Genomic DNA, 144,179 nt, shown 5'->3' with positions numbered 1-144,179 from the left:
GTTTGCTTGCTTGCTTCCTTCCTCCCATCTCATCCCATACGTGCCTGGCATGGATCACACCTGCCTCAGGAACTGACTCCAGTCATGGACCCTCTTCAGAAACATGATCCACAGCTGTCGGGAATCCATATTACCAAAAATAATCATTCACATCATGACTTTCCAAGGCATTTAGACCTTTGCTTACCTGTCAAGGAACCAAACTGTAGTTTATCCTAAATTCAAATGCTATCCAAAACCTTGAGAGGACTCTACACTGACTAAACACCTATGGGTTTTAATGACACCTAATAAGATAGGAGTCATCCATTAAACTTTCTTGCAAAATGCTTTCCTATACATCACTGAATATCCTAAATGTTATTTAGATTGTGGTTAACTAATTTTCAGTTTTGTTGATCTCCCCAATACAAAGGCAGGGTCTGTTCATGACTAGGAACCATACAGGTGTTTATTTTAAACTCTCAGAGTTTTCTTATGTCTTTTATCTTACTCAGAATATCTCTGTTGTGACGGGAATTGAATTACACCTGAACTGTGCAAGAAAATACACTGCAACAAAAATAATGAATGTTTCACTGTAAAAAACTTTAAAACCTGTTTGGAGCCAGGTAGCATCTGCCCAGGGCCCCGGCTTATCCTGCCTTGTACCTTCTCACCCAAAGCACAGACTAAAAGAGCAAACTGGGAAGCACTGAACAGCTGCAGCGGTGATGTCCCCCTGTGATGTCCCAGCTGATGTCCAGCTGTGCCACCACCCTCCTTTACACAATCTCTGATGCGCAGCAGGACTTGGTGAGTTCGCAGAGCACCTGCAGGAAGGATGCACGTAAATTTGTGCTTTATATCTGTTGCCATTAGTCTTGCTTAGGGCTGTCTCCCTGGGAAAATCCCTGTCCCAGGCCCTGCTCGGCCAGGTGATGGGTGCTCGCTGGCAGCCCACGTAGCCCTGGGCAGCTCCTTGATATGGTCTCCAGGGTGAGCAGGAGAGGGCACAGGGCTGTGAAAGCCAGCATCAGTCAGAGTCAGCTCGCAAGGGAAGGATGAGGGTATCTATCTCCTCCACGATCCTCCAAAAGCAGGTACTAATCCAGAGTCAAAACCAGACCTCACCGGTAAGGGCCATGGCTGTTTGGTCCTCAAAAATCAGATGCCACCAAAAGCCAAAGAGGGAAAGTGAGCTAAGCTCCATTGCATGTTGGAAAGGAGGTTTTCGGTGTCCTGCAGGGACCTGTCTCCCAAACCGAAGACTTGCTGCACCTGACCTATACAAGTGTTTCAAGCCCTTGTCAAAGCCTGGTGGGCAACTCTTCTCCCAAGCAGTTTTCCCCCCTCACCCATCAAACCAGCTCACAGGCTCTGGCATGTGCAAGAGATGCAAGGTTTACCTTGGTAGGATTATTTCTATTTCTTTATAAACAGGTCAGAAAAGTAAAAAACCAACAGCTACAAAAAATCCCATGACAGTAAGTGAGCTAAACAATTCATCACATTATGTTTTTATATTTATACAGCTCTGATGTAGTACCACAAAGAGGAAAGATAAAAAGCAGTTCATATAATTCACGTGTTAATAGCCCACATATTCCAGAAAGGAAAAAAAAAGGAGGATAACATTGCCAGAGCACAGACATGAAAGGTCAAGGCAGATCAAGTTGCTGGCAATCACCACACACAAAAGAAGCACTGTAGAAATTTGTATTTAAAGAAGAATAAAACAATAATAAAGCATTTGATTGAAAACCAGGCGAGCATCGTGAACTGAATGAAAAGTTCTTTTCAAATGTGTTTGTCCTCAGATAAAAAGAAGAGAGAGAGCAAAGATGTGGTGTCCCAGCAAAACCACAGCAGAGCTCAGAGTGCAGCGCTGGCTCCTGGGATGAACGCTGAAGTTTAGCAGGACAGGGGGCTGAATCCTTCAGCTGGACATCAGCTGAATCCTGCCTTTCCCACCTTTGCCTGCAACTTTTGCTCACATTCCTTTTTGTATAAGTTACAGAAAGCATCAATGGAGGAAACCAGAAGGATGGAGACTTGCTGCTAAGTCATCGGGACAACCTCTGCTCGTCTCATCTTTTGCAACCTGATTTTGCAGGGCTGTGTCCAAACCAGCATCATTGCTATTCATCTCACAGCTGCGCTTCAGAACTTTCACCTGCAAATGGGATTACAAATGCAATCATTAGTACAGATTCCCCAAGAAGCTTTCACAGTATTACAATTAGATTTCCCATTCTAGCAGCATCTAAATCAATATGATATGATTAGTTACTCTCGTGGATTACATGCTGCTGTACAAAACCTTCACACACAGAAATCTGGGTAATTTAATCAGGCAGTAATGGATTCTGGGAATGCTCCCACTGTCTAGAAACTTAAAATCATTCTGTCTCTATAATAATTTGCCATTATGCACCTAAAGCTAAATTGCCTGACATACCTGACAGTGGACAGCAGTGATTAAAACAGGTCACATCTCATCAGCAGAAGTGGCAACTCCCGCTGAATTCACTTCAAAAACTGAATTTGAGGGAGAAAAAAAAGTCACCTTTAGTTGTTTTTCCTGGGCTATAACTTAAGTTTTAAGCTGTCTCTTTAAACATGCCTATGTGTGTATTTGTGTGTGTGAGAGAGAAAGACAGAGTATGAGTGCTATCCATTTCTCATCATTTTAGTCAAGGCAAGAGGAATATATGAACTAATGCTCCTGGAGAAATGCAGCCGACCAAGGCAGAAATGAGCACATAGTTTTATTCCTCTGAAGGTGCAAGATATCAGGAAGGAGGAACCTTTCTGGAAGGGTCTTGAAAGCAAGGAGTACTCGGCTGCCGTTGTCAGCAGCTCAGAGGAGAGAGCAACGCTGCACGACGGAACCTGAACTGCTGATAGCTGCTTTTCGGGAAAGAACTTGCACCTCATGTTTCCCCGGCTTGGGTAAACAGCACGGCTCCGCAGCTCCGTGCTGCAGCAGCTTTCTCCTGCAGCCATCCTGGGATTGCAAACAGCCCTGAGAAACCAACCGCCGTGCTCAGGGCCGCGAGGGGCAGCCCACGGCGGCGTGGGGAAAACACACAAACCTGCGCACGGAAGAACAGCTACAGCTTCATTTGAAAAATCAGGCCTGCATATTTTTAGGCAGACAATATTCAGAAATGTGCTGCTGTTCATCATTTATCCTACCGGCACGCAACAGCTTATGCCTAAAAATTACAAGATGTTCCAGTACTGTTCAGGACATTTCTTTTTCTTACAGCGTTGTCCCATATTCCTGACCCACAGTGCCTGGGCTTTTGAGGAGGATTCTTCCTATGGTAAATTGATATTTCAGATAGCCAGCTGGCAAGAAAGGAAAGAAAAATAGTCATCCATGGAAACTTTCCTAGGCAATAATTGCCAGCGAACTCTGCCCTCATTATAAAACTCTACATAGCCTGCCATAAAAAAAGCCCCGTCATGCACATGTACTTTTCACCTCTATATTCTCCATAATGGTCCTGGTTATATTACTCCGTTCAGATATGCTAACCAGCAGGTTTTTAGGGTACATCGTGGTCTGTGTGTGCTGATCCAGGTGCCATGTGCTGCAGGGCTCCCCAGAGCCCGCAGGCACCGCGGCACGGGCAGCACCAGCACGCAGTGCCCTGCGGCACCGCAAAAACCCCGCCGGCACGACCGGGCACATTAGTCCTCCTGACAAGCGTCGGTTAGACAAATCTCTTCTTAATTCCCTGTTGGAGGCACTGAAGGAAATCCATGGAGGTCATTAATCAGAGGAATTGGTGCCGGTGGCGTTTGGGCAGGGGGAGGCGGGCGCTGCTGGGCACCCGGTCGGGGCCACCCGCCCGCTGATCCTCTGCAGCCTGCGGCCTGCCGCCGAAGGAGAGGGCTGACATTTAACGCAGGCCAGAGATTGGACCCCTGCATTACTATTAATAAACAATAAAGCTATTAAGGCATATTAAATCTTGGCGATGAACTTGTCAAAATGGATGATCTATAAATCAATATAAACAGCAGTGACAGGCAGTAATTGAATTCCAGTGGTCCCTCAGCACATGCTAAATATGACATGCTGAAAATAAAGTAGGAAAGCTGAAAAACTGATAGCGTTCACATTCCCCTGGTGAAACGTGACATCACTTTGGCCCTTAATGGGGGTCAAACTGTGAATACGTATTGACTTCTTCTTCTAAAATAAGAAAATAGCTACATAGATCTGAGACTTCCCAAATTAAAAATGGCTGCTCAAAAAGTTCACAGCCACTCTGGATGTGGTTGCCACAGAGCAGCAGACGCAGCCCTCCTCCGATGGGTTCATTAGCAGGGATTGTCGCTTTACTTGGGTAGCAAGACGGATGGGTTTTGTGCAATCCAGAAAGCCTCTGAAGTTGATTCATCAGTTTTCATCTTCCATAAAGGACCAGCAAAAGAACGTCGGGCAGAAGTTAATGCTAGCATGCGGCCAGGCTCTGGGTGGCTACATTTCTTTCAAATTCAGATATAACAAGCCAGGCCTCAAATATCAGCAGAGGACGAGACAATCAGAATGGAAAGAAATTGGTGAAGTTGCAGCAAGCCTTTTAATGGAGATTCAAATGACAGCAAATAAATCATGACAGCTTCTGTGGATTAAATCAGGGTCTCATTTTTTATTTTCTCTCAATGTGCTCCACTCAGGGAAGGATAATCCAGCCTTTCTTAGTTCATTTTTACAACAGAGCTCTATGCCACTGTAGTTCAGAAACTGCTGAAATGGAGGGTCCAGACATGTTCCTGAGGACTATTTTGTCCATGCCACCTCGCTCACGGGCAGAGAGCACCTGTGATCAAAAATCACAAGGGATTTTTGCATTTCAAGGGTCTCTCTGTGCACAGAAAGGGAAAGCTAGAAACAACTATATATATGGTTGTCTGCGCGTTGAGTGATGACCCGCTAATAAAGTCCCAAAAGGTCGAGAGTGGCAGAGCTGGGACAGGGGCTGGTGGCCGGTGCAGAATCAGTGCAATAGCCAAAGAGAACCCGGCGTGCCTGGCTTGGCCACCAACACCAGGCTAAAACTGCTGCTTAACACAGATTAAGTTCCTATTTAACAAGAAACAGAACTTCATTAGGGCCACTCCACACCATTGTGCCCTGAATACAGCCCAAGTTCGGAAGTGACAGGATGAAAGGGGCATTTGCTGGGAGTTACTCCGTTTTGACACAAAATTTAAAATTAAAAGGGAAAAAAACCTGTAAGGAACAGATCAAGGAGGCCAGTGTTTTCCTTTTAAATATAACTTATGCTTTGAGATCAGCCAAGACTCATCTGACCTATCTGATGTGCATTGCTGCCTTCAGATTTACTGAAAATGTACTGATGAAACGTGAAAGGTTAAGGGAGACCGTGACAGAAAACCTAAAACCTTTAGAGATGATCTGTAGAAATGCAAGATGTCCATCATCTGTACCTTGCATGAGGACATCGGTCTGATGAAGTAGGTCTCAAACGACGTGGTTTTGCCTGCAGAGATGCAGAGGGCTGGGGGTGCCAGTATCCAGCCTCCCTGCCAGCTCCCGTGCTCCATTTCCCCCCCATCCCATCTTAAACTCCTCCGTTAGGAGCCATGTGTTACCGACCTGTGCCTTTAAACTGGCAGGAGCTGGGAAGCATGATGTACAGTAATAGTACTGCCTTTAATCAACAGGAGAGCACTGACACCTCGCCCACTGAAATAGATGAACTTGCCTTGACTTTTCCCTGCATTTGCATCATTCTTAATTTTTCTTGTGCGGAGTTTTTTTACTGCCATTTAAAAGGTGAGAATTTAGTCGACTGAATGCAGTGCTGATTAGCTCAGTATTATAATTGTGCTTCATGGACACCTACTGCTTGTATGTCACAGCTCTCCAAATTCCCATTATGCTATTAATCTAGGTTTTATGGTACTTCAGAACTGAAGTATTAAAAAACTATGATGTAAGTGGAAAAAATCACAGTGGCAATTTATGAAAGAGCTTGTATGGGTATTATGAAAACAATAAAAAACAAAACAAGGGAGCCTGTTTGCGAAATCCAGAGCGAGTCTGCTGGACTGCGAGAACAAGGGAAAAACAAATATAACATGCCAATAGCTGCCTTTCCAACACCATCATCTACAGTGTGTCACCATGCTGGGTTCAGGGCTATGCACTTGTTCTTCAGTGCAGATGGAAGAAAATGGTGGCCCAAAGATAAATGAACAGAAGGTACATGAGACGACTCGGCAATGATTTAACAAAATCCAGCCCTCGCCAGTCAGATTTCCTTTCTCCAGCATCTGTGGGGGAAGAGAAGCAGCCTGTTGTGATCGTGTTAATACACTATACACATTTCCACTTGTTGTTTTCTCAGTCACCACGCCTAGGGAAACGTTTCGTACCATAAGAGAAACCTTTACTCCCCAAAGGCTTACAACCCAAGGGATGCTACAACATAAGCATCTCAGTCACTGTTATATTTTGAGTACCATTCTTGTGAGCATTCAGCCCAGCATAATCATACTAGACCTATTTTGTTCCAGCAAAATAGCACCCAAACCTGCCCTGCAGAATCAGGGCACAGAGAGATGCTCCACCGACCTTGCCCTGCTGTGAACAAGCTCCCTGTCCAGGGGCCCTCTGCAGCTCTCCATACCTGGGGCCGGGAAAGGGAAACCATAGAAAGAAAAATGGTTTAAGATGAAGTGACCAACATTCAGATGAAGTCTTACAAGGAAGTGTGATAAATCTGTCTCTGCTTCATCTGCACTTGGAGCAAAACCAGGAAACAAGTTATTTTTTACGGGAATGCACCACCTCATTTTGTTATGAAATAATTATCTCCTTGCAGTGGACTAGAAAGGGGTTTCCTGGGTGATCCTGGGAGCGAGGAAGCCACTAGGAACCTTTCCGAAAGCTGTAGCTCCCTGGGCAAAGCAAGAGGTTTCCCTTTTTATCAGCCCTAAACCAAACCCGAACACATTTCTAACCCTTACTCTACATCTACCCCTAATCCTAATGCTTCTCTAGCCCTATCCATAGAGGAAAAGGAAGACTTCTTTTTTTTTTTCCTAATGCAAGTCTGGGAGTACTTCTCAACCCATGCTTAGGGTCAGGGTTGAAAGAAAGAAATGCCAGTGGTCCCGTGGCAGTGAGGCCGGAATAGGGCTGCAAAAGGAAAGTAGAGGCTGCAGAGATGGTGGCTTGAGAAGTATTTTGTCTGGGTAATGGTCAGAGAAAAACTGTCAATGGTTCAGCCCCAGCTAGGTTTAGGGTTAAAATAAGGGGTAGGGTTAAGAGAAGGATAAAGTTTAGAGCTTCATTTGCAGTGGGGCTGGAAAGGAGCAGAAAAAAGAAATCAAAGGATGCAGCAGCAAAATATTTCAAGTGCATCTGTCTCACTAATCCTCACCAGCAACTTGTGAGGTGGTGAGGAAGGAGCGACACACTGCTCAGCTGCACCTCTGCACCCAGTGACATCTCCTGCCAGAGCAAAGCACCTCCCAAGTGCCAGTTGCCTTTCCTCCAGCACCAGCCAATGCACAAAGTGCTGAGATTCGGAAACAAAGGTAGTTTTCTTTCAGTATTGTTTCAGGACTGACTATCCACCAGCTGTATTCTCTGTAATTCCTGGCCAATAGCCAGTACCAGCTCTGGCTCCTGGGCCAAACACACTGTTGGCTTGAAAATACAAGACTCAAAAAAGATGCTTTGCTCAAAGTGCCTAAAATGGAGCCTGACAAAAGAAAAACAGATGCTACCCAGACACAAACTGTGCTGAAGCATATTTCTGGTTTCCCCTAGCCTCATTATTCTTCGCTTGTTTATTAAGGACAGCAATGTTTGGTGTCACCAGTCTCTGGAGGCTGTCGAACCAGAGCCTGCTAATTGCTCACCTACGAGGTGGCCCAGGTGCAGAGAAGTGGTATAAGGCTGCTTTCGCTGTCTGCATGGCCGCTCCTGCATATCAAAGACCTACTGACAAAAGCAAGATCTTTGATTCCTGCCAGCAGAAAGCAATTGCAATCTTATTGTTCCCTGGACATGAGGACAAATAGCTATTTACTGTGAACCACAGACTCATTGTAAGAAATTAAATCCTTTTGGTGGTTATGAATGTAAATACATGTCTTTTCTTGAGATGAGACTCACAGATTCCAGGAATTGTTTCCTGCTTTACATTTTGGGTGAGTAGCCAACTCCAAGCTTGAAAAACGTACAACTTGAAGTGAAGAGCACCCTTCCCTTCCCCTCCATGATTGCTAGACAAGGGAGGGGGAAAGCAGGCTGAGTCCAACTGTGGCAAAACCCTTGGGAGGATGTGCAAAGCCATCTTTTTGATTACATAATGTCTCTGCAAGCCCTTTGCCATTAAAATATGATTAAAAGCAGTGGCCAGGAGGAGTTCACCTTTAGAAAATGACACTTACAAGAAATCACTTCCCAAACAGATAGTTGCCTGAGTCTCTGAGATGAAGAACGGGTTTGATGGATGAGAAGGCAGTATTAAAATGTCTCCTCACATAAGAAAACAGAATGAGAGCAATCATCAGAATTTATCAGCCAGAGAGGAGCAGAGTGTTTTCTTGGCACTAAAGGGACCCAATACACTAAATCAAAACCAGAACACAGGCTCACAAAAGAAAGAGACAGATGTCTCTGCCATATAAATACCATATAAATGAACTTTCTGGAATGGGGATCTTATTTAAGCACACACCATAGTGACATCTGAGAAAGACATAACGAATCAAAGCAGAGCACAAAGTTGGTATCGACACCGGAACTGCAGCAATTCGTGAAAGGTAATGGCCCATCTGCCAACCACGCTTGGGAGTTACATCTTTCTTATTTTGTACCTGCTTCTTTGCAAAACCCCAACTCCTTGTAACACCTGAATCAACACCCATGTATTTGGACTTCACCCATTTTAAATACATTCAGCCCAAAATGTAATCCAGGCTCATCAAAAGCCTGTCTTCTGAGGGCAGCAGGAGCCTCCTGGTGAAAACAGAAGTGATCTCTGGTTCAGGGTGAGCTCTGTCTCAGGAAGCTATGGCGATATCCACAGCACATCCCGATGCACAGCAACAATGCATCGCCATCGCAATCCCAGAAAATATGCTCAGAAAATAAGCGGCACCCTAAGACTGCCAGGCAGGGTTCCCGCTTCGACTGGCCTCGCTGCTTCCCTGCCGTGTGTGCAGGCAGTCGCAATGGGGCAGCCGTCCGCATCACTCACTGCTCTCTTGAATTAAAATACATTGCAGTCCTTACACTGATCTCCTTGGGAAGGCAGTTTGAATATGGTTCTTTGCTAATACACGTATCATTCACTTCGATGCTATGTATAAGCCTACACAGATGAGTTTCAAAGGTTGGACACTTAAGCTCGCTGGGGGTAAATATCCACACCATGTTTTAAGATTCCCCATTTTCTAAGGTTAGTTTCTTTGGACATGGCTCTTCCTGAAAGATTTTAACACCTCTCTTTTGATTTTGTGCCAAATAGAAAAGCACAACCATCAACTTTCTTTTATAAAGATAAATTGGGTCTTAAATCAAATCAGACTTGAGCCCAAACATGACTTTTGCATGGCTGTTGAATATTCACCCATGTAAAGTATAAAACATAACTCCAGTTTCCTAATAGAGAGACACAGACTATGTGGGGCTCTCCTGGGTGTAAAGGAGCAGAAAGGAGTAATGCAAGGACTAAGGCTTTGCAACAGCTACCTGGGTGAAATACATAGGGAAAGGATGACTTAGTAGCACTTTATGTTAGAATAAGCTCTAAGAGCACGCAGGCATCGCTAGGAGAGGTCAAATACAAACCTCTGCTTGGGAACGGGTGAGCTGGCACCCACTGTAACCACCTGCATTAACCTTAACCCCGGCGCTGATTAGCCTTCACCCCCCTCGCTTTACCCCGGTGCTGATTAGCCTTCGCCACCCTCCCTGAAAGAGCAGTCTGCAAATAGCATCAGGCCTGACCTACTTCTGCCTGTTTAGCTGCAAATTTCAGTTATCGTGATTGGAGCCTTTCCACACTGGGTTTCTTCCAGCAAAATGTCAGACTGCTCTTCCTCACTCTTCAGAGGCATCAAATAAGCCCAAGGTCCCAAAACGTGTTCCTCTGAACTGGGGAGGAGAGGGAGGGGTGGGCTGTGGTGCGGGAGGTCACGCAGCACACTGCAGCTCCTTGGTGCCTGGGTGTTCGCAGCATCAAACAAGCAGCGCGGGCAGAAAGGAGTGACGTTTGCAAGGCATGACTTACACAGCTGGGTGAACGCAGCCTGCTTTTCACGGGCAGGGAATGGCTTTGTAAAGAGGCATGGAAACTTGAACAACATGCTTGACAGCACATTTATTCAGTGAGAAGTATTATACAAATGCCATGTGTGTTGAACTCATTTTAGCGCTTTGAAGGCTGAGAGGAGCCAGAATGAACAGGTAAGGTCATCAGCTAACTCAAGAAAAAATCTTATTGCTGCAGCTCAAAATCACTATGTTGTTTTTTACTGCTGAGCTCTGCCTTCTGAGCAAGAATATTCAGGGACAGCTCGCCGAACACAAAAAGGTTTGCCACTCAGCTCTTCCAGGGATACATGTCACCTCTTTGTCCCAGTCATTAGGAATTAGGCTGCAATTAATATGGTTGTTTGGGGAGTTAGGATAAGGTAATGAATTAATTAGTTTTAGAAGTTTGTATTTCATCTCTGTGACTTGACCTTTTATCATTTCTTAACGGGATTTTTTTAATCCCTCTACAGTCATACAAATTGAACATCAAATTTAAATGGAGCAGTAACATTGTCATCCTAGCCAGAAGTAAGCAAAAAACTCCAACTGCTTATCTCCATGATGTAGAAATAGCTGCATCATGTTAATATTAGGAATTTTCCTACTAATAAATAACACAGAAGAGAAAAAAGACTTGTTCTAAGTGAAACGCCATAACCAAAAAATTCCAGCAAGGTCCAGTTCCTCAGCCCTTAATCATCATGATTCCACTAATACAAGTGGGAATACAAGTGCAGACCCTTAACAGGATAGGTTTTAATTCTGTGCCATGTACAGTGCTATATACAATGCTCCACCCTTGCCAGGAGCATGAGGTGCAGTTTAAATTTTTCCCCACAGCCAAACTGGTGCCAGGAAAATCAAAGAAGTCTGTAAAGGTGTGGAGTTGGGGTGTTCTTTCAATATATTGATCCTACTATCAATATATACAGATCCTAGTATTTATACTAACTCTTTTCAGTTTTGTACCATAACACGTTTATTAAATCAGCACATAGAAACTCTTGTTAAACAGATGGCAGAGTCTGGTCTTAGTCTGACGAAGTAGTTGAAAAGCAAGGATGATCCCTCTTTGAAAATTGTAGGGGATTTGTTTAAAGATTTTGAGATTTCTTTATGTTGCAGCAAAATTCACTAGTGTCTCTTTTTTATACAATTCCATTCAAGAAGATTATGAGATGATGAAGAAATTCCTCATTCAGACAGAAGACAGAATGTGGGATTTGTTACTGAAGGGAGTCTTGGGAAAGCTTTTGTTCAGGCTACTTCTGCAAAAGCAGCAAATTCATAGGGGCCACAGGTTTGACAGGCAAACTACATCTAAGTAATGGAAGTACATATTTACGCACTGTTTGCACACAAATCCTTGATTGCATCCTTGAAAATCCGTGGAGCACTTCAACTACTATAGCTATGTATAAAAGGGCTGAATAATTTTATGGCCAGCAATAATAGCATTTTTACTTTTGCAAATAAAGGAAACTTGTGTCAAGCAGAAAGATGATTGCCACAGGCGTTAAAAAAAACCAAGCGCATGCGCGTGTATATGTATAGCATTGTATGCTCGACCAGGTTCATAACGCTCGGATGAATATATCATCAAATTTTCTGCTAATATTCAATTTCACTTTCATTTCATTTAGGTGAGTTCCACTCTGCTGGATCCCAGAAGCTGCCACCCTGAACGGCTAGACCCCAGCACTGGGCGGGAAGGTTGCAGGACACTTAAGGCCATTTAAGACACATATTGTTTGATTTAGACACTTCTCTGTTTTCCCTTGGCCTCTGTAGAGAATAAAGCAACTCTAGAGGGAAATGTAGGACACCTAACACTACCCCTTCTACCAAGGATGTAGGGAACCAATGTGAAGTCTGAGGGACTTCCACCCACACCTTCCGTCCTCTTCCCAACAGGACACAAAGCACGGCTGATGGTCCTATTTGATGCATTAGCCTTGTTCCTTGGGGAGTGGGAGGTTCTGGCTTCTTGGCTCTATCATATTGCCAAGGATTGAACTGTTGTTCAGTAATATGTCCTAAATAGCAAATATCTATTATAGGGACGAAGATCATCCGGGGATGTTAGAGAGGCATTTAATGAGGCAGTAGGACACATTAAAAAGTCTTAAAAATGTCAGCCAGGCATGTCTCAGGTGGACCTGATTCTGCCTTGGCAAAGGAGAAGGACTGGGTAATGCCTCAGGTGTCAGCCTCGGCTCTGCCCCTATTTCTAAGTGTGGGATTCAGTTCACAGATCATGTCAGGTGAGTAGCTGAGTCCTGACTCCGCACCCTGGACCTCAGTGGAGCTGTCTAACGCTGTGTTTTGCTTTCCTAACTCCCCTTGGTGGCCTGCCACTGATCTTCTCTAAAGATGTGTTTGAAGGAGCAGCAATGTATAGTGAGTTGCTGCAAACTGACCTAGAAGACATCGCACTTGGCACTTTGTGGAGATGCTAAATTTTCAGTGATGCTCACAGAAGCAATAGGGCCCACCTGGGCATCAGAGAGGCTGGAGGATCATCCCCCAACAGCAGGAATAGTCAGGAGCATAGCACAGGACAGAAACACACCTGAGACATTTCTCTCTGACAGTATTAACTCTGATAATGATGTCTCCAGTCCAGAAAGAATATATTTCCCTTTCTCAGACTGAAATAAAAAGTTAGTATTTTGAGAGCTTTGCATACATTACAGGAATTAGATATACTATGCCACAAACACTGTCATGCTGCACAGGGTCTCTGCAGTGCTTTGGATATATGTGTCTATAAATCAGATGCTCCAGAAAGCAAAAGAGGGGGATATCTCCATTAATACTATGCAGCATGGGATGCACAGTTCATTGCGTGACAGCAGCAGTATGTCTGAGAGCTCCTTGTGGGAGCAAGAGCTTGCACAGCACCTACTGCAATGGGGCCTCAAGGATGTAGCTATGTCACCAGACATTCAGCAGCAGCCTCTTAAGCAGCTTTTGCCATTTTGAACAATATGTCTCTTGTTCAAACAGGCTATGTCCTTTTTTCCCTGCTGTTCCAGCTGCAGCCAGCATGCTCCAGTGAAGCCAATGGAAAAAATATATAGTCTCCTCCACTGCTCTCCTGCGCTTAGAGCTCTATCAGGACAGGAGAGGAGGTCCACATGTTCCCTTCATATGTCCAGGGAATGCCGGTCCAGAGGACAGTAACTGAACCTTATCAAGGGTTATACAGGAGCTGAACTTTAAACTGAAATTTCTTCCCTGGTTTGTTCCAACACCCATGGAAGGTCAGAGCAGAGTAGCGGGTGACTCCCTTGGCACGGGGCTAGGTCTCTACAGAGCAGATGATCATCTGTTTCTTTTCCTGAGAGGACAACAGGAGGCCACTAGTTTAAGCGACTTGACTTAGTTGCTCGCATGCAGAAAGAATTAATTTGCAGTGACTGTAAAGCAGCAGGACAGCCAGGTGCAATCATGAATCTCGGCAGCTCTTCATATTTATATTAGGCCCTTTGCAGCTGCTCTAGAGGCGCCTCACTAACTCTGAACTTCCCCTGAATACCAAGTGACTATGGCTACATGCAATGCACTGTCCCTCCTCTCAAGAACAGACACATAGCAGAGAAAGATAAAATAATCAAAGCAAGCGGTTGGAAAGTTTTTCCTTTTGGAGAAAAAGAGGGGTAAGCGATTCTTCTCCCACAAGAGCAGTGTGAGAGGATGGAATAGCCTAGATCAGATCTCTTCTGCAGTCAGATCAGGGCTGTCACGTATCAAGGACCAGGACAGCCCAGTTTGTAAACCCCCAAGAGCTGTGAAGCTTGTTTTTAGAAGCAGAGAGCTATGCATTTATGTCTGTGTACACATACAACGTACGCAAATGAGACATCAACAGAAAACCTTGTACATGGATCTGGGCATGCTCCTTCACTGAGCAAGAGCGTGGTGATGGGAAACCAGCTGCATGAACTTCTCAGTTGGGATCCAGCCTCTCCCCATAACTTTGTCACTTGCTGGACTGCTAACACAAGTAAGGTTGCCTGGCTTAGGTGATTCATGACCCACTCCCAAAATGGCTGGCCAAATTTTGTGCCAAGACTTATGTGATTGGGGTTATGGACCACACTTGTACACCTTCACCTATGCTTGTCTTCCAGTACCTTCTAGGTACATAAGGGCTACAGATGGCTTTAATGCATCCCTCCATCTTTTGATCCGTTTTCCTTCATCCTTGTGCCATGCGATAGCACACATGGGGGTGAAGGAGTCAGCCAGGCACTTTGCCCACACGTAGCTGAGGACTGAGCAGATGAGTTGACCTTTCTCTCACTTGAAATCCATCTCCTGACTACAAGTGGTTAAAAAGTTTGCACCATAACATTTTGGCAGGATGTATCATTTTCCCTAAAAGTTTCACAGGGGGATTTGGCAGGATGGGGGCATTTCTTAAAATCAGGCAGGTGTGGGGCTCTGATTTGGCATGTGAGACACCCAGGCTCAAACCTCTCCTTGGCAGCATCTGCAGTGAAAAGCTACGTGCAGAGCAGGGACCTCTTCCAGGAGGGAGGACTCCAGCACCCAGCACACACCAGCACCATGCTACTGTCACTAATACATCCCACATTTTGGTGTGCAACAGAACCCAAAAAACCTTAAAAAGATGGTAAAAAGGGACTAATGGCCTCTGGCTAAATGTGCCCTCACAGTGAACTCTCTGCCCTTCCTCATGTTGCAGGATGGGCTCAGGAGGCCTGGTGGGGACCCTGGCCCTACCAGACCAGGCTTCAGACCACAGAAGGTCTGCAGACATCTGACCTATCCCAGAACATTCAGGTGGTCCAGCTGCACTTTAAAACATGTCTGAAGGGGTCTAGGGAAGAAGATACTGGCTGTAAGCTGTACTCAGAGAGGGATGGATGCCTGGACACAGCATGAACCAGCTTGAAGACCACCCATATGTATAAGTTTATGTAAGACTCAGAAAAGCCAAAGGAAAGTTCAGTGTCACAGAGTCAGGGAAAGCAGCAGCCAACACAGGTTGAAAAGCAAGCAAGCAATAACTAGAGTAGCTACCTATTCCGTGCCCTGGAGACACACTGCCAGCCTGGCTGGCCTTGCCCAGGAGCCTGCAGAGGTGCCAGGTGCAAGCTGTATCACTCTCACTCTTTGGCTTTCTGTGTTCTCACTTTCAGTACTTAACTAGATGCTCTATATCGACATCATGGTGCATTTCCTCACCCGCATAGACTTCTTGAGTGTGCTTTATATCAAAAAGCTTATACTCCTATAAAGGAGTATAACAAAGTCACGTTACATGTTTGTCCCTCCAATGTCCAGTATGTGCATCCTCCCTATTGCTATAATGATATTCAAATATGACATGGAACTGGAGGACTGCTTTTAATTTAAGTGAAAGACAGAAGTTTATTATCCCATAGCCTCAAGGGACTTATGTTCTCCAAGACTATCCCACCCACATGAGCAGTGTACCCAGCCCTGCTCTCCTCCTTCTAAACCTCCAGCATTTTATCCAGGGGTTTAGGGCATCTCTGAAACTTTCTGAATAAATTTACTCAATAAAGGGCAAAATAAACCTCAACAGCCTGCAGAGATCTGGAATTTCACTGAACAGATGTAAAGAGGAAAGAAAGGGAAGTGTGAGCGTTTTGATGCTTGGCCTCACATTGTTGCTACAGCTCAAATCCCCTGCTTAACTAACTTGTGTCATCTGTACTTTTCAGTTCCACCTGTGCAATCATTTGCAGAAACATTATTAGCTGTTTGATTTTTTTCCCCAGTTTGCTTCCATAGCAACATCCATCAGGGAGAGAACAGCAGGAGCATATGGAGAAGTTACAAAGCACATTTTCTACAAGAAAAGGAGGCCAAAGCATTTAACAGACAGCACTTAGGTTTCCCTTAGTAACTGAAAATCCAAAATACCTCTCTTGTTTCAGTATGTCCTAGTATTAATTAGGTTGCTTAACGATGTACCAGTGCAGGCTAGAGGTAACACTTGGGTTGTCTTAAATTAATCAGGGTACTGGAACATTTCTTTGAGATTTAAGCTTATTGCCAAAGCACAATCTTGTTACGTTTTTGTGTGTGCATGTTTTACAAGCAAGGCTCGGAGCTGTTAGACAGCCTTTGACATGCTAAATATTGTGGAAGAATTTTTGCATAAAGTTCCAAAGAGAAATGCAAGAGCTGAAAATTATCTGTTTGAATAGTTTGAAATCCGTCACCAAGGAATAGCTAGAAACTGTCAGGTCAATTTTAGAATAAGTATATAAAAAAATAAAAGCGTATCTCCTGCTTAGTCATTTCTCTCCTTGCCAGTAGCAACCTATATACCAGGCACACTGATATTTTATTAATGAAAACTGTACTGGTCTTCCTCTTCAGTTTAAAATACAGCCCTTGAAGCTCGATATGAAAATGTGGTTTTGAAGAAAAGGAAACAACACCTCCCTGATTCCCAGTCTGTGAAGGAAAGATGGAAAACAATTTGCAGCATATCAATGTTGGAGAAAGCTAACAGCTGAAATAAAATAAACCAGTCATCCCTTTACCTCTCTCTGAAACACTGAGAGTTGTTAGGCCTTTTTAGTAAATCGAACACTCAACTTGTCTCTTGGCTAGATCCATGTTTCTGTCACTGCGTGCTTGAAATGGAGATGTTGATGTTTTGGGGGATGTTGTATACTGCGTAAGCATAAACCTGACAGGGAGACTGATGGTACTGCAGTACTGGATGTTGGTGGAGATCAAATTATCGGTGCCTGGACAAACACCCTGGAAGATGTTGCACCGAGCAGAGATGCATCCCGTTGGCAAGATGTCATTTGTCCCCAGTGTGTTTGCTAGCTTGGAAGCATGGCCAGTGCTGGATGTAGGATGCGACACACCATAATTCTCCTGGAGCCACTGAGAAATATTGTGAAATGTAGCTACAGTTTCATCTTTCTTCTTTCCATCTTTCCCTATCAGTTCCTTACTTTCCTTCTTCCCATATCCAAATCGTCCTCTGCTTCACACATGCCACTTCAGCCTCCCCGACTTTTGTCTCCCTGTCTCCTGTTGTCTTTTCTCTGTGGCTCCTTCTTTGCCTGGTCCATTTGTTCACTGCTGTCCATATCTGCCATCCTTAAGAATCAGCTCTGCCCCATCCAGTCCTCCTGCCAATGCATCTGCCCTTTCTGCAGCCAGTTTAATGATTCTCTCTACCCCCACCACCTGAAACACTTCTGCCCTTTCCCAGCTCTGTATGTCCTCACCTCCTCCTACACCTCCTCTTCCCTGGCACTCAGTCCCCACCTGAGCCCTGACTTGTCTCCACCACCCCAGTGCCACCTTCTCACCCCCTGCAGTCCTTTCGCCACCCAGCCAGCATTCCCTCCATCCCTCCACCTGGTAAGGGCAGAGTAGGAAGAAGAGCAGGCGATGTCTCCCACTACAGCAGAGGAGAGTAAGATCCACTCACACATTTCCAAAATATCTGGAAGCCTCCTGCCACCCATCGCATGCTCAAGGCCACTTTGCCAAATCTGAACCAGAGCCTGGTGCCTGCCCTGCTGCTTCCATCAGCTCTGCAACCAGAGCTGGTTGCTGCACCATGACCCTTAAAATCCCACTAAAAATCAAAATTTGCCAAGAAGCTCAAACTCTGGCCTTGAACAGCTGTAGGGGAATATGGGTTGCTTGAGGTCTCTGGCCAAACTGAACGAACAGACTCAGACCTACATAAAGCTCCGAACCGCTAGCCACTGCTGAATGTTGCTCTTTATTTGTGCTAAAGTTTTGCTCCTTGAAACAAGCAAAAATAACTTTGTCCTCTTTCTACTCTCATGTCCCAGGTTGCAAGGGTTTGCTCTATAGCAACAAACTCTGCCATTACGTAGGCATGTAAAAATAACCCACTTCCCAATCCACAACAAGTAAACCAGGGAGGAACAAGAATAGGTAATTGCACTGGCTGTAACTTAGCCAGATGTAAATTATTGGCACTTTTTGGGTGGTGCCAGTGTTCCTTCAAAAAATAAATCAACCTACCCCCCCACCCCATCTCCTGATTTCGAAGGAAGAACTAATTTCTTGCCATTTGATCAGTTGCTTGGTTTTCAAGCGGGAAGCTTTGAGTGACCATGTATGCAAAGACCAGTCCTGCCTGATGAGTTAAGGCTGCCTGGAGGACTAGCCCTTGCTTAACACCTGGTCCTCTGATATTACAACAGATCTCTCAAATCCAGTTTCTATTAAGGATGGCATAGGCAGAATCTATCCACCTAGAAGTTATCAAACACGAAACAAACAGGAAAGCAATATCTCTCTCCCTTTATTTAAAAAGCACCTGCTGTATCAACTAAGTTATAGCACAGATAGAACATGAAAAATAAGAGCTGGCAGAGACTAAATTGGAGAAACAATATTTTAGTTGGTCCTCCTACAGGAGCGACTCTTGTCGGACTAACCATGAGGATGGACAGAGCCAGGCTCTCCACCCTCCTTGGCTTTCAGAGGCAACTCTGCTAGAAAATCCCAGCCAAGGAGTGCTGTTGGCCAAGTCTTAGTAAAACAAAGCCAGCAAAGCACCAAGCAACCGAGAGCAGGGATGCTGAGACAGCCAAGGTTGGGTAATGCAGCATTAGGCAGGATTCCTCTGTGTGTCTGAAGGCACCACATAGAAGTGAGGAAACAAATTGGTTTTGTTCCAAGTAAGACCCTGAACTTCCGCAGCTCCAGAGGGGTTGTAGCCAGCATCTTCTAGTTCCTGCCTCTGCTAGTGGGTGTTTTTTATTTCTTAATGTGAGCAATATGTTTATATATATATATGTTGTAAATGCTATTTAAATATATATAATGTAACTACAGATAAGCCCTGGAGGGCAAATGAACCCCATTTTTGTTTACTACAGAGCCACAGAAATAGAAGAACCAGTAGGACTTCGTTATTAGCAAATTAGAATAAGAATAATGACATTATTACACTTGTATTATTACACTGCCATTATTATTAAGACTTTTAACTCCTGAAGTGTGCTAAATGCTCTACAGAAAACCACAGGGCTACATTCAGACTGTCAGCTCTAAGGACAGGATTCAGCTCTGGACTAAATCAAGGTGCCACCATTTAAAATGAATGTTTAAACTCATATTACACTCAACGGGAGCCGAGTCAATAGAGTCAGTGGAGCACAAAGAGTGATTCAGCTCACTCTAGCAAAGTCACCTCCAGAGTGATTCAGTTGCCCAAACATAGACATCAAGTACCATTTGAGATGCTGTAGGCACCTTGCTGGCATCCCAGCAGTGATCTCACAGACTTGCTGCCATATCTGCCAACCTAAACAAGTGTCTCAAGTGTCTTGGGACATCTAGAATAAGGCAAGCGGCTACATTTGGGCACCCTCAATAGCTGGGAGGACAATTTGCTCTCAGGGCTCAACTGACTGTATTCAGTTGCCTGAACAGAGGCTTCTAGTGATATTTGAGATGCTCAAGAATCTGATTCCTCAAACACAGTGGACACACCAGAAGGGCACTGTCACCCTGTGTTGTATCTGCTAGCCTGGTGAAGTTGTCTCAGATACATGCAGAGCATCTCAAATTGCCCTCTCTTAACACAGGCACATAAACCTCACCTTCCACTGCCTGTCCTGGGAGTGGCACTCCCTAACCCCTAGCTGTGGATAGGTGTCTCAGAGAGCTCCCTAAGCTTAGAGTACTGGAGTCATATGCTCCAGGGTATCCATCCTCCAGGGCCTGCAGAAGACCCTGTCCTCCTGGACCAACATATGCAAGAAAACTGACTCCATCTTGGTGTCAAAAAGACAAATATTTCAGCTGCTGAAGCATCACACTAAAGCTAAAGTGCTTTAGTGTCCACCCCTCCTGCTCAAGCAGGCCACCTAGAGCCAGTTGCCCAAGGTCCATGTTAATAGAAGATTACTGTAAGATTGTAATGGAAAGGCCTGAGATTTGTCAGTATGAACATGAGGAAATGAAACTGGACAAGTGGAGTCTTTCAGCGATCATTAGCAACCTGAGGGAGACCAGTCCCAGAGGCAAAGGAAGGACTGGGAGGAACAAGGGTGCAGTTAGAGGAGAAGACTCAACTCCTTCATTGAGTCTAGAGAGCAGGGTATAAGAAAGTGGGGTCAAGAACCAGGGGAGACAAGTGTCAGCTTTATGAAGATGGAAAATCAGATTATTGCTTACACTTTAGGAGGAAAGAGGCAGGGAGGGTAGGAGATGAAGGCTGAGGGAGAATCTGTGAGATGCGTGAGTCCTCAGCAGCAGCTAAGCCAGGGGTCAGGTAAGCAGGCTGGGGACTTCTGTAGGGTAAGCACCGGCAGCAGGGGTGAGGTTGGCGTTCACCTTCTGTATTTAAAGGACACCAATACTGGTAAGAAAAGTATGTGGTGTGCATTTTTTTGCCAATAAAAAAAGAGAAAGGCTTGTGAAAAAGAAGTACTTGCTTTATTCTTGCAAATAAGTCCAAAAACCTCAAATGTTTACTTTATAATTCAACTCACCCTCTGTAACTATTCTAAATCCCCTCTGAGACCCACTATTTTTAATGTTTTAAATAACTCTGCAAGGATTAAATAAGGATTTAGTGCTTTTATCCTCCAACGGATAACAATATGAGGCTCTTTCACCTTGTTGCTGCATTCACTTTCTTTCCTCTCTGTGTATGTGACAGCGATGCTTTCTATTCCTCTGCTCTGAAAATTAGCCTCCCCAAATACTGACATGCTTAACAGCTGTTGTTCCTCAATTTGCACAAAAATGGAATATTATTCCATAATGCTGCATAATTTGCCAACTCTTACACCTCCACAGTCCTGAAATCTTCTTCTCTGCATCAGAAGGCATTTGCATACCTCAGGTCACATCTACCCTCCTTAGGAAAACCAAGTGCAAACTATGCCTGTTTGTTTCTTAATGTATCAGCAGTCTGAAATTTCTGTTATCTGAGCTGGTTGTAAACAACCTTCTCAACCACGGATCCTGTTGAAGTGCCCTGAATGACGGCTCTGCCAGAAGCATCATCCCTCCCATCCCTGCTGGGAAAAACCAGTGAGAAATTTTGGAATTTGCCCTGGGGGAAGTGCCCAGCGAACGCCATGTCTTCAGATGTCAGAGCAGCACAGCCACGCAAGTGTGTGTCACCTCCCACCGCGATGTCATCATAGCTGTAGGTGCTTGGCTCCACGCAGAGGTCCGTGGGGCACAGCACCGTGACTGGACGCAATGCCATCTATCCCCAGTGCCCACATCCCAGGATGGTGGCTGCTGCTGGTGAGAGGACTGAGCTGGGTTGAAGGAGAGCAGCTGTTCCTAGCCTTTGGGTGAGGAGTGGGCCTATGCATAAATCCCCACCCATCTGGCATTCAGAGGTGTCAACCCCATTCCTGGCCACATCGAAGCTGTGTGCACCTTATGCTATACTGTAATCATGTGTTTAAGCTTCATAGGCAGTAAAATGTTCCTAGGAGTCCTTGCTTTGGTCTGACCGCATATTAGCAATGGGTTTGGCGAAAGGTGTGGCTTCAATGGGCTGCCCAGGGGGCACAAATGTGCCGAAATGGTCTGCTAGGCCACATCCACATCCAGGAGACACAGGCAGAGGGTGGCAGGGGCATGGGGTGGGAGCTGGGGACACTGCTTGGATGCCACAGTGTAATGCTGGGACTGTGCCTGCAGCCCAAGATCTAGCCCAGCTCTAGCACTCTTTGCATGGTCTTACCATTGGAGAAACCTAGGCAGGACCTTCTGGCGTCAGAATTTCCTCCCCTGTTGTCATGGGGGAGATCTTGCACATCCTCCTCTTGATTTAGCTTGCTACGTCTCTGAGGAAGATGCTTGCACTACCTCAAGCCCACTTTGGCTCATCCCTGGGCCCCTGTAGGTGTGTCTGGCTCCAGCCCTGTCCCTGGCTCATGGACAGGACCTTCTGCTGCCAGGCCCAGCTCTGTTTGCCTGCTCAGGGGCTATGGGACGGTGCCCAGCAGTGAGGGCATGGCCCGTGCCAGGGTCCCCCACGGCTCGACCCCTCGCAGAGCAGCCTTTGCACTACCCAGAGGCTGGAGCTGGTGGTGATACCCAAAAGCCCATCATCCTCAGAACCCAGTGTACCTGAACATTTCACACACAGCAGCTACAAGACTGCACTTTCCCCCACCTCTTCTTTCTACAAAACCAGATGAAAATACTCTTTTTTCCCCTTAGTTTGTCACAATATGTTGAACTGTGGCCACCCAGCCATCTCCACTGCCAGTAACTGGCTGCTTGGTCCAGTCTCTTGCTCGTTCGTGGGTCACTGCAGCACATGCAGAGGCAATGCCCTGCCCTGCAGAGTCATGCTGGATGTGGGGCTGCAAAGGACCAGTCATCTCATGTGACAACTGTGTCCCACCATGCCACCTCCGGGATGAGGTGCCTCCCTGTGCTGGGCAGCAGAGCTGAGCACTGCCTGTTGCACACGTAGGGAGATATTGTGGATGTGACAAGGGGTAAAAAAAGTCTCACGCAGTTCAACGCACTTAATTTTTCAGTCTTCATGAAGTGTCAGAATTGAATTTCCAGATACGCCACTCTGCTGTGGATCTGACAGAGATTTAATGCTTCAAGAACAAATTTTCCTTCTTGTTCAGATGCAGATGAAAATGCACAAGAACAACTTTTCTCATGGGATTTTTGCTCAGAAGTGGTAGAAATCTCAAGCAAACAATCCGTTTTGTAATATCTCTGACTTTCCTGTTCAAAAATCTCATGAGAATATTTTCCAGGACAGTGGAATTTAAAGCTGAGTGCTACCTAGGTTAGGTCTCAAATCCAGGCGAGTCCACATTAATTTATATTTTTTTGCCCCTCCTTTTTAATAATGACTTGGGCTACTGAAAGAGAGCAGTGCTCCCTGCTCTAGCGTCGCTGCTCGGTGCTGTACTATCAGAAGATTTAGGCACAAAAGAAATCAAACCAGCCACAGGGTAAGCACAGCACAGGGCTGACTCCCCAGTGGCATGTGGTGGGGTGGGCGCAGTTCAGCGGCTGGCTTCCTTTATTCAGTCCTGATTTTTCCACAGCCTTCCCATGATTATATGCAACTGGTAAAAAAGCAGCACGCTGGCCCAGCACAGCTCTGCAGTGGGCAGAAGTGCGCAGAGAGCCTGTAATCTGTGACCGCTTTGACCAGGCTCTGCCTGACACACGCCTCTGGCCTTGGCTTTCTGTCTGGGTCTCACTGCAGCTCAAATAGGGAATTCTTCAAAAGCAAAACCAACAAAAGCATAACCACCAGGTATTTTAAGTTATCCCACCACTAGATTCACCACCACTACATGGCAGGAGTAAGACGCTGGGATTTGCTTATATTCCCGCAGAGTTTGCAGTGTGGGAGTTTCCTTCAGGATCATCTCCCCGACCTGCCTGTGGCACGAAGGGTGCTGGGGCATGGTCACACACACAAAGATGTATAGGCAGGATCTGTAGCTGATAGTGCATATCAGCTCTAATGGTGAAAGTCATTTTGGGGGAAAAATAAGAAGAAAAGAGGAGAGAGAGAGAAAAAAGGAAAAGGGAAAGGGAGAGTGCATAAGCCCCTTTGTAGTCCAGTAATAAATGGCTTGGAGACTGTGATGGGTAGAAAGTCTTGGGAAAACAGAATTGGAAGGGGAAGACCAGGGTGCAGGAAAGCTCAAGGGAGGGGAAGGGACAGGCTGCAGGAGAAAAGGAGAGTGAACAGGTCTGAAGATAAGTGGTCTGTGGCTGAGAAACCCAGCCTGTTCCTGGCTCGGTGCCTGTGAAAGTCCTTGCAAGATGCACTAATACATTCACAAGCAAGGAAAGAAGGAAACAGTGGATTTTATAAATTTGGTCTTCCAAACCTACTCTAAGGAGAGCTTGATGAGACAGTGAGCAGAGCCCCAGGAGCTAACATTTCGCTGCATCTCCCACTGCTAAAACAGTATCTGAAAGTGCCTCCTGCAGTCCCAGCGAGCTGTGCTGCAAACTAACCGGGCACAAATGCAACTTGTCCGAGCCACAGCTACAAGGAGGAATTTGTGGTCTAGCACTCCAAAATCTGACTCCTTTGGAGAGACTTTCTGCTCGGCACGGTGCTAAATTCCCCATGTGCACCTCCTGACAGTCCCCCTGGAGAGTTTTCAGACTGCAGGTCAGGACCTGTTTCTTCAAAGGGGCATGTGCAGCATGTACAGTACCAAAGACTCTCGGTATTATTAGGAGCCTCTGTGTAATACTGTGGTTACATTAAGGAAGAATGATGGTATCACACTTACAGACACCCCCAATCCTATTTAGCTTAACAAAACCAATGACTCTCAGTTGGGCAAAAGAGCAGCATCAACTTGCTGTTGCTCATTGAGGCAGACTGGCAGGGCATCCCCTCCTTTGGTGCTCCTGAGAGCCCAAAGGTTATGGGGAAGTTTCAAAGATCTGCCTGCAGCCTCCACCTGCAGTCAGCACTTTCATCTCAAAGACAGATCTTGTCTCTGTGCCATTTCCTAGAGCTGTCAGGTAATCACAACTGTTTGTGCTCTCCCAACAGATTTCATGGCTACAAGGCTTCAAAATGAAACAGCCAGGCAATGAGGAGTTTCTCTGAAGAAGACATATGTTGACTAAACAGTTTAAGATTTTTACTCACAGTAGAAGTAAAATGGATTGTGTGTACCTGCCCTGTCCAAAGCCTGCTCCAGTTCAACAGAAGTACAAAACCACTGCCCTGTGCAAAAAGTAAAGGTGAGAGAAATCTCACAGAGGGCATGAGAGGTAAAAGGTCAGACCCACCCAAATTTTAGGTCACCAAAGCTGCTGTGAAACCCCACAGAAGATAGGTTCCTACAGTGCAACTTGGAGAAAAGTTTTCCCTGGTTCTTCTGTCAGAGCAGGTGGAAAATGCAGAATAACTTCAGTTAGGGTGTAGACCCCTTCAGCACCTAATAAGATGGATCTGGCCCTGCCATCAACTGTGCCTGGAAGGTGGGCATGCTGCTGCTTAGTAGCTGTATGAAAACAAGAAGTAGGAGATGAGATCTACTGGCAGTAACGGTTCCTGAAATCTTCTCTTAAATCTCTGAGTAGGTCTAGCTCCTTCCTAACTGTCCTGGCAGACAAAGCCCTGACGTGGGGAGCTTGACGTGGAGAAATAAGGAGGTCCTCCCTGCCTGTTCAAACCAGAATGTATTGTTTAGAGTTATCAACCAGATGAGCAGGCAACAGTATTTGATGAACTTCTCTCTAAGGTGCTACACCTTGGACAGCAATTTCCTGCATGAAGGTGAATGGCAACAGTGACAATCCAGGAAAAGGGAAGATGGGAAACTCATTCATCATACTGGAGATGCCTGCAGGGTAGAGGGCTGCATCCGAGCTAGTCACACCAAGGCTCCCTTGATACCAACCAGGAGAAAGAGGCAGGTTTAGGACAGAGTGGCATTTGGATCTTCCCAGGTCTGCCTTACATTTCTGGCCATTCAAGTGTCTGTGTGGTCAAATGATTCGTGCCTGGCATGCCTAAAGCTTTAAGTAGTGGTCTGATTCCCTGCTTTCTCCTATGGCTGTAAATCAGGAGTTTCTCCAATGGTCTCCTGGGTGTCCCTTGGCACAGTCGGAAAGGTTAATCAGACCCTGTAGCCAGGATCTTGCTAAATTCAGCACAATGTGCAAGAAAATACAAAACCAGAGCTGTGCTTATATTTGTCTAGGCAAGATTTGTCTTGACAGGGAAAAACAGTTTTAAAATACAGTAGAAACAGACCAACTGAAAAACATTTAAGAAAAACCCCCAATGCATTACTTGCACTTGATGTATTTTAAATGTCTGAGAGTAATGAACTGGCACCTTGCTCAAATGGAAACAAAAGAGGAAAAGGTCTCACACGGGGGGTGAGGTGGCGAGGGAATAATCCTGATGCATATGTTGTTTTCTGAATATAAACCTACTTCACACTCCTGTAGGTTAACACACCCTCCATGCAAACATCATTACTCTGAAAGGGTTTTATTTATGTTCATATAAAAAGAAAACTTCCGTTGCCCAGAAAAGATGAAAGAAAATTAAACCAGATCTGACACGGCCTGCTGGATATAACAAGAATAGAAAACATAAGGCGGTCTGGGTGATAATTCTATCTTTTCATTACAAACAGTTACCCCCACCTTCCTGGGACGCACATGCTGTGTACACGCTGTGTTTTCTGGGAATGGCTGGGCATGGCCATGGGTTTGAGGGTAGGATCCTGGAAGTTGGGAAGAAGCAACAGATAACCAATAAAGAAAAAACCCACTTGTTCTTCAAAATCTTCAGCTCACTGCTTAGCAATTTTATCAGCAAAAAGAGTACACACAGCTTGTCCTTACAGTGCCTCTGTAACTCAAGAGCAGTGGTGGGGATTAGGAAAAAAAAAAGAGTAATCCACTAGATAAATGTTTACCGCCTTTTCTCTCTCCTAACCCCTGTGGCCCCAGGCAGTGGGGAACCCATACCCATCTGTAATGTAAATCTTGAAGTCTCGTCTGGCTTCTCTCTCCCTCGCCCAGCAGCTCGGCAGCTCGGCGAGGTTCAGCGCTATCTGCTTGCGCAGGTAGCAGCCTATTTGACATAACTGCTCCCCACTGCACAAAGTGGCCAGGTGCTGCGACAGCTCGTTGGAGCTCTCCATGTCACTCCAGCAGGGTTTTTCTACCATTATCCTCCCGTAGCCCCCGGGGATATGACTAATTCATGGAGCGTCACTGAAGGCATCTTTCTGTGGCATATGGAGTTAAAGTGTCCTCTTCGCAGAGCTGCCTGGGGACAGCTGTGGAATTTGTACAGACAATCCCACTAGGTAGTCAATCTTGTAAAAGCACTGATATTACAAAGTAAATACGAGTGATCTATTTGTTTAAGGTTATTACTGTGACCGACAGGGTATTAAAACAATCTCTCTACTGACAAAAGATATCAGGCCTGCACTCCCATTTGATGTTCCTAGGCATGCCTTTTCTTCTTTCATCCTCAACCACTGAGCTTTTGGGTGTTCATCAAATTTGACTGATATGGAGATTGGAGTACACTGCACAACCAGTCCATTGAAATTCAATTCAGATATGGGCTTAAATTACAAAAAGAAACCTTAGCTAGTAATAACACTTTGATGTGCAGATGCATAAAAGTTTTAACTTCTACTTTCTTCTGAAACAAATCAGCTTCCAGTCATGCTATTTGATTCATATTTTATCTTATAATACACCCAAAACACGAATATTAAACATTGCCCTCTGTGGTCAGGAAAATTGCAGTGGGTGCCGTATGAAGGCTTCCATTTCATCCTTTTATCAAGGCTGTTTATGGATGCTTCCCCGCAACATGAATATACTGCCCAGTGTTCAGAGAAAAAAAGGTCAGTCCCTTTATATCTGGCCCCTTTTCAAAAGCATACCATTTCTTTTGGAACTGGAAATTTCCACTAGAAAAGGACATCACCTTCCTAGTTGCATTTTATATTCTGGCAGCAGACACACCTAAGGAAGAAGTCAGTCCTGGACACAGAGAGCACCCGGACAGGCTCCCCTCCACTCTGTGCTTTGCAGCCCATGCCTTGCTCTCCTGTCTGCTTTCTGTTCTGAAGCATGCCATCCTATGCAACTCCCCACTTTGCTTATTTATTTATTTTTTGCTTTTATTTATGTTTATCCTACAGTGGCAGATCTTGCAAAATCCAATAATGCTCTAACTCTGGTCTGCTGTACCAAACCCAAATCCTCACCCACCCCAGGAAGAGGCAGAACCATTCATTCACCCATATTCATGCCTGCCTCATTTTCTTCCTTGGGATCCAACAGCAGGTGCCTAAATCTTAATCTCACAAATCCCCAAGCCTAGCACTAACCCTAAACTTATCAGAAAAATAATTAATTATCACCTAACTATAATCCACATGTCCGTGTGAGAATCAAGCTTCATTCTAACTTTATGGCTCTTGCAGGATCCTGTAAATAACATGTCAAGCCTGCACTTCACTCCCTTTAGCCCTGAAACCCAATTCTAGCTTTAAATACAGCCCAGCAATACCTCTGTGCCCCCAGGATTAAACATGAGGGGTTCCCTCATACTGGCACTGACCTTGTTCCTAGCATGATGACTCTTACAGGATCCAGAAGTAAACATAGTTTATCGCTAACCAGAAGACATTTTCCCAGGTTTCATCTCTCATTTTAGTATTTCATGCTTCCTCCCATGATGCTAACCAAAATGATGTCTGTAATCCTAAAGGTCTTGGGGTTTGGTCAGAATTAATGCCAGCATAAGGAAGGGACTGAAGAGCTAGATTTATGTTTCATACCTTCACGGGTTGGGGTAAAGATTTGTGCCCACGGGAGCACTGGTTTCCTGCCTAGCAATACCATTTGCACCAGAAATCAATACACAATGGCCCGTGCCAGCCCACAGGAGCCTCACAGGGATGCCAGTGCACAGCCCTCCTCAGGCTCTTAAATTCTGGCTTTTCAGCTTATCTCAGCTTTAAGCCAGACACACAACCTGCGAGAAGGTGCATCCCAAGGGAACCAGCCCTCACTCTGAGCTGTCAGGACCTCTAAATGTCACCTCCAGCTCTTTGGTGCTGTGCCCCAAACGGTGCAGGTGGTGTCTGAGCCAGCAGACTCCATCCAATGCCCAGCCAGGGACTGTGCTAACAATTAAACAACATGGTCAATCACATATCCTGGCTCTGTTCAGTTTACTAGTAAAGATACAGCCAGAGATACAGTAATAAATGTGACCCTGCAGGCCCCAAGATCAGAAAGCGTGTTCTTTACCCCGCTCCATCTCTATCTTAAATGTAATGCCGTAAACAATAACTTTGCTTGATAAAATGCAAGTCATTCAACCCTCAGGCACCAGTCTTGATTTTAGTAAGGAGGATTTGGCAGAGCACCATGCAGATAAACAATAAATGATTCATTTCCCAGGTTACTGTTGTAAATATTATTGCTGGAAATTAAGTTCTAGGACTGACAAGGTAAAACGAGATAATTGCAGAACAGTTTAGATGCGAAAGCATGTCCGACCAGAGACCTGTGGTCCTACCTCCTGCTCAAAGCAGAGCAGGTTGCCCAGGGCCTTGCCCAAGACGAGACTCCACAGCCAACTTGGCCTCCCAGTTCCAGTACATAACCACCCTCCTCGAAGAACATTGTCCTTATGCCAAGTTGGTATTTCCCTTGCTGCAGCCTGTGGGAGTAGCTTCCTGTCCTTTCATTCTGCATCTTTGAGAAGCAGTTGGATTTGTCATCTCTACAACCACCCCACTCTCAGAAACAGCAATTAGCTTTCTCCTTTCAAGGGTAAACGAACACAGCCTCTTCAGCTCTTCCTCATACATCATGTGCTTGAACTTCCTAACTCTTTTATTGGTTTTCCACAGGACTCCCTCCATCTCTGTTGTAGCAGACAGGCCGAAGAGTGGATGCAGAATCCAGAAGTGGCCTCAGAAGTGCTGGTGCAGTCCAGGATGCGGCTGGTCTCCACAGCTGCAAGGGTGCAGTACTTGTTCAGGCACATCCCATTATCTACCAGCATCCCCAAGTGCTTTTGTGCCCACTCTGTTGCCCGCCTGCAAGGTTTCATGGACTTATTTTGTTCCAGGTGCAGAACTTTGCCCTTGTCCGTGCTAAACTTCATGAGTTTCTTGTTGGTCTACTCTTCCATCTTTTCAAGGCTCCTCTCTGAATGACAGCCCTGCCCCCCAGTCATGAACCACACCTCCCAGTCTGGTGTAACCCATGTCTGTACCCACCTCAGTAATGAGCCCTGAGGAATGCCAGTTTTACATCATTATCAATTAGGCTTTGAACTATTGACTGCACTTGGAGCCAGACAGGCCAGGCAGTTTTTCGCCCACCTTGTAGTTGGTCCCGTCAATGGTCAAAAAGGCCGGATGCCTGCCTGGGACCTGGGCTGCTGCCTGCCCTGCAGCCCTTGATGTGACCTGGGCACAGGTCTCTCAGGTTTGCTCTAGGCATAGCTTTAGAGCAAGGGCTAATGCTCCAGCTAAACCTAGGGCGGAGGGCCCCAGGAGATGGACAAGCAGGCTTCCTAGTGGCTTCTGGGGTGACCGTCAGGGCTAAGGGGAAAGCTGCTATGTGTTGGAATTAACATATACTGGAACTTTTCTGGAGACAGTAACCTCACTTATTGCAACACAGCAAGAGTTAGAATTAGGATTCAGGGTTGTGCAGCTGTGGGTTGGTGGGGTACAATTAAGTACTAGTTGGCAGACTAGGATGAAGGCTAGGCTTTTGGTTCAGGCTAGGAGTGGGGACCTCATGAGTCAATGAATTTAGGTTTTCTCCCCTGCGTTCCACAACACGTGCTGGATTTGGGCTGGGATAGGCCCCAGTAGGGCCTATTCAATGTTTTATTTATTTATGGCCTTAACTACACCAAGTGGTTAAACTTCGTGTTAGATTTTCCACAGAGGAAAAAGTCTCCTCTGCAGGCAGAAGGAAACAACTAAACATGTCAGACTGGTGTGGGAGCTAACAGTGGTGGGACAGATGAACTCTGTTTAAGGATAAGGGAAAAGTGGTTCCCTTAGCTTGACTGAAAGCTTGCAGTGACTGCAGGCAGGAATGAAGGCTGGTATGAAATGAGGCCAATAGATCAGAGCTATTTCTAAGCTTGGTAGTAGCGCAGCATGTTGTGCAGTGATCATAAGAAAAAAATACTTTTTTTTCAGCCCCTGATTTCTAAACCCTACACCATATCTATCTATCTCATCCCCTAATAAATGAAGAAACACAACCAGCCCTAAAGCAAATGAGTCATCCCAGTGAACACTGCTCCTCATCTCAGCAAACAGGCCTTGCAGGACACAGCAGTGGCACAGGCATTTCACTCACAGGAATCCCACACTTGTTAGATGACTCACTATAATGTGCATGATGCCAGTGGCACCAAACTCAAGCAAAAGCTGCATTTTTTTGCAGGACTCATTACCGTACTAGTTTTCCAGCCCTGGATTTCACAGGTCCTAATGCCAACCTGATTGTGAACTCGGTAGCAACATCTCTAGTTCAATGAACTGTAAGTCACTCGGTCTGTTGGCACCAGTGCTCAGTCCTCCTCAGGGACCCTGACAGCAGAAAGAATCCCTAATTTTTCAACACCTGGTTTCCTGTGCCTCACTGAACTGTGTACTAGGAGAACTATGTGGTATATGACATGTACCCCAGGATATGACCTTGAGCAATGTGGTCTAGCTTTGAAGTTGAAGCTAACTTCGAAGTTGGCCATGCTTTGATTGCAGCATTGAGCCAGATGCCCCCAGACAATCCTACCAGCCTTAAGTCTCTAAGCCTGCATGCGAGCTCAGCTGGCACAAGCCTCTCACATGAGTTTTGTCAGCCAAGAAATCAATTTATGTGGTACTTTCTGTACCTGACCATAATGCCAATGCAAGCCTTAGTGAGCGCTGACTGGTCCAGGCTTGAAGTAGAATTAGCCCATGCTATTTTCCCAGGCTGACATTTGAATCCTGTGGGCTTCAAAAGATGCTTAGTAAATTTCTATATCCACACAAAGAAGGAAAGAGAAGTCATCTTTTGCTTTCATGTCATAACCATCTCATTTACTATTTCCAGAGTTTTCTGAAAGCCTTGCCTGTATGCTTCTGGCTTCATAGGGGTTCTTTGGCTGTTTCTGTTCAACCTTTCCTCGTGGGCTCTGTCCATCCCCCATATATTTTTCCACTACTCATAGCAGGAGAGGTGTTGAGCGCTCTCCTCTGTCCAGCCTTGTGTGTGATGGCTCCCTGTCCCCTGCCACTGCATATGCCACGTTCCTCTGCACCACACTGCTGCTCTCTGCCTCTTCTTCCTCACCCAAGATACAGAAGCATACACTGCTGGCTTTACCCTTTTTGAGAAGATCAAGGCTTTAATTTTTTTTCCTCAAGTCCTCATCTTCTTTTCTTGAGAATGAGAGTAAGGTGAACCTTTGTGGCTTTGTAAAACCAAATATCAATCATAGCCTTAACATGGCATTTGAAGAACCAGGTGAAAAACTTGGAAGTTAGAGGTCACCTCTAATTTAACGATCAAGTGAGACTGGGATGTCTCTGATTTAATTTACTCTCTTGGTGCTGCACCTTTTAATGGAGGAAGAGTTTCCCCTTCAGAGCAAAACCAGCTTCTGCCTCTGATAAAATTCAGCCTGGCACAGAGCTGGGTCACTGTGCCCTTATCAGCTCCAGGGGAATGAGGACTTGCACAGTGCCCTTGTTGAGGACCCAGGGATGCAGCACATGGGAAAGCCCAGGAAGGGTTTGCGGCTCTCGCAGCCCTGGTGTGTCCCAGGGCACAGCCCATTGAAAAGCAGCACATGGGGCAGGGGGATCCCAAATGCATCTTGGTCACAGCAGTTCAGGTCCTTCGCCCTTTGCAGCAGCATCCTTCATTTACACCTGAATGTACAAAATCTAGGTTGTCCAGGCGGATAGTCAGTGGCAGGAACCTAACCCACCAGCCACTTGTTCCAAGCTGCAGCTGTGGCTCAGGTTAATTTTCCTGCCAAGTCTGAACTGTAATTTAAATTTCCTACACTATTTAAGCTGAGCAATCTGTACTTCAAATCTCTTGAGCATTAATAAAACAGTTACGAGAAGTTTCAGGATAAAAGGTTAAGCCCATAAAAATATGCAACTCTTTTATAAAAATAACTCCATCAGGTTTTTCACAGACTATAAAGACAAAGGTGTTAATTTCTGCATTTATAATAACCTTGGGACTGCCAGTGGTAGAATTCACAGGAGTAGTCCCTCTTTGGGAATCAGCTGCCCCAAACTTTTCAAAATCTGTAGCTAGTCCACGGGCTTCACAGCACAATGTCAGCGTGGCATTTTCTACTTCACAGCCAGCGAAGAAACTTGGGACACCAAGAGATATCCTTGGCCCTGGATATCAGGGTGGCTTTTTGGAGTTCACCCCCTCCTACGAGGCTCAGCACATGACCTTCTCCCCCAGCATGACTGCAGAGCCTGAATCTCCCAGTGGGATTGTCCCTCTTAGCAGGACGGGCCATGTTCTCCATTACCTGGAGATGCTCTTCGCAGGGTCACAGAGACAATCTCCCCGTTTCACCTGACCATGGCAGTGCCACCTGTGGGAGATGCTTCAGGGTATGTCAGACACCCGAAGCACCCTCGATGGCTTCTGTCAGCTGGCATGACTCAGTTTGTGTCCCCTTTGACTGGGGGAACCACTGGGGCTAGCTCAGATGCAGCCACTGGGCATTGCAGACATCCAGAGTAGGTTAAGAGGAACCTCTTCTTATCTGTCTCCCTTCCTGGTAAGGAGAATCAAGGCTGCCAGTGTTACCAGATGAATCCAATTGAACATAGTTAAAATATTCCACAGTCATTTATTTTAAGAGGAACTTTGTTATTAGCAGTTCCTGTTCGGGCTGGGATTTCCAAAAAGCCGAAGTGTGTTAGCTGCTCAGGAGATATACAAAACCAGTGGGGTCTGGAGACAACTTTTAAGCTCTATTAAAAACCCAGGTCCTTTGCTATTGCTGTAAAATACTATGGAAAATGTTTATGTAGTTCCTCAGGAGCTCAGAAATTATTTTAAAATAAATCAGCTTAAAATAAACCCAATAATTCCTTGTTATACATGATACCATATTCATCCTCATATAAGCAGCTTTTCTCACTAAGCATTAGCTTGTATTTGCCTATCAATTTTGGAAAGCCTGGTTTCTCTCCATCTAGCAGCCTTTAAAGCCTTTTCCTCGGCAGCATTTGCTGGACAGCCAGGTAAATGCAAGGCAAGCTTCCTCCTGGCTTGTTAACACTGATTACCTGGCTCTGGCCTGGTTTCCCCTGTTTGATCTGCAGGCCTGGCCTTTTCTGGTAACTGCCATCATTCCTCATGGCAGCACAGGACAGGGAAACTGTTTAAAAACGCTTCTTTTTGGGGGGCAAAAGGGTGCTGTGCGGGTGTTGTTTGTAGCACATGATGCTGCTCCAGAAGCAGCACACAGTAGCCCTGGTGTTGGCCTCAAACGTGCAGTCCAGGCTCTTTACTAAAAAGTGTTCAAATTTACATCAAAACTGTGCAAATCTATGTTGCTATGAGCCGTGTCAACTGCTGCAACAAAACCCAGCGATGGGGCTTTCTTGCCTGTTTGATGCCTTGGTCACATGCTACAACCCCACTAAGCTCCAAGCTGTTTATTTAGCTGTACTCTGATATAACTAACATCTATTTCTAGTCCAATGCCTTATTCAGTCTTACCTGTCACAAACTACCCTTCAATAGAAATCTCCTCTCAGACCACTAGCTTAATGAAAGGGAAAAGCGTTCTCTCCTCCCCAGCCTGCCTGGGAAGAATTGGGCAGGCGCCCATTGCCCGCAGCCCAGCAGCCACTGCCCCGGGGATGCAAGTGAGGAGTCATTAGGTGGGAACAAACTGTGGCCGATGCCAGTGGGAGCTTCAGCAGGTCCCAGGAAAACATTGCCTCGTTCAAACGATGATAATTTCTTATAAGACAGCTCTCCACAGGCTGGCCATTCTCTTAGATGTATTTTTTTCTTCCTATTTGTGTTAAAAAGGAGAGTGGAAGCAGGAGAGTGCTTCAAGCATATACTGTGTGAATAGAAGTTGCAATAATAGTACTTAGCCTTTATGTAGTGGCTTTTCACCTCTAGATTACAAAGCACTTCCACGAAAGTACATTACTGTCATTCTCTACGTTCTCCTGAAAGGAGAAGGGACATGGTCAAACTCACCAGCACATCCCACCAGCCTCTCACGGCTGCCAGCTCTCACACTGGCCTCCCCACCGCTTGTCCTGGTGCGCCTGAGCTGTGCTGTGTTTCTTCTCACCACCTCCCTTCCCCAGGTGCCCACCAGGACGGGGACCAGCACTAAGGGGATGGGAGCAGCCTCTGGGTAGGAGATGCTGCCGGGGGACCCGGCGCTGGGTGGTGCAGGGAAAGGGCTCTCTCCAGGCAAGGGCGTATTCCCAGCATTAAACCAGCTTCTCAAGACAGGCGGCCTGAAGAGCTGTTTCTCTGTCTCCTGCTGATAAAAAAAGAAACAGTCGATTAGTGCTGTGTTAATAACACAGACACCCGGGTTTGTTTGCTTTTTTTTAATAAATGCACAGTACACATACATGAAAAAAAGACCTCTACATTGGGGAAAAAGAGTAACCCCATTGCTCTTTTCTATGTGAGGAGCAAAGGATGCTCTCAGAGCCCTCCTTCATTAGTCACTTCAGCAACCAGAGACACTTGCAGGGTGTGCAAACACTGCCGGGAGAGGGGTGGTCGTGTTGTGGTGAGTTTTGCACCTGCCTGTAAGTCTTTCACATGGACCTGGAGTCTGCTGCAAGGCCAGATTCCTTAAAGGTGTTTTGAGACAGCGAAAGGCTGGAGAGCCCAATCGTCACTGATGTTTAAAAACATTTTAAGCTGAGCTGCGGTACTGAATGAGCAAACAGCAGCCGGGAGCCCTTGGCAGCTGCAGGAGGATCTGGGCCTGTTCTTTACAGGGGAAAAATGCATCTTCTGCATTTCGTCCTCATGCACTGCGAATGCTGTACACCACCAGGATTTCCATGGAGATGGAGGCATTGCATATTGTTGAGGCAAGGATGTGAATTTAAAACAGAAATATGATTGATCTCAAAATGCTGCTCAGGGGACAAGAGACTGTTAAGCTAAAAAGTGTGTTTTCCAGCCCTCTGCCACAGCCACAGAGGGCTGCCACTGTTAACTCCTTCAGCACCAAACCCAGTAGGCAGCCTGACAATGAACAGCCTGCACAGCTTAAAAACTATTCAGAGTCAGTAAGGTACTTGTCTGCCTAATCGCTCAGCTCCAGCTTTTCTGTGATACATCATTTCCATGCCAGTGTGGCTGTAAGTGCCCCCCCTGCAAGGTACTGGGAAGCTTCAGTTCCCCCAGGGAGTTAGAGTGGGGGCTCAGCATCCTGAAGGATAAGGCCATCATATTCTGGATTTGCAGAAGAATTTAACATGAGGAATTAATAAAAATGAGATTTTTTTTTTTATATGTCAGTCTTCCATTAACTGCCAGAAAATGCAAGGAAAACATATTATTCAAGCCAAATAAGTATTTGGTGCCAATATTTTCTCCTTTTACATCCCCCACCTGCAACTTAACACTTAAACTGAACTTGAAGCCAGGAGAAAGTGGAGAGAGAGACACAAGAAGGTGACTTGGCAGGTGGTTTCAGCTACTTCTGGCTGAAGGAGCTCTCTCCTCAGATGAAGGTCTTTTAAGCTCTCTTAGGATGGGGCAATATTAAAAACTTTATTATAAAAAAAATATTATCAGAAATATTAAAAACAACATGTATTGTGCATCTGCGGAAAAAACCCTGGCGTATCAGTGCAGAGGTGCAGTCAGCCTTGCAACAGCTCTCACGTGAATGTGCGGGGAGCAGTTAGCCAGGAAAGCACGTGGGTGTGATGCCTGCGAAGGAGACATGGGGGCAGAAAAGATGGTCACCTCTACAGAAATAAGGCAGAAGAGTCGCTGCAAGAAGCACTGAGGGTTTCTGATTCAGCAGGAAGATAATATGGCTGCTAAACCTGTCACAAGAAATCCAGCGTGGTGGGAGGCAGGAAGCAGCCCATGCTCCCTGCCCAGGGAAAACGGGCTCTCTGCTTCCCCAGAGGGATGGCTGGGGAAAGGACCCTCTGATGCTAGAATCCTCCAGACCTGCAGCCCTGCCTGCCACCCAGGACAGGGTCCCCGAGCCCAGGGCTCCACCAAGGCACCGTCACTGCCGTGAGCAGGCTACTACCAGCACTAGGAAAGGTTACAGAGTCTTTGAGTTATTTGCAAAGAGCTGAGGACCTTGTGAATGTCATTATGAAATTACTTTCTTTTATTTAGGACTAGAGGTGGAGGGAGTGGAAGTGGGAATTAGCAACATACCCTTGTGTGCTGCATTTCTGTATGTGACAAGTAAAGAAACTCCAGCCCAGAGATCTTTGGTACTCTCAGAGTGGCATGCCTGAAGCTCCACCAGCTTTTCCTGACCCTCAGATCACAGCAGCTTTCCCAAGCCACTGCCTCCTGCTCCCCAGGCTCTGCTGGCTGCATCGATCTGTCCCTATTTTGCCTGTCCGGTTGCAGATGGAAGATGTCACACTGTTAATTGCATGGTGGCAGGAGAAATGCTTGTCTCTCACTGCTCTTCAGACTCCACAGAAAATGAAGCATTTTACATATTCTTGATTAGACTAATGGCCCACCAAAGGCAATCTTCATTAAAATTCCATATACATAAGTATCATTAAAACACAGAGCTGGCTTGTCCACACGTACAAATTTCCCAGTGTTAAATCATGGAATTATAACACTTAATGATGTTAGAAACAAAAAAAGTTTAGTCTGGCAACAAACCATCAGACAAGTACTGCAGGCCTGAAATTCACTGTAGAACTATTGCTTTGTTGCTGGTTTGGGTTTTTTTTCACTCTATCCATAATGTCTGGAAACCACAGACTGAAGATTTCTTATGGTCATTGCAAATAAACAGAGTGTGTGGGAGGGAGAGAACATAAAAGCACCAGGGCCGCCATGTGGCACGAGAATTTTAGGAGGGCAGGGATCAATCTGGACAAGCGGGTCATGCCAGCAAGAAGCTCGAGGCTGCGGGAGCCTCCCTGATCATGGAGCTCAGCCTTTGCTGTCTCAGCAGTCAGGTAGTATGACCTTCATAAACTAATCTAGGTCCACCTTGAAATTATTTAGGTAATTACCTTTTCTCAGCTAGGACACTATTCCTGGATCTTACCCTTCTAATAGGTTGGGATCCTTCTGATAATTTTCAGCCTGTGTTTCTTCAAGACCAGTTTATATCCCATACCTAAGCTGGCCTTCAGATCAAATCTCCTTGAAGGCCATTCCCTGGATATGTATTTGCAGTGAGCATATTCCCTCTCAGCCCATGTTTTACCAGGCTAAACACAGACCCTTTGCTGTCTGCTTGAATGGCAGCTTCTCCTTTCCACAGAGAGCCATAATAACGACTGGGGTTTGCAGTCATGTCTTCTGGACCCTGCTGATCAGACCTACACATTTGCAGTCCATAGGGTAGGTAAAGATTTGAAAGTGGTCTAGAAGGTCAATGCTGTCATTGTAAAAGTAGCCTTACTGGCTTTGGTGCTAGAGGTAGATAGTGATTTACCATCCCATTCTCTTTGGCAAAAACAGTTAAATTCCCTGGTGAGGTTTTCAAATGCAGCCAAGGAAATGTTTAAATAGGATAGCCACCTTTGTGAGCATGGGACAGGGCGGGCTGAAAACACAAGTCCCATCACACAGCGCCTTACCACCATTTGCGGCTGTGGGCTTTTCCATTTCACGCTTCCTGGGTCGCTGACTAAGTTGGCCTTCATGTGAGCGAAGTTTAGGTGCATCCGTATATTCTATCTCAGTGAAGATTTGGACGTGACAAAAGGATTGAACATAAAACAAGTTTCAGAGCAAGCGACAGGGGGGATTAAAATCCAAGCAGAGCATAAACAAACAAGGTTAGCATCATCAAAATGAAATTACTTTCTCCTTATTGTTCTTTACAGACTGCATATTGACCATGAAAGTGAACTGGTTTGTGTAGCATGTTCAATTGACTATGGGAAACTTCCTTAAATCAAATTGGAAATGTTTTGAGATTTCTCATGAGAATAAATGAGAAATAAATAGCAAAGCAGCATTTTGCTGAAGTGTCTAGTCACCAGTCATCATTAGATCTGACAGACAGAACAAGATGTTTAGAGAACTTATTGAATATGGTCTGTTATCTAGCTATGTACCAAGGCTTTTATCTGATATATCTCTGGTTTTCTTTATATAAAAAGAACTCTGTTGTATTCACAACAAAAATATCTGTTTATCCTAAGGACCTTGTTGTCCACAGTATGTTGTTTCTGAGCACTATACGATTTGTTTTATGGCAACATAGTTCTCTCTGTTTTAATATTGCTGTGAAAAATTAGGAACTTTACAGTTTGTCTGGTGAAGGGCAGACAAAAATCTGCTCTTATTTATGCTTGAATAAATCTAAAACAACTGTTGACTTAAGTTGCTCATCTAAATACCCACTGCTGTACCGGAGGAGAAACTCATCCACAGAATGCTCATTTTTTTCCATCACGGCTGTCCCTGCATGGCTGAGCCCAGGATCCTGATGGATAATGTACAAACACTTTTTGAAAAAGTCATTGTCCTCCATCTTAGACCTTCAGCCTTTCTCTGCTACCTTACAGAGACTCAGAAACTTCAGAAACCTTTTCCCTGGGTAGGGACTTACAGGCCATGACCAAGCCACTTAAGCTTCTTCTGGATAAATTATATTGAGCTCTTGGCATTCTCTAAGCTTTTCCAGACTTCAAATCATTCTTGCAGTGCTTTTCTGAATCCTTTCCAATTTATCAGCATACTCTTTAAACTGGGCATCCAAGAAGTGGTCAGTTTGTTCCAGTAATGCTCTTGCTAATGCCTCACAGAGTGATAATTTCTCTTCCCACCTCTCATCAGTATTTTCGTCCCATGCAGCCAAGGATTGCCTTAGCACTTTAGCCACTTGGCTAGACTGGGAGCCCATCAGCAGTCAGCTATCCACTGTGAAACCATTTTTTGGCCATAGCTTGCTGAAGTACAGTCCCGAGTTCTGCATAAAAATATTCCAGCATAAAAAATATTTACCTGCACAAAAATATTCCAACTATGCAGCTCTGTCACCAGCAATTCAGGTGCATTATTGAAGGAAGCCCAGACTGCTGTGCCATCAGATAGCTCTGAAGGGCTGCCCTTTATCACCTGCCCCCCTCCTTTTTGCAGCCAGGTCCCCTGGGGTGTATTTGCACCCGGGCTGTGGAGGACGTTGATGAGAACAGGACCATGAGCAGGCACCTTGTGAAGTCCTAGGGAGCATGCTCCACTGGGAGACTGGATTCTCAGATATAATTACTTTCTGTCCATTAGCCAATTTCTGAGCCTTTTGATAGGGGTTTGTATTGCCTTGTGTACAGAAATGGTTATTTTTTTTAACAGAATGTCATGCATTATCAAATTAAATGCCTTACAGTGTCAAGTTTGGCAATGCTGTTACTTTTATCAGTCAAACTGCATCTCAAAGAAAAAGCAATATCAAGTTCAACAGAAATACTGCTCTGCACTCATTTGCCTATGCATACAAAAAAGCAATCAATCTGCAAAACCTCAGCAAATAAGAAAATATATTCAGTTATTTAAATTTTCAAAGAAAAAATCTTTAGTTCATCCGCTTTGCAATATTTCTGAAAATAGAAAGGTTTTTACTCCTTCCTGAGATTCAGCAACTCCCATAACATCTGAGACAGCTAATTTCACTCTCAAGCCAGTTAAAGCAGATGGATTGTAGTCATGCACAAAACTCTCTAATGAATAAGTAAAACTGGTTACTTATTATATTATATAATAGCCATTTGTAAAGAACTGATCATTGAGGCAGTTGAAGTTTCCAGTTTCTCTCTGCCTTGCTTTATTTAATTGCCTTTGTCTGCCTTGGTTTTGTTGTGCATTTACTGCCATCCAGTGCTTCTGTGAGATATGACTCCACCATCCACTATTAAGAGCTAACCCAAAGCAAGAATATTTGACTCTGAACGAATTCGCTGACCTCATTTGCAGAAGAAGTGCTACAGGTATTTTACAGCAATAAGCCAGCGCATCGCTCTGCTGCAGCAGTGTTTTGAAACGATGCGGTATCTGACTGTGCTGACAGCTTCATCATGATGGGACTCCGATTTTCAGACCCTGTGGGTAGGGCTCTGTCTGCCCAGCACTGGAGGGGGCTGATCTGAGTTGCTGTTTTGCAGGTGTTAAAGAGAAGAGGTTTCATCATGAGTACTTTAAAATAGTGGTCAGCTTTGGTCTTAAGATGTTAATCTTTTGGTTGTTTTTTTAAATTCCCTACACAGGATTTGCTTTTGCATTTTGTACCCTGCAAGTATTCAGAGAGTGTGCTACTTCTGCTTCCCTGAAGGATAAATCTCTGTACTTGAAAAGCATCCATCTTACCAGGATGATTTCTTTTTTTTTCTTTTTGGACAAAAATCACACTTCGTAAGATCTGCGCACCTTTATACAATGTCTAAGAAATTTAAAGTAGTAAATATTTCCATTTTAAAAGATCCAGATTTTTCATATTTTCATGAAATGTTGGGTGGGGTTCATAACGAACAGTCCATGTAGCAAAAAAAATATGGTACTCCCACATTCTAATAAGTCTGAATGTCTTTATTCTGCGAGGAATAAACTGTCTGGGGCTTTGGAAAGGCCAAAGCTGTTACATCAGCTGTCATGAGGAGACAAGCAGAAGATGGACCAGGTAAAATGAGAAGCTTAGGTCTGTAAGCTGGGAAGTCAGGCTCAACCCTGATCCTGGCCAAGTCATTCAGACCATGTTTTTGAAGGTCTGTATGCACTTCTTGGTTTGGGTGGGTATGAGATACCTAAATAGCTTTATGTATCCAGCCATCTTCTTTGTACTTTCGGGGTTTACCAGCTGGTAGCATTTTCCTTATTGCAACAATATAATACATTGTGGTGAAAATTTACTTAAGGAGAAAAGTATATTTGTGTGTTTAAATTGATGCCTATTTTGTCATTGTATGGTGACTTTAAGGAAGCCAGAACTTGTACTATACAGCACTTAACCACTTTTTTTTTGTGTGTAGGAGGTTGAAACGGGCTGCCCAGAGAGGCTGTAGGGTCTCCATCCTTGGAGATATTCAAAACGTGACTGGATGTGGTCCTGAGCAACCTGCTGTGACTGACCCTGCTCTGAGCAGGGGATGGACTAGACAGTCTCCAGAGGTGCTTCCAGTCTCAGCAATTTGTGGTTGCATGGTACAATATATAGATTTGTCCTGAAACAAATTATTATACAGATGCAGGAAAATATTGTACGCAAACCCTAGTCAAAATCATCGCCAAACAGTTTAAATATGTTCATGAGCTAAGCGCTTTTCACTTTCTATTAAGATAATGAACCTGTAATGACACAGCAACTCATAAATATCAGCATTCATAAATATCACGTAATTTAACTTCCAATGTACTAAAATGTTCAAGCACATGCTTAAGTATCAGAATAATCCTACCGTGACCAATATTCAGATTTAGGCTAAGCACGTGTTAGATGAACGCATAAGCTTTACCTCTTATAACACATCCACTGCTCTGGTGTCTGTATTCCAGACCATGGAGCTGGCTAATAAAGGGCAAAACAAAGGTTTTATGGCTAGTAGAAGCTGGTGTGTGTCCAGGTGAGACAGAAGTAAACTGGGAGACCGAGAGCCCAAAGAAGGGAAAACCTGGCCCAGAAGACAGTTGCTGGTAAAACCATAAATTCCCATGTAAAACTTTGAGCACATGCAGTTCAGCTACTCCACATAGCCCAGCTAAGTTTGGCCTCAGACTGGAAATATAGGGGATTCATGCTTCTACAGCTGTTTTTAGTGGGAGGCTGGCATACTTGAAGCCCCTCAGCTATCCTGATCCAGTTTTCCTGATCATCTGGTCCTTGCCTGGCGCAGCAGCCCAGAGGCCACCCCATCCCCAGGAGCACACATCCCAGCAGGCACAGCACTCCATGAGCACCAAAGCCTTTGTCTCCCCTTACCACAAATCCACCCTACACGTACACCTCCACAACCTTCCCTTTCTTCTTGAGTAGAAGAAAAAAAGCCTCCACAGCTCTTACCTGTGTAATGTGAATACCCACATGACCATACACACCTGAGCAGCAGTGCCGTACTGCCACTGAATGCTCTTTGCTTGGCTTCTGTCCCACATCAGCAGGAGGCTTCAAAGAACTGCTGAATGCAAGGTTTCAGTATTAGATTTTGTGCTATATTAGATTTTGTGTTATATTTTACTGTAAAAATTATGTTAATTAAAAATCTTTGCCTCAATTAATCTCCATGTCTTAGAGAATTTCAACTGAACCTTTAAAAAAAATTCTTTTCTCCTTTATCGTTTCTAGTTTTGTGTTTCAGAGTAATGATTCAAAGAGGTTTAATGTGATTCACTTTGTTTTTTAATTGATTCCAATTCCAGATGATTTTACATCCTTCAAATGCCTTAAACAGTAGAGACAGTGAAATGCAGATCCATTCTAAAAACAAAAACTGTCCTGAAGACTTCCAACCTCATCTAAAGCAAAACACCAAAAGCACAGATATCTCCAACATGACTTTGCAGAGAACCTGCATAAGAGACCTGAACCCTGGGGAAAAAACTAGGTTTTTTAATCCTCAGCAGAAAACAAAACAAATTATTACTGGAATTTTTTTTAATTACCTCTCTCTATGGCTTAAAAAATACCACAGACACATAAAAGAAATGGCTTCAGGTTTGGGATTCCTCAGGGTAGGAAGGAGGTTGTTTGTTGGTCTGGCTTTTTTTAAATAAGGGGTAGAGTCTGATCCTATCGCTGGGTCCACCAGCAGCTCTTCTGCTCATGTGAGCCCATGTACGTATAAACGATGCTCTTAATTCTAGCCTGGCCTCAGATTGTCCTGAAGGGAAGTACTGAGATCCAAATGAGTTTTGATACTGCTCTGCCCACAGCTCTAAGTGGAAAACAGATCATTTAAGCCTATGTAAAAATACTAAAAAGAATACGTAACACACTGAATGCTGAAATCACAGTTGAACCACAGAAAACAGGTTTGCTTTTGAAGCAGCAGCAGAAGAATGAGTTTGGGTTTTTCCACAAGTGTCTGTAAAATTGGGCAAAGAGAGACCCCACTGCCTTTTCAGGCCAGTGATATCTTTACAAGAGCATTTGATACGCCATTTCTTCCAAAGTTTCGTCAAACCTGTTCCCAGATGCCTGCACTATCGGTGTCTCAGCTCCCTATTTCACCATGGCCTAATCTGTTATTCATACTGTTAGGTTTGTCACAGTATCTAGCCTACCTGTTCTTGTGCTTAGTTTCTTCTCCTACAGTCTCTGAAGAGCTCTTGACCTTATACATCTGCTGACATGAAACTATTTACAGGCTATGACACTATCTGAGTGACGTCCTTCCTGAGTTTCTTCAGGAGCTCGTCCTCATGTTACCCAGATTTTAAACTCATCTTGGTTTGTGCTTTTCCTATGCTTTTGGAAACTCTGTGAATCACATCGATCCCTCTCTCTGCATTTTTAATTTTGTTTCTGGATCTGAAATGAACATTGGCAGGTAAACATGTGGTGGATGCTCCATAGCCTTGGCAGACTTGGGCATTAAAACAAGTGAAGGAAAGGAAAAGAAACCTTGTTTTGACTTTAGCCATGAAGAACGTTAACTCTAATGCTTGCTTCCTGAGTGATTGTACGCAGAAATCTCTTTAGTTATTTCATGGTGCCTGATTAGACATAAATCCTGCCAAACCCAAAAATATTAATTGGGCCCTGTCTAATGTGAGAGCAATCTGGGAGTCAACGCAGCTCCTGAAGGTAACGTGGCACAGGTAAATTAATCACATAGAAATGTGGTGGCTTGCATGAGCCTCCTTTCTCAAGTTGGGAATTTGGTGCTACTACCAAACACCTTTGTAAAGCTTATCAGGAGCTTTCTGTCAAAAGGATTTTTTTTGATTTAGCATGAGCGTGGGTAAATGATGGGAGATGTAGTTCCACCAAAGAGAGGATCCTCGGGCCCTCAGCCCTTCATATGTTCCCAGGAGGCTGACAAGCACCCACAGAGGTAAATGAGAAAAAGCAAAGTAGGTTGCTGCCTAATAGGCATTCCCTCCTCAGGATTTTTGGCTATGAGGTAGCAAAGCCTGAAGACTAATGCCACCGGGGAAAATGGGAGCAAAGAGGACGTAAACTCATACCCCCATGGACTGCAGCTTCAGAGAGCGGTAGCTGCTATAGATTGCAGCTTGAAGCAAAAATATCTAGATGTTTCCAAATTAAATGGTGTTTTTTCAACAATTTGTTCAGATTTTTATGTGCGCTCACGTGAATATTCCAGCCTGCATCAGGACAAAACAACAAATTTTGAAGAACTCATTTTTCCCCTGGGATGAAAAACCTAATTTCTACTTGGCTGTAGAAAAGAAACAATCCACAGTAGCTTAGAGGCTTAATTAAAAGCAGACTATACCTGTGGTAAGAAGTGGCAAACATCGACTTTTTAATGGCTTCTGTGAGCAATCAAAAAACAAAAAACCTACTTGACTTTGCAGTGTAAGGAGAAAAGCAATTCTGAAGAGCGGCCAGGCTTTGGGACCCCGACCTTTGCTGATGGTACCCTTGGAGATAAACAAGACTAAGGCAAGCACTTAAGCGATGCACAGGGTAGAAAATACTACCTTAACGAGATGTATTTTATAGAGCTGTGTGGTTTTACTACCAGGCCACGATTAAGACCTAATGAAATACAGAAATAGAAGTGCTTTTGAGATGGTGGAAACAAAATTTATTACCACCACTGGTCGAATGGCAAAGGGATCTAAGCCCGTTTCCCAGCACTTGCTGTGCAGACAGGGAGCCGCTGTGAAACGCTGCAGCTGGCCACCTTGTGGAAAACGCAGTAACACTCAGCAGAGGTTACACGGGCAGGATTTTAAAGAAATTACACTAAAACCTGCAGAGTTTAATTTTATTTTAAAGGATTATTTACTGTGAACCTTCTAAGAAAGACCCTCACTTGCTCTAAGGGTTGACTCACAAGTAAATGGAAAGCCATCATGGCAGAGCTGAACAGGATTCAGCTGTCCTTAATACACGTTCCAATAAGAAGAAATAATTAATAGACCTAAACAGGATAGCAGATGAACAGAAAATTCTTCCTATCAAACTCTCATCCTTGCCACTGCTCTAAAACACACTCTAAGACTCACCCCATTTGTGTGAATGGTTTCTAAATGGCCCATTTGTTTAAAAGTCCCTTCTTGCTGTGCTGAACCTCCGTCCTAGAAAGGGAGCCACATTTCACATTAATATTAGTGCCACAGTAGACCCCCTGCAAGCATAGTGCTCCTCACTGCTGTGTTCACTGGCTTGCAATGAATTCATTACTGGGGAAAAGATGCAATAGCAAATTCTTTCAGTCTTGCTGACTTGTTCATCCATTAGTCAAATAAACAGAGGAGGAAGCTGGTTAATTTGGTAACGGGAAGGTTTTCCTCATTGAAACATCACAGGCAATAAATAACATTTCAGTGGGTTTTCATTTGTTCCCTTGATTATTCCATGTCTGTAACAAAGACAGTTCATCCGGTGTTATGTTTAAATGAAGAAAAAAATATATGTAGTCATTTGTACCAAAGTCATATGGGGGAAACCTAAGATGTTTGCAAAGAAAGATAATAATGGAAAATAAAACACACACAATTTATAACCGACTTTAATCCTTTTTCTTCTTTCTTTTAGACAAGCTCATTACAGAATGAGAACTGAATTTCTGCAGTAGCTGTCTTTGCTCACAGGCCTCTGATGAGCAATCAGCACTGTGCACTGAAGCATGAACTTTATATGTGTACAGAAATTCACAGTTCAACAAATTCCCCAGATCAACCTGGAGATGGAATAACAACAGAATTAGATGTGTTATTACAGATAGTGACCCAACACCTCCATTCTTCGTCTTTCATTTACCTTTCCCTTTGCCTGCATCCAAAATGACAAGCTGAGTCTGTCTTCACTCGGTCACTTCTGTGATGAAGTGTTTGATGAAATTTCTGCAGGCTGAAAATACTACTGCTTTCTTTTTAATTTGGATGTTGTTTTTCTTACATTGCTATTCACATAGAAGCCACATATGGATGGAAGAGATAAAAGAAAATGTCATGTTGCACAGGCTTTGAATTAAAATAAAATTCTTGCATCCCATTTTTTTCACTTAGGAAAACACATGAAAGATCCTGCATTTCTTCCATTTTTCCAAGAGGAATCATGGGTGATTTTACCTTTGCCAGTGAAAGCAGCAACAATTTCAGACTGCAACACGTGGAATAATTTTAGTATCTCATGTTGTCTACAAAGCAAACTTCTCATCCGAATATACCTCCTCCACACAAGCCTGCCGCTGTGTCCCTGGTCTTCATGCTCTCTGAATGGCAGCTCCAGCTCCTCTGTGCCGCACGAGCCGCAGCAACGGGCATCTCCGTGACACCGACAGCGGGGAGCCAAAACACCATCGTCTCTGGGCTGACCCAGCGCCTGCAGCCAGTGCTGAAGACAACATACCAGTTCCTGTCAGGGTGGTCAGCAGTCTGATACTGGTATTAAATTACAAGGATTTATTAGGTCCAGCATTTTTAGTGTATCTTGGCTTCCCTTCTTCAAACTAGTCTGCAAGGGCATTAACTTCTTTCTGAGGCACTGGGGAGGACACTGGTGCTCTTACAGTTGTGGAAAGCGAACCTGAAATCCATAGGAGCCTTTTGTCAAGATCCATTCATTTAATTTATGGCAAAGTTTGTTATACGTATACGTATATTCTGAGGCAAAGGAAAGGATGGCAGTCTCAATTTTGGATTTACTATAAACACATCAAGAATCTCTCCTACAGAAGATGTACCCAGGAGCAAGTCTTGCATTAGCGAGGCATTGCTGGGCCGCAATGACACCGGAGGGGTTTTCAGGAACCTGCTGCCCGACTCCTGGCTTTGCAGAGCCTGTTTTCTGGAGTGGGACATCCCACTACGCATAACATGCTGCCAACCAGGCTGTCAGCACTACGTGTTCACAAACAACTAACACATTTACCCACAGGTAAAGTGAGGAAGGTCAAGAAAAAAACACCATAAAATCAATGCCTTGATTTTTTTTCTTTTTCACGCCATTTATTACAGCTGGAACCAGTGGCAGACAGACCCTAAAGCTAGAACAAGAGTATTTCCAGTCGTGCCTCCTGCCATGCAAAGGCTGCTGCAGCAGCTGTAAGCAGCAGCCCCCCTGCCCCTGAAATTAGAGGTTCCTCACTTGTTGGGTGACCCAGGATCTAACAAGATCCCCATTTTTCCTTCTCAGAAGTAAAAAAGAATTTGACCTTGAATAGGTCATATTTTTATATTTCAGTTCAAACGTTTTTTCTTAACAGGCAAATGAGAGAGGTTAAAAGCGTCTATCAGGTGCCTCATAAAAATACTCACAGTAACTTTACTTTAATAACCTCCGTCTGTCATATCTGGGACTTCAGGCTCCTCTCACCTCATACAAGTCTTAAGCCAAAGTAACATCAGCGACACCAGCAGCAGAGAGTCTGCCACTTCACCTTTCTTATTTTATTTTGCTACCTTAACTCTTCCCCTTCTCCATCCCTCCCCCCAGTTGGGCAATACTTCTAAGATTTTTGGTCACAAAAATCTATTTTATGTAACACATATTCCATTAAACAAGAGATTTTGGAGCCACATCCTTGATGTATAAGGTTAGTAAGGATGAATTTGTAATGGACCCAGTTTGTAGGGAAATGGCACTGCAGGGTGCACCCATCCCTGGGTCAGACCTGTTTTCACGTCCCACTGCTGCTGGCCAAGGGGTGATGGCTGTCGCCTGCCTGTGCCAACCACGTCTCACTGGTAGGGCATCCAGTATCATCTGTCCCCACAGAAGGCCTATCAGCAGGGTGGGAGCATCCTTCCAACTGCTGGAGGGCATCACAACTCCTGCTGGCATCAATAACCAAAACCACCCTGTGCAATAATTCTTACGGATAAAAAACACATTTACTTTATTCACTAAAGGGATAAATACATTATCATATTTTGAAACAGTCCCCAAAAGACTAAAAGAAATGCAGGTGTGTCTGGACAGCACCAGCTTCCACCCCTGGTGCTGCTCGGAGGCTCCTCTCCTGCTTTTGCCCCAGCCACTCACCCAGTGGGTCATCTTCCGTGCCCTCCTCCGCAGCCACCAGCCCTGTGGAGCTGACCAGGCACTTCACACGCCAGCATCAGTGATGCCTTTCATTCATTTGCAGTCCCCTAGTAAAGGTGTGTGTCCTGACAGGCAGAGAGGTGTCCTACGGTGAGTGCCGGGGTTTTCTCCCTGTCCATTCCCCTTTCGAGCCCTGCAGTTGAGGACTCCTTCAGCCCCCCTTCAAGTCCCTCAGTTAGCTTCCTAATTCAAATCTACTGGCCCACAAGCACAGCATCACCTCTGCAGTTCCTCCGTTGAAGTGCCGAGGGTGCTGGCACATGGAGTCCCACCACTCAACTTTATGACTGTGAGGACTTGAGGGTCCAAAAAGTTTGGGAACCAGATTAACATCTTCAGAGGTTTCCCTTCCCTGGTACCTCTGCAGTGGGGCCAGATTCCTCACAGAACACGTTTGATGTCGCACCAGTGATAGAGGATGTCCCTGAAGGCATTTTAATTAGTTCAAGCTGGATTATTCTACCATAGGGGATCAGAAAGGTCCCATAGCTTTACTGTCACAGAGCTCTGAGCTGATGTGTCTGATAGCAGCCTCCATCAGATCTGTTTGCCATTAAATCATTAGCGGTCCATAAACATTGAAAATAAATCATGCTATTATTCACCAGACTTTGGCCATTTCCTAATCTCATGAAATACACAAAAATAGCTATGCTAATGACATTGTTATGAATCTGGTTTTCTTCCTCGTCATTACCATTTTAAAGTGGCTTAAATGGACCAGTAATCACCATAGCAACAAAGCAGCAGTCAGGAGGACTGCTATCAAGAGACTTTGTCTTAAAAGGGAATCTGTTTTTTTACATCTTTTTAGTGAAACCTGGGTTTCTTCTGATTTTGAACCCGATAACAGACCAGAAAGAAACAGGAAGAAAATATGAACATTCTCATGAAAGCACTGAAAATCCCCAAATCTACACTTCTTATTTATTGATGTTACATTTAAGCGGCATAAACAGAGAACCAAGTAGGAATTAGTACATCAGGAAGGATCTAAGAAAGCATTGGGATAAATAACACATTCCAGCAGTAAAAAGGCAATGTTGCACCTGAGAAAGCAAATAACTGAGGTCTGGAAGAAGACCACAGTGTCTTGTTATATCTCAGACTTCAGGGGTTTTTTTATAATGACTTTTCATGCTTCTGCCTCCTTCTTCCATTGGTAAACACTCACAGACCCTTAAAATGACCTATCATGGTATACATCACAGTCTAACATCCTTATTTTAGTTCCTTCAACACTGTCAACCACAGCTAATTATATTAGAGATGAGCTATAAAAATTAAAAAAAAGGGTGTGCTACTGCCTGGCTTAAAAAGTTTAGATCTGTCTACAAAAAATGATGACATTGAAATAGCTATAGTTGTCTGTTGCCTCTTTCCTACCCTTCCCTGTTTCTGGAAGACTTGATAGGTCACAGGAAGAAGCAAATTGAGTCAGAGATATAACAATACTGTTTGAAAACCTCTCTCTCTTTTCTTTTTAATATCAAATCATATCTGTGCATATGCCTAACAAACTCTCTGGATAAAAACTCCTCTGGTGAAAACTGAGCCAGCTGCAGCTGAGGTTGGAGTCCTGGGATGTTCCTCTGCAATGAGCCCTTCACCAGCGGCACGGCAGCAGGACCGGAGGCTCTGGGTCCTGGGCTGAGAAGCAGGGGGGAAGCCAGAGACCAGTTTCTCATTGGCAGGATCCTACCCCCTATTTACATTATCTTACCAAGCCACTGACCACAGCAGGGCTCTGGGCTTCCCAAAAAGAAAGACAGCCCTTCCTCCCCAAAATGCCTGACAGCAGTTGTTCTATTTAGGTACTAAATAGGCAAAATAGACAGCAGGTACAGGCAAGATGCCGGTCTGCATGCAGACATCGTGTAATAGCCTTGGAGGACAGGGTTTTGCAGTGCACAGTCCCTTCTGACGCTATAAAAAGGCAGTGGTGAGTATTTTCTGCTCTGGACGGCTGCCCCTTGGCGTGCCGCGGTGCCACACAGCACAGGGACTGTGCCCTGACAGCCAAGGCACGAGGAGCCCCGGAGTGAGCCGCAGGCGGAGGACAGGCTGGGGGAGCGGTAGACAGCTAGCCCCAGCCACGCTGGCCAGTCCTGGGCTGCTCAAGTTACCAATTAAACACAACAGACATTGCACCCTCGAAGGCAAAGACCTTTTCGCAGCTATTTCCAGTCTGTTCACCTTGCTGGAGCTTGAGGAAGCTCCACATGTCCTGCCAGAGATGAGGCCTCTCCATCCCTCCCCACCCTGCGTACAACTGCCAGACTTCTGCATCGGGAGGTGAAGGAATTATATTAGTTCAGCCTTTAGCCTCCACCTTGGTACAAAAGCATCTCAGTATTACACAGCACCTGGATTAACTGCATTGCTTCTCTTCTTGGAACGTGCAAACATAGTTTTCTTCTTAGAAGGGGCTTGGGTGCATGTCAAAAACTTGCACCCAGATGCAGCTGTAATCACTCGTGTGCTGGTTTTGGCTGGGGTAGTTAATTTTCTTTATAGTAGCTAGTATGGGGCTGTGTTTTGGATTTGTGCTGAAAACAGTGTTGGTAGCACAGGGATGTTTTAGTTACTGCTGAGCAGTGCTTACACAGAGTCAAGGCCTTTTCTGCTCCTCACCCCACCCCACCAGCGAGTAGGCTGGGGGTGCACAAGGAGTTGGGAGGGGACACAGCTGGGACAGCTGACCCCAACTGACCAAAGGGATATTCCATACCATATGATGTCATGCTCAGCATATAAAGCTGGGGGAAGAAGAAGGAAGGGGGGGACATTCAGAGTGATGGCGTTTGTCTTTCCGAGTAACCGTTACGTGTGATGGAGCCCTGCTTTCCTGGAGATGGCTGAACACCTGCCTGCCCATGGGAAGTGCTGAATGAATTCCTTGTTTTGCTTTACTTGCATGCATGGCCTTTGCTTTACCTATTACACTGTCTTTAGCTCAACCCACAAGTTTTCTCACTTTTACTCTTCTGATTCTCTCCCCCATCCCACCGGGGGGGAGTGAGCGAGCGGCTGTGTGAGGCTTAGTTGCCGGCTGGGGTTAAACCACGACAACGAGGCATGGAGACCTTTTCCAAGACCTGCATGCTGATCTGTAGCCAGATGCTATCTGCGCCTCACTGCTGATGAGCATGCGGAAACTGCCGATGAGCAGATCTAAAGCAGTACCTTCCTCCGAGTTTCTTTCCTTCGTTATTAAATACCAGCAGACAGACTCAGCTTCAAGTTGCCTCCAGCTGTGCCCAGGGCTTGGGGAGGATGCAGGCCATCTTTAACCATGAGCTGAATGCAGCGGGACCCACCAGGTGAGAGGACATAGGAAAACACATTGGTTAAAAAACCCATTCGAGGTCTCAGAGGTGCCCAGCTGAGCAATGATCTGGGTGACGGAGACTTCCAGCTCCAGCACAGCACAGCAATCCTTGTACCGCATGGGGATGAGCAGCTCTTCCCCATCCTTTGCACAGGAGCACGTCACCTTCACTCCTGCATGTTACCAACCGATAGTCAAGTGCTGGTGACAAAGATGCCTGCTGCTCATTAAAAACATATAAAATTAGACAGACTATAATGTAGCACTTCCTAAAGAAAGCATCAAAACCGACATCTGGTAAACGCACTTTAACTTCATCCCCTGCCAAGGCTTCCCTTTAAATCAGTTAAAAGTCTCACCCATCAGCTGTATTTCAGCAACAAATTAACAAGAGAAAGGGTTTTCAGGTCACCTCAGCCACATCAATAGCGAAAGGGAGACCAAGGGTGCCCCAATCCAAGGTCGGCCCCGCACAGCACAGTCCCCCGGCTCTGCTGGCAGTGCTTCTGATCTGCAGGCTTGGCTTCCGAAAAGGAGAGACCAGGTAGTTCCTGCACCTCAGCCACACAAAACAATATAAAACCAGACAGAAACCGTTACCCTAATAAAAGAGGATAAACGACGCAGGACCAGCAAGTGTCTCCTCTGTAATGGTGCCCCCCTCTCCTCAGTATTACTCCACTCTCATGAGACCTCACCTGGAGTACTGCACCCAGCTCTGGGGTCCCCAGTACAAGAAAGACATGGACCTGTTAGAGCGGGTCCAGAGGAAGGACACGAAAATGGTCAGAGGGCTGGAACACCTTCCCTATGAAGACAGGCTGAGAGAGTTGGGGTTGTTCAGCCTGGAAAAGAGAAGGCTCCAGGGAGACCCTACTGCAGCCTTTCAGTACTTAAAGGGGGCCTATAAGAAAGATGGAGAGAGACTTTTTACCAGGCCTGTAGTGACAGGTCAAGGGGCAACGGTTTTAAACTGAAAGAGGGTAGATTTAGATTGGATGTAAGGAAGGAAATTTTTTATGTTGGGGGTGGTGAGGCACTGGAACAGGTTGCCCAAAGAAGTTGTGGATACCCCATCCCTGGAAGTGTTCAAGGCCAGGTTGGACGGGGCTTTGAGCAACCTGATCTAGTGGAAGATGTCCCTGCCCATGGCAGGGGGGTTGGACTAGATGACCTTTAAAAGTCACTTCCAACCCAAATCATCCTGTGATTCCATGGTTATGGCTGTTCTCATTACCTTGTCACAAGGTACCATGTGAGCAGCGCTGTCCTTCCCACAGAGAGCTGGCTTATTAAAAACATAAACATACCCAATAAAACATGGAACGACATGCTGGAAACAAGGATAATGGCCTTAACCAGAACTCTGTTTTGCTAAAAGAAAAGTCCAGTTTTTGACTGAAACCTTTCTGGCTGTACCCGCAGGATAGAAGAGCAGGGCTCCTTCCACCTCTGCCCACCCATCGGTGGCTTGCGGGTGCCACTGGGCCAATGTGCCAGAGGCGCAAAGCCCGGATGCTTCTGTCACTTGTCCTGGCTGGGACAAGCTCGAATGTGAGTGGGTGACAACGCTCTCGGCCAAGAAGAGAACGCAGCAGTGACTTGTACCCAGCCGGGAGCTGCAAAGGGACAGCACCTCACTCCAACCGCTCTTTGTGTTGGGGGGACGTGAGCTGCTCCCTCCACCTTCCCACAGGGCTGTGGGACTGCAAAGGAGCCTGGAGCTCAGCGCAGGCACCTCCAACCAGTTGCTAAAGCCAGCGGAGCAGCACAAGCTGGGCTCAGAGGAGCCATCAAGTCTGCAGGCACTGTGGGTGTCCTCTGGGCTGAAAAGCTTCACCTAGCTCTGTCCCTTTGGACAACTGCAGGGCTGTGTGCCCACCAAAGGAGCTTTAAAGCATCTACATTTGGGGTTTAGTCCGTCTTGGAGATCCAGCCTTGCCAGAAATCAGAAGTTCGAGTGAGTTTGTCGCCACTGTGCCACCGCATCAGTGTCCCATTGCACAGCATGTGGCATCCCACGCCAGGTGCTCGCGTCTCCTCTCATCAGCTCATCTGTTTCTCAGTAATCTAATGCAATAGCCAAAATGACACTGCTAAAAGCAGAAGAGAAGTGTCTCTCATCAGGGCTTTCTTGACATCGATAAAAAAAGCTGGTTCCTATAAACAAGAACAAAGACTTAGAAGTAACTGAAACCGGGCTCTTCCATTTTGATTTTATATTCTCCAGCAAAAATGTTACCAGCAAGGAGGATTAAAACACAGAGCTATAAAGTATGTCAGCCATAAAATAACAAAAATAGCTTATAAAGGAACTTGTGTGATGCATTTTCACATGGAGCTTCCAGGTCAGGCTCCCCGAGCTGTCACAGGAACCTCTCAACATCAGGCTCCCGCCTGGTACTGGTGAGCGCCACGACACAGACAGCTGATGCTTTCAAAAAGGGAGAAAAATCAGAAAGACAGCTGTAAGTACAGCAAATGTTGAGATCGCTGGGACCAGTGCAAGGACACAGATCTGGGTGTGTTTAGCAGTGAGATAGTATTTTCTTTGCAGACTGATGGTACGAGGGCATAACACGAGCAGGACGTACCCCATCTGAGAATGCAAGTTACTCTTATCTAGGTTTTAAAAGTGCTAGAAACTGTACGTGCCTGAGAAAAATTCTCATGCAGGTGTGTGCCGACAAGGCTGTGGGAAGCCTGAGCATTCCCCCAGCAGCCGCCACTGCTCGTACAACCAGCGTCACCTCTGCATGCAGCTTGTAAGTCAGGAATGAGATTTTTTGCGAAGATTCAGGACACCAGCGACTTCCTTTTCACGCAGGCTGACAACCTAATGCTGTACCTACTTGCATTTTATACCAACCCATGTCCAATCCTCTGAAGCTGGGTCAAGTATAGGTCACCCAAGCTGCACTTTGAAGAGATGATGAGCACTGGGCATAGGGGAAAAACAGGGAGAGCATTGCGCTTCCTTGGAGGGGCTGCAAGAAAAGAGATAAAACCATTTCTGCCAGTTATTCTCCCCACCCCCCTTTGCTAAAGGAGGCACCACAGCTTCCTTCTGGCAAAAAACTCATTCCAGACCCACCTCTCTAGAGGCCAAACTTCCCAGCAGATTTAATGGAAAAGTGATTAACCAGCTAAAGCAGGCAGGAGCGCTCCCAGCCTTGCAGTGTCGCAGATTCCAGGTGATGCCAGAGGAGTCTCCCAGCAACAGGAGCACCCGGGCTGTGCCACCACCTCCGGAGCCACGTGGTGGCCCTTGGCCCCTGCGGGAGCACGGGTGGCTGGAGCCAGCTTCGGGAACTGACACGGGGAGAGCTGCAGGAGCGCGACGGCTGGGCGGGGGCTGAGGGCCTGGAAAAAGAAGGCCTACCTTCATGTGAACGCATCTGCTGTGCACTGTAAGGCAAGATTTTGGCCCGTCTGTCAGCGTACACAGCTGCATGCCCAGAGGCACAGATGCTGAAAGCAAAAGGTAAAACTGGAGGGTAACATGGGTTAAAAAAACCCAACAAATAAAACCTTTTATTTCACTTTAACAACTTCCAAGATGCTTGTGATTTTTAGGAGAATGCACTGCCCTGCAGATGACAAGTCTTCTGCTCCTCCTGCACGGACGCTCCAAGACAGCCGCCCCCCCCTGCCCCCAGCTTCCAAGGGGGACCAGCCCGACCCGGTGCAGCGCTTCCCCACACACTCGGCGCTGCTGACAGAGCCGCAGCCCCTGAGACAACGTGCTCAAACAGAAAGCCTCTTCTGGCCATGCTTCCTGGCTCCCCTACAACCATCCCTGCTCTGATGACGATGACCCAAAAAACCAGATGAGCAACCCCTTGCTCACCTTCTTTTTGCCAGCTCTGGTTGAACTTTTGAGAGAAGCAGCAAGGGAAAAAGTCAGTGCTTGAAGGAATCGGATTTAGCAGATTAAATGTAGCTCTAACAACAGCATAGCGACTCTCTAAATATTTGCACAGTCAGGTTTTGTACAGAGTTAACTTGCACACACACAGATGTTAGTTTTAGCTCAGTTTCTTTGCATCGTTCTTTAATGTTATAAACTCAGGACCAGTCTTTCATGCTTACCCAATTTATATTCAAAAGTTACTTCCGAAATCTGATGGACATTGCAAAACTGAAAAAGGGAACATAAAGGCAACTGTATATATCAGCTCCGTTACGGTCACCAAAAACATACCCGGGGTTGCAGATCCAAGGGCGGTTAAGCCAGCCTGTAACAGCCTGCTGTGCTGGAAAGGGAAACGCACACTGCTCTTCTCATTGCTCTCAGGTCCTCTGCTGGGTTTCTGCCATTTTAGGAAGGTAGGCGGCAGGAGACAGAGCTCTTAGTTTGGTGTGAAACCATACTCAGCTTAAAATGTTTGCTGAAGCACAGGCCAGAGTTTGGGCTTTCCAAGAAGGTGTTTACCCAGTTGGACCTGGAGCCTGGCACACCTGTAGAAGTAGGCGTTAAAGGGCTCCTGTCACTTACGAGTTAGGAGAAAGCTGTATGGTGCACAGTAAGGCTTCACTAAGCAGTCCACGTTGTCAGGAATGTAAACAGTAAAACTACTCAAATGTTAAGAATAAATCTTAGGCGTGAGTTAGTAGAGCAGTATGTCCAGGTTGTTTGCTGAGGCCATATATGATTTTTGTGTGTTTATCTTCCCCAAATGTCACCAAATGCAACTGGTATTCACCACAGTGACCTTGCATGAAGACCATGGTGGGTCGTATTTGAGAATGGCTTGTTAGGGCAATACAGTAAATCCACATTCGTCACATAAACTTTCTTTATACACTTTTTGGTATATTTAAAAGCAGAGAGTCAACATATTTACACGTCTTTGAAGACAGCATCTCCTCTCCTTTTCCAAAAGCCCTTCTGAACTCTGCTCCGCCACAGATGGGGCGGGGGGGGGGAACCCACAGCCATCACAAGTCCAGTTTTGGACTCAAAGCTGCCTGTCCCCAGCATCCCATCTGTCCTCCCTTCCAGCACATACCATTTCAGTCCTGCATCACCTAGGCCAAGTCCGGGGCTTAACGTCACTCCACTGTGCCTTGCTTTCCTTGAAAGTGCCCAGAGCCACTCATCTTGCAGAAGGATTTGAGCGCAGACACAGATGCCACCAGTCCATGAGCTGTACAGTCAGGGTTGCTTATTTTGGGAAGTCGTAGGGGCCAACACACCACGAGAAACAACGTGAAGCTCCATCTATGAGCAGGAAGATGGTTTTCTGAGGCATCTCCCCTGCCAAGTGAGCACTGCGAGCAATGATGGTGCCCTGTGTAGCTTTGGAAACGTTTCTAGAGCTTGTCCACTAACCAACACCATTCAGATGTTTCCTGCAAGCACCCAAAACACAGGGTATTGCAAGAAAAATCCATCTGAACACAGGAAAGCCTTGCATTAACATACTAAACCCCACCTTCTGAAAGTAAGGAAAGGTAAATGCTACCGTTAAATATATACACACTCCACAAAGAAACACCCAATGGAGCTTGCTGTTAGCTCACACTTCAGGATCCACCCCCACCTTTTCCCAAATAGCATCTAGACGATTTGATCTTTTTCCCCTGACCTATTTTGCAAAGAGCTTCTTTTGGTCCCAAATGCTTCTCATATAGATCCCATTTCTGCAAATTTATAGACTTGCATGATATTTTGAAGGATTGTTGGGTTTAGAAACAGCTCATGTGACTTGTATTCCTGTTGTCTGGCTGGTTAACATTTGTGAGTGGCTAATGACATTTCCAGTCAGAGGAGACCATTTTTCAAAAAGGAAAACCAACACAATATAGTTGTTTGGTTTACAGACTTTATACTAGGAGCAGTCCTTCCCAAATACTTATCTGACCTAAAAAAACTACAGAGAGGATTTTCAGAAGTTCTCACTGACTTAGCTGTGAGAGGTCAAAACCTCACGCCCTGTGCTGAAGAGACTAGCATGGAGGTGCCTGAACCTAGTTTATGTTCAAACAGTCCTGTTTATCCCTCTGCAGACACTATTTTGCTCGACATCGGCTTGCACCAGTAAAACTGGCTTTGTCAAGAACAGATTGTCTGTTTTGAAGAGCTCGGTCAACAGTTCCAGGAAGCATCCTCTCCCTTCAGTTGTGCAGATGACGAGGAACAAAGACATGACACATCAGTGTAAGAAAATGGAAGCCACCGAGTAATCCAAACTAGCAGAGATAGTAATTTAGCTCCAATTTACACAAAATGGCAGGTATAAGAGGTGGAGGCTGCTTTAGTGAACTTGTGACATGTTCATCAGGTCACGGTCAGTCAGTATTTCTAAATAATCAGGACTGAAAGTATGAGGGTATTTTTGTCAGAGGAAGAAAAGTGGATCAATGCTGAAGCAGAAAACCACAAATAAAGAGGAAACAGGAAAGTTCTCAAAAAACTGGGTAGTCACATAGACGGCAAACCAGAAATTTGGGCAGTTCAGGAATGAAAAAAGAGCAGCTTCTCTTTGGACATAATTCAGCTTGAACATTCAGCTAGACTATAAAGTAAAAGCCAACCACAAATGACTAAATGAAGTAGGGATGAAGAGAAATGCCTCATCTAGGCATGCAAGTACTAGTAGGATTTTATCCATTCACATGAGATCATTCAGAGATGAAATAAAGAGCAGGGGAAGAAGAAAAGGGATGCAGTAGGTTAAATGGGCCAAGTGGTTTTGGAGGAAAGTTTGTATATGCACATGAGGAGAAGCAAGAAAGAAGCATAAAGGAAAACATATACAGAGAATTAGGGGAGGGTAAAACATAAGGCAGGGGCTGTAGAATAACCAAAGTTAGTAGTTAATAAAAAAACATAGTGAAAAAGGAAGACTGAAGGAAGCCACTGTCCACTATATATATATAAAATGTAACTATTTTCCATGGAAGTTCAAAGATGAAGCTTCAATAGAAGATGCGAAAGCAGAGATTTTGCCTAATTCACATCTCAAATAAGCTGTGAATCTCACGACCTATAGGCAAAAGCCAGGTATTTAAACACAGAAGGAGATATTTATCTTCCTCTCATCTTCCCTGTCTCCCACCCAAATCCAGCCTAGCCAAATACAGCATCAGTGCAGGCTAAACATCTTATCAAAGACATGTTCACAACAACTACATCCGTGAGGCACGGCATTAAGCTCACTTAACTTCTCAAGCATCCACAGCCCAGTAAGGACACTGTTGCTGCGAGGGACTGCTCCCTTTGCAAAGCCCCGACTTCTCTAACATGGAAGAGGAACCCCTCGCGCATCTTTAGTTCCTTTTTCTCATGATGCAGGAAAAATATTTGAAGGTCTGAGAGGAGCCAGTACTTTGTGAGTGAAACATTTAGCTTATCCTAAAACTGTTTCAACAGAGGGATTCAGTAGAGGAGCTCAGACTTAAAGATTACTTAAATGTAACAGCAAAGAAAACCCCTCAGCCTCTTCAAGCTGAATCCTGTAACTGTCCTTTACCATTAACCCTGGTAGTGCACAAGGCCATGCTTTTATCCGTTCATCTGCATTAAGCCAGCGTGTGCTGGTGACACCCTACAGACCGCAGCCGGCACGCCTCCTTTCCTTGTGTGAAGTTTAAGTATTCTCAGAACAGGTAAGATACCAGCTTAAAAGCACCATCGCATGGCCAGATGCGTCACTGCCATCATGAGAAAAGTAAATCTTGAAATAAATAGAGCAGCACACATTCACGACTGGAGGGTACGTCACAGACTGATACAGTTCAGCTGAGCAAATCACAGAAAGAAGTATTGTAAGAGGCAAACAAATAGGTGTGGATTAGATGACCAGGCAGCTCGCGCCTGGTGTTACATTCCTAACTGCAGACAAAGGCCTGCGTACCCAGTGGAAGCCAGTGCTGGGCAGCGAGCCTCCCTGGCACACACCACGGATAAAGAAGCCCTGCCATTTATCCCCAACAGGGTTACAGGTTACACAGCAGCACAGCCAAAGGCTCAGCAATCAGGTACGTGTCAGCATGACCCATGAGCTGAAGTGACCACAGATGCTGCAGAACAGCAGCCTTACCTGGATCTGAAATGCTTCTGCTGAACACACCTCCTGCATACCTCTGGGGTGGAAAAGAGCTTATCCTTACCTCCAGTGCCCACCTGTAGCACAGTCTGCAGCTATTTGTTTCATGGAGGAGCTCTGGCAGATACGAGTTTGTACTCCTACGAACAGTCTCATGTCACCCATGCCCTCCTGCAGTGGCAGCATCTTAGAAATCACTGGTTGCTTTTTCATCCCTTAAATTGACCGTATGATTACAAAGCAACAGATGTACTTACAGACAAAGATCTAACCAAAAATATACATACGCTCTCCAATACATTAACAGGATTATTTAAAATAAAAGCAGGTTCCTTGGGCTTCAAAAGCAGTGAGAAACAAAACCCACCCGCCTCTCCCCCAGCGATGGGCTTGAGGTGGCTATGAATCTGCCAAAAAGCACTAACTCACCTTGTTTCAAGAAATCAGGTGTAGTTTTGATAGATAAGTTATTAAAGTTTGTAAAAAGTGTTAGCACAAAGCATTTTTAGGTTTATTTAAATAAAAATTATAATTTATACAAGACTTCTTAAACAAACAAGATTTTCTTAAAAAATGTACAGGGCAAATCATTTCATTATTTCAATTCTTCATACAGTATAAGTCTTCTGTCAAACAAAAGTTACACTGATAATGAATTATTTACAACTTCAAAATATAGACTCAAACTTCAGACTTAAAAATTTTAACATCCATTATATTTCAATGATTAGTAGAAATTAAACATCTGCGAAAATGTACAGAATCCAATAAAAACTACCAGTGTATTTAATACAAGTTTAAGTAGCCAAAAAAAAGTACATCCTTTCATCTCTTCACGATTGGGTAAAATCTCTTTTCTCTTTGTCTGCAGGAACAAGGGTAGGGTTTTGCTGCTGGCGTCCTGTGCGATGTTGCTACTAATAAATAGCTTGTTTCATTCAATCTTGCCTCACAAAAGTTACAGTGCATGGGAAGGCATGATTTCATATTTCAGCTTTTTTTCCTTTTGAATTTAAATGGTCACCAAGAAAGAATTAAAGCAGTCAGTTTTCATCTCCCTTTTTTTTCCTCTTTAAAAGGGACTCAAACTAACCAATGTACTTCTAAAGAAGTTAAAGCCAATTACACATGAATGATCCAGCAATGATCCACAGATATCAACAGAATTGCAAATATGAACAGCAAACAGACAGACAGAATGACAAGAACATCACTTTCTGCTATTAGAAAGTAGCACTTTACATCAAGTGGTACGACCCAGCCTGTTACTGAAGTACAGCAGGCTATACTGAGAAATTACATGGGAAAATTGGAATTTAAGGTGAACATCAGCATAATTATACAAGTCAAGTATATATTTACTCACTGTCCATCCCCTCCCGCCCTCCAAACCTGTGAGGGTGTAGCAGGAGGAAAAGCACAGGAGTACCTGCGAGCAAACACACCGAGGTTATCTTCCAGTGTCTCTGATGTTACCTACGCCACAGGAGCAGTTAGGTAGCAGGAACCTGGACAACCCAATGTAAAGTGAACTTTGCAAAATATGTACATAGATGTTTGTCAGTTTTATTACAACTCTATTTTTTTTTAATAAATCCAGTCTGTTTTCTATATATTAGAATGAAACAACGTTGCATTGCAGTTTGCAGTAGGTTTACTGCTTTAAGAATTGCTAATTTTTACGTTCACACTGTTAAAGTGCAGATTAATTTCAAATGTCAACACATTACATTTTATAAGAAGTTTCTAATTTCTTTGTCCAGAAAACAATTTTAAGAGCATATTGTACGCATGAGGCATTTCAGTCTGGGAAAAGGATAATGATATCTTTTCTCCCTCTCCAAAGCCTTGGTATGGTTAATTGTCCTGACACCATCAGCATAGGACCTATAGCTCCTCCAGGAACCAGAATCTAGGACAACCCCATATACTAGGGTCAGCCAGTGAAGGGTGGGAGGGGGAGGAGGTAATAAGTGCAAGTCAACTGATTTCCTACTGAAACTGCTGTTATGATTAGAGTGAAGGTATAAATTACACTTGAAAAATGATACAAAAATAAGAAAAAGAGCATGCTCTCTGTAAAAAATATAGTTTTCTGTTTCGTCAAAAAAAGGATAACCTTAAATACACCCAAGGGATTTCTTCTTAAGACAAAATGAATGAATCTGATTAAGGTTTATATAACATTAAGCGATTTTAATGCCTATTTGTTAGCCACACTTACTATTCAAGGGACCTTCTAGAAAGGAAAGCCAAATGATAATACACAGCAATTACAAAAAGAGATTAATTGATTTTAAAGTAGGTTTGATGAGAATGAATTTTACTTAAACATAAAACCTGAATGTGCAAAGTGAAGAAACCATAAACTGTCAAGCTACATCCATATTACATGGTGGCAAAATGGATCTCCCACCAGCTTCACTTATATTTTAAGTTTTCAGGCCCTGAGTTACACCATACCTAAGGAGGTGTTAGAAATGTACCCCTTTTTCAGGTCACATAAAGACATGCTGAAGTGCTACTCTAAAGAGAGAACTCAAAAATAGCATTTTAGCTGTTACAATGGATTCTCTCCCGTTCTTGTTCACATTTCCACCCAGGGCACAGAGTTTTACCCCGTCAGTGTTTCACTTCACAATACCCAACCAAACCACAGTATTCAACAGTGTTTCTTCCTATCAAGTTCATACGAAGTTCTTCATATCATACCTCTTCATGGCCAGACTGAAATAAGGTTTGTACAGTTTGACAGCCACCTTCTTCATTACTGCTGCATTTGTTGAGAGACTTTAATTGAAAACTGTGCTAAGAGCTAAAACACCCTTTGGTGTTTGTCTCCCCTCTCCCTCCTTCATTTTACCCCTTTCGCTACAAAGAAAGAAAATTCCTGTTTAAAAAAAGAAAAAAAAAAATCCATGAAATTAAGTCCCATTTTTACAGAGGAATTTGCATCTCCATTGCTTTTTTGGGGGACATTCATATAATGTCTGGAGACATCTGTACTAAGCAACTCAAAAGACATAGCAAAGGAAAAGATATACTGGAAGGCTTGGCATAACTCCTACTGTGCTTTCATGCAAATGCAAATAAAATTCTAAACCTCTCAGATGGGTGCTATTATATAGAGTATAAAAGCTTTCTAATATTAAAGACAAAGGTCAATATGTGCTTTGCTGCTGAAAGGCCTGAGAGAGTTTAGAGAAGGAGCGCAGCCTTCCTGTTTTACCTGGCAGTTGGGTTTAATTGTTACTAAAATTTAATTTTGCAAGGAGAAAGACAGCAACAATGCCCCTCAAATTATGCTTTGAAAAGGAACTAGTGCTTTCAGCTGCTCTATTATAGTGTTACTTTATTACAAGTTAACTCAAGAGAAAAGCCAAATTAAAAAAAAAAAAAAAGTCATGTCTCAGTTTAGTTTAATTATTCCCACCTCACCCAATACAAAAAGCCTGCAAGTCTTTAATGCATTAACATACAAACACCTTGTACATACAACATGTACAATAGTTGAGCCCTTCTATGACAAGTATCTACAGAAATACAAATATACGATGCCTAACATTTTAGGAACAACATTTTGGTGCCCTCTTTTATAAAAAGTATCTGCCTACCTTCCTTCCTCTTACTTTGGTTAATTAGGAAAGGAAGATATAGTTACAAACTTTCTCCTCTGATTCACTGTGCAAGTAATTTAAATGTCTGCGCAGGAAAAATTGAACCTAACCAAACCAGTAAAATATCCTTCTGCAATGCAAGAATTAGCAAGAAGGAGATATTTTAAGTGCAGTTATAAATATGGAAATACTAAGATGATAATACTTCCGTGGTGTTGCTACCAGTTTTAATAAAGAACCCAATTATAAACTCTGAGCTGAAGAAAGAGACTTCAGGCTGTGCAGCCATCATTCTCACATCTTGGGGAAAAATAACTAAGATAAAGAGACAAATGTATCCCTAGTGATATCAGTGGAGTTAAAGGGATCAATCTGTTTCACTTCATTGTTTAATCAGTTCTCCAAGTATCTTCCCAGCTTTTAATGTCAGTAAATAAACATTAAAAGTGCTTAATGTGCAAGGCTAATAGTGATGATAGCACTTTCACTGTTTTGTTTCATTTTGTTTTTTGTTTTTGTTTTCTTTTTTTACAAAAACCTTAAAAACAAACATGAAGGCATATATAAAATACACTTGATTTATGTAACAGATAGAATATAAACCACCAGACAAGAAAAATTATTGCAAAATAGATGAGGATGTTCATTTTTTTCACTACCAAGTTGTAAAATATGAAAGTTTCCTTTAGATCTTCTAAGATAGGATACTAGCTCTCACTGCTTGACGATGCAGAGGTTATTTTCACATATTGGTTGAAAATCGTCTCAAAAGCTTCATCTCTGTGTACCATGGCACCAAACACCAAAGGCTAAATGACAGGAAAAAAGATCATGTCAATCCAGAAAAAAAAAATCTTTCTCTAGATATAGTTTTGGCCAAATCAATAGGAACAGGAGATGAACTGTACTCGAAGTGCATCAATGAAGACATAAAAATCCTTTTCTCTACTAAATCCTTGGATATATGGCAGAGTTTCTAAGATTTTTTCAGTTCTCCATCTTCTTAAAACAACCATGGCATAAAATGCATCTGCACAGAGTATTAGCAGTGGAGAACACTTCAATTCTCTTTCCTCTCCATCTGTTCAGTGCATGATGTTTTCCTGATTGACCTCTGCTTCCATTAAAGATTTCTAAAAATCTTTATCAGTGCCTCTTCATTTTGGCTCATAGAATATTTATTTATGTAGATGAACATTTTCAACCTCGTAATTAAAAAGTACTTCTCAGTATCAAACAATGAGCGGAAAGCCTGGAACAACAGTCGTGTGACTTGGAGAAAACTTATTTATAGGTGATTAGTTTAAAATATAAAATAAGGTTCAGTAATATGTTAAGAAAAGCTTCAGTTGCCCAAAGGGTATTTGAGGCTTAGCGAAGCGTAAATCTTTAGCACCATAAGACCGAAACAGGAAAACTGCATCTGAGGGTCAGGCCCTTCCACCCCAAAGCCTCCTCACCCACAGATACTCTCAAGCCATGAGCTTTTCATTCCAGACTGCACAGCACAGCAGCCCCCACACTCCTGATGAAGGATGCTGAAGGAACAGTCAATGGAGGTAATGAAATAATGGAGCAGAAAGAATTAAGCAAATCTTTCTTAAGCGTTATAGTAAAATAGTCCAGATGCAGTAGAACAAGCTAATATTTAAATAATTAAAATTCTGAAGCCAGGTATACTGAATAACAGACAAGTGAATTAAAAAAAAAAAAGCCAAACAGTGGCATAAGGGGAAAAAAAAAAAAAGCCTTTATGCTGGTGCTAGCCAGAGAAGGAAGACAAAAAGGGCATGAAATCAAACACAGCAATACAGATACAGCTAGCTACTTACTTTTTGTGTAGATGGTGTTGATACAGCAATACCCATCCCTGATCCCGGGAGAACAGAGAGCACTTTATACTAAAAGGAAAAAAAAAAACCACAGACTAAAGATATCTTATGTACTGAACAATTGCAAAAGGTGCTGAGAAGGTTACAAAACTTGCCACTAGTGTATCCTCCCAGACACAACTAACAGACCTCTATTACAAACAAGAGGCCAGATGCTGTTCTCCGACCCTGGAGTCAATGGGCACAGCATCACTCATGCAGCAAGAGCCTGCCTCTCCTCTTCCTCCCACATGCCACGGCACCCAACCTGTATGTTGGAACCAGCCCTGGCCCCAAACCGAGCACCCTGCTACTGCTACGGCGTGTGGGAGCTGGCCCAGCCACGATGCCAGGGACCACACTGGCAGCTGGATGGTGCAGGCAGGTAGTGCACCCCGGCCCTATGTGTATATACGTACATGAGAGCGAGCCTCTGAGTATCACCTAGAGGTTTCCCTAGAAGTAACATTCAGCCACTGTTTAAAGGAGCAGCAAGCAGACTAGAAAAAGCTGCTTTTTCAAAATTAAATAGACAAACAGGTTATGTATAGGTTGTTGGTTTGGGGTTTTTTTTTTAAAGAAAGTCCATAATGTTAAGAAGGAATACAGTTGGCTGAAGTGGGGAATATCCCCAAGGGGAAAGGGACCCCGAGTCTGGCCTGTGTTTCCCACCCCGAAATAAAACCAGGTGCAGTACATTTTTATGCTTCGCTGCATGATCCGTGTCTCATCTTCACTGAAAAAACTACACAGATGCAAAAGGACTTTTATGGCAGTGAAGACCTACTAAACAACGAGCCAGCATTACTTCAAGTATGATGTTTAAACTCCACCAATATGAATTATTAATTCTAACGGGAATGTTCAAGTTGATCGTAAGTTGTCTGGTTTACAGACATGATATAAATAGAAGGAATTCATTTGAAAATCTGGAGGTACTTAAGCAGTAGACACTGGGCTGAGGTATTTCTTTGCACAGCATAACTTAATCTGTGGCACTCACAGCCACAGAATGTAGTAGAAAGCAGGGAAGTCTGCATTTAAGAGTAGGACAAGTTCAAAGAGGGTAACAAAAAGTGACATTAAACGCCATATAGAGTGATGCAAGGCCCATTAAAGCCATTGGTGACTGCAGGCTGATAAAACTCAACCAGAGGAAGGATCACATTGTACTTGCCATGCTTCCAACCATCCCCTTCTGGCCTCTGTTAGTGATGGGATCCCAACTAGATGAAACTCCAGCCTGATCCAGTCTGGCTATTCTGATGATTTACCTTTCTCCCCTGACAATAATCTCTCTTCCCTCTGAGGCACCTACTTTTAAGATGGTGCATCTACTGATATCAACACTCAAACTGAAGTTAGCATTACACAATTCCTGCTAACAATAAATCTTAAAGCCTACACAGCTCTAGTCAACGCAGGAGTTAAGCAACAACACAACTTTAATTTTAAAATCATTCAGAAGTGTAAGGGTTTAGTAAACTACTTTGTTTTTATGCTCGTAGTGAACTTGCTTGTGGTGAGTCCAAACGGCTAAACAAGCAGTTCTGGGAAATATGTTTGATCAAAGAATTACATTTAACTTATAAAAATTATCCATGGCATGCTTTTTCAAAATAACATAAGCAGAAAAGCAAAACATGACTAGCTGAACAGAAAACCAGCTTTCTCCCCTGCTTGCCACACAAAACAGACATACCTTCTGAATATCTGTTATATCCGTTAGCTTTATAACTTTATTTCTTTTAGATGAGCCGGATTTGGAGCTTTCAAAACACAAGTAACTGAAGACAAGGAAAGAAAATGCTCATTTTGATACAGTATTCTAAAACAAAGCTCTCAATATCCCTCCTGTCACTTCTGAAGTTTGAAATCTCACAGGTTAAAATCAGCTTCAAAAAAAAGAAAGAGGCACACAATACACAATTCAGTTATGGCTTCTAATTTAGAGCAAACATTCATAAATTCTAGCAACTGGCTAACGTGCCTGAAAGCCCAGAACATACAGCATGTACACACAAAAAAAATCTTGTATTTATATTACTGCACTGAATGGTTAAACCTGACAAGCATTTTAAAGACATGAGAAGCATGTATATCCTTAAACAGTTGAAGTACCAAATCTCAAAAGGCTTATAAATCTTTTACCATCCTAAAAGAAGATTAATGGAAAACACTGCATTAGTTTCATGCTATTGTGATACAGACAAAAGCTCAGATTTCTAGATACTGGAGAGTAGTCTCCATCACTAGGTGACGTTGCATACAGATGAGCTTTACTTCCATTCATTCCACTCCAAAGGAATTTCAGTGCAAGACCCAAACAGTAGTGACAACAGTTATTCATCCCTGGAAGGCTGCGGGGTAAGTAAGGATTAAAAAAAACAAAAATCAAGCAAGTACTAGTTTTGAAACCAAGGCTTGAATTTCTATTTGCTTTTTGTTGCACATTGTTTCAAAGAAGCTATACATTCAATTTATTTTAAAAAAAGAAACTAAGTGTATTTGCCAAATAACCATTGAACACAACTCTCAAAATACGCTTAGCTTTTAGGGGTTTTTTACTATACATATATAGATAGATAGATAGTATGTTATCCACATCAAGAACTGCAGCTACTAACAACTGACTACATAGAGCTACTCTCCATTCCTATGCAAGCCTTCCCTGGCAAAATCACATTTGTGAAGCAATACCACACCCCAGATTCAGCTCTCCCTTTCCTATGGTGCTTTCTTGAGGTTTTAAAGCACCATGAAAAGGCATTTTTGTTTCAAGACATTGTTAAAGGATTACTTTTAGATTCAGGTTTTTTTAACGTCTGTTGCATTTCCCTCCTAAGAAATGCATGGAGTGCAATGACTCACTTTTCTGTGACATAAAGAACTCCATTCCTGATGTAGTCTGTAGGCATCTTCCTATCTCTGTTAATCAAGCAACAGCGCCAGCCATTTTCACACACTGAAAAAGTCATAACAAGAAATCTTACTTTAAGAAAGAGACAGGCATTAACCCCAACAGTGTCATTATAAAACAGCAGAAAACACTGAAAATTAAACTTTAAATACCTAAAACTAGCAGTGTTTACAAAGAAAAGCCTAAATAAGGTGTTTTTAAACATCATAACATCTGTTTTAACACTGGTTTAAAAAAAAAAAAAACAAGCAAAAAACCACCCACACAATTATTCCCTTTAACTTGACTACTCCATTTGCATTACCACAAAAGGCACACCAGGCTGTATATTTTTTCAAAGAACTGTAAGGATGAGGAATGAAAGATATCATCTCCATTCATCCTAATTTAAAGCAAGTCTTTTTAATCAAAAGCTTATACCAGTACATTGCATAGAAAGGAAATTCAACTTTAAACTATCCTTGGCTTTTTAGAAAACACTCTACTAATGTAGCCTTCCTGCTGCATAATACCTGCCAAAGGACGCTCATTTTCTGACAGGTTAAAAACTTCATGGAAATTCCCCCTCTTGGTGGTATGAAAACGACTTGTGTCTTCATCTTTGCTCATTCCGGTTGGGGCGCTTGAGCCCACATAACTTCTGGATGCTGTTGTTTGAAGCTGCAGAAAAATAAACATGATTCCAAAATTTGAACAGCAACATTTAAGCTGCGCTCTTAAAAATAACTTGGCTAACTATTCTTCCTAAAAAAAATATCTGTAATGCAACAATTTTCATTAACTACTTCAATAAAATTAGCTTTGGACTATTGCTATAGCACAAAGCTCTAATGTGCTATCTGAAGATCACCTTTCAAAGTGCTGCCCTTTGATGGACGCCCTTTGCAAGGGTGAAAGCACATGGTGTTAGATGTAACTATCTTAAAATACCATTTTTCTACAGTAAAGGGTATATCTGGTTAGACACAGCTAAGTCACTGCACACAACTCCAATTACTATACCAGTGGCACTAATAACGGTTAATGTATTATCAATACTTGGCTTGTCTTCAAGAGACAGACCAAGCACAAAATATTATTGCACAAAATAAGTTTAGAAAGAAAAAAGAGCAAACAAAGAAAAAGCCAAATAAAACTGCATCAGCTCATTACGAACACATATGCTGAAACTGAAAGGAAGTTTTCCACGCTACGATCCATACCTTTTCATGCCCTGACAGCTAGCAGGAAAAGAAACAAACAACACAAATGTGACAGTGACAAAAGAAAAAAAGTGAAGTCTATTTAACAGTATAATACATAGAATAAAACATGAACTGAGTGAAGCTGCAAGATCTTGCTCACAAACCAAGAGACTACACACAATGAATGCAATTAAAAAAAAGAAGAGTTATCAGTGGTTAGAGCACACCAGTTCAATTTATTCAGGTTGTGTTAGAGCCATTGATCTTTCCTTTGCTTTGAAGATGCACTGGATTTTCAAAGTGTTGACATGTGAAATAAAATCAGAATGGCTGTCAGCATCCTTAGCAGGGAAAAAAAGGTAGCATGGAGTTCTCAAAACCAAAGTACTTGAGTAAAATCTACTTTTAAACAGAGCTCCTGAACCACTGGAGACTGCCCTAGCAAACAAGCCTTGCTTCTGGAAGGATGGCAGGCAGTTTCTTTTGGAAAGCTTGCTTGCGTTTGCTTTTTCATCTTGGTGGAGCACCACATCATTCCAAAGGCTGGCTTTTGTCCTTGAAGCATTAACAGCTCCATTCTTAGTCCTACTGTACACATGCACTTAAACAACTGGCAAACTGACAACATGCAAGCTCAGGACTAAGCCCTTCTTCTGTAAAGGCCCGATGCTGTTGGAGGCCAACAAGCCTCTGCTGCCTTTTTTTTTTTTTTTTGCAGGTAAGTTGGCAGCACTTGACACTTTGCAGGATTTAACGCTAACAAAAGAAATCCAAAGCAAATGAAAAAATGCGCACTGCAATCGCTGACTAGAAACCAGACTGACAAAACAGGCATGACAGAGAGTATTTACCATCCAGCTTTTAGGGTAACTGTAATACAACGATGCCTCGGGGGAAAAGAATAAAGAAAGTTGACATGGAAAGTAAATGGTTGATGACGACTGTACTCTTGCTTCAGTTACTGACCCTCGCAATGATCAAGCCCCTGGAACCAAGGAAAATAGCAGCTTCTCCAACAATTTGTGTGCAAGTAAAGATCAGATGAATTTTTGGAAGGCTTTCTTGGACAAGTTATTTGGCTCCATATGCACGTAACCAGGTGAAGCTCCATGGCCCAAAACATATAAAAGGTCAGGGGAAGAGGTCTAATGCTTTTTGCACTTGAATGAGGATTATTCCTGCTCTCTGCTACAGTGCTTCCCACCTACCCATTATGTAAAGAGATTTAAAAAAGGTGTTTAAACTTCAGTACAACATCACACCTGGTGGCTGAAGATGTGAGAAAGTTCTACCCTTACTTCTAGGCCTTGCTAAAACAGGCAAATGTTTCCTCTACCCTTAAAAGAAGCAGCTAATTTATCCATAACCACCCAGGCTTGAAACAACTATGGTTGATTACTAAAATAAAAGCATTGAATCCAATTTTGGTAAGCCTTAAATCTATCTGAAAGTGATTGGATTTGTAATGCTGGAAGTCTGGAAGTGTCCTGACTGTCTAAAAATGTCATCAACTATCTGGAGGTAGGAATACCTGGAGGTATTCCTTTTCACTTGATCTGTCATCAGCTTTTGGCATACAACCTTTACGCATCAGATACTGTTGTCAGGATTGTTCTCTAAGGACACGGGGTCAGAGTGCTGGTATAGGCAATGAATATTGCATTGTGTCTAGGTTTACAGTATCTTGTACGCTGTTTTAATGATAAGAAGCCAAAGCAAATGCACATATGCTGGCACTACATGCTTTTGGGCTCTACCTTTTCTATGAGAAAAAAAAAGAAAAACGTATTTGGTTTTTACCGTTTTGTACAAAAGTCCATCTTTTGTACTACGAGATTCCCAGAAATCTCTCAAGGGGTAAGAAAGTTTGTCCAAAATTATTGAGACCAAGTTAATGTTTTCAAAGACATTTGGAAGCAGATAATGCAGTCCTGCACATCCTTTCCAGGGAGACAAGCCAAGCCCATCAAGTCAGGCACAGTAGTACTAAAACCCTGGTCTACTTGTCAAAACTTAAGCCATAAGGAAAAGCCAGAAGGGATAATTACTCTCTAAGTTTATGGATTCATGTTCAGCAGTTCAGAGCCTTTCCACCCCTAAGGCAGATTAGAGAGAGTCAGCAAGAAGCTGCCACAACCCACCACAGTAAGTGAATGATAACCTGTGAGCTTGAGAGGCACAGAAAATTTTAAGCTCATGTTCTGCAAGCAAGAGAAATACAGGCTACGGATGACTCCATCCAAGCACTCATTCACCTCTCTCGTCCCTTGGAAAATAGGAGCAAAAGACTCATTTTCTGTCAGAGACTCTCTTTCTCTTCTACTTCCTTCTGAAATACTCAGATTATGCTGCAGTTATCGTTTTACCACCAACTGCTCCATCTCCCCCAGAATCCCGTATTTCTTCTTCTTCTTCCCAGATTAACAACCAAGGGTTCATGTGTTTATCCCTTTTGCTCTCCAGTTGTGTACCCAGGCTGAATTATTGCTAAGTGCTGCACATTTTAGTCAGGGAGTAGACAGCACTCAGATACTCCGTGAATACAATTAGATATTGTGATAAGAGGCATTAAGCAAATGCTAAAATGGGATTAGACTTAAATTTTATTACAACTATTTTTTTAAACTAATAAACATTAACAAATTCAGCGATATGGAAAAGTATGACTTGCTTTTCAGTTATGTCAGGCCCCAAAACAATTTGCAAAGATGCACAAAACACAACACTTAGTTTAACTATGAGGTTTTAACAAAAGAAAAATTTACCATTTGAGTGCCAACATGATGAAAAGTCATTTATCACCACTATGCTAAAAGGTCATCTAATACAAATAACCATAAGACATAATGTCTAAATCTGTAAACTACTTTATCACCTCTGCTAATGCTTATCCCATTAGTACGCTGCATATTATACTCAAGCTTTTTTTTTTTAACTAGCTATTCTTCAATCTGCACAAGCAGCTGAATTTCCATTAAAAAAGAATGTCTGAGAACAGAGAAAGGGAATACAAAAAGACTAGATTTTGACAATAAAATCACACAGGAATTGATATGAATATGGATGATGTTATTTTTGTGCATTTAGCTTCATACAATTTCCAAGATATATATGTTTATATACACATTTTGATAATAGATTCCTTTCAGACAAGAAACAGAATCCATATAAAAACTCTGCGGATCTTGAAAATAATAATAATAAAAAAGAACTAACATTGACTGTTAGGATTTAATTAACCTTCCCTTTAATGTGCTCTAGTCACTGGGGAAAAGGGGAAGGGAGAAAGGGATCTGATTTTCAGATGTTGGGAACACAGGGACAAAAAGATTTATTAGCCTTACCCGTCTCGACACTGTAGCATTAGACCTTTCTTTGAGCTGAGGATCTGTCGGGAGACTTGTCCAGATGATATAAGGAGTATCATACTTAGCTCTTAGTCTGGGGCATCGTTTGAAGATAAAATCAATAAGGAAAAACTTGATTCCAGCATAGAGTCCTGAAAAAAAGGTCACTTTAGTATGTCTGTTAAAGGGGCATTAAGAACATCACTGTTTTGAACATCTTTTAACAAGTTCATGAATGAAACCAAACTCTGTGCTAAACCATTCTCTTGGTTTTAATATTTTGATTCTTCATCCAAAGGCAGGAAATTATTTTTCTTTTCCTCCCCCGCCCAGATTCCTTCCTCCCCATCCCCAGTTCTTTTAAACCACTTATGTAGCTTCTTATTATGCAGAGCAGCAAAATAATTCAAACATGCATTCCTTATTACCAGAAGCATTCTGAAAACATGATATACCTCCAGAACAGAAAACACACCAGAGCATTAAACTCTGCAGCTCCTTGCAAGAATTTAAATGGCGACAGAGGGCTCTCATGTACCACATTAAACTCTGTCTTTCAGTTCAGTATGTCCTCTTATCTTACACAAGATATTTCCTTGCATTCTGCCAGATTAAAAAGGGTCTTGGAATACTCTCTCAAAACTTTACTGAATGCAATTCAGATCTCTTTCTAAGAATCAGAGTGAAAAAATAATTCCTCACACATCTAATTCAATTGCCACATCAAGCAAACCTACGTTTATGTTCAAGCTAACACAGTTTGAAGTTCAGTGCCACTAAAAGTAATACTCATTTGATCATACCATTACTTTAATGAAAAAAACAGAGAATTTTTGGTTCATTGGACGTGGCTTCATAGCTTAGAGAAAAGACAGTCTCATGCTGCAGCGAGAACCCTCTTTTCCCAATTCCCAGTTGAGAGCTTAAGTATCTGCAACTTCACCCACACTAATCTGTTCATTTTGTCCAGCTTATCCTCCAAGTTTTACAAGTGGTCCCATTAACCCTTTCAATTTTTTCCAACCCTGTCATCTTCGTGCCTTCTATGTGGTCCCACATATTTCATTTGCAAGGATGTATGAGCAGAAAAAACCCCCCAAAATATAGGTCTTCCTGGAAGCCTTATAGCTGACAGTCTGAAGACCTCTGCTAACAGCTCATCATAAACTTCCCCTCTTCAAGGAGCAAATGCATTATCCAGTCTTTTCCTATTATATTATGTATTCAGAGTTGGTTTTCAAAATGCACATGACAAATTATGCCAAGCACGATGAAAATACTTTAAAACACTGCATTATTTATTAATGCAAGGTTTTCCTTCTTAAACTCTAAAATTCTCCCTCTAAAGATCATGTTAAGTTTTAACGCATTAAGTCTAGACTGTAATAGGTCAATTATTTATTGTGTTTACCCATTGCAAGCCCAATAATCCTGTAGGGCAAAAAGCAGGATGCAATAAAAGCTGCCCATAGAGTGATATAGAGCTTCTGTGTTATTTCTGGCTGGACCCACATGAACAAGCTGAAAACAAAAAAGAAACAAGATTTTATTACTAGTGTTCCAAACATTTGTCAAGTCTTGTTTTAAGAGAAAAAAATAAGACTCATGTCAGATAACTTACTTTTTAATTTTTTCCAGTATGTCTGCCATCTTGCCAAAAAGGTTCTGCATAAGAAGTAAGAGAATTAAAACCAAGTCCTGCATTATTTTGGTTTTTTGTCCACATAATAGAAACCAGCAGAGTTATCTTACTCTGTTGGTAATAAGCAATTCCCAGAACTCATTTTTTTTAACTCAATTTTTAGCCATTTATGTACATTACTGGAGGCGTTCAAGGAACGTATGGACGTGGCATTGTGGGACATGGTTTAGTGGGCATGGTGGTGTTGGGTTGATGGTTGGACTTGATGATCTTACAGGTCTTTTCCAACCTTAATGATTCTGTGATTCTGTGATTCACAACTGAGTAAATACAGAACAGAATAGCAATACTCGATGACTTTCATCTCATTTAACACCTTGTTCTGCAACTCATGATTGATTGTTCGAAGTGAAGAAGCTATTTGACCCCACTGTCACGACTAGAAAATGTTTACATCATTGCAAAAAATTTAAATTAAGCTATCAATCTAAGAGTTAAGAGCTTCTGTCAGTAGGTAACAAAATGGGAAGTTTCTTCACATATTTTGAGCACTGGAATTTCAGGAAATGGTTACTGAGTTCATCAATTGTTGGACTGTTAGCTTCTTTGGAAACACACCATTATCAGGTTTTTATAACACACCCTTGGAGTTACTAGATTCCATGTAATTCCAACAACTGTTGATGCAAACTGACCCCTGCTCAGGACTAAGAAGGTTATTCAGCCATCTTCTCTGACCAATCTCTGCTGTCACGTACCTGTAAATGTTACCTTCCCAATAAATTTCCAAAGGTGTTCATAGAAACATATGCACCACCACCAGAAGGAAGGAGATGAGCATATACGGTTGACAAGAGAAAGGCAAGCTACTTTAGCAGCGGCATATTGTTAAACATGGCACAAGGCTGCAGTCCAACTAGATGGTGGAGTCACTCAGCTGCTAGGGTAGCTCATCAAACTGATGGAACTGGGAGAAAACCTTCCTTCACCCTCTCCCACACAAGCAGCAGATTTCAGGGCTGGGGTGGGGGTGGTGGTGCTGTTTAAAACAGGCTATTTCAGAGATGCTGTACAAACTGTTGAATTAACACAGCTAAACAGACAGCAGCCTTCAGCTAAATCTTGAAGGAATAAGGTCTCCTACACCAGTTTTGCGACTAGCAGATTTGGGATATGGATCCACACTCCAATACATTGGTAAGATTTGCTACCTGGTCTACATTATCAGAAGCTCATGTAGGGAAAAACTGTCAGAAGCTGCTTCTGTTCCCCTCCAGACCTCGCTCAGAGCTGTGACTGGGAATGTCAACCAGTTCTCTAAAGCATCGTGACATTTCAGAAGCTCCAGGAATCTTACTGAGATCTCTATTGCTTGTAGGTAAAGATCCCTATGCAAGAAAAGTATTGCTTGTTTGAGTGTTTGTTTTCACATGCTGCATAACAACATCCTTTGACCACTTGGACTATGAACCTCCTTGTTTCTAAGGAAGCAGCCAGAGAGGTCCGAGAGCAGCACAGTACCTGCGCCTTCTGAGCCACGTCCAGAACAAGCTGAAACTTTTCAGACACCGTCAGGTCCTCTTTTGGGGGTTCCTTGGGCAAGAAAGAGACCATCCATTAATTTTCAGCTCAGCTGAAACTGGTATTTTACAAAACTCCTCATGACAAGACAACCCCTCAACATTCTTGGCAATAGTCCTCTCACTTTAAACAGTCTCTAAATTTACCAAATTCCTCCCTTGTTTCAGATCTACAGTTTATGTCTTCCGTTGCTGGTTATCTTTAGTTCTTGATGCTTTTCCTCCATGGTATATGCAAACATATTAATATGAGCCTGTGAAAGACACAGTAAGTCTTTGGAGCAGCATGGTTACAGTGAATTTCTCCATGACCACACTCTTAAACTGACTTATTTCTCATCGAGCACAGAAAAGTAATTTTTGTTACAAGTTTTACATCTAGAACTTTTTAATTCATTTATTTATATAGATTATTGGCCTTTTAAGAGTAACAAAATTATCCTGGAAGCAAGGCCTCACTAAGTCTTAGTGAAAGGTTTGAAATTCAAAGAGCTCCATCTTACATTAACAATTAAAATCCTTCCTGCTTAAAGCAGGATATGCAAACATTAATTTCAAAATGTTACAAAGAAAACAGAATGCAAGGCTTCTTGAAGATCCCACAGGATCTAACTTGTCCCAAGCTGGCATACTAACATTGATTCCAAAAATGTGATGCAAATTTGGAATATTTTATGGTGAAACACCCAAACCTAAGAGTGCTGTTAGTGAAGATTTCTAAATTGCAAGAGAAAGAAAAAAGTTGTAGTGTCTTTATTTGCACCTCACTCTTCCTTCCTTTCACAACTACCCACATAAATGCAGAGGAAAGTTTTAAATGTGCAACTTTTAGTGCAGGCATACAGGTCAAGCTGATCAAAAACCTACCATGGGTTCAGAAACTTCAGGCACAATGCTCCACTGTATTCTCCAACCCCTAGAAATTATGGAAATAGTTAAAGAGAGCAAATACTTCTTCTCCACCCACCTGCCAACACGGATAATTTGTAAGAGGTTAAAAAGTAGTTTTCTGCAATAAGCACTATGGCTTTAAAAAAATAATAAAATAATCCCCAAATTAATGAAGAACCCACAACATAACAAAAGCACAAGTGGCCAACCATAGACAGCTTTAAAGGTATATACATTAAAAAAAAGTAGCTAGGTAGATATTGCACAGAATCACTGCTTGTGGGTTTTACAACAACAGTGAACTTTGAGCACAGCGTAAATAATTAGGAATATTTTTTCTTGTTTTTTCACGTGAACAGAATTATATCAACTTATTCAGGTGCCTCTTTGCTACCTGCAATCTTCAAAGAATAGAGTGTCAGATAGTAAGTATCAATTAAGAAGTCAGAAAATTATTTTAAAATATGCACATTAAGGTCCTCTCCACCATTTTAACGGGGAAAACACCATCAGCCTAAAATAGCATTTTAAAAAGATCCTCTCAGTACAGAAAATGTACATTTTTAAAAAATTCCTAATTTTTAATAGAGACTGAATTTACAAATTAAAGATACTTTGGATAAAATATGCCAAGAGCTGCTGAAAAAGGCAAAACTGCAGTTTTAGGCCTAGGAGAACATTCTCTAGAGGGAAAAGCAGCAGGCTTCAATATTTAAGGTGACGTTCTCCAACTACTCTGCTGCAGAATTTTTAGAATTTTAACATGCTAAGGGATTTGTCTGAGAACATGCAGCACCATTTATGATGACCCAAGTCACAGGATATGAAGATAATTCCTTAGACTAGTCAAAAATTATAGAAATTAAGCAATTAAATTAAGGATATTAGAGTTTGAATTTCACTTTGTTAGACTTAACTCACAACGTTAGAATTTTCTAAGTAGCAGTTTACAACTCAATGCAAGAATAACAAAACATCTTTAAAGCAAAGCGTTACAAGAGAATAATCTAGTATTTAAGTAAATACCTGGCTATGAGGTAATTTAGGGACAACCTCAAAATTGCTAAAAATAAGAACATAGGAATGGCCCAGCCATGCCATACAGCATTCATGTAAATCTGCAGATTAAGAAGAAAAAAAAAGAAAAAAAGAAAAAAAAAGAGAGATGTGTATTATAAACTGGGGTACAGTGAGTTGCATGAAGTATTGTTTCCCACTGTACTCTTGGGTTCAGAATCATGCAATTCAGATCACAAAAATTAATAAATTTTAGCCACACCATGACTGACAACAGCACTGCATTTATGAACGTAAAGTCGAAACAAAGACTGAACCAAATCTCCAGAGATGATGCTTAACTAGTTCGCAGCTGCCTGAGAGAGAGTATTGATTACTTCCAACACTGTAATTACGTGAAGGGGTAGGTAAAAGTGAACCCTAAAGTCTGTGAATCTGCTATATGACCATGATACGGTCTAACCTCACCAAGGGCAGCTGAAGCAATGGTATAGTAGAAGAGTTGTAACAAATAGCCCCACACCAGGCGACAGGATAAATTCTCGCTCTATTATTTCAGGTGAATTAAATCCCGTATTTTTACCAAGCTTAAAAGGATTGCAGGAAAACAGGTTTTATTTTACCTAAGAAGTACAAACACAAAGTGCTTCAAAAGGTATTCTGTCCCTTTCCCAGCTTCTGAAAATATAGAGACTACAGCCTCCCTGCCGAGAGATGTTAGGCTTTTTACTGATATCCCCAAAATGAAGCATCGCTCCAGCTCTGAGGTCCCAGAGCTTTCTGAACAACAGCTGAAGATCCTTCTTTCAGCTTTTATCTGAAGAATGGGTTTGTAGGGAGAGGCAAGAGAAAAATCAGTAGATTAGGAGAAGGGACAGACACAGGGCACCAGGAGGGGAATGTCTCCTCAATATTCCTTCAGCTTTGCCGTGCAAAGTAGCATTAAATACGGCTCTATAACTTACAGGGATGGATCATTTAATGAAAAGGTGTGTGACATTTTCACCAAACAGGTTCATTCAGCTACAACTACCAGTAATTATTTCCTTCATTATCAAAATATTTCATTTAGATCATTTAATTAACAATTAGAAGGAAAACAGAACAAAACTCCACTAAATAGTTATATCACTTTGTGGCATCCAAACCTCCTTACGTAGCATGGGAATGCTTGAATTTAGCTCACAGACCCAATGTTTGCACATTTAATGATACTCAAATCAAGGCATTTTGTCTCTCATCAGTAAGTCGGATTCTAACGAATGGCAAAGAGCACTGATGGTGAACGATAGCTTCTTATCAAACATAGCCGCTATCAGCATTTCAGCCCTAGACAAGACATTTGGCAGAGCCTGAAGTAACCATCAAATTACAGCACTGGGAGACAGGAAACAGGAAATGAGAGAACAATGCCCAGATTGTTACAAGTTATTTTAACAGTTGCAAAACTATGCTACAATAAACCCAGAATACACAATTTAAGTGGCTCTGAAATATTATTGAAGTGACAACTACTGGTATTTTCTGTGAAATGAAATTGCACTATTTGATTTGACTTAAACTGTAGCACAACCCCGACTCAGATATGTCAGTTGCAATGAATTTCAGTAAATAATACATTTTAAAAGTTCTTACTACTCCTGGAGGAATAGGATAACTTACAATAAAGGCAATAGCAGAAGTGTAGATAGAATACCAGTCTGATAAGGCAGAAAGATTCTTCACAAAATTAGTAACAGGTTTGGCACCTCTCTCTAAAGAGAAGCAGAGAAAAAACACAACCGTTAGAATTAGCTGGCAGTGGTTAAATAACTTGCAAATGAGGAACAACGAAATTAGAAAATTAATAGGAATATTCAAGACGTAATGATAAAAAGGCTTATCCAAATTAAGAAAAAATGAAACCCATCAATGTAACTGAACAATTAGTTAAGGAACACATTTTCAAAAACTAGTGTTATTCAAGACAAAGGTTATGTCTAAACTCTTAACTGTAGACCAAAAAAAAAAAAAATCAACATCCTTTACAAGGGTAGTCTGGATGCTGACAGCTGTCTGTTCTAAGCCCTGTTCATACTACCCCGAAGACCTCCACGCAGTTCAGTTCATCCCACTGTAAAACAAGGTCCCGCCTGACTGGACTCCGAGCCACTGAGGAACAACTGCTGTTGCTTGACCAAGCTAGCTTAAAACCAGGCTAGATGTCTCTTGGCTACATTTCTGCAGGAGTCTATCCATTGGTAGCACTTTGCTGCTTAGTCTTCCTAAGCCAAGAGACACAGGACCTTGCTGCCTGAAAAAGTTTGTCTCCCACCCCTGCAGACCTTTGCTCTCTCTGTGACTGCATGGGGGACAAACCTGTGCCGGGAGAGGCATAACTCCCATGCGCAGATGCCCACAGCCAGCCAGAGACAGCAAGAGGAGCTCTTCCTCACATCCCTAAGAAACACTTGTCCTTTACCCTTCCTATTCCTCTAAGCTCTTTTACCACTTGGGCAAACTAGCTAGGGTACACAAGAAAACAGGCGAGGGCTGCTGCAAGAAGACCCTTGCTTTCTCTGCTTCAACACACTGGTTTTGCCTTCCCAGGAGTACCCAACCTCGTTTGTGGTACAGCTCACAACTTTGAAAGCTTTCCTCAAGACCGCCTGTGACTTGCTGTCCTAGTTTGTTTGGCTTGAAATTCAGCTATCCTTGATACATTTCCTATGGGAAGTAATTAAACAACTAGGACTAGATCTCCTTGAGCATCAGTGGCACAACCAAAGCAGCAGATGAAGTGAGCGGAAGGGCATGCTCAAGGCACTGAAGGAAGTCATGGACTCAAGTGCTGCTCCACCATCCTACACCGAACCTGCAGGGAAGGTCAACACCTGGAAACTGCTGGCAACAACAGGGGTCTTGAGAGCAACCAAGGTGCTCTCAGGAGCTCCAGGTGGTCATCAGGCACCCCTGGACAACAAGGATCTAGATTTTGTGGCTCACCTAATGGAAGTTAAGAACCACTCAAAGCTGAAGCTTAATACTGCTTTTTTTTAAAGCTATTCTGAAGGTAAGGCACATCCACCATGGAGAACAGGTCACAAGTATTCTCCCAAATGAAACTAGAATGAATATCAGTATTAGAATAAGGAGAACAAAACTGACCTTACATGGAGATTACAGATCCTTATTTCAACTTCACCTTCCCCCCTACAATAATTTAACAATTTGGAACACAAACGAGCCATTCTTTTCAGGCTAGCAATTCTTTGCTGCAGAGAACTTTTGGAGGGCTTAACTTCTTTGTTTAACCTGCCATCTTGTATCCTCCACCTTCCGAAATAATTTATCAGCTATCCAAGAGAAAGAAATGCAAGACACACTCAGGGTATGCATCGTCCAACCCCTCCTTCTTTGAAAGCATAGGCTAATGGATTAGCAAGCGAACTACAAGCAGCTCAGGCATAAGTGTATGAACACTATTACTTTTCCCATTGGACAAATACTGTGTTCTCATTCATTACACGTTTACACATTTTAATTAACATTACATTTTTAGTTCAGAGATGCCCTATGTAATTCAAGATTAAAGGCAAGCTTCTACCACTGCTCCTCTAAGTTACTTTGCACTCCAAACACTAATTCAGGATTTCAGAATCATTTCTGCTTATGAACTGGCAGAAGTATTTCAAAACACTGTATTTTATAATGCAGCAATCCTCCCAATAGGGTTACTAAGAACTATTTCTACTTCCAGAAAATAAAATACCGCCAAGTACTTACTTAATCTTCTCATATTTTCAGTCAACCTGAAAAATAACGGATAAAAGCAACTTGTTAAATAGGCAAGTAGTGCACAGTTGTCTACATTTGCCCCCTGAAATACTGCTCACGGTTATAAATTAGATGTTTGTGCATAAAGCTTCATTCTTGCCTGTTATGAAATCTGTTTCTAGTAACTAATACAGCTTACCTTTCATCAGACCAAAAATTGAAATGTAAAAGCTCTCCAGCCTAACTAAGATTTTGTCCACAGATTTCAAGATGTGTATGACGGAACCTGGTAAATAATATAACTTATCCTACTTCAGACGGCAGATAAACTTCAAATTTTGTGTTTTCGCCAAAGCATTCAACAAACCTTTTGAGATGGTTCTGTACTTTCAGTTTTATTACTTGTTATGCAACACTTGCTCAAACCATATAAAAGGATGTAAAAAAAAAAAAAAAAAGATAAAAAAGGCAACTTGTAAAGAAGCTAACAATTTCTCACAATCATGTTAGAGATTTACCTTCTAGCGCTAAGTGGCTCTTCTGTTTCCACTGTATTCTCTTCTGGCTGAAATCTGAAGTCCTCAACATACTCCCCAAATTTGTCACAAAACCACTTCTGGAGTCTCGAACAGACTGTGTGACTACGCTTATCTATAAAAAAGGAACACTAAGTATCAGGATAATACTAGAAGACGTCTTTGTACAAAGCCTGCCCCCATTCCCACACACCATGCTTTGTTGAGAAGCGGAGTTTGTACAGCTTTCCTGTCCTTCACCGACACTCTTCACAGAAACTCACTATTCAACTTACTTCTGCCTCTGCACAGAAACCCTGACTATACTAAGCTGGTAAAATAAGGCTAAAGGTGACTCCTGCTTTGCTCTAAGTATGGTGCATGGAAGCATCTTATTGACAGAAGTACAGAGATTACTTAAACATCCTAACAAATGCGAATTTTTAGTAAACACTGTAAAAACATCTTCTCAAAGAGGTTCCTGTAAACGCAAGACTGACATAAATCTCTGTGCTCCTATTGTGCTGAAGGGTCACCTCGAGAAAAGCGAGTGTAAAGCAAAACACTCCTGAGCAAAGAGCAGGACAACCACCTTGTAGCCACACAAATTTGACAGGAAAGGGAGGTGGAAACTTAAGCAAGATTCTCCAAGAGGCTTTTTTACTACCACCTTCCAAACTTTATAGGCTGTAAAGATTGTGTGTGTGCGTGTGTGTGTATATATACACACTTTTTTTATTAAAATATATAAAGATACATATTCTGCACTTTCTTCTTTCAGGCTACAGAAATTATGCTGTATATGCCACTTTCTATATATGGAACATATAGTCATAATACTGCCTGGAAAGTCTTATATGGCAAAGTAATGAAGTGATGTACATTTTCTGTACATCAGTTTCAGTGGAAAGATATAACAAATGTACAGGTATATGGAAATAATATAAGGGTAAAAGTCTTGAGGCAGCGCAGGTGGGAACAAAACAAGCACCTTTTGCTTTACCTGTAACTCAGAAAATCACTGTCTAGAAGGAAGAGACTGACTGTTCTTTGGAAGGGTAGGTCAATACAGCAATGTCACAAAGAGGACACTGGTCACAACTGTTCCAGGACCAAACGTAATACAGAACTCCATAAAATTAAGATATGATTAAAACAGAGGCATGAAAGATTAATCAGCCAACTACAACAGCCAAAATGGTGGTTTTAAGCACGTGAGGAAAAAGCAACTGGTGCTCAGAAAACAGAATCAAATTATTTATTAATAAATGGCAGTGACACCTAAAAAACCAAGGAATTTAGTGGCAGTTTACATCTGAGACAACACTTATAAGTAGCGTCCCACATGCTAATACTTCAGATAGTACTGAGAAAGAAATTTTAGGCGTACAAGACAAAAAAATGGCAGGTTGTAGTTCACATAACAGAAAGTATTGACATTATGGGAGTACAGGAGGAGCAACTTCAAATTTAATCCACAGATTTAAAAGCCTAAGTGGTTGTCTCAATCAAGAGGTGTAGGGAGGAAAGCTTAAGTGTACCGAAAGATTGAGAATCTGTCTATTGCCTTAGTTCTTTCAGAAATCACTGTATTATTGAATTCATAGTAAGCAGCAGCTTGGGAAATGTAGACTACAGTGGAGGTGTCCAAAAAAAATTAGTAACTCTTAAGCTTATTCTTTCTCCAGAATGCCTTTTCTTTTTAAAAAAGGAAGAAGTAATTTGGTTAATGGCATAAAAGAGGTTTTGCAGTTGAGAACAAAATAGAACATCTTTTCTATGTATTACACCTGTTTTCTGGTAAGTCAAGGATCATCATTCTTGCATGCCTTGCTGAAGTCAGGCAACAGGTTTCATTACATTCCTAAAGGCTTTACAATACAAAATAAATTCCTTGCACACCTGAGCAAAGTCAACTACAAAAACTAAACGCAGATTCATATACAGACTGCTCAAATGGTCTTTCATATTCGGCTTCTTCAGAAGCCTGCTTAAGGACCCAGCAAGTTTTTCATCAAAGTTTGATCTTCTAAAGATCAAATGAAAGGGGTAAAAAAATCCGACTGAATCAAACTGCTAGTAGAGATCTGACCAAGATTACCTGTTCCGTTGGCTTGCGCCTGTGGCTTTGCAGGCTGCTGAGCTGCAGGCACCTCTTCCGTCCTACAAAGAAAATGGAAACAATGTGAAATGCTACAGGTGAAGAATTTTTTCCCTTCTAGGTAAAGGAAGCACCAGAACCTCCACAGTTTCCATAGCTGAGATAATACAACCATGGCCAGAGAAAAACAAATTTATGCCCTTTCGGAAGATTCAAAATATTCATTGCACATTGCACTTAGGATCCAGGGAAATACCATAAACCGGAAGGTGGTTTAGCCCTTTCCTGTCACCAACAGCTCAATTTCATCTTACAACTACTAAATAATTACTATCAAATTTGTTGCATTGCTTATGGCTTTGTGTTGTATATTCATTGCAATGCCTGCCAGGAAAACTCTTCAGAGCCCTGACTTTTCCCACAGTAACAAATGAAAAGGGATTCCATATTGCAAGTTGATCACCACGATACCAGAACAAAACCACAGTTTAACGCATGAACCTTGAACTCTCCCTTCGTTACTAGAGTCAAACACCACTCATCTTCGCAATGAGAGGAACAGGTGTCAAGAATTACTTACAATGTTATGTTGTAAGCTCTTGAAATGCACAGATACCAACCAATTTTAAAAATATCTTTTTTAAAACTTGCAAAATTTAAATAATGGTCTGAAAAACTGAGGCAAAAATGTTCTAAAAATATATGGCAAGTAGCAGGCATCATTGGTGTCATCTTTCAAAACAAGTCAAGAATAATATTCTCATCCATTAAAAGCGAACAGATTTTGGAAAACACAAATGCTTTTGCCACTCTGCACATGTAAAAGGCTTCAAATCACATTTGCACTATCCACAGCCTCCAACTGCCAGCCTGTCTTGAGAACACTTCAGGCTTCAGTCCAAAAGTCTTCAGCCATCCATGTAGATAGCCTACAGAAAGATTTCTCTAATGAAGCAGCAGCTTTGACAACGTAACACCAGCCGCAGCAAGCTTTACTTGACAGGGAGTTGTATGATTGAAAAGATTACTGCTTGAAACAAGAATGTGTTGGTCGTGCGATTTCATTATCACTCATTTATCAGACAATGTGGGTGCTTTCAAATGTTCCCTTCATCTTTTGCTCCTCAGGAAGGGAACCAAGTGGGATGCTGGTCAGCAAATGGAGAGCAGGAAGAGGAATCCCACTGTACTGGGCAGATTGCAGCAACATAGATGGATGTATAGTTCTCTCTCTTGCTGTTCCTCTAGAAAGTACATTAGGGAAAGATCTCGCTGTACTGTCTGCACGTGGAAAAGGCCATTACGAATTTGTGCAGTCTGAACAAGTATGACAGAGAAACTACAGAACTAATTACCTCCATTCCTTCCTAAGCACTCCCCATAGTTAATGAGCTTTCCACATGCTCGTTCATTTCTAGAAGGAACATTTAGAATTAATTCACTGATGTAAATCTACAACTGGACATCTATCAGTGTGCAGTAGCTGAATTCAATAGCTTCTGCTTTCAAAGCCACTTATTTTCACCTCTTCAGGACTTTTCCACACAGCTTCTGTATTTGCAGCAACTCTTCTTTTCAAAAGCCACCTGAAATTCCACCAGTTTATTTTTTCTAGCTAAACTTTAACTTTGGCTTCTGTGCTATTTTTCCTCTGTTTCTATACAAACCACAAATTCCCCACCTAAAACCTCCTCCTCTCCTCACTCTTTCCCCCACACCCTTGCATCTCCTCCATTTCCAGCTCTGTCTCTCTAAAGACAGACAGCAATGAACATGATCAAATTCGCACAAACTACTACATAGCAGTGCCTTGTCTTCCTCTATCAGCACATCAGACAGTTACACCATATAGGTGAGCATTCTCCCTCAGCAAGTTTGCAGGCGACACCAAGTTGGGAGGGAGTGTTGATCTGCTCGAGGGTAGGAAGGCTCTGCAGAGGGATCTGGACAGGCTGGATTGATGGGCCGAGGACAATTGTATGAGGTTCAACAAGGCCAAGTGCTGGGTTCTGCACTTTGGCCACAACAACCCCAGGCAACGCTACAGGCCTGGGGATGAGTGGATGGAAAGCTGCCCTGCAGGAAAGGACCTGGGGGTGTTGATTGACAGCCGGCTGAAGATGAGCCAGCAGTGTGCCCAGGTGGCCAAGAAGGCCAATGGCATCCTGGCCTGTATCAGAAATGGTGTGGCCAGCAGGAGCAGGGAGGTGATCATGCCTCTGTACTCGGCTCTGGTGAGGCCGCACCTCGAATACTGTGTTCAGTTTTGGGCCCCTCACTACAAGAAGGACATTGAGGTGCTGGAGCGTGTCCAGAGAAGGGCGACGAAGCTGGTGAGGGGTCTGGAACACAAGTCTGATGAGGAGCGGCTGAGGGAACTGGGGTTGTTTAGCCTGGAGAAGAGGAGGCTGAGGGGAGACCTTATCGCTCTCTACAACTACCTGAAAGGGGGTTGCAGAGAGGTGGGTGCTGGTCTCTTCTCCCAAGTGACTAGTGACAGGACTAGAGGAAATGGCCTCAAGTTGCGCCAGGGGAGGTTCAGGCTGGATATTAGGAAAAAGTTCTTTACTGAGAGAGTAGTGAAACATTGGAATAGGCTGCCCAGGGAGGTGGTAGAGTCACCCTCCCTGGAGGTATCCAAGGAGCGTGTGGATGTGGCATTGTGGGATGTAGCTTGATGGGCATGGTGCTGTGTGGTGTTGGGTGGGTTGGTTTTTGGTGTGTTGTGGTTTGTTGTTGTTGTGTGGTTTGTTTTTTTTTTTTTTTTTAGGTTGGACTTGATGATCTTACAGGTCTTTTCCAACTTTAGTGATTCTGTGATTTTCATCCTCAGTCTGACACTGCCACCGTGTTTCACTGAAGCTGAAGACACATTTTGGAAGACAGGAGGTAGTCACTCACAAGCAAGTTCACACAGGCAGGAGGCAGTTACTCTATCCTCTCCAGTCGTGCAAAGGCACTGGGGGGGGGGTGTCACACCTGAATGGCTCCAGTGATGGAGCCAAGATGGGATCCCACCACCACCAGCTGCAAGATGGGATCCCACCACCACCAGCTGTCAGAGCCTTCAGCTGGATCTTCCTTTGACATGCTGGGATATATTTTCAGAAGCAGCACAGCATCATTACTCCGCATGTTTCTTGGGAAAAAATCCAAAAAATCTCATCAAGAAGCAGTTCTGGATAGCAGCCTCTCTGAGGTCCATCAGAAGCACATGATGGTTTGGCTTTGGCCATCCTTGGTGCTTTTTTGTTTCATTTTTTTGGCAATGTCTTACTTGCCATCTGCCTGTTACTCCTTCCCCATGAAGAACCTGACCTTTCCGAATCATCAGGTTAATGACAGCTCATTACTGCACCTGTGAATCAGGTTATAATTAGCCACTTCAGACAGATTTGGGCCAGGAAGCTCGGAATTCATTGCTTAGCCTTGCACACCCACTGGAAAGCTCAATTCCAAAACCAGATCATGTTGAACCAGTCAGTACACCAAGACCACTGACAGAGGGGAGGAATTATCTTTCCTACAGCTTCTGAACCACTCTTCATGCCAGAGATCAGTTAAAAGGCTGGAAAACATAAATGGTCTCCAGAACAATGCAAAAGGCCGTGTTTCTCTCTGGGCTTCCTAACTGTAGCCTGCGGGAAAACAAGCTGCTCTCTACAATTACCTGAAAGGAGGTTGCAGAGAGGTGGGTGTTGGTCTCTTCTCCCAGGTGACTACGACAGGACAAGAAGAAATGGCCTCAAGTTGCACCAGGGGAGGTTCAGGCTGGATATTAGGAAAAATTTCTTTACTGAGAGAGTGATGAAGCACTGGAACAGGCTGCCCAGGGAGGTGGTGGAGTCACCATCACTGGAGGCGTTCAAGGAACGTGTGGACGTTGCATTGTGGGACATGGTTTAGTGGGCATGGTGGTGTTGGGTTGATGGTTGGACTTGCTGATCTTACAGGTCTTTTCTAACCTTAATGATTCTGTGAATTCCTCTGGAACCATGCTTTCCACTGAGAAAAAAGGGTGTGATTGGTAACGCCAACAGATCCCCAACCTGAGGTTAGGTTGTGTTTATGCAGCTAGAGATTGCACCTATTTAAAAGCAGAGGCTGACTAAAACAGATAAGAGCTACTACAGCCAATGGAGAAGATTAACACAAATGTGCCAATTTTTATTTTTTATTTTTTTAATATATACCGAAGTCAGGGAAGCATGACTGTTAGAGCTGCTCATGACTAGTAGACATGCAGCAGTCAAAAATGACCAGCACACACCGATGCAGCATCTGCTCGATGCTGCCCCACAGAATAGCGCCACAGGGTTATTTCTGTAGCTGCAAGTATGACCAAAAGTTAAGGGAGCCTTGGCACTGAAGGCCATTTACCTTAACTAAACATTTTGGTTTTGTGCATCTTTGGCCTCAAACACAGTTACGAGTTGAGGTCTGTGTCAATGAACAGACTCTCCCCAACAACTGTGTGAAGACCGGACTCGCTGCACACAACAGGTCCAGTCACTGCCGGGGTGTTCTCAGACATATTAAAAGCAATTTTCCTACAAGCTGACTCCGAGTACTGAGTTCCCAAGCAACCCATCATCGTTCTTTTGACAGCTGTTGTGGAAGCCAGTCAAGGCTGTTACAGCTTTCTTACTGCTCAAAGCAACGTGAATGCGTATGTACTTCCATCAAAAGCACCTTACAACCACAGAAATGCAAATAAAAAGCATAAAGAAGGTATTTTCACAGCCTAGTTTAAAGACTAATCATTCGAGTATACATGGCTTCTTAGCCTGAGGAGCTGTCACAAAACCAAGTTCAAACATTTTCATATGTTTTGCATCTCCTTCCCATTAAAATACACCAAACATTTCAGAAGCATTTTTCCTCTTCACCAGATACTCCCACATTTTACATGGCCAGTGTTCTAAACTGGTAGTTTCAGAAACAAAAGAAAAGGTTTCAAAAGAAATATCATCTACCCAAAGTTGTACAAGATCTAAATGTTCATGGGCAGGAAAAAAAAAAAAAAAAACAAAAAACTCTTGACAGGAGCTACTTCCCAAGCAGCAGCCTGTCACCAAATATACTACGTTAAAAACAAAGGCATGCACAAAGTTCAGCCAACTGGGTATGTCAGCAGTCACGTACGTATGTCAGCAATCCCAGCATGGCACAGCAGCCAGGCGAGAAACTTTTGACCTGGGTCTCAGGTTCTTGCTACCTGTGTGGAGTCCCAGCCTGACATGGACCTTTCCAGGAGGGAACACTTCCAGCATCCAGAGCAATCTCAAGCTGAGGCATCTTCTCAACGGACAAATTCAGCCATGCTCAAAACATCGCATGTGTGGAAGACGACGTCATTTAACAAGAGGCCAGGAAGAGTCAACCGAGATAAGTGGTACAGAAGGAATAGTGGCTTATGCAGAAGCATTGTCTATTTTCTCCTCTTAAAAATAGCTCACAATGATACTAATAAAAAGGTTTGCATAAGTCACAGCTTGTTGGTGGGTGTTGTTACAAAACTTTTTTTTGTTGTGAATTTTTTTCTTTTCTGTGTGATACAGCGAGCTCACAATTTGTAAAATAAGGCAGCAACAGCCTAGAATTTACACTAAACACGCATTGTTCACACAGACTATTCCAAATTATTTATGCATTGTTCCACTAGAAAAATGTCAAAAGCTTCAGCTGTTGTGCCAAATGCTGGGCTCTCCCAAAGTGCATCTATGAAAAACTTCAGCTGAGGCCACCATGTTTCTGAATACTCAGACATACAGACAATGAACACCATGACAAATAAAACCACTAAATATCCTTCTTCCACTCTTCCCTCCTCCCTGTGAACAATTCAATGAAAGAAGCCCGTGTTTTTCACTTCAAAAATAAAAAATAAAAAATCTAGATTGTTAGCTCATTGTTTTCTCCTTGCTGAACACTTTGCAGCAAGTATTTATATAGTTACATGTATTGATCTACTTCACAAATATTTCTGACTGCTCTAACTATTAAAATAATTTCTTCCTTCTTACACCACAGCATGATTTGGTTTTCACTAGTAGTTCACTTCTGTAAGCAAAGGAGAGTACATGCAGACATGTTTATACGTGTATCTATTTAAAGATCATATGAAAAATTAGCTAACTGAGAAGCAGGGCAAATTTGGTTTTGTTGACATAAGCAGAGATGACTTCGTGCGGTAACTTTGCTTAATAAAATTAAGTTTCCATCAGGTGTAAATTTGGCCTGTTATGTATTTGCTTGTGTCAGCCAACACTTCGCCTGTAGTCCTAATAAAAGTATTTTAAAACGTCGACAGCAAAGTGCAAAAAGATAAAAAGCAGTGAAAAAGAATTTCACACAACAGAGCACAAGTTAAGGAAAACCCGTAGGCAACCTGATTTTTCTTCTTCTGGGCAGAAACTGGGGAAGTCTTCAAAGTCTTTTTTTGTTGTCATCTTACATATACCTGACTGTCCCAAAAAGGTTGGAATATTAGCAAGACTAGTTAGAAAAATACTTGGGTAAAGGGGATAATTGGCTGAATGTAATCCCCAAGTGCAATACCCAAGCTAAAAGTGTAATCCTTAGGATATCTAAATGGGAATACAGCATTGAAGCAGACAGGTCATGCTACCTTAATTGAGCAATGGCACGCCTGCTAGAGATTTCCTGTTGTCCACAATCCAACAAGACACAGATGTTGACACTAATACTGATAAACAAAGACCTTCAAACTCTTTTTTTTCTGTAAAACACATGTACTCATAAGTCACAGTGGGCCATAACAGACCCTGGGCCATCCTCATTAGTCTGAAATAGGGCACGATGCAGAGGAAGGTGGCTCTTCGTCCTTCTCCAGGACTCCCAGCAATGATGGGATCACTCTCCCCCTTCTCTGGTGTGTGACCTAGACGCCAGGCATACCTGCTCTCAGGAGAAAGCCTAAAGGCCTGTGCTAGCATTAACAGTATAACCTGTACGATGCTCAAAGACAAGCTTGTGGAATTTGCATCTCAAATGACTTCTTCAAGGCAACAAGTCAGAGACAGAAGGTATCCTGAAGCATCCACTTTATCTAACAATAGCAGAAAACAATACTCGTTGCTTTGTACTGCTGTTATGGAGCTAACAGATACACTCAGCATGGAGACGGGTCCAAGTCTTGTCCTCTTCCACTGTCACCAGTAGCCCACTCAACCAGGCAACATCAGTCTAGACATAAAATGGAACTTACATGTGCATACAGCCAGGCCAACCAGCACAGGCGATAAAAATGCACTCTTACTTCCCAGCTCTAAGAGCAAATGTAAAACGTCACCAAAAAATCACCCAGATCAGAGCTGTCCAGATCACCTTTCCAGTGCATGGTCACAGGGCTGGCTTGGGAACAAGACTCCTCCACAAGGACCTCACAGAGCCCCTTCCAAGCATGCAACTTGGCAGCTCAGGTCAAGACTGCACGTGGACTGACCTTGCACAGAACCAGTGATTTTGGAAAATCATCAGTGTGAAACATCAGCCAAAAAAACCCCACTGTACTGTGTACTGAGGATAAGAGGGAAGGCCTAGTTTATCTTCTACATAAGGCCTTGGAGAACCCAGTTTGAATACTGCATGAACTCAGCCTCTTCATCTTAAGACACAACAGTTAAAGAATGGCAACTGAACTGATGAAAGGGATGGAGTACTCTTTTAAGAAACACTGGAAAAGCTGGAACTCTTCAGTCTGGAGAGGAGAAGAGTAAGAGACGAAAGGACTGATCAAGGGTAGTAGATAAGCTGAATGCTGAACAGTTATTCACCAAATCTCACAATTCTCTAACTACAGGGCACTTCTTGAAACGACTAAGAAATCTGTTAAAAAGGAAATAAAATAAATTGCTTCTTTAGAGTCTGGATTTCTCTAACGTATTGCCTCCATAGACTTTTTGTTCTTGCTTGTCATCTCTAGGTAACTGGCAGTGCTTATCACACACGATTACCAACTCAGCCTGCACTATCTCCTGATGACAGTAATTGATGGGAACCACAGATCCTACTGCTCAACCAAGTAATCTTAGCTACTGCTGAGGAAGATAACACAGTCAGCTACATATGCAAGTGGTCTAGACCAAGAAGGCCACCAAGCAGCTGCTACGGTCTTAAGATCTAAAGTCCATGCAGCTAGGCAGACTAAGGAGAGAAAACATCAAATGTGATGCTTTGCATCATCAAGGTGGGTGTCCTGAAGCCTGAAAGGACTTAGGGGTATAGGGAGGCATCTTTCCATTTGTCACTGCAGTGGCAAGGAAGGCTCCAACTCCAGTCACTCCCACACATTTAGGGTTGTGCTGTAGTACTGGGATGTCCTTACCGCTGCTAGAACAGGAGTAACAAGGACTGGGCAGTCTGGAGATGACACAGGTTTTGAAGAGGCAAAGCATATGCAATGGCATGTCAAAGGCTCTGGCATTCAGTAGCACACAGTGCACGCTGATAGCTCCAGGTAGGTGAGATCCCAGAGGGAGGACATCAGAGAAGGTGAAATGAAGAATATCCCAACTAGACAAGTGTCAGGAAAACCTCTGTAGCTACTGCAGTTTGTATGGTCAAGTAATTCAGGTGTACATGGATGTACGAGATGTACTTTTACAGGAAAACAGAGACAGCTTCTCTCTCTGTGAGCTACTAATTTATTTTAAGAGACCCTAGGCTGGAAATGGATACTTTCACCAGAACTTCTCAGAGACAGTCAGAGATCTCAAGTGGCTTTCAGCTTTACAGTGAAGATATTTACCTTACCTTGCTTTAAATACTTCTCTTACCTTGCTTTAAGTACTTCATTGACTTTTTGTTCTAGTTCTAATCTCCTCTGCCGTTCCTTTTCTAGCTCCTGCCTTAATGTTTCAGCGTTTGTTTCTTCTCTCAGCTTCCTGAGCTCCTCCTCTGTTAATTAAGGGAGAAGAAAAAGATTTAGTTACCCTGAAGTATTTCTGTAAGAAAATTAAAACTTAATTATGACAGATTAGGTGGGGTTTTTTTAATCTGTGCTATACCAAATATATTCACCAGAAAAAAAACAAGTAATCAAGGGCTAGAAAGACTTCATAAAAAGCACACAGCTGTATCATGTAGAAAATGTTTAGTTACAATTATTAAAGCAAGGAGAAAAACAACTTTCAAGTTTTCTTTTCAACAGGCAATGTATCAAAAATAAGCCCTTGGTACAAGCTACCTTTATCTAAATACAATGTGACATACCCTTCACTCCCCAAAGAAATAATCAGCAGGAAAGGCTGTCCATTGCTAAATCCAGTGGTCATAACAAGAAAAAAACAGTATCTGTTTTCTTCCTCCATGTCTATGGGTAGAAAAAAACTCAAACATGTACTCACATGAAGTTATATGATGCCATACAATCCTCTATCCACCAATTTCCGGCACCCCTGTATTTTTATATAAGTTAGATGGCCCCAATACGGACCTGAGTATCTTACAGTTTTAAGAAGGGGTTATGAGACAGGAACTAAGTTCAGATTTTTACCCTTTTCTGAGGAGGTTACAGTGAGCCCTACTAACTTCCATGTAATAATTTATATATAAATATATATATACATAGACACACATATATTTACTTATACAAAGACATATACACACTCTCACAACTTTTTTCATGAGAACTTAGTATCAACTATGCATAAGGGGTTTTTGTGGCTAATTAGCCTTGCTGTTTTGTCACTGGCAGTATCCTTGTTCATGACCTGATTTTAGTCTAGAGCTACAACGAGGTCACTGATCACTTTTCCCAGATAGGTATACAAGAGACATGACAAAAAGAAGATGGGGAATACCTTTTTTTTTTTTAAATAAAAAAATTGCTCTACATTTTTGTTTCTGGGCTGGTTTTGAAGCTAAATTTCAACAATAAATAGTAAAACAGCAGGTGTATTTGAAGCTTAAAGCAAACCAGAACAGTAAATACTTGCTAATTCCACTATCAACACAGACATAGGGGTTCAGACTTTATGTCGTTTCACAAGATTCGTATATTATGTTCTACCCTCTAGCAACTCTTCTGTTTCTTTTCATATATTGCCTTGTAAATCTTTGATAATTAGATAATTTTGATATCTGAGCCTCTCTGACTCCAATCATTATGTGTTTTGAGAAGGTCTGAAACCCTAGTGCAAATATTCAGAAGAACTGATAAACTCTCCCCCCTCTGCAGGAGGCCCTTGTGCAGTATCTCCTATCATTTTATCCGCTGTGCAAGTTAGGGGGTGCTAGATTATCTGTATTCCTGCAGCACTAAAAGGTTTAGAACACTGAATTAGGAGACACGGAAAAAAGATACACAAATCGAGAGGACAGTACAATGTGACGGCTTTCACTGTGAGGCTACAGGTTGAACTCCACCAAACTGAAAGGAGTGCTGTCATCTCGCCATTGATGCTTCGTTAGTGACCCCAGAAAGAAGAGTTGGAGCACGGAAACCAAGTTATCTTCCAGCAACTAAAACTGAAATTTACTGCCAAGGGTAGGGTAGGTAAAACTGAGATTTACTCCCAAGAGTAGGGTAGGGAACTTTCACTGTTGCAGCAGGTATAGTCTCTCCTGTAATAAAAGATATGGACATAAGGGCATACCTATACATGGAGCTGTTCCTAATTATGTGTCCACAAGGAATTTTAAATCCAACAAGAAAACTGCGTTTACAATTAGCTTACCCTACTTTCAAGGGCTCGCCTTGTTCCAGTACAAGAACATGGATACAGCAGAGAGGAAACATCTGTTGCACTTCAAATGCACTGGAGCTTGTGCAATATCATGAAGATATCACAAGAAGTTCCAAAGCTTGATAGGGATGTTATCTTCTCAAGACCATTAAAGGGAAAAAATTCTTCATTAAGCATTTTTTGTTCTTAAAGAGGAAGTGACTATGCATTGTGTGTACATAAGAAAACCGCAAGCAGTGTAAATTAACCTCAATGCCCTTGAAAGTCTACTCAGACCTTCCAGCTTCCTTAATTCCAGTTGTTTTGATTGCACTACATCTTGTTCTCTTAAAAACAAAACCCCCAGAAACTTGATCACTAGGAGGACAAGGAATGCCAGAGATGCAGGATTTCTTTATGCGAAGAGGCAGAGTTAAAGGTTACACAACAAACAAGGTAGAACTCCTATAAAACAAACCAAAAAATACAGCATCTCATCATTAAGGATTGTCACAGCTTCACATGTCATAGCATTTCCTAACTTTCAAGTACACGACTTTGCAATTTAAATCCACCCCACTACGACTGCTCTGGCCCCTCCAACTCTTTAAAGCAGCGTTTGTTGCTACTTTGGCAGCAGTGTGGTCTGGCATTGTAAAACCTCTGTGCTTGGTTAAATACTTTACGCTTGCTAAGCAACAGAAACCACACAGGAAAAAAAAAAAAGTGTTCTTCCTTGCTCTCTCCCCTGAAATAATCTACAATTTGGCCAAGCTGAACTGAACTTACAGAGGACATTTCTCTAGCCTTGAGGGGTCCTCCTGCAGAACGAGCGAAGTTGGCTACAAAGAGCAGAGGTCATGGACCCTTGAGAAGAGCCTGTAAGAACATTTCACCATGGTATCTATCTACTGAGCTTTGCAGATGAGTATCCTCCCTGACGATGAGAAGAGAGTGCTCCTTGGATTTCATCTTTAGACAGTCAAAATTCAAACATCCTCCCCCCTCCACATCCACACAAAAGGGTAAAACATAGAAGGTCAAGCTTCAGGTCCAAGATTAATCGGTTTCCATAATTTCGCTCCCAGGTATATCAATCTCAGCTCCCTATCTCCCACTGGGCAAGAAACTTTAAAATATTACAAGGGGCTCAGTGCATGTCTTAACTGGACATGCAGGTGATGTGAGCAGCCATAACGGTGACCTAGTTAGAAGGGGAAAATTATGGTACAGAAGAAAACGTCTGCTGAAATGCTGACAGAGAAAATGCCTGCCAGCCTGGGAACTAGGGCCGGGAACCAGAAGCATCCCTGGGAAGTGCAACTGGCCTCTTAGAAGTACACAGCTGGGTACCTAGAAACCAGAGACATCTTGAGATAACATTGATAATTGCAAAAAAACCCCAAAAGAACTGTAACAGCAGCTAACCATCTGAAAAGGTGAAAAATAGTCTGAAAAAAAGGGAAAATACCCTGAGAAAGTAAGAATTGGTAACTGCCATTGGCTGTTCTACCTGCAAGAACAGGAAAATGGCCTGGAAAAATAAAAATTGGCCTGAGGGAACAGAAAATACCAACATCTATTGGCTATTCCGGCTGAAAAGTAGAAATTAACAGCATCTATTGGCTGCTGAAGTGGTGGCATCCTACACCTCCTTATTTCTCTATGATATAAAAATGACTTAATTTTTATCCAAAATGAAGCTTCTCTCTCCGAGAACTTCCAGTGCTGCATGTACTTTTCCTTTCCTAAATAGGCTGAACTCTCCGCACAAACTTTCTAAGAGATCTTGGACCCTTGCCGGGGAGCGTTTGGTTTGTCCTCCCGCTTCTGGGATGGTTGGGTCCCCCTCTGGGATCGGTTTGTCCTCCCCTCCGGGATGACTTCATAGAATCATAGAATCGTTTAGGTTGGAAAAGACCTTTAAGATCATCAAGTCCAACCGTTAACCAAACACTGCCAAGTCCACCACTAAACCATGTCCCTAAGCGCCTCATCCACAAGTCTTTTAAATACCTCCAGGGATGGTCACTCCACCACCTCCCTGGGCAGCCTGTTCCAATGTCTGACAACCCTTTCATGAGAAGTTTTTCCTAATATCCAGCCTAAACCTCTGGTGGACTCTGTCCACCAAGGCTCCTAAACAGGCAGCCCTCCAGCAGTCCCAGGTAGCAGTTCTGCAGATCCCCCTCCTTACTTGTCTGACAATCGAAAACTCTATCATTTCATGATCACTGTGCCCAAGACAGCCTCCCACCATCGCATCCCCCACAAGGCCTTCTCCGTTCACAAAAACCAGCTCCAGCGGGGCACCTTCCCTAGTTGGCCCACTCACCAGCTGTGTCAGGAAGTTATCTTCCACACACTCCAGAAACCTCCTGGACTGTTTCCTCTCTGCCTTATTGTATTTCCAGCAGATATCTGGTAAGTTGAAGGCCCCCCGCCCTGAGAACAAGGGCTAGCGATCGTGAGACTTCTCCCAGCTGTTTATAGAATATTTCGTCTGTCTCCTCATCCTGGTTGGGTGGTCTATAACAGACTCCCACCATGATATCTGCCTTGTTGGCCTTCCCTCTGATTCTTACCCACAGACACTCAACCCTATCATCACCATTGTTAACCTCTAGACAGTCAAAACACTCCTTGATATACCGGGCTACGCCACCGCCTCTCCTTCCCTGTCTGTCCCTTCTGAAGATTTGACACCTTCTGAGATCTAATAAGCTTGATACTGGTATTATGGTGAACATACATATATATGCGCATATAAGTAATCTATCATAAGTATTTCTGCTGCTATATTATTATTTTTGCTTCACTAGTGATAAGTTTGTAGTAACCTATAATAATATACACTTACTTGGTTGCTGCCATACTATTGATTGCTGCCAATAATTTATAACAGCTTTGTATATATATGCATGTATATATTTTCATTCAGATATATATTCACTTTATCAGTAACAGGTATAGTTGCTAGTGGTGATTTTTGTGGTATTTGTGGAAATCTGTAATAAAGTAGAGAAATTTAGATTAAAAAAACTTCTGTGTCTTTGTATGTTACAGAATCCTACCAACTCACAGTCACAATCTCTATATACCTGCAGGCTGGGTAACCCTTTAGGTCATGACAGCAGGTGTGACCCTGAAAAAATGCTTTAAAATCTAAGAAAGTCAACTTGTGTAGAAAAGCAGGACAATATCTGGAAAAATGTGAGAAAAGGCAACAATAGTGTTTCAACTACATCAACTTGCATATTACTGTGCTGTAAGCCCTAGGAGAGTTGACCTCATAGGAAAGACAACATCAGTGATGCATCTCACAAGTTACTGAAAAAATTTATCCATTTCAGGTTTTCTACAGCATTTTATCCTCTATTAGGTGTAACACAACTGTCACACCTGCACTCTAAGGATTTAATAATTTAAATTTAAAGACTTAATAATTCAAAGAGTTTAGTTGATGCCATGTAATTGTTAAAAGACAAGCTACCCAGCGTTTTCTTGCATCATCCACCGTATGTCATCAGCCACTAGAACAAGTGAAAAATTTCAGTTTGCTCCCCAGAATACACAAGCTTGTAAGAAATATTTTGATAAAAAGCTCTTAAATACCAAAGTATTCAGTTCAGGTGAGACTGAACAGTACCTGAGTAGTATTTAGAAAAGACGGATGATACATCAGGCTGGGAAGGCGTGGCAGCAGGTTGGATTTCTAATTCAATACTGCATGTGCAGTAAAGCGGATGTCTCCCTTAATATGGGGATTGGAGGTGGATTAGGGAGTCTTCCAGTAGCTATTTTACCTAATAGCATTCCTTCGCAGGCCTACAGGTACGCTGCAAAATCCTCCCCTGGGACAAAGGGACCAAAAAAAGAAAAAACCTTTCAGAGCATAGCTAGAAACTGCAGACTACTGTTTCTAGCTACCAAATAATTTTTGCGTTAAATCTAAGGAGATAGGGTTAAAAACTAGAAATGCCAAAAAGCGTACACGCACTCTGTTGTAAAGAGTTTCCCCATTACATGGGGAAACACCAATACTTAACAAGACAGAAATAACCCTTCTACGTCTATGTTAATTACGGCAAATCTCCCTACAACCCTTTGAACATTACCAGAGTTCAAGTATGTTGTTTAATTGGTACTAAACGCACTAAATCCCAACCACACACTGTCAAAATGGATCTCGCTAGCCACGCTGACGGAGCCAGACATTGGGAGTATTCTCCAGTGCAGGTAGCTTCTACCTTTGCCAGACTCCCAACTTCTATAGAAAGCTAATATTTTAATTTTGTCCCAACTAAACCAACCATATGACATTACTAACAAGATGTCTATTTTCATCACCACAGACACTGAAGAGCTTTTAGTCTTTATCTTAAACAACAGCAGCAAATGGCAGTGCTGTGAAAGACATGGAACGGCTCCACCACTTGTGATAAAGCAAAGACATACAAAGAACATTGTCTGACCAACAAGCAGTGATGGAGGAGGACCCACAATAGAAATCCCTAACCTGTTTTTCTCCTGTTCACAGTTATTTTGTAATTCACACACTCTTCTGGAGACAAGTTCACAATTCATAGCTATAACTGGATACAGCTTAATTGTGCACTATTTGTTAACCTGTTCTTCTAATTTCTGACTCTCCTTCCCTAGGGCTTATGTCCTTTCCACCGGTGACTTAAGAACCACAGAGACTGCCAAAGACCACAAATCTATCCAAAAGACTTCAGATAAAACATTAGCCTTTGATCCCAGACATTGCAAGACATTCTAACTATGTTACATGTGGACTCTGTACTACACCATTTAGTTTTAAAAAAGAAGTAGACTAAGGGGAGGTCTTGTTAAACTGAAGGCAGAAGCTCTCAGGCTTTTTCTGACTCAGAGGTGGTTTTTTATGACAACTCAGGCACAAAGATGCGAATAATTATTTTTTTTTCCTCTTTATCTTGCCATAGGTATTTTGTGAAGCAACACTGAGGAGGCTAAGTGTTGTATACAAACAATTAGCAGCTACAATGAGTGAAATGAAAGAGTTACTGAGCCCAGCACCCCGTTTGGTCAGAGGTACTCTTCCACCAGCACAAGAAGAGGTACTTGTGGCAGTACCTCTGAACCACCACCACCACCTACTTGCAGTGCAGGGACTTCCTCTGCTAGGGATACTGCATGGTGCTAAGGAGTGGGATGGCAGGCAATGTTACAGCATCACAGAGAGTACTACACAAAAAACTATTCCCTATACATTGCTATTACAGTTTTCTCTTTCTAAGAGCAGAGTTTAAGGTGCCAGTGAAAGCATTAGCTACTTAGAAGGAACAGAGCCATCTACAAGCTGTGATTGACCTCCATAACCTTTAGCAGTTTGTGTCATAGTGAAATTCCCCACAGCAAGAGTAAAATTCTGTCTTATTTTTTGTATCATTCAACAACTTATTTATTCAGTGGTGAGCAGTCCTAGGTGAGCAAAGAAAGCCCTGTACGGAAAAAGTAAAATCAAGAGTAAGTGGGGGGGAAAAAAAACCCCAAACCACCCCAAATCCAACACCTCACATGATCTACTACTATACAGGGATCAAAATGCACTGTCCACACATTCCGCTACACAACTAATCCTCAATGAACTCTCATTCCTCCTTCCTCAAAAACTTCTTTTCCTATTGTTCCAAAAGACTCATCCTGAACTACTTTGTCTTCAGCCAATCTTTGCAGCTGATAATGCTAAAAGCATATGAAGATTATTTTTTTTTTTAACCCAACCAGTCTATGGATGGGGACAAAAAGTGAGACATCCAAATGCTAATCAGATAAGGGGAAAAAAAAAAAACCAAAACCAAAACAAGTCAGCAAAGAAGGAAAACTGAAGGCAGAACTATTTGGGAGTTTTTTGCATTTGAGAACACCTTGCTTTGTCAAGGTTTTCCCTTGAGGTCAGGCCTCTTGCTTGTTTGCATGAGTCTTTCATATAGAAAAAAGGGGAAAAGAGATTTTCTAATAGGAATATTGGTGTCATAAAAAGCCAAAAAAGCAGACAAAAGCATTAAAGATGAACTACATTTATTGAGTGCATATGCTTTCCTCCTCCCTACCCCATTTTATATAGTCATTTTGGTAGAGTGGAGAAATGAAACAGTTAAATATAAAAACCACATTTTCACTATAACCTTTCTCCAGCTCAGTCTGGTTTACCTGCAGAAATCAAAACTAAGAAGTGACCTGTCATATTCAGAAACAGTCATGCCAATTTGCCTTTAAAAAACCCTAACACAGGTTTGGCAGTTAAACAATCCCTCTTTTCACTTTTTTTGTTTCTATCATTCTCTTGTGCCTCTCTTTGCTCTTTCAAAGGCAGAGCTCCTGCTCCAGTTTTGAGGACCAATTTTTGAGTTTCTTTGCCTACGCCTACAGGGCGGGGAGCAGCGTGGGTTCTCTCCACACTGATAGGAAATAAGCCAATTCTGATCCAGAAGCAGTGGAGGGAAGGCTAAGTCTGAACCATCATCCTGCTTCTCAGTGCATTTAACATTCCCCTGGTACTGTTCTCCTCACCTCAATAGCAGAGTTTCATGTGAAGTGTTCTTCTATTTCATGTGATGAGGGAGACTGATTTACAAAGCACATGATATTTGACAAGATCTTCCCCTGTGCAAACTGGTCTAGTCTCCTCTCTTACAATTCCTGTTATGTCCCACTTCAAGTGGATGAGGTTAGAAAGAATTAAGACGTCATTACTATGGTATGTACAAAATAGTTATGCTAATAACCAATTAGTAACTTTACATTTACATTTAGTGTTTTCAGTGAAGCTTTATTGTGTTATAACAGACACAGGATCATTTCCCCTTCATTACAGAAGGATTCTAAATTAAGCTTCCTGAAAATATCTGAACTATCTTAAAAATCTATAGCTGAGACACATTCCCTTCTCAAAACATCAAGTGGGAAGTTTTCTATTGCTAGGTACACTTTTGCCAGCTTAAAAGTCATGAAAAGTACTGCTCCTCTATGAATTTTCAGAAATTTCAGATACTAAAAATGCCAGAAAAGTTGCAGAATCCATCTAAAATGAAGGGAATTGCAAAAATTTTGTCATTATTGCAGGAACTGTTTTTACTCCCTGTTTTTGGCAGAAGTGAAACAGGCTATAAACATTTCAACGTCTGGCTCGGGAATAGCAGCAGGCTCTTGCAAAGCTTTTACGTTACTAAGCTGGGAAGGGCAGGTTGCACAGGGGGCTCCCGAAGTCTCCAGCCCAGTTACACAAAAGGGACGGGCACAGCAGTGTTGACCGCTGCCCTGCCTGAGCTTTCACACGGACTCCACAATGCATGAAACCAAGCTGGGCACCCAAAAAAGGCAGAATCAAGAGCACACCCCACCTACGTAACGCGATGCGTAGGCAGCATCTGTTTGAGCCAGTAGAGGAGCTAAAACAATAGGTCTCTGTCAGCACAGTGCTGCACGTTGATTAATCAGTCCCACGAAAAGGTGGTGTGACAGCACATGATCCTCCTGGGTTGGTCCCTCCAGCATTCTGGCACCTTCACGCCAGCACCGTTCACATGCTTTGTCCAATGATAAGCTAGATTGCACAAGCCGGACCCGGAACCAGGAATAGCCCAGGACTCCAGCCTGCTGCCACGCTGGGCTAGAGTCGCACCCTTTCCCTCTCCCCTGGTCTCGGGAAGCTTGTGCTCTTGGAAGCCAAGTTGAGAGCGAGCAAGAGCACAACCCATCCTCCATCAGTCAGAGCAGAGTCCTTGCAGTTAAGAAATGGAGGTCTGAATCCTCCTTCATCTGTACTGAGGCCTCCTAAACCCCAGACAAGTGCTCTATCCTGCTCATGATTGCCTCTTCCAACAATGTTCCCAGGAAAACTGAGCCAGAGCTTTGGAGGGGTTTTTTGTCCAGGAAGGCTAGACACAAACTCAACATATGGTAGATCATATAAGCATCTGTAGGTATAAGCAAAACCTTTCCTAACCTTAATAAACTTTCCCTAGTTTTACACGAAGCCTCTCAGTCAGAAGTCAGACCTAGAAAAACTTCTGAACAAATTTGCTAGTACAAACCAAGCGAGAGCAGCTCTGGTGAACAGACAGCTCTGCAGCAATGCCTGGACTCATGTCTTTTTCCTGCAGCTTCTCTGGGTACCCAGGGAAAACATTCAAGAAGATTCCCCACCAGTCACCATACATAAACTATAGTCCTCAGGGGAACTCCACAAGGGCAAGGGACACGTGGAGATCTTGCAGGAACACCCTGTTAGCGCCTGGGAGTCCAGGATTTTAAGCTAACAGAAAGGAGGCTTAGAGAGAGGAGTAAAGGGTGGGAGAAGTCCAGAGTAAGCTCCACTGCCACAGCAGCCTCGGTGCTCACCAGCATCAGCACACTTTAGGAGCCCATGCTGCAGCGTCAGGATCCCTTGGCCAGGGTTGACCATCTCGCAAGGAATGGCTACTATGGCCCACAGCTGCTATTTGGGTGCCTCAGATATACACAGCAGCTGCTTACTCTCTTACCAGAGTCTTCACCTGCTACACAAATAAACTCTGCTTCAGGATTTCTGAACCAAAGGCGACTATAGGCTGCCAGGTCAGTAAGAAGACAGCAAAACCAATGGAGTGAAACTATTCCTCTGCTCTTCTCTAGCTCTGCTACTGCAGGTGTTTGACCCTCACGTCAGGAGAAATTACACCAAGGGTGTTCTGACACAGATGGTAATTGGACTCTGACTCAGCTTCATAGTCAATTTGTTGCATACAATTACTAGGGCTGTTTCAGCAGATACTAGCTTTTCTGTACAGAACAGGGCTTTATAGTACAGGTCCTTTGCTGGTCACAACCACACACTTCACCTCTTAAAGCTTACCACCTTCTAACATCCCAGATCTGCCCGAGGACCACGTATGGTTTTTCCAGAGCTCTACTTTCACGAGGCCTGTATTCCACTATGTCGCTCTTCTTACAAAGAATCATCAGGTCATTTATACCAAAAAGCGGAAGCCAGAGAAAACACTGTGGAGTTAGCACATACATGGTCTAAAAAGGCACATGAGAATGAAGAGTGTGCGGGAGCAGAAATTTCAACGGGAAAGAAGCATAATCCCAACTTCTTTTGTAATGCTGGTATAAAAATCATCACCAAAACCAGCAGTTTTGTAAGCCCCTGGAGACTCCTGCCACAGCCTGCGATACAGAGTGGAATGCAAAACCCTTGTGGGAGAGGACTTTGTTTCCTCCTAAAGCTCTTCATCCCCACATGGAGGTTCTTCAATTTACCAGTTCCTGACTAACCCTCTTCTCTAACAGCCACCTGGTTTGTTTACTCTTAGCTGCTGCTACCACCACCTCCTTCCCTGAGCTGCTAAAATTAGCACTGCAAAAGGCCTGAACATCCTTGAATGAGAATTAGCTGACACTTCATGTAAACCACAGGATGCAGGAGTGCTTACAAAGCACCTTGTCGCACTGGCACCAGAGTGCTGATATCTGCAAAACTGCCCCCCATAAGCAGGCACAAACAGTAATGGGAAGAAAAGCAGAACGCGTACCTCAATGAGGTGCAAACGCAAAAGGTATTGCCTATCTTTTTCTCTTTCAAACGCAAGAACAGCAAGCAAGTTTTTATTCCTTGTTTGGATACAACTAGGTTTTGAAATGGAAGCACTAAAACCACTACTAACCTTAGCACATTAACCTAGCTGCCCCAGTGCAGCAGCTGCCTTCCAAATCTGAACCCTCAGCTAGCACCAAGGCAGTGTTCACATGCATTAAAAACAAGGTTATAGTAATACAAAGTCCTTTCGCAACGGATGATTCTGATGGTGACAGCTCCAAGACAAAGCTTTATCCATCAGCGTGCATTGGGAGGCCCAGCAGACCGAGCTCTTTGCACTGTTCGTTAAGCAGGCGTTCAAGCCTTGTTCTGCAGGAACCCACCCCAATACTGCAGTCTCGCCAGACCCAAGACGCACTGAATGTTTTCAGCATTCCTGTACTATGGCTCAGAAGAAGCCATTACGTTACAGAGATTAAGACCATTCCCGCACAGACAGGAAAAGCAAATTTAGCCCTTTTGGCTGGAAGAGTCAGCTGATCCCTCCCTTGCTTAAGACACCATTATCCAAGATCCCTTCCTCCGCGTGCCTCATCCTCCTGTCAGTCTGCAGCTTAAACCCCTCTCATTTCCAGTCACATTTTATTTGCATTTACAGCTATGCAACACGCTAAACCATTCCTCTCCATCTTCACCTCTCAGAATGTTTAGATTATCTCTTTGCTAGGGAGGAGATTCCTCTGGCATCTTAGATGAAGATATTCTCCCTTTGCTGACAACCATTTGTCTCCAGTAACTACTGGCTCCCGATTTCCTCTGCAGCTTGCAGAGGCTACAGTTACGTTTGGGATGTGTTTCACTGAAAACACTACTGAGCCAAGCTGGACCTTTTACTTGTGCCTACCAATGGCTGAATGGAGATTATAGAAGACTAACAGTTTGCTATTCCTTTAGCCAGGCACTTGCAACTACAAACCCACACTGACTTGTAGCTGTGTTGTGTATGTGTACATTATAGACAACATATAGCTGGGAGGAAATCTCTCCTCTTTAAACCTCCTGGTTAATAACACACCTATACAAGTAAGATGTATAGAAGGGGCAAAAATAAAGTTACAGGATCAGGCTTATACCAATTAGAAACTCAACACATTAAAAAGCAAATCCATGGAACTTTAAATACTTCCCCCGCATACTAGCAGTTGCTTTGATTTTTGCACACCTAGCTGGAGGAAATGGAGTAAGAGGACGTGGCAAATGGTTTATATAAAAATACAATTATAGCAAGGTGTCCTTAAGGAATGTCATAATTAAAAATAGCTTGCAACTATAGCTGAGTAAGTAGCCTTCTTAAACATCTATTGCAGCAATAGGATTAAAAAAAAATAAAAATCAGGCTTTCTTCCAAGGGCAAATTAAAGTAAACAAACCGCACATTTCAAGAATGTTTTTCTGCTCACCATCAGTTCACTTTTGGGAAGAAAAAAAAAATGAAGCATTTCTAGTATAAAATAAAACCCCAAAACCCCAACAACTCAAAGAGAAGAAGGAAGAAAATAGAAGAATACAGGAACCATATTCAAAATGTGAGCTCCTACTTCAGTCCAACTGACAAACATAGTTACATATTTCAGCCCAAAATTTTGAATGGGGTATAGGGGAATAAGGGGTAAGGTTTACTGCGCTTACTTCTCTAAGAGTTTATCATTCTTTCTCTTGTTTTTACGTACAGAGTTACAACCAACTTGCCAAGACAACACTATAATTGCAGCTACAGCAAACCTCAGACTGAAACCAACAAGGCAAGTCAAACAGAGCTTTCAGTTTCCCCTTAACATTCCAATCATGATACCTCTTCCAGATACCAGTGGAAGCTGATAGCAACTCACTACAAATTCTTGCCCAGTCTCCTTTATCACGCCTCCCTCTCACACACAAGGAAAAAAAATAATCAAAGAAATATTGTCAAATGATAAAATAGTCACAGAAAATTAATTCCAAATCCTTGAGAATATGTTGAAGACAAAACGCAAGTCTTGTTGTTAGATTATAACGTAGGAATTGAATGGAATCTATAGCCTTGGTATTTCTACCCCTTAGAAAATATCTGACAAGCTTCGAGCACATAAAAACAACGCTCATATTCTGAAGTTCAAAAATAATCCATTAAAATGACCATTTTGGGAAGCAAGTGAGCAAGAATTCTCATTGATTTATTAGAGAGATCTCCACTTCTATCAAGTTAAAGGAATGCTTGTCTCCCATTTTTTCGGTTTTAACTACCCTATCTTACAAGTCAGCAGTTCAGACCTGCTGAGATAAAATCCCAGAAGTCTTACGGGTGCCTCTAGCCATGAATGACAATTTTGTCTCATATATACGTATACACACACACACAAAACCAAACAAGTAACACTTTTATCTGTATTTCTTATACCATTTACCAGTAATTCATATACTGTTGAGAGACATGTTTTTTAAGACACATTACTTGTTGAAACAGCTGCCAAGGAAATGCGTTGGTTGCCCCTTCAGAAATCTCTTCCTTCTTACAATTACTACTAGACAAAAAACACCTATTGCAACCACATTAAGGTTCAGGTTGTCTTAGAATTAACTCAAAATGTCAACACCAAGATTTCAACTAAGCAGCTTTTGTCATGTAGTGAGGTTATGTTCTGCGGAATGCAATGAGGAATAAAATATCCAAGTGACCCAGAAACCTTGGGAATGCTTTTAAGTTCCTCCTAGAGAAGTGTCAGACCACATGCTATCCATGCATCAGCCCGCCTCAAAATTCTGACGCCAACTTCTGCAGTCTAGAGTAGCCTTATTTCAACAGGCTTAAGCCATTCCTTTCCACAGAGGATTAATTCTATACTTACGTAAAAAGTGTTTTTCCAGTAAGGCTATTTCCAGGTGACCTTTGATCTCATTCAGTCTGTCAGATTCCGTTCTGTTAAAATCCTGGACGCCTGAAGCCATGATGATGGTCCCTGGACCAGCCTATAAGAAAGCCAGAACACACTGACAGATGAGAGGCACATTTTTTTTGTCATTTAAACACATCAACTTACTTCTGGGGCAGTATAGAAACAGCCATGTGAGAAACATGCAAGTACCAACAGCTCTGCATACCTCTTATTCAGCATTAACCTTCAAAATGAGTGAAAGCTAATCAAATGCACAGCATCCCTCCCATGTGAGTTTACAAAACGCAATTCTGCAGACATGAGGGAGTTACAGAAAACGAAGATTTTTTTGTCTCCCTTACCAGTTCTGCTGCAACATCATTTAGCCTTTCTTCTGCTGATTCAAAAGGCATATATACACCATCCCTCTCCTCTTACCAGTCAATGAATGGTCAATGCAACATACTTTACACATAAAATTGTGAAGCTAGCAAAAGTAATACTCTTCCAGATATTCAGCAAATTATTAGAAAACACATACTGTGTATTTTAATATCCATTTATGGATGTGTAATTCTGAAGAGCGTGGTGTCTCTGCAAGGAAGATCAGTGCAGGGGACCACCGCTCCCCCACCTCCAGTACTGCCTAGTTACTGCTGAAGGATGTGGTTGGTGCCCCGAAGATCATCCTGGCAGGTCACGAGAGGGGGGAGTCAGGAGATTATGTGTCTCGACTGATTTACCAGCACCCCTCGAACAAACTCGGCACTAGAAATACTGCAGAACGCAAGAATTAAAGAGCAGCTTGGTTAGTTATGAAGAGCAGTGACAACTGCCACCTCCATGAAGGGAGCACAGAAAAACCCCAAGCCCACACAGCAGAAGGCAGGTGATGCTGTCCTCCTCCCATAAAGTGGACATTTTCAGACAGCAAGAGAAAGTGTGGGTAAGGGCATCTCCCAGGTAATGGTTGCTCAGGCACTGTGTGCAGTCCGCACCAGGTACAAAAAGTCCATCAATTAGAATTATAGGAGCTTCTCCAGCAGCTTACACTCAAAACCAAAGTGCCAGATTACAGGAGCCTACATCTGAGACAAAAAGGGATTTATTTACCTACCCTAACAATTCCCCTACCCCTTGTTTGAGCTCTGAAAACATACAGGAGCTGTATTGCTTTCAAAAGTCAGCTTGCATGTATTTAACCATGACAGCTTAAATTAGATACATATATAAATTCAACTAATTTACAAGAGAATTAATTAAAAGATGTTTTCTATGGTTTAGGAAAGATGTACTGAAAGCTCACTGACAGCAAAGTACTTTCACTGTTGGGAATGATTTGCACTTTTAAAATAAAACAGTGTGAAGATACCTATTAAACATCCGTTTTCTTGCTTGAGCTGAACAGATGCTGAGTTTAAGCCTCAGAATTTGTCTATACAGGCAAATTAGCACTCTGTAGGCATTTACTGCAAGGCGTTTACCTGGTACCAACTCCCCACCTGGGCTTGCTCAATACAGTGCCAGGCAGAGATGCTATTTCCAGTCCTGAAAGCAGCACAGTTACACCCACACAGGACTCTGCCAACAGTGCCAGCCCCGATGAGGAGCACAAGCCATTAGCTCAGCAGCAGCCCTGTGCTCCCTCCCGTTTTGGAGCCAGCATGAACCATGCCATAGCAGAGATGGACAGACCCCAGGGCAGTCCTCACACGGGGAGCTGCAGCACAGCATCCTCCTCCCCGTGCTCCAGATTTCCCATTCACTCCTGCCTTTAGCCAGAGAGGTAAGACATGCCATTTGCAACCACTCCAGCCACTGCTGAAGAGTAACAGCTGTCTGTTTTCAGGTGAGCATGGGCTGGCAATTAACCTAAGTGTTGATTTCTTATCTATAGAGCTGGGTTGTGTTTATTTACGCCAGAAGATTTAGTGTTATCACTTGCCAGACACTTGGAGAGCCCCAAGGAGGAAGGTGTGGCTGAAGTCGAATAGCAGCACCCTTACAACATGCTCTACAGACAGGCAAAAGGAAAGCATTATTAAAACACAGATTGCTGCACAGGTGTTAAAGCATGGCTTTCTATATCATATATCCACATCTGGTACAAAGGGACAATCTCTGCTCCCAGCATGCAGGAGTTCATATGGAGCTGTCTAAAGAAAACAGTGTCGCTGCTTAAAAATAAATAAATAGATAAATAAATAAAAACACGTACAGGTCAAAGAGCAAGATGCTGTACTCATCAGGAATTCTCCCAGATGCGCATTTGTTGGATTTGCATGGCAAGGTTCTGGTAGCGGAGGGCTACAGCAGTGGCTTCTGTGAGAAGCTGCTAGCAGCTTCCCCTGTGTCCGACAGAGCCAGTGCCAGCCGGCTCTGAGACGGACCTGCCGCTGGCCAAGGCCGAGCCCATCAGCGACGGTGGTAGTGCCACTGGGATAACGTATTTAAGAAGGGGGGAAAAGTTGCTGTGCAACAACTGCAGCTGGAGAGAGGAGCAACAATACATGAGAGAAACAACTCCGCAGACACACAGGTCAGTGAAGAAGGAGGGGGAGGATGTGCTCCAGGCACCAGAGCAGAGATTCCCCTGCAGCCCGTGGTGAAGACCATGGTGAGGCAGGCTGTCCCCCTGCAGCCCATGGAGGTCCACGGTGGAGCAGATATCCACCTGCAGCCCATGGAGGACACCCCGCCAGAGCAGGTGGATGCCTGAAGGAGGATGCCTGTGACCCCATGGGAAGCCTGTGCTGGAGCAGGCTCCTGGCAGGACCTGTGGAGCCATGGAGAGAGGAGCCCACACTAGAGCAGGTTTGCTGGCAGGACTTGTCACTCCATGGGGGACCCACACTGGAGCAGTCTGTTCCTGATGGACTGCACTCTGTGGGAAGGACCCACGCTGGGGCTGTTCGTGAAGAACTGCAGCCCATGGGGAGGACCACATTGGAGAAGATCATGGAGGACTGTCTCCCATCAGAGGGACCCCACGCTGGAGCAGGGGAAGAGTGTGAGGAGGAAGGAGCGGCAGAGACAAGGTGTGATGAACTGGTTGCAACCCAAGACAGCACCTGGCTCCTGCCCAACCAGTCCCTGGACCCCAACCCCGCACACTGCAGCAGGGACAGGAACACAGAGACTGAGGTGAGGGAAGAGAGGAAGAAGAAAGGGGCTAGCAAATACCTAAGCATATTCAAGTTTTCATCCTCACTGAAGATACTCAAGGTATTTCAGCAAGAGATGAGCTACATTTCAGAAACCCATCTAAAGAACCAGCTCCACTTCTGCTTCTTCAGAGATGTTACGTCATTAATTAAAGCCCAGGTGACCTTGACTGTGCCTCTCAGGAAGCAGGAAAAAGCAAAAGATGCTTAGGACTGGGAACTGAGTGATACAGGTGAACAGAACTCTTTCTGAAAGCTTCCGAAAGTGTGTATCTGCTAAAGCATTGGACCCAAGAAGTTTGACATCAGCAGGTACACATCATTAAACTAACCCCAAAAGGTTACAATGACCTTCTAAGTTAGAGAAAAAAGGAAAAAAAAAATCTACGAGGTTCAAACAAAAGGCAGCTTACTAAAAATACTAGGAGCAAGCTCATGCAATTATGGTGTAAACATAAAATGGTTTAACCAGAGTAGTAAGATACAGTGATACAAGTTTGGTGGAAAACAAAGCAAACAATTTCCAAAATCAGTGACACCATAACTTATTAACGAATACAAGTTAGAAGTGTTCATAATATCTTAAGTGTAATGTTTGCATCATGCTTTATACCTTCCAAGCAACACACTTTATACCTTCCAATCATTGTAAATGAGGTGACCAATACGGACGTGTTTAAGGTTTTAATTCACATGTTTCAGGAAAAGCCAAACTGTACTGGAACAGCAATTAAATTAATGTTTTCTGTACCACAATAATTCAGATTTAATTCTAGCTCACTGGCAGGGAATATGCATAAGTAGATCAGAGTGCTTTCAGTACAATATACTAGGTACGAGCGAGCTTCGATTTGCAATGCTCACTGCCAGGTTAGTGCAGAACCTCCACGGGCTTAAACACAAATTTGTTCTTTCCCCCCTCTGCCAAAGGAGATGTGATCCTCCTCTGCACTGAGTTCATTCATATATCTGTACGTAGTACATGGTTTAGTGGGCATGGTGGTGTTGGGTTGATGGTTGGACTTGATGATCTTCTGCGATTCTGTTTTCTCCCTTTTATAAAAACGGGAGATTTGTCACATTAAGAGTGCCTAAATTAATCTATAGCATAAAATGATGAGACATAAGTTAAAATGAGGCTAATCAAGCCAGAACTGGCAAAAACAAGGGCAATCTATGATTTTCAGGGCACAGTCCCCACCCCTGAGCATTTGCATCTTAGCAAATCAAGTTGCTGGAGCAATGTTTTAAAGATTTTTTAGGTGCAGAATTGCGATCTGACAGGAAGGAACCCATGTTGCATCTACAGAATAGGAAACCATGATGGCACTGAATAAAGGGGACTTTCATTACCAAGCAGGCAACGTTACCCGAATTTCCAATGTCACAAGACGACAAATGCAATATGTTCACTATTAGGAAATAAGAATGGGCCAAGTTACCCCCTCTACCTATTTCATGATTGCAGTGTTTTTACAAAACAATGCAGAAATAACAGTGCTGCACACAGTGCTGAATGTCCTTGTTTAAAAAAAAAAAAACAACAGCCAACCACCTATGGCAAAGAGGGAAGGGAGGAAGAATTCTGGGAAGCCATTCAGGAACTTAAAGAGATGCTTAGCAAAGAGTTAATTTGTTAACCAACACGTCTGTCTTGGCAATAACCTGATGACACTGTCCAAGTACCCACAGAGACCTAAGAAAGTACCTGCTAAGACATACCTGGTAGTCAGGGTACTTAAATGAGAGCGGGTCAAGTACCCACACAAGCAAACAGCCAGCCTGTAAGTTGAGACCAAACTAGCTCAAATTAAGAGTAAGACTCCTTTTGAACAAAAAGTCACAGAAACCACTGACGAGAAGTCAAAGAAAAATAACAAATACTTCCAACCTCAGGGCCTGCCTACCAGGAGCTAGCTGTGCTCTTTACCCAAGCACGAGTTTGGATGTTTATTACTGAACTAAGTAGGTAAAGCTCACAGTTTTAAGATAAAGAATGCAAGACGACCTCATTTGGCCATCCTTTCTGTCCTTCCGTGGGGTGTAAATTTTGCATGTGCTACATCAGTAAGATATGTGAAGTGTTGGGACTAAGTCCCACTGCTCTACCTGTGGCCCAGGACCAAGCGCTCACTTCACTTGTTGGAGGTGTGCAACAGAAGATGCTCCTCTTTGCAAATGGTCAGGGCTCTGCAATCACAAGCTTTTATGACAAGGCTTTTTACTCTAAAACCTCCATTTGTGGCAAGTTTTTGCATATGCTTGTCAAGTTCAGACTCATACTTAAAGAAGAGGCACCTAATGTGCACATTTCTAAGTGCACTACGTACCCTTGGGGCACACAGTACAGAAGGGCCTTTCATACATATGACTGTGCTGTACTGTTCTAATAGGCAGAGATCTTTCGTTAACGGCTCAGTAATGATTAATACACCAGACTGAAAAGAAAAAAAAAAAAAAAAAAGTAGAGAGGGGCAGAGGTGAAGCCTTTGTCAAGGGAACGGTTGACAGTGGAGTCAGACATATCTACGTATTGAAGGTGTGGATAAGGGAACCAAGACTCAAATTTTGCATGCCTATGCTCAGTTCCAAGCCACGAAACTTGTTCTTCAAGCCCATCAGTTCTGTACTCAGATTTTAATAGAAACAGTGAAAAAACAGAAGTGGAAGCACAGTACAGCTCACATCTATCTGAAAAGACATCCAGCCTAACTTCAATTTATGAACAAGACTTGCATTGACTTTTGTATGCTTTCAACCCCCAAAGGTATTAAACACGAAGAAACCAACAAGACTTGGTCTTCTCACGATCAGTGTAATAAAAGTATAATACTAAGTAGCTTACAGAGCCTATAAAAGAAAACCACCCTGAATAAGCAATTTGAGTTCTAGCCACTGAATTAAAAACAATTCAGGCACAATTAGACCATATCATCTCAATAAGAAAGAGAGACATAATTCAGAATTGCCCTGTTCACATGGTCTCAGCCACTATTTTAATATTGACTTAAATATATAAGCATTACTTTCTTTACTCCCGGCACCTCTGCAGCACAGGGGATTATTTCTTCTCCCTTCATTTTAGGGATGGACAGCAGCGCTTAGTGGGCAGATGTCTGTGAGGCCCAAGCACTAATCCCCTAAACTGCCCATCTGAAATTTATCCCTTATGCGTCAGACCTCTTTCCTCATACCAGTCTGCTTATTTTGCCCGTATCTGTAACACAGCTGCTGCTCTGAGGCTGTTCCAGCATCACACTGGGTTTGGAGCTCCCAAACATCAGGAGCAGGGCAAAACAACAAGTCTGATACTGTTGCTGCTTTCCTCTCTCCCTTTCTCCCTGTTTTTAAAGGGCTATATTCAACTGTATCCCAAGGACTTAGATCATGATACCCTACTTAACAGTATGTAATCAGCCAGAAAGCAAAGTGTTTCTCTTCAAATTACCTTCTCAGCACACAGAGCTCAACAATTTGAGAAAACGGAGACCAGATGCGTAGCTGTAAGGCTTCATAACTAGTCAAAACCATAGGTTTACCTCACCATTCCCTCAGCCATACCATCCTGGAGCTACTATCCTCCTGAAGAAATACAGAAAATAGTATCTAGGGTTTAAGACAGATCTTTCTGTAGCCTCTAGCTCTGCCATCCAGATGCTTCTGATTAGATACAAAGGATATTCCCTGCTCTCCACACATAAATGTAATGTCTTAAGTTTAATGAAAATAAGCCAGTATTTACCTACAAAAAACTCAGAAAATACCATGTTGGAAGGGCAGCAGCACAGATTAGTCCTGGTATGCACAATACGTACGTCTTAACAAATAACAGATGTCTTCAGTAGAAAAGAGCAAAGGGAAGGCATTCAACAGAACTTCCTTGTTTGAGGAGCTTGAGGATTTGCATACAATAGACTTTTTGTGACCGAAAAATGCTCTGTCATTACCACTTGTTTGTTCCATGATCATAGGAAAAAAATTCTGGCAAAAGAGCTCCATATAAGCAGGATTGTATGTGATACCATACAAGCCCACTTAAATTTAGAAAAACTAATAGCTACAGAACAGGATACAAGCTGCCAACCCCAAAGGAGATGCTTAAGCATACACAGTTTGAAGCCTTTTAGTTTAACACTTGTGGTGAGCAAGCGCTGTGCTTCTAGAAATGAGCTTTCAGACAATAGCCTGACCACATTCTGAGGATAAAAAATGCACAGAGAGTTTCTAAATAGGCTGGTACAAATTCTGACTTCCAAGTCACATTCTAGAATACAGTTAAATGGACAAATCATAATTTAGATTGTAGCACTCCAAGCTCAAGGATCCACAGCCATTTTTTAACAGTTAAAGCAGGTTTTTTATTTTTTTTTAACCAATATTTAACTTTTCCTAAAATACTGTCTTTTAAAAAGGTAGGTCTGTTTGAGTACTTCTGCTTACAAGCACCAAAAAGTTTTAGCACCTGAAGAGTCTCGCTCACCTCCTGCATAGGTTTAAATCAGCTCTATAGCGTGGAAGCATTACTGGATACAACACCACAGTGAAGAACAAAGTGGTGTGACCCTCTAATGAAGTCACCAGAAATCTTATCTCTACAATCCTGGCCACTGCCGTTTGAGCAGATTTGAGCTTCTCAGACTGAAAAGAAGTCTTTCCCTCAGATCTGTTCGTTAGTAATTCAACAAAATAAATAAAAACCAGACAGCATTCAGAAGCACATCCAAGGTTAACGAACCTGCCAACCCATAACATCTAGAATCAATAATAGGGATAGGGAGCCTTAATTCTAAGAAATTAATTTGATCTTTCCATAAAATGGAAGCCTATTACTGGAAGCTTACTTCTTAGTCCACAAATCTTCAAATGTTAAATCCAAAACATAGGGACAAATAATTATTAATTTCTGTTATTCTTCTGCCTGACACAGAATATAATGATACCTAAATAAAGTACTTACAGGGTCTCTCAGCTCTTCATTGTCTCGAGTTGATGTTCGAGGTATTTTCACCGGGATTTCATCTCCACACTCAGTGTCTGAAGCATTTGGAGACTCTGCTAAATCAAGGAACTCATCTCTCTTGTGACCTCTGAACCTTATTTTGTCCAACTTCTTTAGCATGTTCAGCACTGCACTTTTCTGCTTTACCTTAACATGACGGTTGGAGTCTCTGCAAGAAGCAAGACATAAAGAGACTTTAGAAAGCTTGCAATAAACCTAAATACACACATTCTAATCACTAACTACTTCTAACCATCTTTCAAGGGCCTTACTGCCACTGGAGGAAAAACATGCTGCAGCTTAGCTTTTTAACAGGCATTTTTTTCCACAGTGTGACAGATGCATGGTTCGTGTTTCAGTAGTTGATGATTTACCATCTTCCCACACTATTACGGCCTCTTTCTCATGGCTATTTTTAAAGCAAGTCAGAATGGGCACAAGCTAACAATGTGCACTCCAAAGAAAGATTAGGGAGTCAGTTCCTAACAGGATACTTGAAACAAAAAAAAAAGTTTAGCTGGTAAGTCCACATTCTTCAACTTGCTGATACTTCCAGTCCATGAAAATCCACTAAGCTTCACAACCAATCTTTAAATTCCCAGAAAAACTGAAGCAAAAGAGTAGTGAGGCTATCATATCTCCCTACTGCTTCAGGCTAAGAAAACAGAAAGTACCCAGGGTTTATTGAAGAAAGCCACCAGACAGCTCCATGCAGAAGATCCCGCCAAAAACTAGAGATTGCTGAAATCGACCATAAACCACATTCAAATGCACTGCTGCGATCCTTAAAATTAACACTACTGACAATCTTGTACACCCTTTGCTAGATTCCTATTACTCCCTATTACTTATTACTCCTATTACTGCAAAGGAGAATCACTTTATTAGTGATGCTTTCACATTTTTTTAAAACTAGCATGACCAAAACTTTACTGTAAGAGAAACAGCACAGCCAGTATGTTTGCAGAACATGCAGGTGCCATCCTCCGGCATCCGGAGGAACGAGAAATGCCAAGGAAATTTCACTTCCAGAGACAATATCTGACATGAGCAATACTTAAATTATAAATCATAAATCATTCTGGGAGAAACATTTTGCTTTTTAAAAGACAATAGAAGAAAGCTTAATTAATGTATGTAAACTCATTGTAATGGTAGCTTTCCAAGACACTGCACTGTATCATTTCTGATTTAAACCAGACCTGCCAAATAGCTCCGATTCAATGCTCTACACATATCCCACTTTGTACCAAAAGGTCCCAAGCTCCACCTTTTTTAAAAAAAAAGATAGTTCCTTGATCCTGCCACTCCAGAAAGCTACCGCTTTGTCAGTTTATAACAAACCAGACACAATTTTCTCCCCTACGAACTCTGTTCCTCAGCTCAGAGCGTTCCATTTGGAGGGTGCTGCAATGCTCTCCCAAATGGACTTTTGCAGTGGTAAGAATTTATTTTGAGACACTTGTTCCTGTTACTATCCTTTTTTCCCTACGGTCAACATTGCCCTCCTTTTCATTAAAAAACATGCTTAGCTTCATGGCACATCATCCCAGGCACTGGTGTGAGATGAAAAAGCAAAAGGCAGATCTAGACAGGCATATAAATGAAGACCAAGAAAGAAAAGCCTTTTGCTACTGGCTCCCACGGCCTTTGCACTTGAGGCAATTCTCACCTTCTAACACAAACCTCTTTTCAACAGAGCTCTTCGTCTTTCCCTGAGGATTCTCCGCTTACCCTAACACTTTGGCAGTGACTATTCACACGAAGTTCAAACCAGATCATTCTCTTCAAAATCTGCCAAGGTTTATTAGCACCCTTCACTTAAACACAGAAGTTTGAAACTCATACAAAGCTCCTACAGTGCAGCCAGCAGCCCACCCCCACCCCACCCCCCCAAAGAAACCCTCTTCATTTATCAGAGATGCTTAAAGTTGCAGCCCTGTGTTTAGTATTTCACTTAAAGAGAATCACTTGCGGTAAATCACACCAAGGTTATTTTCTATGAACAGCTTTGAAGTTCTATTACTTGTCAAAGCTAAGTTTAAAATAGAAACACTTCTTGCTCATTCATTGACTATTTGATGAAGAAACTTGTCAGCTATCACATCCAGAAATATCTCTAGGCCCTACTATTAATAGCAACTAGAGAACAAATGCTATCAGGGAAGTTTAAACCTCTGATAAGCACCAGCACAATTGTATCACGCTCCCTTCCACCTCAAAGTTCTCCATCTATGTTCAACCAGTTGTACATACCATGTAAGTCAGACCTACACAAAGCAGTTGTAAACCAAACCCCATGTGGTCGTCATCCATGCTGTCCCTGCAAATGATACAGCTATACGAAGAAATAATAAGGATGGTAGAGTGCTATTCCTTTTCTGGTCGGCACTCATCAGCCCACACCAGTGGAGGACAATGCATGCATCCCAAGCCTTCTCCACCCCTCTTACGGATGGAGCAGTTAACTCAAGGCTGCAGATGAGCATTGCTGTCCCGGGTGGAATCAGGAGTCCTCAGCTTTCTCCTATTAAAGCCACGTTTATGCACTGCTCCCCAAAGACCAGGGCTGGATCTGGACCTCTTTTTATAGCCTCGCATATACAGCACTTCAATGGGTATTTCAAGATCTGAATTCAGTTTTCCCCTCAGAGTGAATTCACATTCACTTATCACACAAAAGAAGTGAGAAGCAACAAAAACATCTTGAGACAGAGCAATCATCTCCAGCCCTTCTCTTCAAGCTTTGCCTTCAGGCAATGAAGAATGAAAGACCCATGAGGCCGGTGAAAAGGCCCAGTGGTGTAACTGCCTGGGTTGGACACCGTCTGGGAACACGAAGTCCTAAACTCCAGGCTTCTCCCAGGATGGTTCATGCATTTCAGCGCTAGTCACAGAATAACCTGGCCAACAGATGTACCCATGAACACATTTACAGTATTTCTTACTAGTAAAACTGATGTACCTACCCTTAAGTGTGTTACGACCTGGTCTTTTAAAAATGCAAACCGTTCTTTAAAGCACTAACAGATCACTCCACTGAACACAGTCAGCTTAAGTTCTGTAACAGACACTAGCAAAAAGAGATGTCATCAGTGTCAATATTTTTAAAGTATTACTCAGTAGGTTGACCATTAAAAGAGGAAATAGTAAAGAATCATGTTCCTAGGCATTTTTAAGTGCTTTAAGTACAAGAAGCTGTTATATAAAAATATCTGCTCAGTTATAATTTAAAAATAAGAAGATCGTTTTGTCTAAAAATTGTTTTGAGTGTACCAGGCTCCCAGATTACTTACAGTTACATTAGATTAACCTAAGCAAAACCCTAAGCTTGCCAACAAGCTCCTATAGAAACTCATTATCTGGCCTCCAGCCAAATGCGCGATCTAAGACAGGCTTTTTATGTCAGCAGCCTGTTCTTGCAACTAGCAACTTTTTTTTTTAGATAAAGATCAATAAATATGCTGACATTTCAGCAGTTTCAGGCTCACTAGAAAAAAAGCCTCTCGGAGACTTTGTATTCCAAGTGACTTGGGTCAAATTTAGATAAGCTTGAGGAAGCTTTTGTAAAACTCAAGACCAGAATCCGACCTTGAATTAGCTTTATTGTAAAATACACCAACTAAATATCAAAAACACTTGCTTCACCATCATCTCTATTCACCCCCTCACCCTCTCCCAGCAACCCATCCACATCCTGGCCTCAGCTGGTTCGGCTCCAAGTTTCAGGCTCTTTCTAGTAACTCCCCATACCAGCAACACCAAAACCAACATGCAGTTTTGCATGTGCAGAGCTCAGAGCATGAATGTAGACCCACATCTCCTTCTGCTTTCAAACTAACCATAAACAAGTATCATGAAATCATAATAAAAATACAACTATTTTAACTCCGTGTGTTGTAAACACTCTCATTTCCCAGCACTGTCATACATGTGACAATAATTGTTCTCACTACCATACAACAAATGAGCTATAAAGAAGAATTAAAGACTTGGATCATGCTTGCAAATTACTAACTTCAGCAAAATAAAATCAAATCCATCCTCCCCAATCAAGTTTATTTCTGCATACAAACACTCTACCATTAATGTAAGCAACAGATCTTTCCCACATTCAACACTGTAACAGAAAGTGCTGCAGAGCACAGTAAGGCAGATGTTGACTCCGCAAGACTGATTTAGGTCCAACTTCGTTGCACCTCAGCCAGATCTAATAATACCAGCAGGCCCTCTGTTGTAATATAGTAAGGATATCTTACATTAACATGCTTACAAACAAGGCTATTCAGGCACCCAGGTTTTTAAGAAGGTGGCTTTTCTTTCTCGTTGCAGTAGCAGAGGTCAAACCAGCAAAATTAAACAGCAGCCTGTAAAAATTATCCCGAAGTCCCAAAACATCTAGTAAAAAACTAGGCAACAGTTCATGTATACAGGGCTTGATTAGTGAAAAAGGTCTGTATTTTCCACACTTAAAAAAAAAACCCAAACTAAAATAATCTTTAAAGGTGGGGGTTTTTTAATTGCCATTAATATCTAGTTGCTAAAGCAAATCCTTCAAGGCTGAGGTTTTATTCCTTTTACAGAGGGCCAGAGAAGAGATTACTTTATTTGGACCTACTATAAAACCCTCAGTTAACCCTCAAATAACTGTCAGACGTTCAGTTTAAGCGAACATATCAAGACCCAAAACCCCAAACCAACATACACACACATTCCAAACTTATGCTAAGCAGAGAAAAATCACGTTTTCCCAAACTTTCGCATAAAAATCATAAGGAAATCTAGCACAGCTTTTTCTGCCTACATTTACAGAGAGGCTTCAGCAAGAAGACAACCAGCTGCTGGGGAACGACAAGAGCCAGCCGGACGGCATAGTCTGGAGGGGTACTGGTTACGGGGCTTGCTCCTACAGACATCCCCCCCCATCCCTTCGTGCCACTGCTGCCCCCATGCTCTGCTCTTGCACCAAGGTGGAAGAGGTCGGGATGCAGAAGGGAGGAGGGAACTCGGCGGAGGGCAGCACTCTGCACCGCTGCTGTCTGAAATACACCTTAACTTGTCCCAGAGTCTCGTACAAGTGGCTTACAGGTTTTGGTTTTCTGTTGTTCCATCTAGTTTTCATACAAGAATCCGCTGAATCAGAGCATGTAGCCTGGTAGATCGGACAGAGATTCGACAGAGAAATCTTCGTGTGTGCTTTGTCAGAGAAAGGACTCTGCTTCGCAACACAAACCCAATAAACAAAGTCAAACAACGTGGCCTCAGTAAGCGTTCATCTGGAGCCTGGGGGATAAAAACAACAACAAACCCCACTAAAACATCATGGATTAATTTCATCTTAGGTCAAAAAGGCCATACAAGACTGTGACACAGCAAAGTGACCTTCAAAGCAACTGCGATCCTTTTGCTAGAGAAATGGCGTTTCAGAAAGCTGAAGATGACATTGGAGTTGAAGTAAATCTTGTGTACCCCTAGTTCTCGTCTTTACACTCAAGTCGGAGGTGAGAGCTCTGGTATCCAACAAAAGCCAGGCTGTGTGTGGATCAACAAATACAGACACAGTGTCAACACCGGGATGTTTCGATCTTACAGTGAGGGAGTGACGTGCAAATTGAGGGAGTGGAAAGTATCAGGATTACATTAGGTATTCATTACTTCTTCACTGAAACGCTCCTGCGCATTATCCTAAAAGAGTTGACAGGAGAACAGGGACACAACAAGATACACTCAAGGCCATCCACATACCAACTGATACTGAAAACAAAGTTTGGCGTGTTTTTTTTCTGGACATGTCTAACTAAAACTGAAAAACCTCAGTGAGTACATCTAAGCCTACAACAGATTCAAGGTCCAGCTCTATATACTGCTCTGTGCAAAAAGTTCCCTCTTGCTACACGATTTTTTCCCCCCAATTTCTCATTTTAATGGACAGAATCTCGTCTCAAGTCACTGTCTGAACATTTTGTATCTATTAATATTTAAGAAACTAGCCGAAGAAAGATCAACTGACTGCACTTGAGAGCTCCTTGACTGCTCAGCTTTTCTTCCCCCTGCGCACACACTTCTCCAAATTTGCTCTCCAGAAAGCTCACATCTGTGAAGAAAGCCAAACCTTACCCACAGCATCTCTTCTTGAGCAACAGGGAGTGGTTTTGTACAGATGAAGTTCACACCTTTCAAGAAAAATTTACATTAAGGCCAACTCAACAAGATGCTTAAGCATGCAGAAGGGACACAAACCTCACTCAATGCAGCCGTTTCATGAACGGCGCCCATGTGAGATATATCACCCAGGACTTTGCCAAACATCCAGCTGGACTGGCCAAGAGCAGCTTACAAACACTCTCCAAAAGTTACAAGTGTTGCGCAAGTGCCCTCAATTTCTGACATCCACAAACACGCAGGGCTTGACATTCAGAGCTGAGCTCTCCCCAGGCTCAACCCGTCACAGGTTCGTCCTGAAATTAGTCATCACCTTAGCATCATAGTCTGGTAAAGTCTTCCTCCAATTATGTCACCCTTGGCCCCAGGTCATAACATGATGTAAGGCATATACAGAGCAATCTGCTTTCTGGTTTTGAGTAATACTAAAAGCTCCCAACCCTTTCAGGGTCAGGAGTCCTTAAAACGTGAGGGATAGACTAGACAGGGATAGACTAGGGGGATAAACTCTGTTGGGTTTTTTTGCATGAGAGATGAAGTTATCAGACTACCTACGGTGTGGAGAAATATTATGCTTAGTAATTCAGGTTTATTTTTCCCTTGAGTTTAAAGGGAGATAAACAAAGAGAATCCCACCAGAATCATCTCCTCTGCGTAACAGACTGCTGGCAGAGCAACACTTGATTAACATGGGTTGGAAATGAGCAGGAAGTTGTGCTTCAGTGTTGCAGGCTTAATTAGATGCAGCTATTAATTAAGCATCAACTCTGACACAATTTAAATTGTCCACTGACTGGAGGGAGGAGGGGAGGAAAAAAAAAAAGTGGAAAGCTGTGTAACATGCACTACAGTACAACACGGGGACTGGAGACAGAAGTTCAACATACCGATCTCGCCTGCCAGTGGTGAGGTTGTCACAGCAACCATAATCCAGCTTCATGAATATGCATTACGCTAAAATCTATTTTTTTCCCAAAAGAGACTAAACGTGTCATTCAGCTCACAACATGAAGCTGCCTGGGAGATGAATCAGGGTTGTACAATAAAAGTGACTTGTCTTCAAACCCTTCAGCTCGGCTGCTGTAGACAGGAGGGGTTGGGGGAAGAGGGGAGACACGGAACGCGGCGGCATGGGGCTGTAGGACTCTCTTCTGTACCTGCCTCAGCCAGAGGGTACCTCAGACATATTTGGCAAACATTTTAAGGCAGAGGTTCCCAAAACGAGCTGCTCAGTCCCTGCAAAGTTTCAGACCTGTGCAAGGCATCAGCTTTAATCCCTCAACCAGTGGGGGACAGGCCCTTCAGCAAGCCAGAGGAGGAGGCACCTCCAGTGACCCTCCATGGAAGGACAGAGAACGGGGAGCTGCTGCTCCCACTGCTAGGGAGAGTGCCCAAGCCAGCTGAAACCACGGGGCCTTGGCTTGATCATCACTGGAAAATTGTGGGTGGAGGGGCTCACAAAAAAAACCCCAAACCACACACGTGTACCTGTACAGGTCACACACCAGTGTGCCAAGAAAGAAACCGAGGGCAATGACTATTTCAGCTGAGTAGCTATGGGAGTGGTACTTTGTACTTAATCCCCCACTTAGCATCATGCTGGAAATAACATACCTCTTCCGTAAACACGTTGACACCCTACACACCTCTGTCTCTCTTTCATCATGAAACCTGAAGTTAGCAAGCTTTGTTAAATTAATTCCTCTGTAAACTGCTAAACTGGAAATTTTAACTCCCAAAACAGGAAGATAAAGCTCATTTTTTTCTCAAGACACCCGTGTGGAAAAAAAAGTGAAACATTTACTATGCCACCTGGAAAGCAGCACCAAAAAACCCTGCAAGAAAACAGCTTTGCCTGCAGAAAGGAGCTCAAGCAGCACGCACCGACTGGAGGAGCCACCAGTTCGAGCCACGAGGCAGCAAGCAGTTGCTCACACTGGTGTTTGCCAGCTACTCTGCCTGGTGGATATCCTGTGAAAGGGGTAGCATGTCGTGATAGTAATAAAAGCCCATCGCCCTCCAGGTGAAACCTCCCCTCCCAGTCACCCACCGGGTTCCCCGGCGCCACCCGCGTCCCCCCCACTGTGTACCCATCCCGATCCCAGACGAGCCCAGCCAAGCCTGAAGCCCACTTGATCACAGGCTGACACCAAAGGGAGCAACCCCATTCATTTCTGTCATGGCCTTTATGTCACTTGACCACTCACGCAGTTTATCAGCTCACTGCTGATACAACTAATTTTTGTGTTTGTTTTCTGGCAAGGTCAGTCTAATTGGAGCAGACAGCTACGCAGCCTCACTCCTGGTTGCCCAAGCTATTAGAGCTGTTGTGCTTCCTGCACAGAAAAATTTTCTGGTCATGGGCAGAGGGAGAAAGCATCCTTTCACAGCAGCCACCTGCACTTAAATCAGGTTAAACGACTGCAAAGCCTCACCCTAAAGACAGTGTTTGTGAAGCTGCCATGAGGCACATTTCAGAAATCAGTCCCACGCCAGAGCTTCAGTCCCTCCTCTGAAGGGTGGGGGAAGAGCTCGTCACAGCTCGGCATTGACGAAAGGCTTTTTTCTGCTTCCTCACTCTGAATTTTGTCTACTAGTCAGGGGGCGAAGATGGGAAGACGAACATCACCAGCTCAGCAAGAGCCTCTGTGTTCAAGAAGGCTCAGGCAGCTCAGGTCTGGCTGGTCTGCAACCAAGTAAGAAGCCGGGGCCCAGGGGAAGCGCTGCCATAAGCAAGCACCACAATTTCTGCCTATAAAACCAAAGAGACATGGGGTTGATGGATGGGGGGGAAGGACGGGATGGGACTAACACAGGGTAAAATTAGGCTATCGCGGTATGTATCTCCTCTTCCACTGTTCAAATGGAAGTGTAAGAAGCCTAGCTTGACACAGCACTCAGAATAACACTGGCATTTTACAATCTGCTTTAAAATAAACATTTAAAGTCAGAAGTACACATACTAGTGTGGAACATCTTATTCAGATTAGTAAGTGTATTATGGAAGGTGATCACTAAACTGTTTAGAAAGTGTGAGCCCTGCCAGCCCTGAAGAAGAATTTTAATTCTATCATTTCAAGTAAAAAAAGTGCAAGTTATTGAGACCAATGCAATTATACCTGTTCGATGCTGACTGTGTTTTTCATAATCTCAATTACACATTCATCATCTTTGGGTGATAAATACAGATAAATCAGAGAACAGGGGTACCGCTAAAAAAAAATAAAAAAAAAAGGACACTGTGGAAACAAACCATGATCTAGGCTTAGAGAAAGACACTTTGAGAACAGCCTTCCAAGATCTATGCAGAATGGCTTGGACCTAGTAGGTATTTCTTGAAGAGGTCTCTCAGCAGCAGGCAAGCACTTCATCTGCTCAGGGTGACTGCTCGTAGCTCACCCAGCAATCTCCAGAAACAGAACAAAGGTATAAAACATATTCCTTTTTTGATAAACAAAGATTTCACCTTGCTAGTCACTGGGAAAAAGAGAAATAAGAGGTACACATTTCAAGTGGGACGTGACTCATGGCTCACAACTGTAGCCGGACTAATCTCTGCTGACCTCCAAGAAGCGCATGTACCTCCACTGTGTGTAGCTGAGAGCGTGCAATCCATCGCTGAAAGAGAAGCCTGCCCCAGCCCTTATCAACAAACATCCGCAGCACCACACATAGGCAGCTTGCAGATTTGAACAACACTTCACACGTGCCACAGCCCCAAGCTACCTATGAGTTTCACTTATGGCAAGACCATACATAAGGAGTTACTAAAGCTATCAGGCAAAAGACCACAGACTTACAACTGCTGTGTTACATATGCAATGACAAAATGAACTCCCTTACTTTTTTGTTCACAAAGCAACCATAGGGCCACATTCATAGACCCCAAATCATTCAGCTACTGGGGCTGCTCACTGAGGTCAAGGGTAAGATTACAGCAAGATGGTCTATCTTGAGGGGCTTCCCTCAGTTCAGGGAGACAATTCAGCAGAAGCCAACATTAACAGCTCTGTAAGCAAGTAACAAAAGTTATCATGAAACTAGCCAGATGCGATTCTTCAGAGGAAGATTCCCAGGATGCAGTGATTCGTAACTTGCTTCTGCAAGCTTTAACTATTCTACTGCTGATTTGAGAACCCATTAAGGCTCTGAAATATCTACGTTGCAAAAACAAACCACATAAAAAAACAGATAAGTAAGATGTCTATGATTGATTTCTGTACTCAGCACACAGCCGACGGAAGGAACTGAGTCTTTTACCAAACACCAGTAGCTCTCCGACCGTCACATAGTCATAAAAATAATTTTAATAAAACAAGTTTTTTTAACTTACCCCCTCATGAGTAAAGAAGTTCAACATTTTTGGTACATGAAGAACTACAAAGACATAGCTAGCATGTATCAAATTACAACCACCACTATAATTAAGAACCTTTAATTTCCTTCCTATATACTGTCCTTGAGCTTATAAAGAATGTCTATAATCCTCAAATCCCACACATTTCCATGCGAGAAGCAGTGCTGCTGCTTATTCTGTTCCTTCTCCCTTCCTCCCAACAAAAACCTGAAAGTGCTCCTGAAGTTGGTGCTATGGGCACAGAAGCTATAGGGCAGGAAAAAAAAATTTACTATGTGGATTACACAAGTTTGCAGTGTTGTAATTCCTCATCATGTCAACTTTTAAATGAAGGGGCATGGAGGATTGCATAAAAACTTACACAGATAATATGTAAAAGGACACTGTGTGAAAGACTGCTATGCTGCACAATACACGAAGGAGGGATTTATCCAAATTACATGAAGAAGTAATGGAGAAACAGCAAGTTTCATACAGTAAGTCTGGCTTCAGGCATCAGCTTCATTTCTGGCACTGTCTGTACTACACAGCCACTTGTAAAAGCCATGTAAACTATTCCTTGAAATCTTATCACGGAGTAAAAAAACTCAAGGTCAAGCTCCCACCAGACCGACAGAAATGTGAACAGCAGCTCTGTTGGAAAGCAGCAGTCTGGAAAAGAGCCTCCCCCATTCCCACCCACACAGCTCGTCAAAAGATGAGAGGGATATTTTTCTCCATGTAGCAGAGTTTGGAAATAGCAGAGGAAGTTGCGTGACACAGGAAAACACAAAACTTGTCCTCTAGGTATCACAGACCTCTCCTCCATTTCTTCAGAGCGCAACCCTTTACCTAAGTCCGGCTGCACTGTTGGCACATTTGCTATAAACAGGACTGAATCACTGTACCCAAAAGACAGTTTTGAATTCTGGACTGCAATTACTTGTTTAAATAATTTGGCTATTCAACTAACTTCTCTCAACACAGTGAAATGACAGGCTTAAGGTTGAAAGGCCCTGCTGTTCAAGGTAATCTCCCTTACAGGAACAAACCTCTATTCCCTCACATTTCAAACTGCATCATTCCCTCAGTAGGCAGAAGAACATCTGCTCTTTGTCCCCATGCTTACAACAGTAATCCTGAATTAAAAAAAAAAAAACAAACCAAACAAACAAAACAAACCCCAACAGCCAACAAAAAAAAGGAATCACCAAACCAAACCCACAGGTTTAGGCTGTAACAAGCTGGTATAGCCACGCCAGGCAGCAGAGCATCCAACCCTATGAGAAACTGGAGGGGCTATGAGGAATATGATCACCATCCTGCACATTAACTCTTTTGTTTAGGAAACTGCCTGGCTATTCTGCCATAACTGCAGACCTTTCATTTCACATGTTGATTTTGACATACTTTGGACAGCAAAAATACGTGGAAATCTTTGCTGTTAAGCCTGATTCCTCCAAAAGGCACATGTGGTCTGGGCATCTCCTCCATGCTCTTTCCCAATAACCTTTGTACATAGTATCAACTGCTGTTAAAAAAGCCAATTTTGGTGACACCCCTACCTGCTCTAAGTAGAGGATCCAAGACGGACACCAGTCCAGCCCAGAAAAGGGCTGCCACACACGTTCAGCAGTTGAGACTCGTTAAATAGGCAACTGGTGGAAGAGTATAAATGTGAGGCTGAGCAGAGGTTGTCTCCTCAGCCCACCAGCAGTTACAAACGGGGGACAACAGCATGGGTCTGTGCCGGGAAGTGCAGTAACCTCAGAAAGAATGATGGAGCCTGCGAGTCAGACACTCATAGGGAAATAGATGAGAGGGAAAGAAAAGGAAAAAAAAAACCCTACATCACTCCAGTTAAGTTTCCAATGCATTCTTGTCTCTTCTCCCAAATTTTATTAGTTCATGGAACCAATTTCATTTTGCAAACAAAACCAAAATAACTCTTTACTCAAACCTGCCACAGATGAATTCTGGCCAGCAGGCATACACGGCTGCATACGTGACTGATGGAGGAACGGGGAGGAAAGATGGAGATACGCAGCCATATTCTATGAGCAATTTTGAGGCTTCTGTAAAGCATACATACAGTTGAGGAAAACTAAACAAACTGCATAATTTCAAGAAAACACAGAAATGATGCATTACGTAAGTCTGTAAGGAAGGTACAAAGCCTCTTCCTAACAAGTAAACCAGCCAGCTGAGGCTATTACCATAAACTAGCCCAGTTCTTACTAATCTGGCCATATTTGTAGGAAATTAACATTTTAAGGGTGCTTGTTATATTCTATTGCCTCACAACTGCAGATGGCAAAAAAAAAAAAAAAAAAGAGTTATACACAGGAGTTAACAACTACATTTTTGAAGCTGCTTGAAACAACTGGAAAAAAGTATCTTAGAGCAAGTCTTTAAATAAACCGGGCACATCAACACAGCCAGCTCCCTTCCTCTACCAAGCATCACCAAAGTATAGTTACATGCTAAGTGGCATTCCTCCCAAGAGAAGCCAGCTCCTCTCTTGATAGAGCTGTATTAGCAAGGTTTCCACTGTGTTTCCACAAGAGATGTACTGGACACAGGGAAGAGGCAGAAAAAAATCTCTGCCACTTTGTTTTTTTGATCCCAAACAGGGGGTAACCTATGAATCCAATGGTGTTTGCACTTAACGGATCAGCTCTTCAGTTTATGAACCAAGGCTTTACAAGCACTCTGATCTACCATACTTTTTGCATGGTCTATTTCAAAACAAACTATTTTCTCATCTCAAAATGTAACAAATACACCACGAAGGTTGTCAAGACTGCTAAAATGATACAAATCCAATGACAGTAAATAGCAACCTGGCACATCGCTGAGCCTTCAAACTGGAAATAGATTTAAATTACCACAAAGATAGCAGGATGGAGAGTTTAGTAATGAAGTGAAGAAACCAAGGGAGAAGAAATAATATTATTTCTTCTAAGTCATCATTTCAGTCAGATCCAGCAACTTAAAAGTCAGCTACAGGATGGCATTTACGTCTGCCTCTAAGACCGGGATGAGGGCCAGAATTACACTACTTGAGCTGACGGGTTTATTTATGCCATGATGACACTTTGGTTAGCAATGATAAAGGTCCAAAGGTCAAAGTACTTTAAGAAAAAGAGCCATATACACAGAGTGTATCTTTCTGAGCAGTTACGGTTGGGGTGGGGAAGGAAAGGGCAGGGAGCGTTATTCCTTGCACACACCCACCTGCCCCAAAAGCCACCATAAAACCACTTCAGCTGTGCCCATTTCAAAGCTTCCTAAGTTCACAAAGGAGATTTCTGTAGGGATCCCACCCTTCTTCGTCGAACCACTCCTAAGAAATGGTTTGGTTTTCCAAGTCAAAGCCAGAGAGAAGCCACTGGTGCCTTACGGTAAAATTGAGAGGCCATGTCATCAGCTGAAGCCCAGAGACCACCCACAGACCTCAGAAAGACCACCCGAAAACTCCCTAAAAAGTCTGGGGGAAGGAGTAGAACTGAAGGCAGAGAGCAACTTTTTTGTCAGTCTCTTAACCAGGACTTCTTCCAGATTTAACTTATTCCCAATTACTCCATTAATATTCATATATATAATCTTGAAATTTAAAAAACTAAACTATGGATTTCACTTTTTGAAAAGGATCCTAAAAGTTTAATAACCAATCAGGCTCAAATTCTGGTTTGGGGATATTAAGCCTTTTGTTTACACTACAGAAATGTTTTAACAGATACAGTCTCTCCAAGTCATGAAAACTTGGAATTCAGAGACTTTTTGCATTCACGACAGAAGCATGCTGAAGACTGCAGGTCATGATCGAACCGCCAGCTAGCACTGAACTCCCACTAACCTCTGATTTGCTTATATAATTGCAATCGATGTTAAAAAAAAAACCCAACAAAAAAAACAACCACCATTATACCACATTATTCTTGAATATTTCAGGGTTTCCAAGAGGCTCCCATCTGTGCCCAAAAGCAAACTACAGAGCATCAAATTTGCTGGGGGGGAGGAGAGGGGGGCACGGGGAGAAAAAGAAAGATAACATCTTTGGATTTCTTTGTTGCAGGCATTTGGGGTCTTCATCCAGCTGCAGGCTCGAGGCAGGCTGACTGAACTTGAGCAGGGACTTGGATGGCTGTAAAGGAGAGTCTGTTCTAAGCAAGACCTAGGTGATGGAAGATGAGATGACAAGAAATGGGGACAGGCTGTCTTTAGGGTGAAAAGAAAAGCTGTAAATACACAAGAAAGGGATAGTTCATGTCCTACCGATACTCCTGCCAAACCCTTCCATTTATTGGATAGTACAAAATCTTCAGAAACTAAGCAGCAGTTTTAATCAAGGACTGTTCTGGGTTTTTACTGCTGCACTAAACTTCGATGCCGCACAGCATACCAGAGGTATCAGGCCTCCAAGAGCTGTATTGCAACAAGCAGAATAAAAATCATGCCCTGCTACAACCTCTCCTTCAGAAGAGGCAGCCACACAACGCAGAAGACATGAAAGCAAGTCTTTCTGAACTAGAAGACTGTTTTCCAGTAATTAGAAAGGTTTCTGGGTGTCCAGGAATCACAACAAACAGAAAGATGGGAAAGCTGGGTCCAATTTGTGTGTAACCAGCCCTAAGACCTTTGACTAAGAGCTCACACATACAAAAAAAAGTCTTTGGATTTGGTATATAAGTTAACAAGGCTACAGAAGAGGTCAGACCACTTCATACTGGCGTTCCTACACAAGTGCGTGTACAAATGCACATGGGGACAGAAGAAGCTGTCTCCCTTCAGGAATGAGAGGACTACTGAACCTCACTGTGGTGGCTTGACCCTGGCTGGACGCCAGGTACCACCAAGCCACTCTACCACTCCCCTCCTCAGCAGGACATGGGGGGAAGAAAATAAGATGAAAAAAAAAACTTGTGGGTCAAGATAAAGGCAGTTTAATACAGCAAAAGCAAAGGCTGTACATGGAAGCAAAGGAAAACAAAAGATTTATTCTCTACTTCCCATCAGCAGGTGATGTCCAGCCACTTCTCGGGATGCAGGGCTTCAGTACGCCTAGCGTTTAACTCCAGAAGACAAACGTCATAAATAATGAATGTCCCCCCTTCCTCCTCCTTCTCTTAGCTTTTATTGCTGAGCAGATGTCATATGTTATGGAATATCCCTTTGGACAGTTTGGGTCAGCTGTCCTGGCTATGTCCCCTCCCAAAATCTTGCCCACCCCCAGCCCACTGGAGAGGGGGGAATGTTGGAGAGACAGCCTTGATGCTGTGTGAGCACTGCTCAGCAGTAGCCAAAAGGCTGGTGTGTTACCTACACCCTTCTAGCTACAAATACAAAGCACACTATAAGGGCTGCTATGGGGAAAATTAACTCCATCTCAGCCAGACCCAATACACTCATGCAATTGAATACCTTTATTTAAAGGTGTTTTCTTTAGCAGACTGGCTACTAGGCGAGCTTTCCTTTCTACCTTGCCAGGCAGAGTGCTTTGCTCTCCCCTACACCCCAGTGACAACACTCACATTACTAGTTATGACTGCATTTTGCAAAAAACTTTTACTTTAAGAGTTGAATCTACTGGTTAATCTTTATTTTAAAAGAAAAAGAAGTTATTTCAAATTATTATCAACTTGTGCAAAAGAAAATCTGCATGCTTGTAGCTAATCTACTTCAAGAGTTGGCATCTGGCATTTCCTCCACGGTTCGGAAACACCAGTGATGCATCTGCTTCCTAAACACTGTTTCTCATCTCCCATTTCAGATAACGAGCAATCTGTGGTCAGTCATCTTCAAGGTCCAACCCCTTCTTAGTATTTCCAGTAAGTACACCTGTCTTTACCTACTTTTCATCCAACTTTTACAAGAATGCGGTATTAACTTCATAGAAATTTCATCGCTGAATTAAAAAGCCCTAGAAAACACCAGTCTATGTAACTACCAACACTTTGTTCAGCTGGAGCTTTTGAAAAGGAAGAAGTATTTAAAAAAAGCAAATCACTGCCTTTAAAGCAAACAGACATTCCTTTTTGTGTCAGTCCATGTAGTGTTTCCAAAACTCATCTAACACAATTGTTCAACAGTTAAAATATGCACATGAAATTTTTTGTGCAACGAGTGAGGTCTGCTGTACTTTCATATTAGCTCTCAGATCTTATGATGAACTTTTAGCCAGCTGAGAGGAAGGCCACCTTCAGGGCAAAATAAACAGATGTAGTTTGCTTCAGACAATAAGGAATACAAACTGCATGGAAAGATTTTCCATTATTTAACAAAGACAATAAATTGTCACCAACAGTAGACTAATGAGTCACAGACAACAGCTTAATACTTAAAGCTTATCTCTAAAGAAAAAAAGTATTTATGCAATTTCAAAGTATTAACAACAAACAGAAAATGAATTTTGAATAGATCCCATAGTCTCCAACCAGAAGAGCTGTATGCATCCAAGTGAAATCCAAAGCAGACATTGCACAGAGCCAGGCTTGCATCCCACCAGGAAAACCGTACTGAAAATGCTCGACATTGTTTCTCATTCAAAAAGCATATGCTGTCCCTGCTCTGTTTTAACAGAGGACTGCCGAGGGCCAGAGAGCTTCACTAGGCAAATTCAAACTGCTAAGCAAAGTGAGCTCCACATTCCTCCTGCAAAATAGTCCAAGAAATGGTATTTGTGCCTCACTTGTTTTCAGTGAATTGTTGTAGAGGGTAAGTGATCCAGCATCAGAGGAAATCATTGCTGGCAGAGCCCTCAAACTGGGGAAAGGTTGCTACTGGAAGAAACAGGAAAGAAGCAGAAGTAGCTTTAGAAAAAGTATATTTGCTGTAAAAATGTTTCCTAAAACAGTTTTCTGGGGAAGTCAGAACTATCCCACTTTAGCTGATTATTTCCATAACTGAAAGCAAAAATAAAAGCTGTTGAATGTGCATAAATTCATCAGTCCCATAAGCAACTCCACTGGGGAGGAAAGGCAAAATCCTTCAAAGTAGACCCAGACACTTTCACAAGCATCAAAAACTTTATGTTCAGAACGCTTCTCTGAAACAAAACAGGGCTAGCTCGAGATAATCTGGAAGAGACCACAGTCCTCACTTCTACAGTTTTGCAAACTCTTGACGTTAGTTTTAATTACTGCAAGTTTCCAAGAGGCTCTTACAGCTGAAAAAAATCTTGGGAGCACAGCTCCCTGTAGCAGCTGGCAGTTCTCTTAAAGGATCAGCGTGTCCAGCCATACGCTCCATGGCTTGTTGGGAAGGACATTCCTCATTGCATGATCCCAGGTGATCTGACGTGGGTTCAGATCAGCAGAGCTGCTGAGACCGTGCAGGGTTTTACACAAAACCAAGCCGCACTACATTTCCATACAAAAGGCAATCTCAGACACTCGGGGATATCTTTTGGGTTGCTTTGTAGATTAGCCTTTAAGAGGAGCGTGAAGATCTTGCATAAAAGCACTGCAGAAGCGCAAAGAATTATAAAGTTTATCAAACTGGAATAATGCCTAGAAGTGGTTTAATGCTTTGAAAAGTCAGACTACATAAAGAACATAGTTATACAGACTTCACTTATTCCTGCTCCTTCCGATGACATGATCCTTGCAAGCTGATGCGACACTTAGTAGTCTACGGAGTAGGTTTTTAATACTATCTGATGATCACAGTCCAAAATCACCCTAGTATTAGTCACACAAGGATGCTTTGGATGTTTTGCTACTCTCAGGTCCCACGCTTCACTGCTACCTTTGCCCCACACAAACAGGACATCAGCTGCTGGGAATTGAACCTCTCGGCTACACGCAGCAAGAGGAAGCAGCCAGGATCTTCAAGGATGGTATGTGCAGGCAACTCCCTCGGCTTCACTCTCTCTCTCACAAGGGAAAAGGTGAGCAAGAGGGAAGATGAAGAAAGCCCCCAACCCAAAACTGAGTTCAGACTCAGACTACAGATCATCTTGCAGCTTGATTTTGGATCAGGTAGCCAAAGTTGTATTCATCGAGGGCCACGTAAGTGCTGAATATCCTATTTTTTTCCTGTTGCAACATGGTATCTTGTTGCAATAGCTGTACATCTTACAAAATGCTCAGAGCCCAAGCTACTGGTCCCTTCACCCCCAGAATGGGGTTATGGAGATTTTCAGACTGGTCTCTTCTCTGCTGCTTAGATCTCTGAGGCTTGAATTGGGCATGCCACCCTCTCCAGCCAACCCAGAAAGCATAAATTCACCCTGTTTCTGGCAGCATCTTGTCCCTGGAACAAAATCTACTACTAGTAGTGGTCCCACTGCTACAAGAGTGTCTGGGGAAGCAGTTTGTGCCCAAAGCACACAACTAATCAACTCCCTAGACTCAGATCTGGAGTAAATTACAGCGTTCAGACACCCACATCAGTCCTAACTTAACTAGGAGGGACCCTTAAGCTGTACAGCTACAGACATCAGTTGGCTCTACCGAAAGCAAGATGGAAAGAAAATACCCTTGTCAGGCTCATAACGCAGCATCATGGACTACTCATGGCCTTCAAACTACATTTTAAGAGCTCCTTCTCTAGAGGCTTTGCATTTCCCCATCCCTATGGCTATGACACTGCTCAAATACTGCTGACTGTTATAAATCCACACGCCTCTGCGTAGCCCTGATACACTTCCCCAGGAATTACAACATGCCGTTAACCTTGAAAAGTGCAGCAAGTTATTTTAAAATGCAGTTACTGTGCACACCTGGGAATACAGAGATGAGATCCAGAGAGAGGGGAAAAAAACCAGCAAACCATTTCCTGAACGTAGAAGGAACATGGAGCCTCAGGTAGTAAAATCCATGGTGAGAGGCCCGAGGACTTTTTTCCTGAAGGTAGCTCTAGAGGTGAAACTCCTAAGTTCTCTTTTACATACACATCTCTAACTTGAAACCACTTTTCAACATTTAAGCTAATGATAAGCTTCAAGTTATGAAATAAACTCTGCTTTCAGCCATCTAAAGATGCTTGTGTATCGCTGAGTAAAAAACTGGCTGGATGGCCGAGCCCAGAGAGTTGTGGTAAATGGGGTAAAATCCATTTGGCGGCCGGTCACAGGCCGGAGTCCCCCAGGGCTCAGTTTTGGGGCCGGTCTTGTTTAATGTCTTCATTGATGATCTGGATGAGGGGATTGAGTGCTCCCTCAGTAAGTTTGCAGACAACACCAAGTTGGGCGGGAGTGTTGATCTGCTCGAGGGTAGGAAGGCTCTGCAGAGGGATCTGGACAGGCTGGATCGATGGGCTGAGGCCAGTTGTATGAGGTTCAACAAGGCCAAGTGCCGGGTCCTGCACTTGGGTCACAACAACCCCATGCAACGCTACAGGCTTGGGGAAGAGTGGCTGGAAAGCTCCCCCGCAGAAAAGGACCTGGGGGTGTTGATTGAGAGCCGGCTGAATATGAGCCAGCAGTGTGCCCAGGTGGCCAAGAAGGCCAACGGCATCCTGGCCTGTATCAGAAATGGTGTGGCCAGCAGGAGTAGGGAGGTGATTGTACCTTTGCATGGCACTGGTGAGGCCACACCTCGAATACTGTGTTCAGTTTTGGGCCCCTCACTACAAGCAGGACATTGAGGTGCTGGAGCGTGTCCAGAGAAGGGCAACGAAGCTGGTGAGGGGTCTGGAACACAAGTCTGATGAGGAGCGGCTGAGGGAACTGGGGTTGTTCAGTCTGGAGATGAGGAGGCTGAGGGGAGACCTTATCGCTCTCTACAACTACCTGAAAGGAGGTTGCAGAGCAGTGGATGCTGGTCTCTTCCCCCAAGTGACAAGTAATAAGACAAGAGGAAATGGCCACAAGTTGTGCCAGGGGAGGTTTAGACTGGATAATAGGACAAGCTTCTTCACTGAAAGGGTTCTCAGACATTGGAACAGGCTGCCCAGGGAGGTGGTGGAGTGACCATCACTGGAGGTATTTAAAAGAGGAGCTTAGGGACATGGTTTAGTGGTGGACTTGGCAGTGTTAGGTTAACGGTTGGACTTGATGACCTTAAAGGTCTTTTCCAACCTAAACAATTCTATGATTCTATGATCCTTCATCGAAAAAGCTGGTACTAATAACGTTTCCTAGAATTGGTCGGTTTCCAAACCAGTGAATTTGAAGTGTTCTGTATATAAGTAACCTGATACCTGAAATGAGTATTGAAGGTACAAGTGGCTTTTACAACATGGTAAAAAATGCCGAGCATTAGTAATGCCAGATACTTATACAAACTGCTGACAGTCCTATTGAGAGCTCTGATAAGACAGTTTTAGCAGTTGGAAACTAATTGCACTCAGTCACTAATTGCATACATCAGGCCAGCATGGAGTGCATGGCTTTGTTCTCTTTAATTAAGATAAGTATAGACCTCTCTTGTTTGCAGTTACTTTCAGGAGAGTACTATGGAAATTCAAAATGCATCTGTTAACCATTGTATTTGGACATAGAGAAAGCAAGGAATTGCTAACTGCTTTTTCCACATAATTTTGCCATATTCTTTAAGAACCTTAAAAAAACAGCTTAAACACACCTAGACACACAGAAGGGGATGCTCAATGGTCAAGAAATGAGAGTGTCCCCTCGCACAGAGTTTGATGAGAATCCCAGGGACAAAGTGATATTTTGTGCTTTATGCCTTTTCCTTGTTCTCCTCTCTCCCTCCTGTCCATGAGCAGTGTTACCTGCATTACACCAGCAGCTTTATTCTGCACCTGAAGCGTTGACCTAAAAATAAAACCCCTGTGTACAAATCCTATATCTAACATCAACTACAGTTACCCGTATAAGCATATAAAACAGCTGTGGTAGAATAAGGAAGCACCCGAATTTCATTCAGTTTAGTTTGTAAGAGAGATGCTCACCTTCAGGCATGTCACACGGGAAATACAGTAATGTAGAAAGTGCCCACGGAGCCGGCAGGCCAGCCCCGACAGAGTACAAAGCAGCATGGGATGGCTACTGAAGAACCAAACCAGCCCACAGCAAGGATATGCCCTCACAAACGTAAGCAAGCATTCACTCAAAACTGGAACGAGCTCTGTTTCAGACAGCAGTCTGTATGAACACACCCCATGAGACACGTGTACTCACGTGACTCAGCATCTAATGATCACACTTATTAGAAATGTGTAGCCAGCAAACCTAGTCATAAATCCCTTAATCACAGGTCAAAAGAGTTGTCAAAGCCTGCATTGATGGGATCAGGAAAATGCTGAAGCTTTTGGTGTTTTTTAACAAGGAACATCAGCTCCTGCGGAAGAACACAAGTACTCAGAGAAGCTGCAGCAGCGACTTACAGCACCAAAGTGACCTCTTGGATCTGCATCCTAAAAAAACACATGTTCAAAATTTACAAGTTTCTTATTTTTACAGTGTACTAGGAAGTGTGAGGCCACAACTGGAGTATTGTGTCCAGTTCTGGGGCTCCCAGTACAAGAGAGACATGGACACACTGGAGAGAGTCCAGTGAAGGGCCACAAAGGGACTGGAACATCGCTCCAGTGAGGAAATGCTGAGAGAACTGGGACTGTTCAGCCCAGAGAAGAGAAGGCTCAAGGGGGGAATCTTATAAATGTATATAAACACCTGAAGGGAGGGTACAAAGAGGATGGAGCCCGGCTCTTCCCAGTGGTGCCCAGTGACAGGACCAGAGGCAATGGGCACAAACCGAAACACAAGAGGTTCCCTCTGAACATCAGGAAACACTTTTCTACTGTGAGGGTGATGAAGCACTGGCACAGGTTGCCCAGAGAGATATTGGACATACTCAAAAGCCATCTGGACTTGGCCCTGGGCAACCTGCTTCAGGTGGTTCTGCTTGAGCAGAGGGTTGGACCAGATGACCTCCAGAGGCCCCTTCCAACCTCACCCACTCTGTGATTCTGTGAAATAAAGACTAATCCTCTTCAGTCACTGATGAGACACCTAGAACAAGTTTTACAGTAAGTTTGATTCATTCTTCTTTAAAAGCGTAACTAGAACAGGTGATGTGTTCTTCATAGACCATCCCAAAGAACTTGCTGTATTAACTCCGGATTTGTAAGAAGCTGCAACTAAATGGAATTCCAGTTTCCATTAAGATGTAGACGTAGCTTTTAAACTAAAAGAGACATTTTTAAGTATTCTCAAGGCATGTTTAGAAAATACTGCCAGCATTTTTTTTCCCTCGTTAACATAGGCAAGTATTGAACACATATGGTGACCCAAGATGCAAAAAGAAAGCATTTTTTAAAAGCAACTGAACACATTGGGAATCTTTTTACCTTCCACTATTCTCAGAAGCAAAAAACTGCTTCTTCAATCATTTAAGCACCTCTGAAGATCTGGTCTTGTAAGTCATGGAATTAAATTTGCACTACCAGAGCGTGCACCAGGAGAAAGGATTGGGTGTTAAAGGGAGGAGGGGAAAACCAGAAAGAGCGCTCCTAACCACAAATACAGTATTTTTGGTTTGTATCCGATAACTGCTTTCAGTTTAGTCAAGGCAAGAAGATTTACTGTGCAAAAGAAACTGTACTATTAAGGTGAAGAAAAAACATCCAGAACTTACTCTCTGTGAAGACTGCAGAGCTTGTTAATATTTATGAAGTCTGAAGTGGCCTCAAAGACTCCTTACCTCATTTTCTTATGTCATAGCAAAAAGCAGCACTAACTCATTAAATTTTACGGTGAGTTCGCCACTGAACTATAACTGTTTCAATAAATTATGACCTCTTAGGAAAAGGCCTTTGGGCCTTTTTTGTTTTTTTTTTTTTTGTGTGTGTGTGTTTGTGTCCCTCACATCAAATGACAACGACCACAAGATGAAATGAGAAAACTTGCATTTGTTCAGAAACTTGAAATAAACCCTGCAAGCACCCAACATTATGACCCAAAAGCTACATTTGACAACTGCATTTCTATGCACAGATTATTTCGTGGATTAACCTGCCATCGTGCAAGGCCAGGGCAGTGGGCAGAGAGAGAATCTCTTTTGGAAGACCCTGATTAAGCACTTACTGCCAAAAGCTTTCCCTCTGATAAAACTCTGTGTCATAAAAATAAGATGTTAGAGGAATTCATCTCTCCTCCTAGCATGGATGCTGCCATGCAGATATTATTTAGCTGAGAAAAATGTATGTAGGAAAGAAAAGAAAACGGTGTTACAGGATAAAGCTAGAAGATTGTGTACTTTATTTGGGCCAGACATGGTCAGGTTTGGACAAGAGAGCCTCCAATTTGGGATGGCAGATTTTTCCAAACATGATACTGGAACATTTTGGTAATAGCCAGGGCTTTGGGGACTTCAAAGTTAGAGAGTATCACTGCTAAGCCTGTTAAATACTGGGAGTAAGGAGAGGGAGGAAGAGACCGGGGCAAGCCATTGAATAGCTACATAGCTTTAACCCAAAAAATTCAGCAAGGTACATGTTGCCTTTGACTCACGCATTCCTGAATAACATTTATTTTCCAGACCTGTAAGAAACAAAACATCAGGAAATGTGATCTATTACTCCTTAAATAAAAGGATCTTCACCATGAAACTGTTAATGGGACCACACGTTACACAGAACACAGTCTCATATCTTCAAGAATCCCTATGGATTTGGTGGTAACTGAGTCAAAAAACAAAGCATGACTATTCAGCAGACAAAATGAGGTGAAATGGGGTCTTTGTTAATTTTCCAACAGAGCTGTCATTGCTTTGGGGGTTAAACAGTTAATGCCCCTCCTTAGCTTTGAAGTCTCTGTATTAAGGAGTGAATACTCAAAGTATCAGAACGATGCTGAAGGCACAGCACATATATGTAGTATCACATGTATGTACATCATATGTATCCACAGGCAATGCTCCATATCCCAGAAGTATCCTGACCTTTAACAGCAGCACTAATCACTTCTCAGACCCTGCAGAAGTTCCCTTACAAAAATAAAATATTAAAGTTGGGGTTTTTTCCAGGTCTCAAACAATATTGAATCTCTTTGGCACCTGATAGTGCCCTAACCATTCACTCTTATAATGAACTTCAGTTTCTACAAGCTTTGAATATCACACGCCAGGAGGAGGAGAAGGGGTAGGGCCAGGGAACAGCTTCTGTATTGGCTACCTGCAGTAAATCACCGGGAATTAGTTTCCAGCCAGGAAGACAGCAGGGCTGTGTGTCAGCCCCCTGATTTTCCCTCCTCAATCAGGATCTCCCCTCTGCCAGTCTCTCTGACCAGGTCCCACCAAAGAGCAGAGCCAGGACAGGCTTTTCCCAGCTGCTGCCCTTAATTCCTCCCTCCCCCACAGGCACTGACGTCAGGTCACCAGGCCACAGCGATGCTGGCGAGGCGAGCAGGCGGGCCAGGAGGGAGGTCAAAGCCTGGATGATGCCTTTGCCCAGAGCAGAAGCCATACCGTGCCAAGGAGTGGCACACGTACATTCAAGCATCCGCAGCCTCCCCCATGCCGCTCGACAGTCACCCCCTGGCCCAGGACGTGTTGAGCAGACCAGGTCTCACTAGTGCCACAGTTAAAAGAGGAAAAAAAAAACAAACCCATCAGTCTGAGATTCTAGCTTAGGTTAGTCCCACCTGCCACTGGCCACAACCATCTCTGAGAGCTTACCTGCAGAGCTGGAAACACGACTGGCTCATCTTCAATTCAGTCTGGCATCTGAGCCCAAAACCACCTTTATTATGGCAGAGGGATGAGCCAAACATACTTGTGGCCACCATGTGAAAAACAGTGAAACATAACTCAGGCTTTCAGGGATTTTTGCACAATTTGGTACCGTAACACCATCAATTAATTGTATATTTTATCAGTTTCACAGCTAGTAGCTTAAATGTCAGCTTCAGAAGAATACAGACTAGGGCTAAAAAAAGCCCTCCCTTTTTGAGTAACTAACTAGATACAGCATTTGATAACTAGATATGGCATTTAAAAAAAAAAGGTTTAAGACAGCTCACACCTCTAATTCTGAAGAATGAAACTACTTATCACATGTTAAAAATTAAGGCAGGATACTGTCAGATAACAGAGAGCACAGGCATCTGAGATCCCTGCTTTATTAAATATTTCCTCTCCCCACCCACATCTCAACCACCACTGGAAATGCGATACCCGAGAACTTGTCCATCATTCATTCCACATTCACACAAGCTTAACAGTACCACATCTACTCAATCTAAAACTCTCGGCAGCTGCAGTAATGAAGCGTGACACGAAACCATGACAAAAAGCTGTCATTCTCCCATTTGCCCCATACGTGCGTTTAAGCCCAGCGATGACCCACAGAAGCACGCAGGAGGCCCACAAAATACGTGCACACCTATGGGACCTTTTCTGAAGGAGTCCAGGTTGACAGCTTGGACTGTAAACCACCCATTTACCCGGCACCGTGGCTCTGCCATCCTCTCAGTCTCCTTGGAAGTAAGCTCTCCAGCAGCATGTCTCTGCTCCTACTCCTCCAACACTCCCGCACCTCATTGCTCCACATCAAGATGCATCCAGACGCTGCACGCTTTGGGGGATCAGTACGTTGCTGGCTACTATTTAATATGAACATGTGTCCAGCCCCTAATTCAGCTAGGCTCAGCTACAGCTCAAGAAGCAAACCTCACAACAGAAACAACGCTCCCAGGTCTTATTTCCACAGCGGATGCCACCCAGGCCAGGGGGTGGGAAGAGGTAAAGGAGGGGTGCCGTGCAGCTCACAGGGCTCCCCCCTCGCCAAGGGAGATCCCTGCAAGCAGCTGTACCGCCGTGATCAAAGCCAACTGCAAGGCAGCGTGAAGACGAGGAGCAGGTCTGGCAGGGACAGCGTACCAGCAGCCACAACGCGGTCCCCAAGACAACAAGTCGGGAGACCAGCGAGGACGAGCTGCCTGTGTAGGGGAAGAGGTGACCTTTACCGGGCTCACCGCCACCCTACCTACGCTGTGTTTACTACAGCCCGTGACTCCGCGTTTCACCTGGATGGCGGCGATGCACGCCTGCCTCCGCAGCCCGGGACGGCTGCTCTGCGCTGGAGGGGCGCGGGGAGGAGAGCGGAGCTGCTCCGCCGCCCCGGGAGGAAGGGAGGGGGGCAGCCGGACACCCCCAGCGCTCACGGGAACGGTCTCCCAGTTTCCCGCAAACGGATGAAGAAGGCCCAGAAAGGCTGAGCCACCGGCCGAGCTCCCCGGTGGCTCCGCCCGCACCCCTCCGGTCTGTCCCCCCGCCGTCCCCTTTCCCCCCCAGCCCGGGAGACCGAACAAAAGACGACGGAGGGAACGGGGGCAGCAACCCCCTCCCGGGGGTCCCCGTCCCGGGGGGCGGCGGGCCCTGCCCTGCCCGGCCCGGCCCGGCCCGGCGGGCGGCGCGCAGCCCTGCCCCGGGGTGAGGGGCACGCCACGCCCACGGGGCCAGCGGGTCCCCGCCGTCCCGGCCCAGGTAGGTCGGCGCTGGGCTATGGGCGGAACGGCTTCGACACACACACACACACACAAAATTATTATTATTATTATTATTATTGTTATTATTATTATTATTATTATTATCATCCCCCCCCCCGAGGCGGCCCGGCGGGGCACTCACCCTGCTCGTAAATCGGAGCAAACTCTCATTCACGCTCCCCGCGGTGCCCAGGCCGCCGGAGCCAGGCGACGCCCCGAGAGCCGCCGGTCGCTGGGCTGCGCTGGGCCGGGCCGGGCGCCGCCGGGGGCGGGCGCGCCCGCTCAGCCCCGGACAAAGCGCGGCGCCCCTGCCCGCTGCGGGCGAGGGCGGCAGCAGGTGCCCGTCCGCCGCCGCCGAGGCCGTGCCAAGCGCGCTGCGCAGCCGCCGCCGCCGCAGCAGCAGCAGCGCCCGAGCCGCTCGCCGGGGCCGCGCCGCGCGCCCGCCCCGCCCCCGGCGGCCCCGCGGCGGGAGCCCGCAGAGGCGGGGGCGGGCGGGGCCGGCGGGGCGGCCTATGGGCGGCCGCGCGGGCGGTGCGGCGCGGCCCGCAGGAGCGCGGCGGCGCAGAGCGAGGCGCCCCGCCGGCCGCAGCCTGGCCCCAGCTCCCGCGGCCGGCGGCGGAGGCGGGTCCCGCGGTCCGCCTGGCGCGGCGTCCGCAGGCTCTGCGCGGAGCGGCAACGAGCAAGCCCCCAGCCCCGCCGCCGCGCCCGGCGTGCGCCTGCCCCGCGCCGCGCCGGCGCCTGGAGCTCGCCTGCGAAGGAGTCCAGACGCCTAGCAGGCAAGATCCTCCATACTGCGCTGCCCTCTGCTATATGCATTGCACACCGGCATAGTCCGCAGCGGGGACTGCGCT

General features: G+C 43.4%; 1 protein-coding gene across 1 annotated transcript; it reads right to left on the bottom strand.

Moving 5' to 3' along the window:
* Positions 1–61,315: 61,315 nt before the first annotated feature.
* GRAMD4 (GRAM domain containing 4) lies at positions 61,316–143,493 on the bottom strand. Its single transcript, XM_059816791.1, has 19 exons — positions 143,471–143,493; positions 116,390–116,600; positions 108,242–108,362; positions 93,899–94,019; positions 85,098–85,159; positions 83,000–83,132; positions 82,491–82,516; positions 80,388–80,479; positions 78,735–78,826; positions 77,685–77,733; positions 76,759–76,830; positions 75,217–75,260; positions 75,007–75,116; positions 73,593–73,747; positions 69,577–69,724; positions 69,016–69,109; positions 67,847–67,931; positions 66,106–66,174; positions 61,316–65,082 (listed from the first exon to the last, which is right to left on the bottom strand). Exons 2-19 carry the CDS (start codon positions 116,549–116,551, stop codon positions 64,981–64,983), a joined length of 1,737 nt encoding a protein of 578 aa, XP_059672774.1. The 5' UTR covers positions 116,552–116,600; positions 143,471–143,493; the 3' UTR covers positions 61,316–64,980.
* Positions 143,494–144,179: the final 686 nt, after the last annotated feature.

The sequence above is a fragment of the Gavia stellata genome, chromosome 4 (genome assembly GCF_030936135.1).
Source record: "Gavia stellata isolate bGavSte3 chromosome 4, bGavSte3.hap2, whole genome shotgun sequence".
Lineage (NCBI taxonomy): Eukaryota > Metazoa > Chordata > Aves > Gaviiformes > Gaviidae > Gavia > Gavia stellata.
This window is presented reverse-complemented; position numbering and strand designations above follow the sequence as displayed.

Excerpts from the sequence above, each read along its gene's own strand:
- GRAMD4 (XM_059816791.1), bottom strand. The coding sequence starts at position 116,551 with ATGCTAAAGAAGTTGGACAAAATAAGGTTCAGAGGTCACAAGAGAGAT. Across the intron at positions 73,748-75,006 it reads GATTATTGGGCTTGCAATGG|GACTCTATGCTGGAATCAAG; the intron begins GTAAACACAATA and ends CCTTTTTTTCAG. Across the intron at positions 67,932-69,015 it reads GTTCTTTATGTCACAGAAAA|TTACTTGTGTTTTGAAAGCT; the intron begins GTGAGTCATTGC and ends CCTTGTCTTCAG.